At 36.5% G+C, this 144,179-nt stretch overlaps 2 long non-coding RNA genes across 2 annotated transcripts in view; both read left to right on the forward strand.

The window, feature by feature from the left end:
* Nucleotides 1–1,621: 1,621 nt before the first annotated feature.
* On the forward strand, nt 1,622–120,345 carry LOC144285310 (uncharacterized). Its single transcript, XR_013353618.1, has 6 exons — nt 1,622–1,723; nt 87,333–87,454; nt 89,773–89,864; nt 91,677–91,747; nt 98,623–98,678; nt 120,219–120,345. It is a non-coding gene; the product is annotated as an uncharacterized LOC144285310 (long non-coding RNA).
* Nucleotides 120,346–140,634: 20,289 nt separating this feature from the next.
* Nucleotides 140,635–144,179, forward strand: part of LOC144285311 (uncharacterized) — a 13,329-nt gene continuing 9,784 nt past the window's right edge. Inside the window, exon 1 of the long non-coding RNA XR_013353619.1 lies at nt 140,635–141,035. This is a non-coding gene — a long non-coding RNA (uncharacterized LOC144285311). The remainder of the gene's footprint in view (nt 141,036–144,179) is intronic.

The following is a 144,179-nucleotide window of genomic DNA, read 5'->3' on the forward strand; positions in this document are numbered from 1 at the left end:
TCTGATGGTTCCAGGAGCTCCTGGGCTTATTGCTACATTGCTCCAATCTCTGCCTCCATCTTCAAATGGTGACTCCTCAGTCTCCCCTTCTGTCTCTTGTGAGAATGAGTCATCAGATTTCAGGTCCACCAGCATAATCCAGGATGATACCATCTCAAGATCCCAAACTTAATTATACCTTTGGCAAAGACACTTTTGTGAAATGAAGTCACATTTATACCTTCTAATACATAAACATATCTTGGGGTGCCTGGTGGCTCAGTATGCCAAGCATCCAACTCTTGATATCGGCTCAGGTAGTGATCTCAGGGTCATGAGGTCGAGCCCTGGGTCAGACTCCAAATTCAGCGGGGAGTCTGCTTGAAAGAGTTTCTCTCTCCCTCTCCCTCTGCCCCCCCAAATAAATAAAGAAACCTTTAAAAATATACATAAGCATATATTTTTGGGAGCCACTAAGACCCATACAAGCTCCTAATACTTAAAATGATTTACCGAAGTTAGTAGGACTTTTAGACGGGGCTTTCTTCATTCCTAGCATTTGGGTAGCTAAAAGACTAATCATATAGACAGTATCATTTATTATGCTGGTAGGAAAATTAGGCTTTTGTGGTAAGGTTAATTCCTGCTTTTTGGCTGTTTTCTATTTAGCAGGGGAAACATGATTATTGCCTTTTAACCTAATGATTTTTTAAGCTATAGCTCAGGTAAATAAATATGGAAGATTTCCTTGCACTACATTACCATCCAATAAACACCAGTAAGTACAATACTTGCCCTCTCACAGCTCTGTAAATTAAAGTAAATTGAAGGGAAGAACATGAAAGCAACTTCTAAATGTGTTTTGTCAACAGACACCAGGACTTCTAAAGTTATATGAAAGGATTACCCTCTCCTTGTTTGTTAGAGTGATTCTTAACATTTGGTGTTTGCTGTCTCCAGTGGGATTTCCAAAACTTAAAATCAGAGAAAGCAGCAGTTTTTTAGACTGTCAAGCTGGCTCTGGTATGAAAAAGAATTGTTTCCTCATCTGGTATAACGTGTCTGATTTGGGGAAGTGGGAAATTCTTATTAGTCTCTCCCTAGTGTGGATCTCGGCAGTGTCACTTCTGGTTTATCTATCCCAAAATGTTTGAGTCAACTCTCTGGATCATGGTCTAGTAATCCAGGCAAAAACAAATATGCTTGCTTACCCCAAGGAATTGTCAAATAGCTTAGACTGCACTCCTAGGACTTCATATTCTCCTCATTATGTTTCAAAGTCTGCCAGGCTAGAGTCTGTTGATCTTCAGTGCCCTGGTTTTGTTTTTTTTGATGTACTCTGGCTCAATAGCACATTCTAACAGGCAGTGCAGATGGAAACTCCTTAGTTAAAATATTCAGGAGAGAAGAGAGAATTAAGCCTACCATAGCATTTTCCAAGCAGACTAGGAAGGCTAAAAATAAAATTTTGTTGTGTTTTTGCTCCTGGTAATTTTATTTGCAGTTTATGGGGAAAAACGCTGACACTTAGTGAATGTGCAGGCCATTGTTTTTGTCAGCACTTCACCTTAATTCATTAATTTCACAAAGGATTATTGAGAATCTTTTATAGCAAACCGTCTTCTAGGTTCTGGGGTTACTATGGTAATCTAAAGAGACATAGCCTTTGCTCTCATGGAAATTACTTTCTAGAAGTAATAAAAAGAAAATAAAGTAATTACGCAAGAGAGAAGAAAATAAACAGGTAATGTCATAAAACAATACAGATTAGCAGGTTATTTTTGCCTAGATGGTAGGAGTCAGGAATATACTAGCTAATTTTGTAAAAAAAAAAAAAAAAAAAGACATTTGAGGTTCTTTGGGGCAGCTTGAGCAAATAGGTCAGGTTTCTGGTGCATACTCTCTGATGCTACTTCTGTTTCACCTCTTATGACCAGATAGCCAAAATTCTGATCTTCCCTCAACCACTGAAGGAAGGATCCAATTTCTCTGGTATCTAATAGTCTGTTGAAACTAAAGACTCCATGAGTGTACATTATATTCCATGAATGGTGAGAATGAAATCTCTTTATTCTTTTATTGTTTTCTCCTTCACTAGATCTTAGGGATCTCAGGCATGGAGTTAAATCTTGGCTTGTTTCACTCATAGGTTGGGAGTCTATTTTGTCCTCTGAGCAAATTAGTCCTTAAAGTGCTTGCTACATGGTTACTTAACTCTTTTTCTAGGCAGATTTTTTTTTCTTATTGCAAATTAAATATGGAAAGTTATTCCATAATAGGCCTAATAATGCCCATGCATCTTAAGAAAGACCAACTAAAACAATTATAGCAATTGAACTAATGCAATCAGCCTTGTGTTGGGAATGTGCATCTCCATGTTGATGAATGTTCTCTATTTAATTAAAATATATTGATCATGGCACATTTGTCTTTATCAGAATGACCGCGGATGGTCTTTTGAGGAATTATTGTTTATCGGTTTGGGAAACTAATAGGCAGCTTTAAAAGAATATGTAGGTCTTCAAATTTATTTTCTGCTTTCTAAGTAGTTACATATTGCTCTTAGTTAAAATATGCTGTCTTGCCTGCTTAAAGCTTCCTTTAGAAGATATGTAGGTGGTAATAAACACTAATTAGTTCATGTGACCATTCAGCAAACTACTTTGGAAGAATCCAATGATTTGCTGCACAAATATCAGCTCTTTAATGGAATGTCTGATGTGAAGTGATTACAGATTTATAAAGGATGTAGACTTAAACCAAAGTTATTAAGTCTCTTGTGATCAATTCACCTGATGTCGGGGGAAACAATTTAAAGAGAAGCTGTCCTAAATTAATATGTTAGCAAGGGTCACACCTACCGGAATTTGCAATTGCGCTTGGGGGTATAGTTCATTCTTTAAGTGGAAACTGGCTAATAAGAAGGAAATTATAATTTGCTTTTGGATATAATTCTGAAAAATACATGCATGCCTAATGTATTTTCTGAACAAATTAACATTTGGCTTGAATGTTCAAATACCAAATGAAATGCCCTCCAAGTACAATATCTAAGCTACACAGAGTCAATATTTTAGGGTATATTAAACATGCGTGGTGAGCTGTAAACAACTTAAACCCTTAAATCATGACCAATTCTTAGTGTCTACCCCAAAGTACTATCTGAGAAATTTCCTAAAGTTTTAAAATGTCCTTTCTTAAATAATTATACTGTGATAGAGACCTTCACACACCAAAAAAGCAATCTGGAATTCTGTTAGAACAGATAAGAAGGGGATCTGACTAGCTGGAGGGGTCAAGGAAAATGTCTCTAAAGAAGTAACATGATTTGTGAGATAAAGCATCTCAACTGGCTAAGTAAATCTCCACCTTGGGTTTATATAGCAGTTATGGTTTGCCAGCTATCTAAAAGCCATTTAAAAGCCCTTCTCCCTTGCTGCCTCTCTTACACCGAAGGGTGGGCATATAGCTCAGCTGTGAATGTGAGACAAGAATAATAAGAATAATAAGACAAGAAATCTGGGAAGATTTGTTTTCCCAGTCAAAAAGAAAGATGCAACCAGCAAAACTCCCTCCTTTTGGTTTTCTGCTTTTAACATGGCAGAGATGGCCGCTGTCTTGGTGTCCTGAAGCAAGGGGATATGGTCAAAGAAATCATAGAGATGGTAGCTAGACAACTGTCATGTCATAGAAACCACAGTGGTATCCACCTACGTCTAAATTTTATGTTATTGGCATTTGTTTTCCTACTTAAGCCCCGGTGTCTGGTTTTGTTACTTGCTGCAGAAAGCATCTGAAATGTTACAACTACAAATCTAGTATAAGTAATGGTGTGATTAACTAACAATCTAATGCAATCTTGGGCTGCATTAGTAGAAATAAATATGACCTGATGAAAGATATCGATATGCTAATAATACCAGTTTTCCATACAACACCGCAGGAAGAAGAAAAAAAGCCAACAGAATGTGGGAGGTGGGGTAGGAAGGGCAGGAATAGGAGGGTGAAGGTGATTGCACTATGAATTGAAATGCTTCAGTTGAAGACTTTTAACTCTAGAGAACAAACTGATGGTTACCCGAGGGGAGGTAGTTGGGCGATGGGTGAAATAGGTAATGGGGATTAAGGAGAGCACTTGTCACTATGAGCACTGAACAGTGTATAGAGTTGTTGAATCACTACAGTGTATGCTTGAAACTAATAGAACACTGTAAATAATTGTACTGGCATTAAAATTTAAAAACTTAATAAAAATATAAATAAATGTTTCAGTTGAGAATTAGGGTGTTTCTTGTGAAAATATTTTTATTTTTTTAAATGTTTTTTAAAGATTGTATTTATTTATTTGAGAGAGAGAAAGAAGGCACACAAGCAGGGATGGGAGCAGAGAGAGAAGCAGGCTCTCTGCTGAGCAGGGAGCCCATGTGGAGTTCAATCCCAAGACCCTGGGATCATGACTTGAGCCAAAGGCAGATGCTTTACTGACTTAGCCGCCCAGGAGCCCCTGTGAAAATATTTTTAGTATGATATTTTCATATGAATTATGTTTTATAATTACAGGTATAACATCATTTTTGTTGTTTTGTTGTTTTTTTTTAACAAGAAAAGGAGGTGATTTATATTTTATGTCTCTACATTTCTTGCATGTTGGGGTATTATAGAATCTCTGAAGTCAGGCCAGTAAGAATTTAATTTTTGATTTAATCATTAGTTTTGGAATTGAGGCAAGTTACTTAACATTTTTGAGGCTTGTTCTCATTTGTAAAACTGGAAGATTAAGAGTATTGATGCTTAATCCCTAGAAAATACTATAGGAAGTCAGAAGGAAGAACTGATACTCCAAGGGTGGCCTTGGAGAACTTCACTGAGAAGGCACATGAACAGTTGAATCAAAGTGATTATGATTTCAATAAACATATACATTTGGAAACAAACAAACAAACAAACCAAAAATACTATAGACAGAATAAAGAAGAGAAGGAAAGGAGTAGAGAAAAGAGAAAAAAGAGCCAAAACCATAGTGAGAATTCATGTTCCCCCACTGGGACTTCCTGAAAACACTTAGTGGAGGGGAAAGTGAGTAGACTTGTGTTTTGGCTTCGGAACATCTGAGATATTCCTTTGAACAGATGACTCAGAAAGTTTGCCACATGCTTATTTACCTCTTTTTTCTAGGCAGATTTTTTTCCCCATTGCAATTTTCCATTGTAAAGCAAGAGAAAGTTGATGAAGCCATTTAATTTGTCAAAAATCTATCTAAAAAGTAGAAATTGAGAACACATCTGCTGAAAATGCAAACTGAAAGAGTTTAATTAGGTAAATTATTGTGTGATGAATCTTTTTTGTTTTGGTGAGGGAGGGTCTAATACTGAGCTTGGTTGGCTGTATGGCACTGTGATTTACTCATAGATTTAACTTCTGAAGTTTTATTTACAAAGGAAAGTCAAATCAATTATTTTATACTTTTATTTTCACGGTGTCTGTTTTTCTTCAGGGGACATATATCTATTTGTTTCTTGATATGTAACACACAAAGCATTATTGATACGTGAATAATTAAATATTCCACCCTCCAGAAGCTTACCAGAAGTAGAAGAGAGAAGATATAACAACACCTTGTCATATTTTCAACAAAAAAAGTTTCAAAGGTTGCAAACATTAACATGCATAATTTTTGCAGTAGAATCTTCTTTGGAGGTGGAAGGGGTGATATGTTGGGGGACCTTGAATACTATCTTGAAGGAGATCCTAAATGAGCCAAGTTTTGAAGGTGAATATGATGTAGTTTTGAACGAAGGTGAGGTCTGGAGCCTAGGGCCAAGAAAGAAGTCTTTGGTGCAAAATGTTGGTTTGTAAAAGCACAGGGACAGGACCCCTGGGCAGAAAGAGCTGCAGTCCTGGGGTTGTGAGGGGTGATTGATTATATACTTGTGATTTGGGGGAAAGGAAAAAGGGAAGTTTTCAAAAGAACTTTCATATGCTAAAGAGGATTTACGAGATACTGGAGGTCTTGCTATTGTCAAGTTAAGGTTGTTTTTCCCTCCAGCAAAGCATTAAGACAGTTGGGAGTTTCCTTCTGAAAGTTAGGTTATTGATCATGCTTTTTTTTGCTTGTAAATCACTGAGACATTTGTAAACTGAAAGAGACTCCTGTCTTGCTGGACTGTGATCTCTATTAGTTAACCATTTGTTTTTCCTTCCCTTAGCTTTAGGGCAGCCAAGAGTGCCTGAGGAATGCCACATATACCCCACCTGGGAGTGGGAGAAGATTGCAAGGTGTCAGCTGCTACTTGGCCCTCAGCTAGCCTGCTCCCTCATCCTTAATGCCCATCACCCATTTACCCCATGCCCTTTCCTTCTAGAGGATGCATTTTTTTTTTCAAGAGTTTATTTATTCATGAGAGACACACAGAGAGAGAGGCAGAGACAGGCAGAGGGAGAAACAGGCTCCTCACAGGGAGCCTGATGTGGGATATGGGACTCGATCCTGGGACTGGTTATCATGCTCTGAGCCAAAGGCAGACACTTAACCACTGAGCCACCCAGGCATCCTGAGGATCCATTTTTAAATCACTGGGATAAAATTTTGAGATTGTTACAATATTAATTAACACATTTTAATTGGTTTATATTATATATCAACTTATATGCCTACTAGCAGTATATCTAAAAGAATTTATAGTTTTCCTTTACAAAATGAATCATTGCTTTACATATTAGTTTATAAATAGGCAGGAGTAATTTATTTTCCTAGTTTATCTCATAAACAATAGCTTTTCCCACAAAAATCTACTAATAAAAAAAAGTGTTATTAAGAAAATCTTTTAAACTGGAACCTACCAAAAACAAATTTATAGTAATAATAATAATAATAATAATAATAATAATGAATATTCCATGGCAACTGTCTTGGGACATGCAACTAAAAATACTAGAGAGGGATCCCTGGGTGGCGCAGCGGTTTGGCGCCTGCCTTTGGCCCAGGGCGCGATCCTGGAGACCCGGTATCAAATCCCACATCGGGCTCCAGGTGCATGGAGCCTGCTTCTCCCTCTGCCTATGTCTCTGCCTCTCTCTCTCTGTGACTATCATAAATAAATGAAAAAAAAAATTAAAAATACTAGAGAAAGTAAATATATTTGAATTTACATTTAACCGAAATAGATTTTAGTCACAATTGTTAGATGAACAAAATGTTTATGTTTTGCTGTATAAAATTATTGTAGCCCAAATTTGACTTTTTGTAATTAATTCATAAGTAGTACAACAAAGTCATATATAATTGTTTAGATCAATTTTTTCAAAGGCATCTGTTTATCTTTTGTTATTCACTTTCATTCCTTTTTTTTCAAGTGCTTGTCTTGTAGAAAGTATCATTTGTTGTGCCCAAGATTGCCAATTGATTGAGAAACCACCAAGGAGCCGACACCGATGCAAACACAGGAGGGGTCTATTTACAAGCTCCAGAGCAGGGACTTGGACCCCGAAGTGGGTTTCAGCTTAGTTTTAAGGGCTAGTCTAGGGGACCTCCAGGAGCGGGGGAGGGATTTCTCAAGTTCTGTTTACATTCTGATATGGGGCTTTCAGGGCTTTGAGCTCTGTTCTTATTCTAATATGGGGTTTCCTGCCCTTGGCTTGGGCTCTGTTTTTATTCTAATATGGGGCTTTCTAGGACGTTAAGCTGTAAACTGCTTTTTTCCTGTAACTGAAGTAATGTAAATTTCAGCTCTTATTCACAGGGGCCTGGGATGGCTGGACTTGTGCTAACGCTGAACTTAAAGTGGAATGGCCTTAATTTTCTCCGCCTCCACATCATGGACTTTCTCTTCCTTGAGTATTATCTAGTCTAACTTTCTAGATTCTTACTGAGGATCTAGATAGTAAGGATTAAGGATTAAGGATCTAGATAGTAAGATTAAGGATCTTGTTTATTATTATTTTACAGATGCCTCCAGCAGTTCTCCATCACTCCCATTGCTTTTATAAAATCTTGTGTCTTTGGCTGCATTATTTCTCTTGGTTATTGTTTGATATTGTAGGATATTGTGTTTGTAATATCTGGTAATCAGCAAGAGACTTTTCCAGAGAAACATGGAATGAACTGATGGAAATAGACACTAGAATGAGAGCAGAATATTTGAGTGGAACCCAAGGGACCAATTAAATAATCAATGTATTTGGAAATATTTTCATGTTATGAAAACCTCTGTTTCCTGCAAAATGAGGGAATCATTTGGCCATATGGCATCTTTGTGTCATTTAGAAAAAGGTACCCACTCTCGATAAGACACAGCTCTCCCAATTTGCATGTCTTGGATTCATGCAGAGAATATTGTGCCAATGATACATGGTGGCCAACCTATTGGACACAATTACAAAATTCTGTGGCAATATGAGAATAACAAGTAATTGGACAATTTAGTTACTAAAAAAATGATATTAATAGCAAAATGTATTGATTCAATATAGAAAAACTGCAAAAGTTATTGCAAATAGACAAAATGCTTAGCTGATTGTCACTTTAATTCAATCACTAATGCAGGTGGTCCAATGTAAAGTATTGCCTTTATTAACAGAAAGAAGTCTAATGCCTGCCTTTATGCAGATGAATAAATAAGGTTCTATAGATGTTTTTCTATGTTCTATTTGTTTCTATCCATCCTCAAATTTCTGTCTTTCTTAAGTCAAATATCATCTCTAATATGAGCCTTTGCTTGTCCCCTGATGTGATTTTTCTCTTCACTGAGCTTCTGTAGCTTCTAGATTAGACATTCATTACACCACTTATCACAATTCTGCTTTGTATTAAAATTATAAATATAAGTCACCCCTTCCTACATAGGGCAATTATGACATTTTGCTTAAAAAAAAAGGTTTCTTAATTCCTTTTCTACTTCTTACTTTAAGCCAAGTTAAATTAGTATTGAATAAACAAATGGATTTCAAAAGATGGAAGTCAAGTGAACTGATGAGAAACATTTCAAGTTTAATTTGAATTATTTTATCTTAGATAGGTTATATTGCTCATGGCACAGAATGTAAAAGGAAAAAGAAATGTATAAATTGATGCATGTCTCTGACCTTTGTCCACTCACTCATGTAATTCCCCTCTTAAGGGGCAGTAGTCTTGCAGTAACTTACTCATCATTTCAGAAATAATCTTTATAAATATAAAGAAGTATGTATATATAGTCCATCCTTTTAAGCTCACATTGTAGCATCATATTAAACGTTGTTCTGTACTTTGCTTTATGCTATGAAAATATATTGTGGGGACCTTTCCAAGGACAGTAATTTCTAAAAAGCTTCCTCATTATTATTTTTTTTAACTAATATTGTTTTGAAAGGCATTCATGATATTTTGAATCTTTTGGTATTACAGAAAAAAAATGTTGCAATTAATAACCCTGTATACACTTAGATATGTATTTTTCTATATATATTCTAGTATATTGGTTAGATCCAGAAACGGAATTTCTGCATCAAAAGATGTGTGCCAAATTGCCCTTCATAGGAGTTGTAACAATTAATAACCCCTAACCCGACAGTGGAAGAAAGTGCTTATTTCCTACCTCTCCTCCAGTGTATTACCTTTCTTCCTTTTTTTTTTTTAAGTTCACAACTTTTAAAAGTGAAAAATGGTATCTCAACACTCTTTTGACTTGCATTAAGAATGAAACTGACTATCTTTCCATATATTTCAGAACAATTTTTATTTTCTTTTCTCTTAACTTTTTGTTTAGATCTTTTGCCCATTTATGTATTGGACAATTGGTCTTTTCTTACTAACTTACAAGAGCAATCTTTACATACTAAGAAAGAAAATCCTTTGTGATTTAAGTTCTAAATATTCTTCTTTCAGCTAGAATTTGCCTTTGTACTATTTGTAATGTTTCTTCCATTTAAAAAAATGTATGTTTTATATAGCTAAGTCAACAACATAAAAAACAATTTTAAATTCTTGCCCTTTTACCATGGACCACATATAGAAAACTCTGCATGAATTAAAAATGCAAAAGATTTGTATTAAGCATAAAGAAGTTTTAAGAAAAGGGTTATCATTTGAACTCATTTTGCAGTTCTGTGAGTATCCTTCTCCAGAGATAGATTATGGTAAAAGAATGGTCATAGTCTGAATATGTCCAGCTTGAAATCAGATCTGGCCCTGTGGATAAAGAATGGTATTCAAATGAGTACTGAATAAACCAACTCCTTCCCGCAGTTCCACAGAGATCATTTGGTTTCTTTTCCCCAAGGTCTCAATTAGGAAATGGGGGACTCACTTGTCATGCTTCTCACGGTGAATAACCAGTGGCCTTCAGACCAGTTGTCCAAGACATGGCTGTACCACTAGTGCTGTCAGCAGTATCTTGGCCCATACGGAGTGCCTTCTTTCAAGCTGAACTCAGCAGTAAATAAAATAGCCATGAACTGAACAAAATCACATCTGCTGAAGCCCAACTGATTGTTGGAAATTCTCTCTTTTAGAAGTTTCATGTGATTTGTCCTTTTACTGCATTCAAATCAACACAAGAAAAGCATGCGTACAATGAACTAGAAAAGTGTGCTTTTCAGAAATTTTTTTTTTAAAGATTCATTTATTTTAGGGAGAGCACAAGGGGGAGGGGCAAAAGGAGGAGGAGAGAGAATCTTAAGGAGACTCTGTGCTGAGTATGGACCCAAATACAGGGCTCAATCTCATAACCCTGAGATCATGACCTGAGCTTGAACCAAGAGTTGGATGCTCACCTGACTGTGCCACACAGGTGCCCCAAAAAGTGTGCTTTTCAAATGAAGTTTTCTAAACAATGCATTGGTGTTTTCATAATATTGTTCTGTCCCTTTTGGCTAATTAACTGATTTAGGTAAGAAAATACTTCTAATAGGGGTGCTGGGTGGCTCACTTGATTGAGTGTCTAACTCTTGATTTCAGCTTGGGTCATGATCTCAGGGTCTTGGGATTGAGTTCCATCCTGGGCATGGAGCCTGTGTGGGATTCTCTCTCTCCTCTTTTCCCTTTGCCCTTCTCACCCACTTGCACAAACTCTCTCTCTCTCTCAAAAAAAAAAAAAAAAAAAAAGAAAAAGAAAGAAAGCTTCAGGCAGGGCTTCATTCATCTCTTAAATATGAATCAAATCAATATTCTAAAAACTTTCTAGGTTCAAAGTCCTGAAATGAATACACATAACATGTACATGCACTTAAATAAACTTGTCCATGTCTTTAAAAATATCAATTAAAAACTATAGACTTGATATTAATTAGAATAATATCACTAATACTACTTTAGGATAATAGCTACCTTTAGGGAGTGAACATCCAGACTCTAACATTTATTCTACAGTCAGAGATATCTTAGACATAACCAGTGACGGACAGCCTCACTATGAAGTACATGAGGAATGAGTCGTATGCATTCCAGGAATCTTGCAACTAACATTAAAGGAAACCTTTATTTCTCATATAAAATTTGTTTGCCATTGAGAATAAATCAAGAATACAGATGAAACTTTAGCTCCTGGTCAAGGCTATCAGATTCCTGAAAAATATTGTTCAAAATATAGAAATAGATAAATGTAATAATTCAGTGTACAGAAGGAAGAATGGAAGACACTATAATAGAGTGAAGCCATAACCTATGGTTAGTAAGAGATGTTCTGGTAAAGAAATTGGAACAAATATAATTGGAAGTTGACTGGTAGGGAATTGGTAGTATGTAGAAGTTATAAAAAGGGCAGGGAGTGGTGTTATATGTAAAGTGCAAATTGAAAAAAGTTTAGTACTGTGGTTGTACACACTGGTAGAAGCTAGAGTAATAAAGGACAGGTCAAGGGTTGTTATACATGTACAGATGAGAGTTTGAATGAGAGTAAGGGACTCTCAGGTCTTTGTAGTCTGCTTTTCTTTCCTCATGGACAAACACCAGCAATTTAGTTTCTCAAATACCAGTTCTGTTTTTTGCTGTCTATAATACATTTTTTTTTAATTCTACTGTTGGATATTTATTTCCTTAGAAATTTTTTTTTTTTATCTAATGTAGTCTCTTGGCTTATCTGATTATATACTTTGTGTAGATTTCTCTATTTGGTAAATACTAAATCTTGATGAAGCTACTTTTTTAAAGGAAAAAACTCTTAACGTTAAAATTATATTAAAGGAGGGGCATTTGGCTGGCTCAGACAGTTAGGTGTCAGACTCTTGATTTTAGTTTAGGTCATGATCTCAGAGTCCTTGGATCCAGCTTTGTGCCAGCCTTACGCTCAGTGGAGAGTCTGCTTGAGGATTTCTCTCCCTCTCCCTCTTCCTCTGCCTCTCCCCCAACTTATGTGCATGTGTGCTTCCTTTCTCTCTCTCTCAAATAAATAAATAAATAAATAAATCTTTAAAAAAATTATATTAAGGGTTATTATCTTCCTGTCATTTTTAAGAGTAATGAGGGGTTTTCCTTGTTCTACAGTTATTTTTGTACAAGCCTAATGCTGAATGTTTGCTTATTCATCATCAGATAAGAAGTAGTCTTTTTGGACTTAATGGTCAACACTTGCAAGAGTATATGGATTACTGTTTAGCTTCCTAAGTAATTAATGAGATGTAAATTAAAACGACAGCAAAGTATCATTACATACCCATCAAAATGACAGAAATTTAAAAGCCTGACATTGCTAAGTGTTGGTGGGATATGGAATAATGGGAATTCTTTAATACTGCTGATGCAGTACAAATTGGTATAATTGCTTCTAAAAATATGTATTTTCTGATAATATTCAATATGTGATAAGGAACCCAGTAATTGCAATCTTAGATACAGAGAAATTTACATACCTTGTTACGCATCATATTACAAGCAAAAGATTGTTTATGGCTGTATTCATAAATAGTCCCAGATTTGAAACAAGTCAAATGTTCTTAAATGAGGGAATAGATAAATACATCCAAGTGTATCCCAGTGATTGGATCTTTTACATCAATGTTGTAAACAAACTATACTCATGAATTATAAAATTAATGAATCATACAAATAAAGTTAAGTAAAAGAAACAAAAAAAGAATGCATGCAGTATGATTCCATTAATATAAAGTTTGAAACAGGGAAACAAACTAAATTTCTCAGTTATGCATACGTTGGTTACAAATCTCTGATAAAGTAAAGAAATGACTTATCATAATGTCAGGATAATGGTTACTTTTGTGCGAATGGGAGTAGGAAGCCTGGAAACTTCTGAAATATTAACAATATTCTATTCCTTTTTCTGTTATTTAACTGTAAATATATAATATGATTTTATATTATTATATATTGTGTATGTTATATATAACATGGAAACATAACATGTTTGCATATAAATATACATTATATAAATATAAAAATCAGTACTTTTGTAATAAGTAATTATAAGCATCAGCATTGGGACCCCTGGGTGGCACAGTGGTTTGGCGCCTGCCTTTGGCCCAGGGCATGATCCTGGAGACCCGGGATCGAATCCCACGTCGGGCTCCCGGTGCATGGGTCTGCTTCTCCCTCTGCCTGTGTCTCTGCCTCTCTCTCTCTCTGTGTGTGACTATCATAAATAAATAAAAGTTAAAAAAAATTAAAAAAAAATAAGCATCAGCATTTATAGTCAGTAAACTGACAAGTTTTATGACTTTTCAATAAAGTATTTTTTTTTATATAAAGTATGTTAAAAAATAAAAAAAGAGATACAACTAAGTACCAGAATGTCCACAGTCTAGAACAATGATAATACCAAAAGCTGTGGAGCAACAGGAACTCTTTTACATTACTGGTGGGAATGCAAAATGTCACAACCTATTTGGAAGACACTTTGGTGGTTTCTCATAAAATTAAACAACTCTTACCATGTGATTTAGCAGTCATATTCCTTGGTATTTATTCAAAGGACTTTAAATTTTGTCTAAATGAAAACCTGCGCATAGATGTTTATAGCAGCTTTATTCATAAACACCAGATCTGGAAAGCTGCTGAAATGTCCTTCAGCTGATGAACGGATAAACTGTGGTACATCCACACAAGGGAATATGATTCAGTGCTAAAAAAAAAAAAAAAAAAAAAAAAAAAAATGATTCAGTGCTAAAAGGATATGAGCTATTAAGCCATGAAAACATATGGAGAAACCTTAAATGCATATTACGAAGGGAAAGAAGTCCACCTGAAAAAGCTATGTACTCTATGATTCTAACTATATGATATTCTGGGAAAGGCAAAACTATAAAGACAATAAAAAAGATTAGTGGTTTCACAGGGTGGAGGAGGGGGAGAGATGAAATGACAGCACAGAGGATTTTTAGGGCACTGAAAATATTCTATATGATATTGTATTTATGGATACATGTCATTTTATATTTGTTTAAACCTATGGACTGCACAACACCAAGAGTGAACCCTTAAGGTAACTAATGATCTTTGAGTGATTATGATATGTCAGTAGGTTCACACTTGGTTAACTAACTAACAAACTAACCACTCTGGTGAGTGATGATAATGGGGGAGTCTATACATGTATGGGGGTCTGGAGTCTATAAAAATACTCTGTACCTTCCTCTTAATTCTGTTGTAAATGTAAAATGGTGCTAAAAGAATAAGCCTTTAAAATAATGAAATAAAATAAAAATAAGAATGTATATATTTCTTTGGTCCCATTCATTGTCAAATTAGAGGACTTGAAGAGAGAGGCATTAAAAGGGAAAAGGCAATGAGCAATGCAATAAATTATCATTGTTTGTTAATACATTCAACTTTGCCAGTGAACCTCACCAAGTCACTTTGATTCATGTGTTCATTCTGGTGTGTAGCCCTGGTCCTTGTAATGACCAGTGGTCAAAAGTATTTCTTAAAAGTATAAATGAATAAATGAGTTATTGCAGAATTCTCTATCGTCAGCTACTATGAACCATAGAAAGTGTGTGTGTGTGTGTGTGTGTGTGTGTGTGTGAGACAGAGAGAAAGAGGGGGAGAAAGAGAGACCAAGAGAGGGAGACGAGGGAGAGGCTTGTTATCTTTGTGATGGTAACAAGATCTAATTTAGGGTATAATCATAGCCAATAAAGTAAGAAAACTACAAAATTGTCAGCAAGTCTTATATAACATGTAAACTGTTTACATGTGTCAATAGACAAGTTTTATTATTTATTTGTAGAAGTGGGATGGATAGATACATTAGATAAATAAACATATCTGGTTACTTGTGAAAAAAGAGAGGTTGGGGGGTCATCTGCAGAACCAAGAAGTTGGGATGGGTAAAGCAATAGGGAGCTGATGTTCCGTGGGACAAGTTCGGAACCATTTTCTGCTGAGAAGTGAACATACCCTGAATGGATAGCTTTGGACACATGCAGATGAGTGTTGACTTTGTGCAAAGAGGAAGAGAATAGTGGCAATTATTCCAATTTCCCTGGCATCTGGACAGCATGTCTCCTAATATTGGGTCCTATTGGTAAAGAACATGTAGATAAATCTGTATTAATTTACTCAAAGTTCTGGAATAATACTTAAGATGTTGATCATATGTCTCCTTCCTTCCTGAACAGTTGAACTCTGAAGTTAGTGGGTGGACCAAAATAGACATTGGTTTTGGGTAAGAAGTTCAATGGCTTAGAACAGGGGAGAAGAGGGAAATCTGCACAGCGAGGCTGACTGACGTAGTTTTCAGAACCCAGTAAGCTGAGAAGCTCATCCTCATGGTGGTGGGCGGGGGTAGGAGGAAGGCAATTTGGTGTTGGGAGTGTTTGAGTACAAACAGGGTAGGGAAGACAGTTCTGCAAATGAAAAATTGGACATGGCATCAGAGTCCAAGCAGGGTGAGGAGAGTGTCCATGGAGAGGGTGGCCAATCATATTATTTCAGAAACATGCAACTTGAGGAGGGTAACTGAATCAAGTCATGAGAAAGCAGACAAACCCAAATTGAGGGACATACCACAAAATAACTGGCCTGTCTATTCAAGAATGTCAAGGATACAAAAACAAAAACAAACAAACAAACAAACAAAAGATGGAGGAATTGCATCCAAACAGAAGGATACTAAAGTGGCATGATAACAAAAGGACAAAAAACTTGAACAATTTGCTTTTGTCTTAAAGGACATTATTGGGACCCTTGGTGACACTGGAATGAAATCTGAGGATGAGATGATACTATACCAACGTTAATTTTCTGCTTTGGTGACTATACTGTGATCATGTTGGAGAATGCCTTTATTTGTAAGAAATATAACTTATGGTATTGGGGCTATTAGGGCATCAGGCAATCTATGTACTGGTGATGAAATTCAAACTCAGGTAAGTTAAATAATTATACAACTGGTGGTTGAACTGGTTTTGAACCTATAGCTGTCTGATTCTTTTCCTTAGATCTCATGCTTGCTTCTCGGAGTATTCAGTGAGTACTCTGAGGGTTCCTTGCTTCTCTGGGTACATTGTAGCCACTCTGCATCTCAGTTTCTAGAATTGGGAGCATCCAATATAGAGAAAAGCTGAATATGTAATGTGAGATTACTGTGGGAACATTTACGAAATGGCATTCCTGATTAATGTAGCCAGGCTCAGGCCAAAGGCAACTACCTAGGAGAGCTCTCTCATGTCTGTTTCCCTCTGTCGGATGTAAGCTCTGAGAGCGGACACCGCGTCACTCTGTTCAGTTCTATCTTCCATAGCCAGCGTGGGGTCTGGCACAGAGGAGGTCCTTAAACTTGTTGAAGACAAAAGGAGAGTCCAGTTTACTTCAGGAATGACTCCACAGTTCTCCAGGAATCTTATTTTGAAATCATCCACTATTAAATGATCATTCGCCAGCAGTCTTTCTAGAACGAATTGAGCTTTTGTGCACCTTCCCAGTTACAAACCCCCAATAAGCCTGCCATTGACCCTGTCATTTCAGAGCTTCGAATTGAAGAAATTGCCTTGCCCTGGCTCTTCCTCAAACTGGTGCAAGAATAAAGCTAAATATGTTATCACATACATTTCTAGTAATAGCAGCTACTCTCTTTGGTCCTCTCTGACCTACATTATGCTCCAACACGGAGATGGGGAGGGTAGAGGTGGAAGTCAGGCAGATAGAGGAGCCCGCTATTAACATTCCTTTTCTGCAAGGTTAACAGTGTTCTCGTTTGCAGACTGGAGAAAAGAGACGGAATTTTGTCTCTCATTTAGCTGGATTCACAGAGAACAAGTTGAATCACTGAATTTCACGAGTGCATAATCATCCCCATGGCAACAGAACCCTATCTATGATGATTATTTTGCTCTTGCATCAAAGATTCACACATATGGTTTTTATTGATTTTTTTGAAGGTGACAGATCCTTATTCTAATATTCCATATTGGCATCAGAAAAGGGAAAAAAAACTCAAAAGTTAGTGATGAGGTAACAGACGTCTTCAACTCAATGTTCTCTTGTGTTAGTCAGCCCCAGTGAGAAAGTTGCTCTCTTTTCAGGTTTAATTTTGAAGCTTTCCTTTTCTCACATTCTGATGCAGTAAATGACTGCATTCTATTTCTATCAGACTGACATGATCAGTCAGCCTTCAGATCCCAAACATGTTTGCAAACCATCTGTTACATTTACTAACAGAGTGAAACAAAAGATCTGGCACTTGACAGTGTTTCAGATATTAACTTTGAAGCCTCATGAATTTGCTTAAATCTGCTGGTATGTTACATTCAACTGTCTACATTCCAGAAACTTGCACAGAACCTCTACCCAAAACCCTGTGATTTCTTTCCTAAATGCTATCATTAGAATGCAGAAGGCAAGCTGCAAGCAGCCTATTGCCTTTAACATAGAACAGTGTATTACTCTTGGAAAGGGACCTGGATTTGTAAATATTTTATTATATTCGTCTTGAACATAAACATGGAATTATTCAAATCCACACCCTATGCTTATACACATGAACTGTGCTATCTGCCAGAGAGCCATAAAGTGATGTCAGATGATAGAATTAGGGGATTAGAGGGTAAACAGCATTTAGCAGTAATTTGAGGGTAGATGATACTTTGTGCTTAGCTAAAGGGTTCTCTAGAGTATGGTAGAAAATATTGTTCTGGTTGGAAAGAGACGAGGCATTGGGCAAGGCTTTTCATCATTTCATGACTGTTTCTTTGCCAGGGAGTCCCAATTGAGTAAAGCATAGCACAAAAATACAATTAGCATGGAGTGGTTATGAGTTACAATGGTTGCAGACCCATACATTTGTACAGTGTGCCACTGGGTACAAAGCATTCCATTTAAATGATCACACTTACTCCTTTCAATGACCCTGTGAGGAGATAGAACAAGTATTGTCTACTTTTGTAGATGAGGAGCTAGATTTAAACAAGCAACAAGTTTCATTTAAAATCCTAAAGTTAGGGCAGCCCGAGTGGCTCAGCGGTTTAGCTCCGCCTTCAGCGCAGGGCCTGATCCTGGAGACCTAGGATAGAGTCCCTTGTCGGGCTCCCTGCATGGAGCCTGCTTCTCCCTCTGCCTGTGTCTCTGCCTCTTTCTCTGTGTGTCTCTCATGAATAAATAAATAAAATCATAAATAAATAAATAAATAAATAAATAAATAAATAAATAAATAAATAAATAAAATCCTAAAGTTACAAGGCACCTGAGTGGCTCAGTCAGTTAAGTGTCTGCCTTCAGCTCAGGGCATGATCCCAGGGTTCTGTGATGGAGCCCTGGAGTTGGACTCCCTGCTCAGTGGGGAGCCTGCTTCTCCCTCTCCCCCACTCCTCATGCTCTCTCTCACTATCTCTATCTCTTAAATAAATAAAATCCTAAAATAAAATAAAATAAAATAAAATAAAATAAAATAAAATCCTAAGGTTAATAAGAGGGAGAGCTAGAGGTAGGGTGACTAACCATTCTGGTTTTCCTGAGATTGCCAGTGCTCTGGGGACATGGGACTTCCATTTTAACATTGAGGGATTTTCTAGGTTGTGAGACCTTCTTTGTTAAAGCTAGGAAAGTCCTGGACAAATCAGGACAGGACAAGTTGGTCACCTTGGCTAGAGGAATTCTGACCTCAATCCTCTTTTCTTTCTGGAATACTTGAGAGTTCATTGGTCTGCTTCAGTAATTTGGTTTCTCAATGTACTTTTGATGTCTCAGGCTGGTAATTAAGGCTTATGAATAGGTTGAAGTATCTTGCCATGGATATCGTAGGTTTAATTGCCTTCTACTGTGCACAACAAATAGGATTTATCCATAGTCCTTTGATTTGCATTCTTCCTTTACATGAAACCTCAGGATATGAGTCAGAGGAACACTACACCCTAAAACCTACAGTAAAATTCTACAATTAATCAGACAAAAGAAGTAATTTTTGATGTACAGCCTTCATTTGGAAACAAACTATATTATCTACACATTGTTTGGTCTCAATGAAATATTTGTGCTGCCACAAGGCCATTGCATATCAATAGTTTACACTGTGAGCTGCAAATTAATTCCAGGAGAAGCCCTAATGTTCCGATTTTCATTTTTCATTGTCATCTATACTTTTTTGTGTTAAAAGCTCTGTATCTAATTCCCTACTTTCCATCAGAATGCTGTCCTACCATAAGGTGACATCATTAAGCACTTTGAAAAATACTGAGATCTGGCATAGCATATAAGTGGGACTCAGAAAACTAATTTTTTAGATCCAGTAGTGCTGCTAGAAATCACCCTGTGATGAGAACAATGGAAAGGGATGGACATTGCCAAGCCCAATTAATTTGCAACTTTAGTTTCTCTATTAAGTCAGTGATTTGAGAAATTTTTGACATGTTCTCTTCAGAAGATACTGTTTCTAAATGGTAAAGAGATGATTTTTGAAAATTTTAACAAAGTGCAACTAATAAAGACTGACTATATAGAAGCATACAGACAAGAATGATTAAAGTCAGGTCTCTTTAATAGAAACTAATAAAGATTTTTTTTATATATTCTGCTTTTTAAGAAAGAAATCTAGGTATATATCTAACAGAACATACATAAAAGTTGCCGAAAACTAGAAAACACTGGTTAGAGAAATAAAAAGTATAAATAAATAGACAAACTGTGCTCATGGAATGGGAGATTTAACATTTAAAATATCAATTTCCTTCAAACTGACATAGAGGTCCAGTGCAACTACTATCAACATCCCAACAAGAAATTTTATAGATATAGATATGATTATTCTAAAATGTATATGGAAATTCAAAGGGACCTAGCTAAAATAATTCTGAAAAAGAAGAATAACGTGTAAGGGAAAAAGCTGCCAGATTTTATGACTTATTATGCAGCTATAGTAATCAAATTGATACTAGTGGAGGGATAAATACATAGCTCAATAGAATAGAAAACCTGGAAGTAGATCTAATACAAAAATGTCCTGCTGATTTTTGACAAAGGTACAAAAGTAATTTAATGGAGGAAAAACAGCTTTTTCAGCAAATGCTACCAGAGCTACTGGACATCAACAGGCAAAACAAAACAAGCCAAAAACCTTGACTGAAACTTTATTATTTAATTTAATTTAATTTAATTTTATTTAATTTTATTTAATTTTATTATTTTATTTTATTTTATTTCATTTTATTTCATTTTTTTTTTATGATAGTCACACACACACAGAGAGAGAGAGAGAGAGAGAGAGAGAGGTAGAAACACAGGCAGAGGGAGAAGCAGGCTCCATGCACCAGGAGCCCAATGTGGGATTCGATCCCAGGTCTCCAGGATTGTGCCCTGGGCCAAAGGCAGGCACCAAACCGCTGCACCACCCAGGGATCCCCAGCATTTTATTTTAAAAAGAACCCAAAATGGATCACAGACTTAAATATAAAAGTAAAGCTATAAAACTTTTAGAAAAAAAAAAAACATAAGAGAATATTTCAGATCCATGGTTAGGTAAAAAGTTCTTAGACTTAATACCAAAAATATAATTCATTTAAAAAAAAACTAATTGGCCTTGATATAAATAAAAACAAAAATCTTTTGCTCTGAGAATGATCTTGTTAAGAGGCTGAAAGACAAGATACAGACTGAGAAAAAAGATCTGCAAACCATGTATTCAACAAAGGCACTTAGGAAATGCAAGTAAAAAACACAATGAGATATCACTACACTCCATCAGAATGGTTAAAATAAAGAATAATGACAATACCAAATGTGATCAAAGATGCTGAGAAATTGGATGTCTCATACTTTGCTACAGAGAATGTCAAATAGTAGCCACTCTGGAAAAAAGTTTGACTATTCTTAGCAAGCAAATATGCAACTATCATATGGCAAAAAATTGTACTCTTTGACATTTATCCTAGAGAAGCAAACAAACAAAAATGTCCCATGAAAACTTTACACAAATGTTTATATCAGTTTTATTTGTAATAACCAAAACTCAAAATAACCCAGACATCCTTCAACAGGTGAATGGTTAAACAAGACATACCTTGGAGTACTACTCAGCAATAAAAAGGAACAGAGTATCCATCTATGCAACTTCTATGAATCTTCAAAAAAAAAAAAAAAAAAAAAAACACTACATGACAAAATCTGTCCCAAAAGTTTCTATGATATAACTCCATTTATATAACATTCCTGAAATGACAAAAAATATAGAAATAGAGAACAGAACAGTCTTTGCCAGCAGTCAAGTAGGGAATAGGGTTGGAGGGAAATAGAAACGGCTATAAAAGGGAAACATGAATGAACCTTGTGACAATGGAAGTGTACTGTATCCTGACTATCACTGATAATGTCTTCATTGATACTATAGTTTTGCAAGTTGTTCTCATTGGGGGATATTGGATAAAAGAATTTCTCTGTAAAAAAAAAAAAAAAAAGAATTTCTCTGTATTATTTCTGACAATATACAAATCTATTATCTCAAGATAAAAAAAAAAGAATTACAAAAAAAGTCTAGTCGTAAACTCATAACATGTTTCATAACATAACTAAGTGATACCTCAGGTGATTTTAGCCACCCAGAACTTGCTGTGAAGTATTTTTTAGACATGATTAACATTTAAATCAGTAGACCTTGAGTAAAGCAGTTTATCCTCCATAATGTGGCTGGGCCTCATCCGACCAGTTGATGGCCTTAAGGGAAACGATTGAGGTACCCCATAGAAGGAATTTTACTTCCAGATCACTTTCAGACTTAAGACTGCAACATCAACTCTTCCCTGCATCTCCAGCCTGCTGGCTTGCCCTGTAGATTTTTGGACTTACCAGTCCCCACAACTGCATGAGCAATTTCTTCTCTCTTTCTGTCCCTGTCCCTCTCTCTCTCCATATCCCATTGATTCCATTTCTCTGGAGAACCCTAACCAATACACAAGTAACTTAAAGGGAACTTTTGTGAAAATAAATACTTGAACCCTCTCAAATACCTCTGTGATCACAGTGTCTACTATTTTGCTGAGGATACTCCCTCTCCTAGTACATGTTCTCCCTTGCAAGTTACTTTGTTTGGGCCAGGGAATGACTTTATTTGGATCAGAGAACAGTCATTTGAGGGATTTGATCATCCACAACCAACACTTCTCTTCTATAATGGCCATATGGGCAGGCCAGTAATTCTCTGAAAGTATTGATCTTTTTGTCAGAATTTTCTAAACAGCTTTCTTAGTTCAGTGGCATTTCTTTAGGGAAAGAGTAAGTCCTCTAAGTAATCAAAGTTGCAGAAGGGATTACTTTGACATAATGCAAGACAGAAGGGTAGGATGGGGAAGATCTACTGCATACCAGCAGAGACCGAGAAATCCCACTAGGTATGTGTTTCTTTTAAGACATACACCACATGTACACACATACACACTTGTGGGAACCCAGGAGGAGATGCTATACAATAGCTATAGCCCTGAGGAAGAACTATTTTTAAAGTGAAGGATACTTCTTCCTGAAAGAAAGAAAAACACATAGGAATATATACAAAAACCAAGAGACCCAATAAGTATATTTCATTTAAATGCTGAGGCTCTCTTCTCTAGTAGGTGGCAGTAAAGGTCATGTTTTTATATATATAAACAAAATGTTGCTAAGAAACATCTTATTTCCAGAACATCTTGCCAGTTGGTTCTGAAAGAAAAAAGTCAGGCAGTTCTGGAAGAGTGGGTAAGAGAACAAAAACAATAGGAATTTTATCCATGAAACGATGTGAATTGTATAAACACACATTCTAGAACACATGTATCCATATGAACGTTGTCCTTCAAGCTGATGCTCTGTGCATGGGTATCGGAGATAGAGGAATACATGGTTATACTGGCTATGTTTTGGTTCATTTGGGGGAATTGCAGCTTAAGGCAGTTTACAAACCTTGCTAGATTGGTGGTCACATTATTTATTGTATGCTATTCTACAAAGAGTGCAGGCTTTGGAAATTATTAACCTCCATGGGTTTTTGCTTCCTCACCTGCAAAATGTATCTAATATATAACCTAAAGATGTTATTCTGATAGCCAAAGATAATGATAGTAACTACCATTTCTGAATGCTATTGAGTGCTTATATCAGGCACAAGTTTCAGTGCTTATACACGTTTTGTTGAATCTCACAACAATGCCACATATATGTTTTTAATAATCTCCATTTAACAATTTCAGAAATTCAGGCTTTACAAGGTTAAGTTATCCAAGAGCACAATTTAGTAATTGGCAGAGTCAAGACTTAATTCCAGTTATCCCTGAGTCCTATCCTAAGTCCATATTCTTAACCATTGTATCATAATACATCTCACTAATTAAATTGACCAAAGAGGTAAGTGCCTGTTATGCTGTAGGCATATAGTAGATATAGTAGATATTCAAAATTAATACATAGCATCTCTATTCTCTTTTAGAAGCCCACAGATGGTTGACTTGATTTATTAGTGATTCTTTCAAATGTAAAAATGACTAGAAGCAATGATCAGTCTTAGGTAAATTTCTATGTGATTGACTCTAAAAACAAGATAGTCAGGGAATTAAGGCAACTCAAAGGGCACATGAGTAAACACGGGGTAGGCAAGTTTACTTAGCATTCCGTGTGCATGCCTTTGCAAAGAAGGACCCAAGGAAGGTCCTACTTCCTTTTAGCTCTTCTCAGAGGAGTTTGGCAATATAGTATGTCTCTAGTCTCAGGGGGTCATCCTACTCATTGGATCATGTAATTAGATGTTTTGGGCTTTATGTTTATGGGCTGGTCCCTGGCATTATGCATTTGTAATGTTGGTTAGCTGGAGATGACTCCAGTCATCTGTAGTCATCCATTGCTACAGTGTGAATCTTTGCGTAGGAATATCCTGAAGTTATATCTTTCAGAAACTGGAGATACTTCATCTGTGATAGGGAATGGTGGTGGCTTGTGGGAGGTATTTTGTATCTTAGAATCTGGATTGATTTCACTATTGTTCAAAGGCATTGCAAGAGTAAATTCAAGGATATTTGATGTGATTTGCATAATAAGTAGAGTACTTCCCAGGAGAATGGATGCCTCATGACCTGGAAGAGACATCAGGCTAGAGGAAAACTCTATTCACCTTGCATGAAAGGCTGACGATCAACAGGTAACCCTAATATGGCTGCACCAGTTGTTTATGGCCAGCAATCCCTGATTAGTAAGTATCTGTGCCTTACCAGTTGTTAAACTTTTTGAATATGAGTGAATATACTGACGGTGCTTCTGCAGTTAAAGATAGAATTGAGCCCAGATGAGAGTAGATTACTGATTATTAAGAGGTTGTTGAGCTCAAAAACATGAGAACATCCAGGAAAATGACAATTGCATCTGACCTATTATTTTACCTCTGTTCTGCTAAAGGAAATACATCCCTTCTTAGATCAGAAAAACAACTCCAAAATCCCCTGTTCTAACAGCACAGAGCAAAAGCCATTGCTACTTATGGTCAAATCACAAAAGACACTGGTTCAAGAGAGTTAGTGGCACTAGCACAGCAGACCACCAGCAAAATGGGAACCATATTGAGGGAGGAAGGGAACCAACACATATTGTATGAGTCACTGGGAAAACAGAAGTGTCATATGATTGTGATGCATGCTATCCACGAATCCTATAATTTTTCTCCAACCAAAATCAGAAAGTGAACATGAGGGGTTTTAATTCCAGGGAATTTTAGGACTTTGAAATGTATATGTTGCAGAATAGCTAATATTTATAGCTTTTTTTATTGCAATACAACTTATTTTTAAAGCAGTATGGCTTAAATTGGAGATGCTGTAATCTGCATACTGTGCTGTCCACTAGCATTATTTTTTAATCTATCTGACTGGATGCTCAAACAAAATAAAATATGTTAACCCATAAAGTAACTTGGGCCATGTCATGCATGCTGCCCAGATCCTGCATTGCTAATCCAGCTCATGTCACTTAAAAACCATGAGTTACATGACCAGGGTAAACTGATACTGACATATTAGCATCTGTTTCAGTATTGTCCAGGAATTACATAATGTCTCTCATGAATCTGTTCTTCTAGTTCTTTCTTTCAATACCAATGATATCCTTTGTTTCTATGTTGTACCCTCCTGTTACCATAATAGAAACCTAAGATGTCACTTAAAATAACATGGAATCATTTACTAGATATAGAATACCTACTACAGACCTTAAATTGTGCTAAATGTGGTGGAATTACAAAACAAAACAAAAGAAAACAAAACAAGAGATACGTAACAGTGGTGGCTAGCCTAGGTAATCCAGAGTAATGGAGAAGTTTGGGCGCTGGGGTCAAGTAGACCTGGCTCTGTCAGGTAGACCTCATGTTGTCACATTTTTAGGGTGATAAAAAAATTATAAGATTTTTTTTTTTTAAAGATCTGCAAATTTTTGTTTGGTTCTTTTTTTTTTTTTTTAAAGATTTTATTTATTTATTCATGAGAGACACACAGAGAGAGAGAGGCAAAGACACAGGCAGAGGGAGAAGCAGGCTCCATTCAGGGAGCCCGATGTGGGACTTGATCCGGGGTCTCCAGGATCACGCCCTGGGCTGAAGGCGGCACTAAACCGCTGAGCCACCTGGGCTGCCTGAAAATTATAAGATTGTTATAAAGGTAGAACAAGACCATGTGTACATGTGAGGCTCAGGCAACAGGGTCTGGCATATAGTAAGTGATCATCAAATGAGACCTATTTAAAGATGATAAATCGTGCTTTTTGTAATATCATGAAACATTTATTCCAGTTTGGTTCTTCAAAGATTATTACTGCACCTTTTACATGTCACTTTATATCCCTGAATATTAATTTCATCATCTATAAAAATGTGGTTCAAGTGGCCTGTTCCAAGAGTTTATGATTCTAATGACTATAACTATGAACTATTTCCCTCTGGGAAATACAGTATCAGTATTAGAGGGGACTTGGAACATGAGGGAATTCTGAGATGATTGACAGAATCTAGAAATAGGACCAATAAGAGCTAGTTGCTGAGAAATTTTGAAGCCAAATAATATAAGGCATTAGCAACAAATGTGCTCATGATTTAACAGCTAAATCAAGAAGACAATGAAGGATAATAGGGTTGCATGCAGAGCAATCTTTTTATACTTTCCTGACTCTGCTCTCTATCTGTAACCTTTAATTCAGATGTCATAATTTTTAGCGATGGTCCTAAACATACTCCTTAAGAAGGTGCAATCACAGCAAAACCAAACAAAAACAAAACAAACAAAATATATAGAGAAAAAACAATAAGTTCTTCGAGAGGCTCCTATTGCTTATGGGGACCCTATGGGACAAAAAAAAAAGAGCACTACATTCTTTCCTTCACTCCTCATTCATTCATTCATTCATTCATTCAACAAATATGTACTGATTAATTGCTGTGAATCTGGCATTGTGCCACATGCAGAGGTCATTGGAATGAACTAGATAACCATTGTTTTTACTACATAAAACTTGATCCAGCTAGGGTTACAGAAGAGCCCACAAACAGCTACATGCAATGCAGTAAGTACTGTGGAAAGTCAAGCATGGGATGAGAACATACAGGAAAAGCACATAATCTAGGTAAACAGTTCTCCAAAAGGGGTGATTTTGCTAAGGAGACATGCTTGCTTGTCACAATTTTGGGACTGGGAATGGTTACTGGATCTACTGGGTAGAGGCCAGGGATGCTCTAAACCTCCTAAAATATGTAGAACATCTCCTGATGTCAGAGAATTATCCATCCCAAAATGTCAATAATGCTGAGCTGGGAAAACCCTGACGTAGATGTAAGGGGTTACGGAAGGCTTCCTAGAGGAAGTGATGTTTAATCTGAGAGTTGAAGGAGGAGTAGGTGTTAGCAATCCATTGAATTTAGCAAGAAGGAGTTGTTGGTAACCTTGGCAGGGAACAGCTGGCAATAGTTTGAGGAGTGAGTGGGAAGTGAGAATGTGAAGAGCCAGAAACATTTCTTTTAAAAAGCTTGGCTGGGAAGGAAACAGATCGTGCAGAAGCTAAAGTGGGGTGGGATGCTGATGGGTAATTATATTTTGTTTGGTTTGGTTTTAAAGATGGACACGATTTGAACATGTGAAATGCTGGTGGGAGAGAACAAGTGGAGGAGGAGATATTAAAAGTACAAGGGTAGAAGGAGAATTGAGTGATACCTCCATATATTATATGATTCCATTTACATGAAAAGTCCAAAACAGGCATATGTATAAGAGACAGAAGATAGATTAGTGACTGCCCAGGGCTGGGGGTTGACAGTGGGTGGGTTGGGATAATAGGGAGTGACTGCTAATGGGTATGATTCTTTTGGAGAGGGGTGAACATTTTCTAGAATTGATTGTGGTAATGGTTGCACAATTGTATAAATATATTAAAAAGCATCACATGGTACACTTTAAGTAGGTTGATTGCATGGTACATGAATTATGTTTCAATAAAGCTGTTATTGGAAAAATAAGAGGGAGAAGGTGGGGGTGGGGAGAAAGTGATTCATCAGAGAAGGGAAATGATGATTTTTAGGTAAGAGAAAGGACTGCTTTCAAGTGACAATAAAGAGAGTATCTGATGCGTCCAGAGGAAGAGTGTACCTTAAGGTGGCTAGTATTTGAAATAGTCTACTGATTTCTGTGCATGCGTGTGAAATAAATATATAGAATAGATGACCAGTTTAAGGTGCATGGGGAAGTGGTGAGAAGTCTGGAAAGAATACACAAGATTAGTTGCTGCTACACAACAAAGAGAGTGGTAAGTAAGGAGTCAAAGGACTTCCAGGCGGCACCATGAGAAGAACTGACTTTAGAGACTGTGACTTTATAGTGGCTCCAATCCACCAGGTCATGTTCCTTCTACCAGCAGGCTTGCAGACGCGGTAGTCAGAGAACAGACAATAGTTCTGAATGACTCAGACTCCATGTCCCCTCAGGACAGAGCCGCGGAAGGATCGTGGAGAGGTATGATGAGAATAATGGGGTAGGGTTAACGCTGTAGGCCACAAATCTTAACTGGGGGTAAAGTATGATGTGAGAGTGCTGAATTTCACTTGTACAGTAAGCCAGTTTCTTATGGCATATTGTGTAGCTACTATAGCACCAAGAATCATAATAGTTCAGGTTTATATGGTACATTACAATTTACAGAGCATGTTTGCCTACTTTATTTTCTTTCCCTAATAATGATGTCTGTGTTTATATGTCATTATTTATGCATGCAACCATTAGAAAATATGGAAAAGGACACTGTGCTTTTGCCCTGTGCATCCAACCTCCTAACACATACACATCCAACCTCCTAACACATAACACATACATTTACACACTTACACATACAGGCGCGTGCACACACACACACACAGAATGGTACCCACAGCAAGTGGATCATAAATGAAATTTAACAGTTTTGCTGAGAGGAAATGACTTACATGAGCTCAGAATGTGGTCGCAAATCGTTTAGGTTGAAGTACCAGTTACATCTCTTCAAGTTGTATACTGTAGGACAAGTTATTTAAACACTCCTGACCTTGATTGATTAATATTTATAACAAGTTTATGTCACCTGTCCTAACTTGTGCTTATTCATAGGTGTTTCCCAGAAGGTTTGCTACTCAGGAGCAGAGTTTACTCTTCTAATACACTCCTAGCTGCTGCCTTACTACGTGTTCTAGTCCCTCTGCTTTCACCATAATATTTTATCTTTCTCTGCGTTTATTTTGAAAAGCATAAGTAGTTACCCCAGTCACCTGTCTCTTAAAAGGAAATGCATTTTTTTTAACTAAAAGGAATTGTACTACAGCATTAAGATACATATCAAATGAGCAAGCCTCCCCTGAGTGCTTCTTAGATTGTCAGTCTTGCTCCAAAGCTCCTGCTCTCTCTGCAAATAAATGATGCACAGCTGTTATTGGAGGCCCAAGATTAGGCCTCCAGCATGGAGCCAAGAAAGGAAGTCAGAAGCTGGTTCTCTACTGGTGAGGTGAAATATTAAGCTACACACCCTGATCCTGACTTCTCTAACCCATTTCTTTATAACAGTCTTATAGAGTCTGTAGAACTGGAACGTGTTCATGTAACAGGAACCAGGGTCTTTGTTGGTGAGTTCAGGCTTATGACATCATTGCCCTTTCAATCAAGAGAAAGAAAGATAAGGGTGATAGATTCAGGTATGGGCATGGGTTCAGAAAGCAAGGCCAGGAAGAAGTTAGCTGCAGCCATAGGGATACTAGTCAGTAATCTAAGCAGGCAGGCTGGTCTCTAACAGGGAGGCAAGAGGACATGTCACAATCCTAGAGTACGTAATGGAGAAAAAATGATGTGTCCTCATTTATTGTGTTTTACTGAAGCCGCTTTCTAAATTCTTTGCACTAAAATCTATGGTTAGTCCCTGGATATAGAAACTCACTTTGGGGGCTAGAGGGTAGATATGTCTTCCCAGGCATTTAAAATAACTGGCAGGCTTTTGTGTCTGCATGTGTTTATATGTGTGCACTAGAAAGTTGAAAGAGCTCTCATGGAATAAAGGATGTGAAAATATTTTGTAAAAGCGAAGCATTGTAAACTTGTAGGAGATGATTATTTCTTTAATTGAATTGAATCTTCCATGCATCTACTTCACTTTCTCTGTGCTATCCTCCATATCCCCATGCTTCGCTAATTGTCATAATCTTCTCTAATGTGTTAACTAAACATAGCTAGAGGTATTATCTCTCCCTGGGGGGTCTGGATATATATTGTCATATTTATCTAATTGTAATTATTATTCTTTTAAAATAATGAAAGCAATATACACCTATTAAAAAATTGGAAAATACATAAAATAATGAAGAAAATAAAGTTATCTGTCATCCCTCCACATCAAGATAATAATTTTTATGTCATTTTTTTTTTACTCCTTTTACTATAGATAGTAGGAAAAAAATCTGTATTTTACACATTATGATCATCCTGCATATTAATTTTTAGTATTGTATTTTCATTTAAAATTATATGGAGAGAATTTTATCTTATGATTAAATGTTCTTCAAGAATTAAGGGCTTTGTAAGAATTCATTATGTGAACATAAATCATTTTAAAACAAATTCTCATATCAAAGTATATTTTTATTGTTTCTAGTTTTCATTATTTTTTGAAGCTAATTAACATTTTATCATAATGTTTTGATTTGCTTTCTTAAATTTCTACTTATCTTTTTAGGATCATATCTCCAAATGGTATTACAAGTAAATGAGATGTCAAATATCTGCATATTTAGTAGAACACTGTTTAAGGTACAAACAACTTAATCCACAGTGTAAAATTTCAGACATTTTGTCCAGTAGGAATTAAGAGAAGATGTGATAATGAAGGTCTCCTTCACTGATGTAGTCACATCCTACCCACCAAAGAAAGCACAATGTGCATCCTTAGCATTTCCAAGCTTGCATGACTTAACTGAAAGTTCCATATGTGTTCTTCAGTAACATGGCTTCAAACCTTCTCAAGCTACTAGTTCAATTTGGATAAATTTTTATGAATACTTGTTCTATATATCAGCACACAAGTTGCATCATCTTCTTTTAAAGACGTTCAGGCCCTCCATTTATCCTCCAGAGAGCATATGGACTTGCATTATTTGCTATTTGTAGCTTGTACTATATACTCTCAGACTTACCACTCCTAAAGGTGATAAAATATGTTACTTGTTTATTATAATTGTCTCTGTCTAGGTTTAGAGGCTACATATCAACAGGGTAAATATTATCTTCAAAGTATGTCCTTGATTGTTATTGTATCTGTATTTTTATATTGTACTGGTGATTTTCAATTGTCCAAGGCTAAAGAGCTTAATCTTTTTTTTTCCCCCACACAGGCCTGAGCCACTCATCTCTCCCATCCCCACCACACTATTTAACATAGTGTAAACTTAAATAAATAAAAGGTGGGAAAATGGGAATACTGGCATTATTAACCTGTTATTTATTTTATAAAGACTCTACCTAGGTAAGGGTTAGGGTTTGGCTACTAAAGCTTATTTGCTCTTTTTTTTTTTTTTTTTTTTTTTTTTTTAATATAAGAGAGGGAGTGAGCTGGGGGCAGGGTGCCAAGGAAGCGGAAGAGAAAGAACCTTAAGCAGACTCCATGCCCAGCACAGAGTCCAACAGGGGGCTCAATCTCACGACCCTGAGATCACGACATGAGCCAAAATCAAGAATCAGATGCTTATCTGACTGAGCCACCCAGGCGCCCCTAAAGCCTATTGGCTCTTAACTAAACAACTGAAATATAACTCTTTTGGCTGACATTTTTCCCTTTCCAAGGCTAGTTTTACCACTGAAATGAGCAGGTTAATCATCCTTTACCTATTCATGTACAGGTAAAATATGATGAAAATGACTAGTGAAGTGAATACACATACCTCAAATATGATAATAGTGATGTTCTCTCCATGATACATGTTAAAATTAAACAAAATGTTGATATAATTTCTATTTCTATATTTTCTCAAATAGAACCACAAGTTATGTTTCACAACTTGGTTAACATATTACATATACCTCTGAGAATTCTATTTTACTTGGTCAGTTACAATATCATTTCCTTAATGGGCCACTGGATTATTGTGTGAGGATGTAAATTGTGTGAAAGTGGGACAGCCAAGGGTCCCACTGGACCAGCATCTTATTCTACTTTTATGAGTAGAGAGCAGCTGCTTTTATGTTTTCTTGGGCATTTGAATCATGCTATTTGCAGTCTCTCTAAATTCAGTTCTATGGTCCAAGGTATATATTCTGGTTTTGTTTTTGATAATTCAGTATCTGCTGGTCCTTGTCCTATTTCAGTCCTCAGAATATGGCAGGATCACAAAGACCAGTCATGCTGGTGCTAAGGAATCATGTCCAATATTTGGGTTTTAGCCTAGGTTAGTAACAGAAAGACTTTAGAAAATCACTTAGTCTTGTCCGTGGAATGAATCAAAGTTTGAGCTAGGTCACAGTCAGGTAAGGAATTAAAGTGCAAGCCATGACAAATCTGAGCAAGGCTGTGCCTAAAGATGAGTGTCTTTGGGCAAGACTGAAGGCTAAACCTGCAGAGGTTGACAGAAAGGTAAATATGCTGAACTGGGGAGAGCCACATTTGAACCATGATTCTTGGATTGTACTTTGATTTGGTAAAACAATAAATGAATTTTGAAGTCCCATGCTCTGTGGAAATCCTTAGCTGGCCTTGAAGGCACATTATTTTGAAACCAATGCCTCTCAGTCCTAAGCCTAGTATTTCCACTTTGAGTTAATAGTAGGGTCAAACCAGCAGATGGAAGACTGGTGGCTTTTATGTCCAAAACTGGTCTGGTTAAAGCTTGAACTCCACTGTTTTATCTCTAAATTGGAGAAAAAAAATCTTGATGAAGTTATGGAAATAAATGAAGACAAGTTAAATGAGAAGAAATAGAGGCTATTTTGAGTTTGCTACAGTAAGCTAGTCAACTACCCTCACTTAATGTTTGGAAGAGACTCAAAGACAGGCAAAAGAGTGAAAAAAACTTATTGAAAACAAGAGAGAAGGTGTTAGGTATGCTTTCATTAGAGGTTGCTGGTATGGGCAAGCTGAAGTCAGGCTAAGTAGAGGCAGGACATCCTACTTGATCGATCTGTGAAGCACATATAGCTTTCTTGGTTGGTTCTGAGTTGGACATATGACCAAAAATTGGGGAAACTGTCAGTCATTTGCCAAGTCTTGACTATTTGGGGCAAATTGCTGCAGAGACTGTGTTTTGGCTAATTGCTACAGAGTTTGTGGATCAGAGTTTTATTATCGTATATGGTCTGGCCATTGTTCATTTATGTGTTTAGTCTCTCAGTGTATACATATTCTAAAATCTTGCCAGGCAATTTTGGTGTATTCATATCTTAACGTGAATTAACTTCAGTTAAATTAGTTCAATGCTACGGACAAAGTCTACCTTCAAAAAATTGTACAATCCAGTAGAGGAATAAATAAGCACTGAATGATAAGTTTTGTAAGAAAAATGCTCTAGAAATCCAAATATGAGCTACCATGCCTATTTTTGTTGGGTAGATACACTTTAAAAGGGCTCCACGGGGCAGATAGAATTCAAGCTAAGCCTTTAAGAATGTGAGAACAGGTCTTTAAAGTGAAGAAAGTATGCTTATGGAAGGACTAAACCCTAGGAATAAAAGACACAACATGGGGAATATAGTCAATGATACTGTGATAGCATTATATGGTGACAAATGGTAGCTATATTTGTGGTGCACATAGCATAATGTATAGAGAAGTTGAATCACTATATTGTATATCTGAAACTAATATGATATTGTGTGTGACCTATACTCAAAAAAGAAAAAGAATAAGAGAGAGAGTAAGAGAGTCTGGGCCTCAGGGTTGAGTACTGTTGAGCAAAATAGGAGCCCAAGACAAATTAGCTGACTATTAGTTTGTATTGACCGAGGCAATTCTTTGTTTTGAATCCTCTTATTGATTCTTGAATCCTATACTGTGATTCCTTGTTCTGGATTCCATCCTGTCTTCATGTTGTTCATCTCTGATCCCAGTCATCACTTGTCACTTCTATGAAATTATGCTAAATTGTAAGGTTTCAATATACATTATTGCTTAGGTATATTCTTATTAAACTGTTCCTAGAAAGAACCTAAAGTGGAGGTCTTCAAAGCATTCCACTAGAGCAAGGTCCAGATAATACATATTTTTGGCTTTGCAACTCATACAGTTCCCATAGCAACTACTGAACTTCGCCACTATAGCACACAAGCTACAACAAATAGGTGTGAACAGATTTGGCATCAGTATGCTAACTTTGGCCTGAGGCATGACTATAGTTGGCTGATCCCTGTATTAGCAGATGGAAATTTTCCAAGAGAGATTGGCTTTGTTAAAACAGAAGTGGGAATTGAGAGACTGCCGTAGCATTGGAGGCATTCCAGAAAGACTCCAAATATAGGTACCAGTTGCCCTCATGGAATGTTATCTCTATACTGCTTTATACTAAGAAAACACACAGTTCATTATTAATAAAAGCAAAACTAGAATATTCTTCTTTTATAAAAACTATACTTAATGAAGTTACATTCAACAAATGTTTCCTGGGCTCCTACTGCCCTTGCAGATACCAAGAAAAGAAAGACATAGTCCTGCCTGTAAGGATCTTACAGATTAATAATGGAATAAGACAAAACACCAGGATGGAAGTACAAACACAGTTTATGGACATATTTATGGTAAGGAGAAGTTAGGGAAATGTCCAGCACCCTTCTTTTCCTTCCTGTTCAGGTAGAATTAATGAGTAAAAACATGGGAATGTTAAGGACCTAGACAAGAAAGCCAGAACATGCTGCGAGAAATCGTGTACCATCTGCTTTAAATTCTTCCCATGTCTCTTAAATTTATCATGCCCCAAATCTTCCTCTTACTCTTCCCCTATACCTGATTTCTCATCTTTTACCAATATACTTAATATTGCTGGGATATATTCTTACCAAACTGTTTCCAGAAAGAACCTGAAGAAAAGATCTTTCACCATCTCAAAAGTTGTTCAAACTAGAAGCCTAACATGTCTCTTTTCTTCAGCCTGTCAATATGTTTTCTCTAAAATCCAAAATATATTTCTAATTTCTCTGCTTGTCTCCATCTGTCCTTCTAGCCCATTGGTCCCAAACATAGTTGCATCTTGCCTGCATTCCTGAGAAAGTCCCTGATGATGCCTACTCCTACTCTCCCTCAGTTCTTATTTCTTCTTCGTGTCACAGTTAGAATGATATCTTTTTTTAAAGATTTTATTTATTTATTCATGAGAGAGAGAGAGATACAGAGAGAGAGAGGCAGAGACACAGGCAGAGGGAGAAGCAGGCTCCATGCAGGGAGCTTGATGCCGGACTCGATCCCCGGGCTCCAGGATCACGCCCTGGGCTGAAGGCAGGCGCTCAACCGCTGAGCCACCCAAGGATCCCAGAATAATATCTTTTAAAACATAAAGTGGAGTGTTTCAATGCTCTATTTGAAATCCTTAAGAGCTTCCAATTATGTCCAGGCATCCAGGCATACTTTCAGTTCTTAAAATTTGCAGCAGCCTTTCCTGCCTGAGGGCCTTCGAATGTGTTCTCCCCATTCTTTGGACCAATTTTATTCCTACTCTTTGCAGGGTTGATTCTTTTGCATCTTTCAAGCCTCAGCTTAATTTTTTTTAACTCCTCAGAGATTCCTTCCATGGTTACCTCTGTTTGTTCCTGGATTTCATAACGTGTATTGATTAACTTTTTTTTTTTTTTTTTTTTTTGAGTAGAGTTGACACACAGTGCTCCATTAATTTCAGGTGTAAAACATAGTGAGTGGACATGCTTTATGCATTATGTTCACCACAAGTGTAGTTACCATCTGTCCTGATATGTCACTATTACAAGGTCACTGGCAATAGTCATTATGCTGTGCCTTGATTTTCCTGACCTGTTCATTCCATAACTGGAAGCCTATATTTCTGCTCTCTTTCACCCATTTTTGCCCAATCTTCTCTGGCAGCCATCAGTTCAGTCTTTGTTTTATAGGTTTGGTTCTGCTGTTTGCTTACTTATTATTTTTTTCTTCTTTCTCTTTTTTAGATTCAACTTATGAGTGGAGTCATATGGTGTCTGCTGTTTCAATCTGACTTACTTCACTTAACATAATACCCTTTAGGTCCATCTATGTCATCTTGAATATGACATCTATGTCATCTATCTCATTCTCATTCTTTTTTATGGCTGTGCAGTATTTATGCTTTTGTCTATTGATGGACACTTAGATTGCTTCCATATCTTGGTTATGGTAAATAATGCTGCAATAAACATAGGAGTGCATATATCTTTCCAAATTAGTGTTTTCATATTCTTTGGCTAAATACTCAGCAGTGGAATTTTTGGGCCATGTGATGTTTCTATTTTTAACTTTTTTGAGGAACCTCCACAGTGGCTGCATTAATTTACATTCCCACCAGTGTATAAGGGTTCTTTTTTTCCCCCTGTATTTTGTTTGTTTGTTTGTTTGTTTGTTTGTTTTGAAAGGGAGAGAGAGAAAGAAGGCGCAGAGGAGAGAAGAGAGAGAACCTTACACAGAGCTCAGTCTCACAACCCTGAGATCATAAACTGAGCTAAAATCAAGAGCCAGATGCTTAACTGACTGAGCCCCCCAGGTGCCCCTATGAGGGTTCCTTTTTATCCACAGCCTCACTAACACATGTTATTTCTTGTCATTTTGATTTTAGCCATTCTGACAGGTGTAGGGTAATAATATCTCATATATCTTGTGGTTTAGATTTGCATTTCTCTGATAATTAGTGATGTTGAGCATCTTTGTATTGCTTAACTCCTTATTAGTGTGGGAGTCTCTGTAGGCAGAAATAGGCTGCTTGGTTAAGCATAGATACTCAGAACTGAAAGTGCCTGGCACTTAATAGGTATTTATTCAAACGGTCATTTCACAACTATTTCTTGAGAATATCCAAGGCGGTTACAAATACAATTTAAGTTTGTAAGATATTGAATGATACGTGTAAATTTGGTAGTCACTTTTATAGAGGTGATTGACAGGGCTATGAAAGTGAATAAAATCATCAAAGGAGAAAAACTGGATAGCACTGAGGGTGCTTCAAGTGACTTTGAGTGAGTTAGTTAACCACTTTGTTTCTCTGTTTCTTTGTCTCCTGCAATCTTGAACTGAAGCTGTGGTCATATAAGGCCTGACATACAGTAGGGCCTCCATGAGTATCATTCCCTTTCCCTTCTCATTGTAAACTACTAGATTCCATGAAATATAAACAAAACTAAATATAAGATTGCATTTATGTCATTTGGGGAAATAGAATCTCTTTCAACAAAAATTCATTCAACTAGTACTAATTTATCATCTTCTATGAGTACCAGGTTTTATGCCAACTTCTGAAAACATTTAAAAAGAAAAGAGGAGTTTATGGTTTGGAGAAGCTTATAGACTTTGGGGAGAAATAAAACAGATACTTCAAGTATAAATAATATGATGAACATGTGGGTGCAATGTAAACATACAGAAAAGTGTTTTGCTATTTTTAAAACTTTAAATATTCCAGTGGGATCCAGGGTGGTCTTGTCAGGAACTTGAACATTTTTATATGTATTTACTAGGATATGGTGGGGGACAATTTATGTAACTCCTCTGAACTTATTCACCTGTAGAGTGAAGACAAGAATTACATCTTTCAAGGTTGTTGCGTGTCAAATAGATTAAAGCAAATGACTTGATACATTTATTCTGAAGGGCTTTTGGCGAGGATTTACCAATGTAAGTCAAAGAAAGTTGGCAAGGATTTACCTATGTAAGTAATGTAAGTTAAAGGAAGTTCTTTAGAATGAAACAACTGCCTTTTGGTACAGGACTTATCAAATACTGTTAGTATAACAGAAGAGTTACAGAAGTATCACTACACACCCATATTGCTAAAGTCCCTATCACCAGGAAAATGCTTTTGTAGAAATAAAATCATAGCTTTGATGAACAGGAATCCTCAATTATATGGAACTTTTAGACATGCTATCCTTTAAAGAATATATAAAGTGATAATAAACTGATAATAGGGAATCAGTAAGGAAAATAACTCCATGTTATTTCTTGGAAATAGTTCACATTCAGATCATTCTTTCATATGTTGTTTTTATTTAGTTTCTATGCTATACACAGAGAGCATATGACCCTTAGGCAACATAAAAGCATTATCAAAGAATATTTCTTTCATGTTCACTATACTTAAAGTATAGCTAAGGCAGAAAAATGGGTAGCTATATTTAGCATAGACTTTTGAACAACACAGTCTTGAAAAAGTTCTATAATAATCATCCTTTAGGTACAAATTTTGATTTATCAGCACTCAGAATTTTGATAATAAGCTTTAAGAGACTAATTTTAGGTAGCTCAGAAAAAGAAAAAAATAAAATCTACATCACTTGATCCTAAATTAAATCTCCTGTTTTTCCTTTAATGCCAGCAGTTTTTTAAAAAAATTAATATTAATGAAATTATTATTATTTAAATAAGTTGCCATTTAAAGATGGCATCTGGGGCAGCCCAGGTGGCTCAGTGGTTTAGCACCGCCTTCGACCCAGGGCGTGGTCCTGGAGACCTGGGATGGAGTCCCACGTCGGGTCCCTGTGTGGGGCCCGATTCTCCCTCTGCCTGTGTCTCTGCCTCTCTCTCTCTCTCTCTCTGTCTGTCATGAATAAATAAATAAAATCTTAAAAAAAAAATAAAGATGGAATCTGGGTAAAATAAGTATTAGACAAAGCATCCTTGAAAATTAAAGAAAAACAATCTTGAAGCAATAGATAACCTAATTTTAAAAATCCTGCTGCTGTTGTTGGAACTTTTCTGTTAATTCTTGTATTTTCACATTTCAATCACATGTTAATGTTTCATGAATATTTATTTTTTTTCTTATTTCAGATTTCTTCCTTCTCTTATAATAATGCCATCTTTGTCATTACTACGTCTAGTTTGAAAGTTCTTGTGAGAGATGTGTATATTTAGGGCAAAGAATCCTGAATTTGACATATTCTTAATTGAATTAATAGTAAGTGAATTATATTTTGTGGAAACATGGCAGCAAAATCCAGCCAGTAATTCCAGCAGGTGGCTCCCTAGTACTGCCTGATTTATGACTGTGTTTAAAGGATTGTGAATTTAAGTAATAAAAATTCAAATGGGGCATTTAAAATGTGCTAGAGTTTCCCTGCCTCTCAGATTCAAACGAACTGCAGCCCCCAATGCCAGTTTGCCACTTGGTTTCACTGTTGATGCAGTCTCTTCATTTAAGAAGCAAATGGCACAAAGCAGTCTGCTAACAATTCAACAAAATTACAACTAAATATCTACCTTTGGGATTGTTTGGGGGGACTTAATTGACATTCCATGTTGCATAAATAAGGATAATAAATGGCCTGGGGATTGTTTTCCTCCTGCTTTTTTATTCAAGGTTCAAAATATTCTTTCATTGTTATGATTCATGAGAAACAAGAAATGAGAGAAAAAGGACTGGAGATTGTATGTTTTTCTTTGTATGTTACCACTGATGAGCAAGTTTCTGTCCTTGCCTCAAATCCATTAATGAAGAAGTTTGCAGATAATCGAATGTACTGTGCTCGGTAATTTCCTCACTGTTTCACGGGAGACAACATGGTACTGTGGAAAGATTCCAAGAGACAAGGTCAGGGATTTTATTTGAGGTCCAGCAACTATTAGCTGTATTATTACCTGAGAAAACTACTGAATTTGGTTTCTCATCTGCAAAGTGGAGTTTGCAAATATCAATCCAGAGGATTGCTGGAAAGATCAGAGATTCCTGTGAAATGTTCGGGGTATGTCAGATGTTCGACAAATTGTAGTTCGTATTCTCATAAGCAATTTTATTTGATCCTTATCGTAATTCCATTTTCCTTCAATTTATTATTTCAACTGGCTTTGAAACATGCAGAGCCAGACACTATTAATTCCATTTACTGACGAGGAAGAAAAAGAACGAGAATCAGAGAGTTTAAGAGACTCACTTCTAATCACACAACCAGCTTGTTTGTGGTCTATTATGATGTTAACTGTCAAACAGAAATCAGCAAATCTGGAGATAAATACTGGGTAATACTAGGTCAACCCCTTCATTTCCAATCTAAGAGCTCATTTCATTTTTCATCTCAACAGTTGCTAGTAATCACAGGGATATTTAAGAAAATAAACTTTAGCTTTTGAGAACAAAGAAATTTAATTTTTTTTCACAGATTGACAGATTTCTAGAACTCCTATTTTTTATTTGCTACTATCTCTTTGAGGGCAACAGGCACTGTTGAAACAATTTAGGCATGAACTACATAGGAAACTTGAACCACAGCATTATAGCAGCCTCTGTAGAGGATTTTGTGCTATAAACTTTATCTGAAGCAACAAATCCTCCAAAATGAAATATAAGAGCATATAAGTCAGCCACTTTTTTTAAATGACATTTATGTATCTAAGAGAGTTTCCTGAATCCTTTTTTTAGTAATTGAAGTATTTTTATTTTTATTCCTTAAAATTTTTTTTCTTTTGTTTTTCTTCAACTTTTTTACTTCTTAAAATATTTTTTAAATAATAGATTTGCAGTTGGACAATGAAAATAAATAGACTTTAGGGACTCAGAGAACTTTTAAAAACTTTTTACTATGCAAAACTTCAAACAACACAAAAAAGTCGAGAGAATAGTAAAATGAAGCCTCACATACTTCTCAGAGTTTTAACACTTATCAGTATTATATCAGTTTTCTGTCTGTTTTGATGATGGCTTAATTGGGTTTTATGTATATTTCTTATATGACAAAGTATTTGAATATGCAAGTCAGCATGTGATCAGTGACCATAACAAAAATAGAAAATTAAGTCTTGTGTTCTCAGACTATTCATACTAACTCCTTTAGATCCATTGTGAACTTTCTCCATAGTATTTTGTCTCTAGCTTTAGATGCCTCACCTGTAAGAGAATCAGACACTATGTTTTCCACGACAATGATCAAGCTGTGCCTGATCCAATTAATCCCAATGTCTGCTTTTTCTTTAAATGTCACAGGCTTCTTTAGAAACGAGTCCTCTTTTAAATAGAAGGATTGTACTGTTAGTTCAGAGTAATTCTGTGTGTTTTCAGAAGGCAGCATATTTTCTTAGGAAACATCCCAGAGCCATTAGTTTATACTGAATAAAAGCTGCTTCTTATGCATGGAAGCTAATGCTAAATGCATGTGAATAATTTATATTTTTGCTGCTCATAACAGCAACAAGTTTCCTTTATAACTGAATACTCTGGATGGAAACATTTATTTTTTCTGCTACCTGGTATATTAGGGGAAAGAAAAGGAGTTGTTACCCATTTGTATTACTAGCTTATAACAATAATCTCTCTTACTTATATTGAGACAGAGGAGTGTAATGAGTTAAAGACAGATTTACAGTTAGAAGACTTAGATTTGTATCTATGCTCTGATACTTATTTACTACTTGGGTTAAGGTCTTCAGTCTTTTGTGTCTTATTTTGAATCTGTCACTGAGGATACACCCATTACCCTAAGTAACTTACAGCATGTCTACAAAGGAAAAATAAAATCTAATGTATGTAAAGCTATTAGATTTAAACTGATGGTCAGAATGGAACTTGAGGGTGATGTAGGAAAGCTGTTTGGGTTTTGGGTCCAAAGCTGACAGCCAAGAAAGAATTCTTGAGATGTCTTTGGTGCAAAAAGGTTGTTTTATTAAAGCACGGAGACAGGACCCCTGGGCAGAAAGAGCTGTACTGGGGTCATGAGGAGTGGCCCATTATGTACTTTCAAGTTGGAAGGCGGTTAGGGATAGCTTAAGTCTCTAAGGAATTTTGGAAACAAGGTATCCAGGACCTCAGGGGGCTAGCTATTATTGATTAAGGGGTCATTTATTACCGTCTAATAAAACTTTCAGATTGAGACCCTTCAGATATATATTGGTGGGCCATATACTTGTGGGATGATTGCCAACATATATCTTTGAGGGGTAGTGATAAGGAAGTTTCTAAGGGAATTATATGTTAAAGTAGACTTACAGGGTCTTGAGGGTTGGGCTAAGATTGCCTTTTGCCCTTGGCAAAGTATCAGCACAGAGGCAGCTGAGTCCCTAACGGAATGTCACTCTGCCTGTTTCAAGGACTTATCAATGAACTGTAAATAGTGAGGAAATTAAATAATTTTTCTTTCACCTTTGTTTCCCATATCGAGGGGATTTAGGGAAATGGGGAATAAAGAAAGTAGTAACAAAAGGGCTGTACCTGGTTGCTTATGAATAAACATTTACCTAACGCTGGGTCTAAAAGCAAGAATCAAGACAACCTGCAGAGAACAAAGCAAAGAGTCATCAAACTCATATTCAGAAAGGGAATTGGAATTGGGTTTTAGAAAGTTAACCCAAAATATAGGTATGAGTAGCTAGGGTATTGGGGTGGTTGCAATTTTGATTATGTAATTCCTCTCCAATATCCTTCTTCATACTGGAGGTGATTTGGAGATCTAACCCCACATATTTTTTTTCTGCAGAGACTTAGAGGTAATGTTCCATCTGTGACACAGTGTGAAGTGCTGTAAGATTGCTAATGATTATTATTCTTAGTATTTGTAATTATGTATTCTGATGAATAAAATTATGTTACTAATAATTATTAAAAGAACTTTTTTTCACATAGAAGTCATACCTTTTTTTCTAAAAAAAATATTTTATTTATTTATTCATGAGAGATACAGAGAGAGAGGCAGAGACATAGACAGAGGGAGAAGCAGGCTCCTCTCAGGGAGCCTAATGCTTGGACTAGGATCACACCCTGAGCTGAAGGCAGATGCTCAACTGCTGAGCCACCCAGGAGTCCCCAGAAATCATATCTTTATACTGTAGGGGAGGAAAAATAATTCTCCTTCTACTCTTCTAGATTCTTGGCTGAGCCCCCCCCCCCGCCCCCAATATAAACAACAACTACAACAACAAAAATCCAATCAGATTAATAGAAGAAAACAAACAGAAGTTTAATAACAAGTATACCTTCCTGTATACATGGGAGGTAGTCAGGAAAACTAACTTTCCCAAATGGTCCAGCCATCACTTAAATACCATCTTCAGGTAATGACAAAAGAAGGATTTCAGCGCTAGAGAGAGTAATTTAATGGGAGGTTGTCTGGTAAAGCACAGTAAACAAGGATGTGGTTGTTACTTAGATTTAAGTCCATGCTTTTTCTATTGATAAATGTCTAAAGATTAAATTATCCTCCTCTTCCTGGTACACAGAGGAGGACACTCTTACAAATGGAGATTTCCCTTATAAACATGAAAGTCTCTTACAAAAAATTAACTTCAGTTTTCAGAGCTTCTCGGCTGTGTACTGTTTTTTAAAAATAATCTACCTAAAATAATTCTTATGCCAAAAAGGCATATTTGGGAGGACAAATTATGTTCCCCTTCAACATACTTTTGAATTTCAATTATTTTTTAAAATCTCATATCATTTTTTTTTACTTTCATTCTGTGCTTTCAATACAAATATGTAAGCATCTACCATTTATTAGGGCCTAAGTAAACTCTACCAGGTTTTTTATATATGTGCTCTCATCTTTACTACAAACTTACAGAAGAGAAAAAAGATCCGTTTAAATTATCCCTTGACCATGATCCATGTCTGTGGTATCTAATAAAAATGAGAACCTCATTTCTGGTCCAAAGCTGTTTGGCTCCAAATTCTATGTGCCTCCTTCTGCTATGCTTATAGGATAAAGAAAATAAGATCATGAAAATCAGTAAACTAGAGAATCAGACAATCAGATTGAAAACTGGATACCTAAGACTCTAAGAATTTATTTGAATGTGTCCTGTGGAAATTTCCAAGTAACGTTTGCTTTACTAAAATATAACACATGTGAAACAAAATAATCATATTTGAGTAAAAGCAAGGATCTCTTTCCTAAATCAATCAGAGTATTTAGGTGTTTTTCCATTGATGTCTCAAAGGAAGTAATGATTATCACCACCTTACTTTTTAAGATTAATATTAAGTTACCACAAGGTGAAGTCCTTGGCACTATTTTTCTTCTTCTTCTTCTTCTTCTTCTTCTTCTTCTTCTTCTTCTTCTTCTTCTTCTTCTTCTTCTTCTTCTTCTTCTCCTCCTCCTCCTCCTCCTCCTCCTCCTCCTCCTCCTCCTTCTTCTTCTTCTTCTTTCTTCTTTCTTCTTTCTTCTTTCTTCTTTCTTCTTTCTTTTCTTCTTCTGGGAGACACCTGAAATTAAATAACCCCTGGGCAAGCTTTTCACAAGAACTGTGAACAAATCAAACTACTCGATCCTAAGTATCTCAGATGCTCAGTACATTCCAGTTCACTGATGTAGTTTGCATCACATCAGACACAAGGAGGCTTGTGCTCAGAGGTCACTTTGTATGAAGAAAAAGAATAAAGCATAAAAGAAGTGCTTCATGTTAGCTAGTCACTCCTGTGTGAAAGAAAGTATATATATAGAGAGAAAGGGAGAGTTATTATTATGGAACTAGGGAAATATTCACTTTTCTGGAAGTTCTTCGATGTCCATTCTACAAGTTAAACTAATTAATGGGACAACTATTATATATTTTTTTTCATTTTGATATATCATATAAAGCAATCAATTCATTAACTTTATTTACTTATTTTTTATTCATGTAAGAAATATTTATTTAGTACCTACTCTTGGTCAAACAATGTATGGAGGGTTGGAAAATCACACTGTAGTGTAATAATGGTAAGGACGTGGGCTTCAGTGTTATACAAATTAATGCTAAAACACATGTAATTTGATGCCAGTAACTTAATATCTCTAAATCTGAGTTTCCTCATGCATAATATTGACATAGTAGTATCCATTTCAATCGATGTTGTAGGGATTAATTGAGATAACAGGTATGAAATGAAGTATAGTTCATTGTTTTAATTTGCATTTCCCTCATGATTAGTGATGTTGAGAACTTTTTCATGTATCTTTTGGCTATTGGGAAAAAGTTTATTCAGGTCCTTTGCCTACTTTTAATTAGGTTGTCCTTTTTTTTTTTTTTTCCTCTTGTGTTATAGGAGTTCCTTATATATTTTAGATATTAACCCCTTATCAGATATGTGGTTTGCATATATTTTCTCCCATTTCATTTGTTGCCCATTGATTGATTGATCGATTGCTTCTTTTGCTTTGTAGAAGCATTTTTGTTTGATATAGTCCCATTTGTTTATCTTTCCTTTGGTACCTTTGCTTTTGATGTCAAATCCAAAAAAATCATTGCTAAAATTAATGTCAAAGAGCTTACCCCTAAAAAAAAAAAGAGCTTACCCCTGATGTCTTATTTTAGGAGTTGTATAGTTTTTAGTCTTTAATCCATTTTAATCTATTTGATTTTTGTGTATGAGTCCAGTTTCATTTTTTTATATGTGGTTGTCCAGTTTTCTGACTTCTCTTTATTGATGAAATTCCCACTTTTACATTGCATACTCTTGCTTTTATTATAAAAAATTATTTGAACCCATATATATGCATGGATTTATTTCAAGGCTCTATTCTGTTCCACTGATCTATGTGTCTGTTTTTATGTCAATACCATCCTGTTTTGAATACTACAGCTTCATAATAGAGTTTTATATTAGGTAGCATGAAGCCTCAGGCTTTGTTCTTTCTCAAGATTGTTTTGGCTAATTAGGGTCTTTTGTGGCTCCATACAAATTTTAGGATCATGTTTTCTATTTCTATGAAAAATGCCAATGGAATTTTGACAGGGATATAATTGAATCTGTAGATCACTTTATGTAGTATGAACATTTTAACAATATTAATTCTTTTAATCCAAGAACCATGAAACATCTTTCCATTTATTTGTATCATTTTCTATTTCTTCATCATTGTTTTATGGTTTTCATTGTATTGATCTTTCACCTCCCTGGTTAAAAATATTCCTAAGCATTTTATTTTATTTTTTGATACTATTATAAATGGGATTGTTTTCTTAATTTCTCTTTCTATAAATTCATTGTTAGCATGTGGAAACCCAGCTAATTTTTATGTACTGATTTTTTTTTAATCTGTAACTTTGCTGAATTTATTATTTATTTTTTTCTTTTAAATATTTATTTATTTGAGAGAAAGAGAGGAAGAGAGAGAGAGAGAGAGAGAGTGCAATAGTGAGAGAGAGAGCATGAGCAAGGGGGAGAGGGAGAAGCAGGCTCCTTGATGAGCAGGGAGCCCAATGTGAGGCTCAATCTCAGAACCCTGGGATCATACCTAAGCTGAAGGCACACATTTAGCTGACTGAGCAGTCCAGGTGCCCCTGAATTTGTTATTTCTAACAGTTTTTGCTACAGTCTTTAGGATTTTCTACACATAGGCTCATGTCATCGGCACAGAGATAATTTTACTTCTTTCTTTCTCATTTTATTTATTTATTATTTTTTTCTTAAAATTTTATCTATTTATTTGAGAATGAGAGTGAGACAGAGAGAGAGAGAGAGAGAGAGAGAGATTGGAGAGCATGAGCAGGGAGAGGGATTAGCAGACTCCATGCTGAGTGTGGAGCCCTATATGGGGCTCCATTTCATGACCCCAAGATCACCACCTGAGCCAAAATCAAGAGTCTGATGCTCAACTGAGTGAGCCACTTACGCTCCCCTTATGTATTTTTAAAGGATTTAAAAAATATATTTACTTTAGAGAGAGATAAAGAGAGGGAGTGCTTGCTTGAGTAAGAGGAGGGGCAGAGAGGAGAGGGGCAGAAGGGAAGGAGCAGAGGGGGAGGGGAGGAGAAAGGATAAGCCGACGCCCTGCTGAGCAAAGAGCCTGACTGTAGGGCTTGATCCCACAACCCCAAGATCATAACTTAAGCGGAAACCAAGAATTTGATGCTCAACTAACTGAGCCACCTAGGTGCCTCAATATTTTATTTTTTTGAGGTAATCTCTATACTCAACATGGGGCTTAAACTCACAACCCTGAGGTCAAGAGTTGCATGTTCTACCAACTGAGCAAGCCAGTCCCTAATATGTTTTTCATCTTTCTACTTGAAATTATTTTGTTTATTTATTTATTTGTTAATTTTCTGCTGCAACCTACCAGAACATAAGCTCTAGAACAAAACAGTTCTTATTTGTCTGATTTACTACTGTATTTCTAGTACCCAGAATAGGACCTTGTGCATAGCACATTTTAATACATATTTATTAGTTGAGGGAATTAATGAATAAATAAAAATTATAAATAAATCAATCCTCTAGGTCTTCCCCCCCATAGGACCTACTATGAAACCAGATTTTTCATAACCTATTGTATAAAATTTCTCAGATTATATTTAGATATCTTTAATGGCTACCCTTTTGATTTTGGTTTGATCCTTTAGCTAGTCTAGAATATCACTCTAATAAATCTTTCTAGCTTTCGATATCTAATATGATTTTTAAAATTAATATCTGATTTGAAAATAATTTTTCTCATTCAATCTGTCAGCCAAAAAAGAATTCACTGAAGGAACACCAGAGTGGCTCAGCAGTTGAGCTCTTGCCTTCAGCTGAGAACAGGATCCTAGTCCTGGGATCGAGTCCGATATCGGGCTCCCCACAGGAAGCCTGCTTCTCCCTCTGCCTATGTCTCTGCCTCTCTCTCTGTCTCTCATGAATAAATAAATAAAATCTTTAAAACAAGAGAGAGAATTCACTGAAAAGTTAAACAAATAGGCATTAATTCGGGCAATCTGAGTCGCAATTCAAGGAGATACAGATTCAGGTAAAAAGCTGACTCATGTTTTGAGGAAAACAAAGAGGGGGCATGGTTATAAAGATGAAAGTGTAATTCTCTATGCAAAACAGAGATTGAAATTAGGTTAACTGGGATTGGTTGAGATAATACACGAATGAAGGGTTGAAACTTGTCAAAAGGCATTGGCTCCTTTATTTTATTTCATTTCTTTTAAAGACCTATTTATTTATTTTAGAGAGATTGAGAAAGCACACAGGCAAGTGGGGAGAAGAACATCGGGACAGAATCTTCAAGCAGACTCCACACTGAGCACCGAACACCATGGCAGGGCCTGATCCCAGAACCCATGAGATCATGACCTGAGCCAAAAACAAGAGTCAGATGCTAAACTGACTGAATCACCCAGGTGCCCCAAGTTGATTCTTTTCAAAGCAAAGAATGCAAATGATGCTAGTGTCATGGTGAAGAAGGAGCTAAATCCAAGCTGGAGGTTTGCAGTGGTCAGAAAGTACATGATTCCTCCAATGAGGAGAAATAAATTCCCCCTCCCTGATAGACTCCCTACCCTATTTTAAAAAGAGGTTCTCTTAGCTAGGCTTACTTACTCTATTTTGAAATCTTTTACAAATCAATGATTAAGTAGTACTAAATAGAGGCAGAAAGCTACAGTGCTTTAGTAGAAACTTTGTTCAGGATGATAGCCATTAATCAATATTTAAGTAATCCCTTTAAGAGTACTATTATCCAGGTAATATTTATTACTTATTTTTCTCAGGATATTGTATGATACTTTTCTTTGTTGAAATTAACACAACAATACACTGTTGTCAGTGTTTTGCTGATCAGTAACATTAAAAACTTATCATAGAAAGGACATTATAATACTCTAGATTCATTTCCTCCCAGGGAACTCATGTTGACTCTCAATAATCCTCACTTTTTATTCTTCATGGTCATCAACCATTGCTGTAATAATCAGTGCTCGAATTTATTAAAGATATAATGTAAGTTTCCAGAATCTGCATTTCAGAAGTAGATATTTGTATCTGTCTTGGTCATAACATAATTCACTTTTCCATCATTTCTCTAAGAATAATGATAGTGGCCATGAAATTATTCCTTTAAATTCCTTCATCATTCTGAGAAGCTATTTGTCAAGACAGGAATGCATGGACTCATTAAAAGCAGACCTTATGAGTTCTCAACTTACTTGAAGTTAGAGTCCCCTCTATCTGATGTTTACTCTTCATTCCTATTTAAAAAGCTAGGCTGTAGTATGTCATAGTTCTTCAAAGTGAAAATACTGGCATGGATGGTACACAGGTCTTATTTTGAACTTTGTTTTAAATTAGATTTCAGGTTTCATTGAAGACAGAGGATTTGAGAAAATGCGACACATTAAAGACAAGCATATTTCATATGTGAATTATCTGCAACTTTAAACATCACAAGACAATTATGAAGGATGTTGAGAGCAGTGAAATAGGATAGGCTGTTTGTTTTTATAAGTACTTGTCAAAACAGGGAAGAGGCACTAAGAACACAGAAATAAAGAATAATGTTAAGGGATTAACACTGGTTCATTGATCAGAGAATATGTTGACAGTTGGTAAGAATAATCAAGAATGAATAATCCAGGAGCACCTAGGCAGCTCAGTAGGTTAAGCATCTGACTTGATTTTGACTCAAGTCATGATCTCAGGGTCGTGGGATTGAGCCCTGCATTGGGCTCTGAGCTCACCATCGAGACTGCTTGTCTCTCTTCTTTTGTTTCTCCCCACTACGTGTGTGATTTCTCACTTTCAAATCAATCAATCAATCAACCTTCTTTAAAAAAAGAATGGATTATCTAAATATTTTCCAAATTCAAAATTTCCTGTATACTTTAGAAAATGTTCTCATAAACAAGAGTTTCAAAGTATTTATGAGAGATTTGTGTTGACAAAGAAAAGAAAATGCTTATGAACAAAACTGTTAACAGTGAATATAACCCTCATCTCCCAACAAGTAAATAAATAAAAGTCCAGTTACTGTAGATAAATGTGATCAGCTAATGCACAATGAAAAATTAAAAGTATTCTTTTCACTAGACATATCCAGCATGTTAAACCATTTGCTTTGGTTATTTTGGCATTCACCATCATGATAACTGCTTCTTTCTTGATGGTTGTAAGTAAGATTCATTCATTAAAAATAGAATATACACTAAAATTAAGCTACATATAAAAATGATTCCTGGAAAGGTAGACTCAAATATGGTAAATACAAAGGATTTTCTAGTAAAAATTCTTAAGGAATATTTGTTTGTTAGAATTTACTTTGGATTATATCTTAAGAAGTATTTTCCCTACATCTGTTTTTCAGTTTATACACAAGAAATTAATGCAAAGTGTAATTATTACATTATTTGTTTATAAACTTTTCATGCTTATCTCTAAGTTAATTTGGGGGAAGCTAAAGATAAACATAAAATAAAATTGCCAATTAATCATAGACATAAAAAATGTGGAGAAAGGGTGGTAAATATGCTGAAAACCATTAGCTAAAGATTCAAAGAAATTACTGATCTGTTATGGAACATCTGTCTAACTCAGAGTCAGTTCTCACACAATGTTAAATATCAAGATTTTAAAACATTTGGATGTTTAATGTTAAGACTAGGGTTTATATCAACTAAGACAAACCAGTGTTACTATTTCCTTAAAAAATCCCTATTGTAAAGATGAAGAGAATAGTTTGTTTAGAATAATTTGCATTGATTATACACACACGCACACACACACACACACACATATACTGATTAACTTCATGAGATAATTGCCCTTTTGCTTTTGTCAAGGTTGAAAGAGTCTTCCTTTCCCTCTGCTTATTATTAAGCCTTGCTGAGGAGGCTCATTCTCTAGCTTCTGACCCTTGAGTTGCCACTTAATGGAAAGGTTGACAAGGCTAAATCTCCTAAACAGAAACAGAAGGAAAACTTAACTCCATGAATTCAATATTGAGAATTCAATCTGGAGCTTGAGAGAATAATTTGACAAGGTCCTTGGAAAGAATACCCCATTAACATTTGAAAAAAAAATAAAAACAAATGTGGTCCTGAATTTTCCAATTCTGTTCATAACAGAGATCCGGAGAATGACATGCAAGCTAGAATGAAAGCTTGCACTATGACCATCAGCATTCTAATGCTTTCCTAAGCTGCCCTATAGAGCTTGTCACATTGTGACAGATTTTCATTATAGAGTGAACAATAAATGCTATCAATAGAGAAAGATAAGAAAAATCAGAAGACACAAGAAAGTTGGCTGGTTCTGCATGTTAATATCCTTCACTTGTATAGCACTTTATTTACAAAATGCTTCTACATAAAGATTTTCAGTGGTTTTCAGCTTGCAAGTTTTATAGTACATTTTCTGTACTTAAACCACAACAGTGAGCATCCTTTAAAGAGCCACAACTTGCTAAAAGGAATGTTACTTTCTTTAGGTAAGAGTTTTTTTCAGGTTCTACTTTCTATTCTTTATTTTGAATCATTTTGCCATAACTAGACCATGTGTCAGTGGGAAAAAAAATATAAGATTTTAGGTAAGGGAGCACAGAATCTAATTTAGAATGTCAACAACGTGCCAGGTATCAGTCAAGGTGCAGAGATAGGAAGGATTCTAAAAATGAGCTACAAGATTCTTTCAATAGTGTTTGGCACATGGTGGGTGGAATAAATAGATGCATTGATGAACAAATCAATATTCTAGCTTTAACGGCTGTTTTGATTTTCATCACATGGCTTTATATCTAGAATACCCCTCTCTTCCTAGGCCATTGGGATGATCCTTTTTTGTTTGTTTTAAAGATTTTATTTATTCATTTGAGACAGAGAAATACAGAGATTGAGAGAGAAGAGTGAGAAAAGAGAGAGAGAGAGAGCATGAGCAGGGGCAGAGGCAGAGGGAAAAGCAGTCTGCCTGGCAGGGAGCCCCACACAGGGCTCAATTCCAGCACTCGGCAATCATGACCTGAGCTGAAGGCAGATACTTAACCATCTGAGCCATTCGGGGGGCCCCTGGGATCATCCTATTGGATCAAGATATTACCTCAATTTCTGCCCAAAATTTCTTTTTTGTTGCGTTCTCCTTATGAGCATAAAATCCTCTGCTTCTAAGCCCAGCTCAGCATTTGCTGTATTGTCACCCAATAACACAGACTCTAGCTTCCACTTTTCTGGGTAGAGTACCTGGTAAGTCTCAACACAATCTGTAGAGACAAGAAAATATGAAGAATCAGGTTGGGGGTAGGGGGAATGACAAAAATGGAAGTTTAACATCTCTGAAGAAGCTATATAGGAAATTGCAGCTCAGATGGAAAGAATGGAAGAGTAAATCATGAGAAATTAGCAATCTGAGTAGATCTGCTGAGATATAAGGCCATAGACAGAGTTGTGTGTGGGGGTGGGTGGGTGGCTGGGTGGGTCAGTCGGTTAAGCATCTGACTTTTGATTTTGGCTCAGGTCATGATCTCAGGGTCATGAGATGGAGCCCCATAATGGGTTATGTGCTCAATGTGGAGTCTGCTTGACAGTTTCTCTTTCCCTCTGCCCTTACCTCTACTCATGCTTACCTCTCTCTTTTTTTTCCTCTCTCTCTGTTTCTTTCTCACAAATAAATAAATACAATCTTAAAAAAGAAGACTAGAATTGTTAGCAAGAGATGGATCCTAAGTGGGAGAAAGTGTGGTTGACACTGAAGTTAGCCAGAACGTAAGAATGTACAGGATGTAGGAAAGTAAGTAAGCGAAGGTATACCCAATGCACACAAGGACCAAGTAGTTTATTTGAGCATGCTCTGCCTGAAGATGCCTGTTCCCCAAATCCTAATTGAAACCTAATCTATGTCGAAACACTTTATAAAATTTAACATTTCCAGGTGAAATTTAAAGTCTTGCATAGGGTAAATTCACTTCAATTCAACTTTGTACATATCTTATTTTTCTTTTTCCTTTTTAAAAATATGTTATTTATTTATTTATTTATTTATTTATTTATTTATTTATTTGAGAGAGCGAGAGAGAATGAGAATGCAAGTGGGAGAAGGAACAGAGGGTCAGGGAGGTGGAGAGGAAAAAAATCTCAAGAAGACTCCCTGTTGAGCAGGGAGCCTGATGCAGGGCTTAATCTCATAACCTGATATCATAACCTGATATCATAGCCTGATATTACAACCTGAGCCAAAGCCAAGAGTCACACGCTTAACTGACTGAACCAATCAAGTGCTCCCAGATCTTATTTTTCTCAAAGGCAATAAGAATAGTACAACCACACCTCTTCCTGAAAGAGTATATTGTATACATACATATGTCAGATGACCCTGAGACTTTTTATCTTAAAGAATTCAACTGCCACTTAGGAAAGTTTTAAGTTAAATAAGGTAAAGCTACATATGGGGGGTTTATTAATACCTATTAATGCCAAAATTCTGTAAGACAATTTTCTGTTTCTTCAAGATCCATTAAGTAGCATATGCAGAAACATTGCAATACCTGAAATGGCTCCATACCTTTCTGTTTTAGCACAGCTTCTCTAATCCTCTCAACTGTGACATGAAATAAGTTACTTAGAATATCTTTCCTCATTTTTACTTTCCCCTTTCTTTTTGGCTTAAAATTCCCTTTCTGCTGAAAGCGTCATCTGCTTGATTCCATCAAACTTTGATGTTTAATTGTTTTGCCTTTCTTTAGTTTTATATCATTGCTTGGTACTATATTAATCAATATGTGTTTACAGAGTGTACAGTAAGTGTAAAATATGCATTTGGTATTGGAAATGAAGTTATTTCATAAGGTTATTTTATGCTATCTATGGAATTGCGAGCTAGAGTGGAAAAAGAACTGGTTTTGTGTTCAGAATTGTCCAGAATTGACTCTCTGATCCTCTGCCTCCTCAATTTGCTTAAAGGCCAGGTAGTGTGTGGGTTTTTAAGAGTCAAGATAGATTATCCAATTCCCAACTCCAACCCTTACTGATTGTGTCACTTTGACCAAGTAATTTAATATTTCTGAACCTCAATTTTTCAACTGTCAAATTGGGGTTATAATAATTCCATCCTTTTAGGAATTGTAGTGAAGCTTAAATGAGATACTGCATACTCAAAGCATAGCACATTTATAGAACTTATTAATATTGCTATTATCTATAAAATGGCGAACTGTATTAACTGTCTTAATAGGTTGTTAAAAGGAGTAAGTATGGTAGGAAATCTAAATAAGGTTTGGATAGTATTAGCATTTAAATGCTCCTTTTTAAACTGATCCTTTCCTCCTCATCTCCAATATACACAAACACATATTTGTTGCTTTTAAGCTACAACATAACAAAATTGACCCAGTGGTGTATTTTACTTCCTTAGTGGAATTCTATTATAGAATAGCATATGGGCATAGCAGTAGCCTTCTTTGTTTTGTTCTTATACTAAAAACATAAATTTGTTATTGTTAGTGCATACTTGATGAAATCTGGGCCAGGAAGTTCTATTTTTATATTCATTGCCCATTTCTTTCTCTTCTTAGCTCACGTAAAATAGTATTAATGATGGCATAGAATTATATCCAGCAGTTGCACTCACACCCCTTTATGATTACTAAGATCTTCTAAACTGGTGCAGGTGATTTGTTCAAAAGGAATGCTGGAAGCAGGTGCTGTCAGCAGTCCACCACCAGGAATTTGTACTCTCAGTGGCAGGAAAGTCCTCACATGATCCCACCTCTGGAGGCTGTAGAAGGACCTATGGCCAGACCCCTCATTGTCTTAGGAGCTAAAAATTTCACTTTTGGAGATGTGACCATGACCAACCCTTTCTGGTCAATTTGGGGGAATTGTGCCATCTTTCTTGAAGCTAATGAAAGGGGAAGAATCATAGCCTCTGTTTTGGGTGCCCATTTATGCATCACATAGAAGGGAAACAAATAACATTTACTCAACTTAAATGCTTATTCTTATAATTCAGTAGAGTAAACATTTATCATTTCTGTCAGTACACACTTCAAAATCAAATTAAAAATGAATATTACCATGTCACACCCAAAAGTTTAAAGCCAAATAAAACTGCTACATTACAATATTTGAGCAATGCCTACCAATACTAAATGGAGATCTACCTTTAACAAAAGATATAAAGATAAGGCTTCTAAGCCTGCTAATTGGCTTTAAAACCACTGCCTGGGATTGCATTAAAAAGTGTTCTCTTAGGAGCATATCACATCACCAGGGGGTGTTTCTAATATTGCCCTAAGAGTCTATAATCAAACAACTCATGTGATCCCAAGCTAAACTTTATTGACTTTCCCCAGGTATGCCCTGCCTGTTACACACACATGCATATATAATTAAATAGCATGTGTGAAGTAATAGGCCATAAGGCCTCAATTATTTATGTACCACTTACTTTCTCTAACTGCTACCAGGGTTCCAGCTAATAGGCTTGGCTCAGTTGATAATTATAACAGAAGGGGAATGTTATTAATTAAACAGGCACTATAGCATAATCATTAATAATTGGTTAACTGTGAGTTGTTAGTGTGAGACAAATCAGTTACATTAGTAACTGTGTTCCCTTCTGTAAATTACTCAACATCTCTGAGCTTTAGATGAGCTTTAAATTTTTCACCTATAATAATGTCTTTTTATGGATTTGTTGCAATGTTTAAATAATATTACACAGCACATGCTCAGTGAACATTCATTGTTATTTTTATTAATTATAGTAGAATTTGGAGCCATGCAAATTCTGTTCCAGTAAAGTTACATTAGGAAACTAAAGCATTTTTGTAAAAGCTTATTTACAAAAGTGAAATAGGTCTGGATTCTTTGACTCTCAGGAATATTGGAAATTTGAATTTCTTTGCAAAAAGGGGAAATGAATATTTAATAAAATAAGATAATTTATGAATCTGATTTAGAAGTATCATCATGGATATGTATTCATGGATTTTATTCTTGGGGAAAATCAATTAACTCTACCCTGAAAAAGTTTAGGATCTAGGCACCTATTAACAATGGCTGCTGAGATCATAAAAAGAGAAACAACCAGATATATATACCTTCTAATGAAGGGATACAGCTCTATCTATGAAGTAGCTTTACCAAAATAAATAAATAAATAAATAAATAAATAAATAAATAAATAAATAATCAGTGAATAAATAAAACTTGAGTCTGATCAAGGTCTAGATCCACTTAACAGGGAATATGGAGATTTTTGCTGAACACCACCACAGGGCCATAAGGATGCATTAAGCAAGACCCAGACTGTGAGAAATTGAACAAGACAACCTGGTTTATCCAACAAGTAAATGACAAATTTAGAGAGAGGGTAAGAAAGAAATAGAGGACATCTGAAGACTAAGAAGACTTAAGAGTTATATTAACCAATTAAAATAAACAGAACTTATTTGGATTCTGATTAAAAAAAAAAAAAAAAAGAGACCTTTATGGGACAGTTGGCTATTTGAACACTGAGTAGCCACTAAGTGATATTAAGATATGTGTTAATATTTTTCTATGTGATAATGTTATTGTGGTTGATTTATTAAAACATAGTAATTGTCTTTTGAAATACATATTGACATACTGAAGGATAAAGGGATACAAAATATAGTCTTCTTATAGACTTGTGTTTTGCACTTGCATGCATTTCAGTTGCTTTATTCACTTAAATTCATTTTTAAAATAATAATACTGAAAAAAAACATTACTAAGCTTTTTTAAAGAAAAAAATGTGGAACTAAACTTCTTATTTGGCTGTAATTGAAACAACAATTTGACATTTCTGCCTTAAGCCTGTCTTCTTCTTTTTCTTTTTTTCTTTAAATATTTTATTTATTTATTCATGAGAGACAGAGAGAGAGAGAGAGGCAGAGACACAGGCAGAGGGAGAAGCAGGCTCCATGCAGGGAGCCCGACGTGGGACTCAATCCCTGGACTCGATCCCAGGTCTCCAGGATCATGCCCTGGCCTGAAGGAGGTGCTAAACCGCTGAGCCACCCAGGCTGCCCAAGCCTGTCTTCAATTAGACGATAACTCCACAAGGATAGGGACTGTACCTAGTGAGCTCTATATTCTAAGTGCCTAAGATAATGGTGATTCATAGTAGGTGTTGAGAAAATATTTATTTGAACTGGTATTGAACTCAGCTCTACATTAATCATGTTATCACAGAAATTAAAACTTCTCCCATATGAGTGAGGCATACACTGATCTTTCCCATTCGTCACAGGACAGGAGGACTTATAAAAGTATTGAGGGTCATCATCCATGTCACTTTACTCCTTCTATAAATAGGATTTCTGTGGAACACTCCTCTTTTGTAATAGTCACACCATAGCAAGCTTGGACTTACTACTCACTTATCCAGAGACCGATCGCTTTTTTTTAGATTGAATATCTTAATTGGAAATGTGATGTTAAGATAATAAACAATACATTTCATTTTTCATTAAAATCTTCTTTCTGATTTTGGCCAATAAAGAGGAAAGAAGGTATCTTAAACTATCAACCTCACTAAGATTCTCTGAACTCCTAGGATATGTAGCCCTGTTTCACATTTAAAAGCATATTCCTATATTGCTTGACGTGGCTCAAAGTTTGAACATCATACGAGGCAGAAACACCTTTGTTTTTCACACACTTGGGAAATAAATTGTGACATTTTTCATTCTGGATGGTAAACATTCTAAAGACAATTGGTTGGTGTCTTTTTCAAAAGTCAGTCATTTGTTTGTTTGCTTTTAATTTGGGGAGTTCTCAAGTAGAAAATAAAGCCAAGCATATAAGGTTTACTACAAGAAAATATATTTCAACTGTATGGCTGGATTATACTTAATTTCATACTGTGTATTTTTCAGGACAAGACAAGAAAAGGGAAAGAAGATTTACTGAATTCTTTCTATATGCCTTTTGTCTGTTACTATCATTTATTCCTCAGAATAGGCAGGACTGGTGGATGGCATTTTATCCACTTTATAGTGGAGGGAATGGTGGGGTTGGGAGGCAGTATCATTGACGTTAACACACTAAAAGTGGTGCAGGAGCATTCACCCTGATTTGTCTTATTTTAGTACCTATATATGCTTCTTCCAATTATAATAAAACCTTTTGGAATGGGAAGGTAGATGACTATTCTTGTTGTGGCAGACCAAAAGGACAGTTAACAGAGTCTGTCATGCCATATTAGATATCTACGCATGACACAGAATGCAGGAAAACTTGGGTTGTGTTTCAGAGAAACCTCTCCATGGAGAAGTGGAAGGTGATTCTATATTCAGGTGATTTGTAGCTATGGTAGACCATAATAGCATCTTTTCTGAAGTATTTTTAAAAATCACAAATACAAATAAGATTAGGAAAGTGTGTATAAGGCCCTTTATGAATATAAGAGAGTGGCCATACTGATCTCTTTTTTTTTTTTTTTAATTTTTTTATTTATTTATGATAGTCACAGAGAGAGAAATAGAGAGAGGCAGAGACATAGGCAGAGGGAGAAGCAGGCTCCATGCACAGGGGGCCCGATGTGGGATTCGATCCCGGGTCTCCAGGATTGCGCCCTGGGCCAAAGGCAGGCGCCAAACCGCTGCACCACCCAGGGATCCCTATACTGATCTCTTAAGGTCAACTGTGTCATGAATGAGTTGAATGCATAATCTTATGGAAAGGCCTATATTTATTTAAGTTTTTTTATTATTTTATTTTATTTTATTTTTTATTTGAGAGAGAAAGTGTGTAAGCACAAATAAGGGGAAGGGTAGAGGGAGAAGCAGACCCCCTGCTGAGCAGGGAGCCCAACGTGGGTCTCCATTCCAGGACCCCAAGATCATGACTTGAGCCGAGGGCAGACACTTAACTGACTGAGCCACCCAGGTGCCCTAAAAGACCTATATTTAAAAGCTATGTTTTCTAACAAATATCTGGCTTATTCACAACATAGCCAACCTGATCATTTGAACACAATTCTCTAGCTAACCATCTCATCATTTATTAATTTAACTAACTTTTACTTTTACTTGCTTGCAAAGAAATTGGGAATGCACTTATTAAATTCTGCAGTACTCCCTCTATGGCAGATAAAACAGGTTTTTTGTTGTTATCTTCCTGAGGCAATGTTGATTGTTACAAAGATGTCTCTATATTAAATTCCTTTTATACAAGATAGCTCTATGGTATATCTAAAGATTTTATCTACACTTATTTTTGTTCTTTGTCCATTTCTCTATGGTACCATTAGGAAATGCAATATGATTACACGATATTCCCCATTTTGGTGTTTCTACACAAAGAAATACCCTAGTTTCCTTTTAATGTATGTTTAATAGTAACAATGTTAGTTGCTGAATGTCTCAGCTTGAACAAAAAAAAATATAGTTCGTAGTGCAATAAAAGCAATATTCTTAATTTAAATCTGAGGCCCCTGGGGCTATGTGTTATTGTTATCATTTCTGGATACAACTTTAGAAGCTATGTGGGTTTTTTTTTTCTTTCTTTCTTAAACGTTATTCTTTTGGTGCATGTCCAAAGATTTGATCTTCCCAAACAGAACAATTTCACATCATGGTTCAAATAAGATAATGCATGAGGTGAAAAGTTTCATAATAAATGCTTTGTAATCTCAAGTGTCTGTTACATCTTAGAAAAGCTTCTATGTCTTAATTTGTGGGCTGAGCTGTGGCTCAGATAGAATTGGAAGAAATGCCATATCTAGCTGTCAAAAGAAACAACATCTAAAAAAATGGAGAAAAATAGGCCAGTCCTAAAGGTTACTTACTTAATTTTAAGTAAGAGTTAATTTAAAAGGATTAATTTAAATTTATATTAAAAATTTAAAAATATTATTATCTGTGTAAATTGGTATTTTCTTTTAAAGGCAGCTTTCTTTACAAAGCTGATAAATCCTAGTAACACACCATAAACACTTCTCAAGGTCAATGACACTGGGGCTACATTTGAGGAACACCATCTTCTATGGAGATTTTCTTTTTTTTTTTTTTTCTTTTTTTTTTTTGTAGTCATTCTGGCAACTTGACTCATTGGTAAGATGAAGCTCCTACACCTATACCCATGCTTTGGTGTTTAGAGAAATGTGGAATTAAAAGCATTCCCAGAACTCCTTGTACTGCTGGTTTTGACTTGTGTAGCAAAGCAGGTCTTTTCAATAGCTTGCACCAAAATTCCTCCTAGGGAGAGAACTGCCTTTGATTAGGAACATCCCTTGGCTAGCCTTGGTAATTATGGACATAGTAGCACTGGAAGGCATGATCTAAAGAAACACAGCACCTAAAGATAGTAAAGGGGCACCTGGGTGGCCAACTCTTGATTTTGGCTCAGGTTATGATTTCAGGATGCTGGGATCAAGCCCTGCATTGCTCAGCAGGGAATATGCCTGAAGATTTCTCTTCCTCTTCCTCTGCCCCTCCCCCTGTTTGTGCTCTATCTATCTATCTATCTATCTATCTATCTATCTATCATCTATCTCTATCTCTCTCAAATAAATAAATAAATCATTAGAAAAAAAAGAGGTAGTAAAACACTACATAAGAAGGTAAAAGGGGTGCCTCAGTGGCTCAGTTGGTTAAACGCCTGCCTTCACCTCAGATCATGATCCCAGGGTCCTGGGATTGAGCCCTGCATTGAGCCTGGCACTGGGCTCCCTGCTTAGCAGGGAGTCTGCTTCACCCTCTCTCTCTCTCTCTCCATCTGCCCATCCCCTGGCTTGTGTTCTCAGTCTCTCTCTTTCTCTCAAATAAATAAATAAAATCTTTTTTAAAAAGTTAATAGAAATATGGGAGGGGCACCAGGGTGGCCAGTGGTTGAGAGTCTGCCTTTGGCTCAGGGCATGTTCCCGGGGTCCTGGAATCAAGTCCTGCATCATGCTCTGCACAGGAAGCCTGTCTCTCCCTCTGCATATGACTCTGCCTCTCTCTCTGTGTCTTTCATGAACAAATAAATAAAATCTTTCAAGATTTTACTTTCAAGACACAGATGTCTTTTTTTCCCCCCTGGGTGGCAATTTAACCCTTTTCTACTCACCACAACTTTTAGTAAAACTGGCTCCATACACCCATTTCTGAATCAGAGGTATGTTAAGAAGATAACTAGCAGGGCTTTTGCTGGGAGACTGATACAAGAATGAGAAGGGTGATTCACATAAAAAACAAGATATTTACATTTGTTCCTGAAGCAAATATTTATTGTTATTTGTCAAGCATTTTCCTAAGTGCTAGACACATAATAGTGCATAAAACAGATGAAAGTCTCTGCTCTTAGGAGCTTATATTCTAGTGGGGAAGAATTCCACTAGAATACACATGCTGATTAATTAGCAAGTTACCTGATAATGCTCTGGATAAAAATAAAACAGTATGGATAATTGGAGATGGGAAGGCACTGAAGAGGAGAAGGTGCACTTTAAAATAGTGTAGTCAGATTAGGCATCTCAGAGAAAGTGAAGTTTGAGAAAAGGTTTAAAAAGGAGTATGAGAGTGACCCACACTAATTGTTGAGGGGAGAGCATCTGAGGCAAGGAGAACAGGAAATGTGGGCCTTTAAACAGAAAATGCTCCAGCAGCAGCCAGGAATCAGAGTGGTTGGATTGAGTGGAGGGAGTGAGATGAATTCAGATCAGTAATGGGGCCAGATTATATAGTTTCCTAGTCTGTTGTAAAAATTTGGGCTTTTACTCTGCATGAAATAAAACATCGTCAAAGGATTTTGGATAGAAAACTACCTTTTGTCATTGTCCCAGTCTTTGGATTTCTTCTCCTTCTCCTTCCTTCTCCCTCTTCTGTCTTTCTTCTCTTTGCTTTCTGATTTTTGAGGATTCAGTTGCTACATCCACTAGCTCAGAGATTCTTTTCTCAGTCATGCTCAGTTTACTAATGAGCCCATCAAAGACAGTTTGCACTTCTATTAGGATATTTCTTATCTTTAGCATTTTCTTTTGGTTCTTTCTTAAGATTTCCATGTCTCTGCTTATATTGCCCATCCATTCCTGCATCTGTCTACTTTTTCCATTACAGCTCTTAGTATATTAATCAGAGTTGTTTTAAATTACCAGTTTGATAATTCCAGTCTCCCTGCCATGTCTGGTTCTAATGCTTGTTCTGTCTCTTGAAATGTTTGTTTGTTTGTTTGCTTTTTGCCTTTTTGTACATCTTGTGATGTTTTTGTTCATAGTGAGGGGAAGCAAAATATGGCACCACAAAATATACCACTTTGGCATATTGATTTTTTTGAATTAAAGTTACTTAGGAAAGTTGGCACAAGAAGGAAGCTCTAACCCTTTTCTGTCTCCCTGAAAATGGGAAATCAATCTCCCATGTGAAGGTATCCTCCCATACCAGGAGGATAGAGGGCATCTTTAGAACCACAGATGAGAATTCAAGACCTAGAAGGCTGTATAAACAAATTTTACTTCTTTATTAACTTGCTACCCTAAGCCCAAAACCCCTTTGTGTTGTCAGATCTTCACAAATGATAAAAGGTATAGAGTGCCTACTTTGGTTACTTCTTTTAGATTCATGTTTTTAGAATCTTGAACATATGAAATCAAGTTTGTTTTTCTCCTGTTAATCTGTCTTATGTCAGTTTAATTGCTAAAGCAGCCAAAGAACCTAGAAAGGAAGAAGAGAACTGTCTTCTTGTCCTACAATAGTCAGATGTGATGCATTGGTTGAAAGGAACTGGTATACTAGGTCTTTAGTAACATAGCGAGAAATATGGATGGGAAGTGTGCTGTAGTCCTCTGGTTAGGTCTTAATCTTTAGTGAATCTATGGTCTCTGATCTGTGAACTTCACAAGTAGTGTTTCTTGTCCCCCCGCCCCTCCATAAGTGAGACAGAATAGCTAGGGTGGGCTAGAGTTGGGTATTTTCCTTCTCCAGAGTTAACTGAAGTTGAGTACTTCCCTTCCTTCATGGCAGTTAGGTGCTTCTTAAACTACACAGGTTAACACCATTATAAGTATGATTAATCAGTTTCCCTGAGGTCAGTCCTTGTTTAGAAGAACAGAGTGTTCTGGTATATTTTAAAATGGCTACTTTTCCCCCTTTCCCTTTGAGAAGCCCAAGGGGATTCTTCTCTGGTATCTAACGTGGTGGCACCTTGTCAATTTCCTGGAGGTAAGCTTATAATATTGTGGGGACCCTCATGACTGGGTGGCCCTGGAGTTTTTAACTTCCAGACTTGTCCACACTGAGCTTCCAGTTATTTGCCAATTATAGTTCAGATTTTTCTACCCTGACACTGATTCCTATAGTGGTTTCTACTGGTGAGTCTGTTTTCCTATAAGACGGGACCTCCTGTATTTGTCTCCATATAAATTTTAGAATTGTTTTTTTTTTTTTCTATTTCTATAAAAAAAATGCCATTGGGATTTTGAAAGGGATTGCATTGAATCTGTAGGTGGTTTGGGGTGGAATGGACATTTTAACAATATAAGTTTTTTGTTTTTTTTTTTTTAAGATTTGTTTATTTGAGAGGGAGAGTGAGAAAGAAAGAGTGAGGAGGGGTGGGGCAGAGGCAGAGGGAGAGAAACTCTTAAGCAGACTCCAGGCTGAGCACGGGGCCCAACTCAAGGCTTGATCTCACAACCTGAGCCAAAACCAAGAGTAGGATGCTTAACCAACTGTGTCACTCAGGTGCCCCACAATATATTTTTCCGGTCTTTAAACACAGGATATTTTTCCATTTATTTGTATCTTCAGTGCCTTTCACCAATTTTTTATTGTTTTGAGTGTATAGATCTTTCACCTCCATGAGTTATATCTACTTCTGAGTATTTTATTCTCTTTGCTGCTATCATAATGGGATTGTCCATGGCATTTATGGCTGTGGTGTTTTTTCTGGATATATTTTGAGGTGAGATCATGCAGGTGTTCTTGATACATTGGATGGAATGTGTGAGAAAGGAGATTCAAGATCACCCTAAGATTAGTATTTTGAAAAAGTCATTGGTTTGGATTATCATTAAAGTAAAATATGGAAGAATGAAGTGAGATCAGGTTTGAGGGTGCAGTTTATGAATAGAATCTTGACTATGTTAATTTGGAGATGATCATTAGTATTCAAGTGGAGATGTCAAGGCGACATTGCATAAATGAACCTAGAGTTTGGGGAGAGAAATGCAATAGAACTATAAATTCAGGGGCATCAGTATGCAGATGATATTTAGAGCTTCAAAACTGTATAAACTCCCAAGGGAGTGTGTGTGTGTGTGTGTGTGTGTGTGTGTGTGTGTAGAGAGAGAGAGAGAGAGAGAGAGAGAAATCTAATGACTGTACTTTGAGGTAACCCAAGGTTAAGAGATCAAGAATTTTGCAAAATTAGAAAGTCAGAATGAGAAATAGTCACAATAATTTTAGTCTCTGGAGAAATAAAGTTTGACAAGAACATTAGAATTCAAGAAAACAAGTTTGAGAGGTTTGAGTCAAGTCTCAAAGACATAGTAACCTTATTTGATCTCTTGGTCCTGTGAGAATAATGTGTGAATTTGTTGCTAGAGTTTCTTTCTATTCTAACCATTTGAATTCAATACCAGTGGAATAAATACAAGTTGTTTGCATTGGTAATCCTGTCTAAAAAGCAGGGTTATATAAATTTGTCAAAGGCAGCAGTGGTAAAATCCCCAGATGCCAGAAAAATGCCAATTTCTGAGAATTACATGTTTCTTTTTTCATCTGAATTAGCCAGAAATGTAATGTACTTAATCTTAGGGAATATAATTTGCTGTAGATTGGATTAGGGATATTTTCATTGATTTGTTGCTATATCAATTACAGAGTCAAATGGCAGGGAGAGGGGATTGGGACATGTTTCATATAATATAGGAGCCCTTCTGAGTCTTGCAATGCTCCAGAATGAAGAGGTGCTGCTGATTATATTAGAGTTTGTTGTCATTGTTTTAGTATCAACTCAAAAATTCTAATTTATGATTCATGGGAAAAGAAATGACTGTGCTTTATATAACTTAGGTGGATCAATCAATAATGTAACTATTTTTCAACTCCATCAATTCTACAATTTTAAACTCAATTTTTGTTTTATTTTTAAAAAATTCATCTACAAGACATTGTTACCCTTCAGTGTTATTCTGCAGTGTAAGGAAGATGGAATAATCTATTTTGGAATAAGGCAAATTTCTGGACTACACATACAATATGAAAAAAAAGCTTTAGTGTTTGGGGATCAATATTCTTCTGTTAGGTAAAGGAATAAGTTAAAACTGTCTTGGGGAGGTCATAACTGAATTGAGTAATATGATTTCTTTTCATTCACCACACATCCTCATTCTTAAATTGCTTAAATTTCCCCCTAATTGCCCAAAGGAAATCTAGGGACATGACCAATATTAGTTTTCAATATTATGAAACTGAAAATAAATATTTTTTACTGTTAAAATTTCCTTAGTGTGTTACACCTATTTGACTCTACACTTTAAAATACACTACAAGCTTGTGTAGATTTTAGCTTGAAATTGTTTTCTACTGACATAGTTTTCCAAACATACATAAATATTTTCTCTGATTACTTAAATCTGTTATGTAGCATGTCAGGCAGATTTGTGGGGAGATGGACATGTCATCAGAATATTCACCGAACCTTATTTTATTCAGATCTTCCCTTTGCTGATTACAGGAATGATTCCAGCAGATATGGGGGGGGGGGTGTGAAATTGGGCTCTGAATAGTTCTTTAAGGCAGAACATTCTCCTAAAAATATATTTAAATTAGAACACATCAATGGAGTGACTATGCATCAGTGTTTGGGGAGAGAAATTAAAGTCACATACAGTTTGAGGACTGTAAGAGACTGTCAATCTTTTAAAACTTTATTCCAGGTATCTGACCACCTACTGTGTGGTCAGTAAGTATTTGTTGATGAATGAATGAATAAAACAAAACCACTAAATCCAAGGAATAGTAGATAAATCCTCTATGGAATTTGTAGACAAGAGTCAAAAGCTAAGCTTCGAATCAAACGAGAGTGGGCAATAGAGACTCCATGAAAACCACAGGGATATCCATGGCTTGGTTTATTGGTCTGTGTCCTGTACCAGATGTGCTTAAAGGAAAGCGGCCAGTATAATTAAGTTATGTTACCTGTTTTCTATACTTTCTTTCCCCTTTGGGTTGCTAAGTTATTTCAATTCAAAGAGAATTTGAAAGAAGTTTTTAGTATAATTATGACACTGCCAGATATATTCGCTTTCTAGTTAGTCTAGCACTGAAAACAAAATACTCACTGAAGTATAAATGTTACTGTGAATTAAAAAATAGATTCCTGTAAAGAATTAGAACTTTTGTATGAATTTAAGTTTTTATTATGAAATAATTTCAGGCCTATAGAGAAGTTGAAAAATTAATACAAATCCCCTGATACCCTTCACCCAGATGAATATTTTACCATAATTTCTTTGTTTCTCTCAGAACTAATGCCTCCACCTCTAAGTACTCCAATATATTTATCCTAACCATAGTGCAATGGTCAAAATCAGGATATTGACATGGGAAGAATGCTTTTATCAGAGGCTTATTTAAGTTTCAGCAATTGTCTCATGAGTGTCCTTAATAATTTTTTTTCTGGTCCAGAATCTAATTCAGATCACACTTGGCATTTAGTTGTCTTATGTTTTAAGTCTCCTTTAACTGGATAACGCAATACTCTTTCTTCAGCTTTCATGATCATGATGTTTTTAAACATATAGACCAATTTGAGTTGTCTAATATTTTCTTATGATTAGGTTTGGGTTTTACTTTTTTTTTTTTTTTTTGCAGAAACACCAGAGATGTTGTATTCTTCTTGCTGCATTGTATTAGGAGACATGGGATGTCACCTTGTCCATTATTGTATGCAAAAATGACTTGAACCCTTATTTTGCTTCCTTCAGTGTGGTTATGTTATGCATATCAAATACAGTTATATTCATTTGTGTCTACTGTATTCCATATTGGGTACCCCCCCATTCTTCTTTTTTTAGTATATAATACATTTGAAAACTGTACAAAACTCTGAACTACACAAGAACCTACAAGTCAAGGAACCAATGTGAAGATTCTGCCAATGATCCATGGGTCAGGATTGTCAGGATTCTATTCATTATCTGACTTTATATCCATACATCCCTATTCTAACTATAGTAGCCTCAACTTGAACCATGTGTCCAACAACTTTCAAAAGATCGGATAGTCCCTTCTCTAGTGTATGGATAAATAAAAAGTCATAGGTCCTTTGGGGAAAATCACTATGATATACTTTTATCATGGTTTTGTAGTCTTTCATCCTTGGGAGACAGCCTATTTTCAATTGATTGGGTATAAAGACTGCTCAGGGCTAGAAATTGTGCAGAAGATTATGGCTTTCTAGTGAACAGCTGACTTCTGTTCTCTGCTCAGCTATCCTTGATGACTTTTGATTCTGTATGCTAAACAATGCCCTTCTTGTCTGTTTATCATGCTTCTGAAGACACCATGTTCTATTAACCATCTTCATTCAGCTCTGGAGGTTAGGCTTTCCAACTGCCACTCTGGGCTTGTCCATTATAATTATGCCCACCTTTCTTCTGATGGTGAAGTGCTGCCACCTGGCCTCTGTTTTCCCAGCATCTTGTGATACCCATTGCTATTAGAGAGCCCGGTTTTTAATGGTATCTCCTGCTGTCAGTACTGCTTTATATGATCCAGCTGCCCCAGGCCTCTAAGTGATGCTGGCATCCCTCTCCTCAGTACATTCCTTATCACCTTTTTAAATAGAACAGAATGTATGCTGGACCCTCCTGAGAAATGTAGTTAGCAGATGCTTTTTGTTTTTGTCTTACATAGTGGCTTTCTTTTAAAAGACCCACCTTCTGAGCCTTCTGATTTTTCTTCCCCGTGGTAAGCTATGGTAGTTTTGGCATCTATATTTCTGCTTTTTCCAGGCTTCCAAAACACATTCCAGCAGAATATTAGAATCTTGTCCTGGGGCTCTTGCCAGGGTGTTAAATCCTGTGTCACAATAGTAGTCCCATATTAACAAACTCTTCCTTATCCGGTTATATATTTTCACCTCCCGGTACTTTCAGAATTCACTCCTAGACAGAATTGTTTGGTTCTTCATAGTGTATTATCCAGGTCCTGAAGCTCACATGGTCAGGTAATTCTGAGACTTGACTCCAGGTATGAGTCCAGGAACCAGGAGGGAGAGATGAAGGAATCCGGAGGAGGACAAGCATTGTGTAACAAGGCACCTATCTCATTTGAGGCTTCTGTAAAATCTTTTAACAAGGAGCAAGGGCTTTATCTTCCAACGAAAGGGTGGAAGACACATAATTCCACTGTCTGCAGATACAGAATTATTGGAGGATTCAAACTTAAGTGTATCTACCCATATATCCCTATCCCAATTTCAGTACCTTAGCCTTTCCCTATTAAGGCCTTGGCTTTGGCATAAGAGACTTACCGAGGCTAAAAATATAGCCATCTCTGAAGCTCTACTACTCTTAAAATGAGACCCTGTGCCTAATATTCAGTTCTGTCTTCCAACTACATGAGATGGGGGAATCTCTATAATTAAGCCAAAGAGGCCTTTCTGACTCTCACACTGTACTTTACATAGCTGATGACTAGCTCCAAGCTTACCATTTGTACTTTAAGTGTATCAATAGTACTTAGTAACACACATCCACAACTATTTTTTTTTTTTAAGATTTTATTTATTCATGAAAGACACACACAGAGGGAGAGGCAGAGACACAGGTGGAGGGAGAAGCAGGCTCCATGCAGAAAGCCCAATGCAGGACTCGATCCTGGGTCTCCAGGATCATACCCTGGTCTGAAGGCAGCGCTAAACCGATGAGCCACCCAGGCTGCCCTACGACCAGTTTTTATACTCTTTCCTCTATACTTCTCAAATGCAAGAGATATTCCCCAGATGGTGCATTTCGTTTCACATTTTTTTTAGTCTCCCTTAGCCAGAGGTGATATCTTAAAAATTGCATTGTCAGAGCATGCCATGGTTGATCAATACTTCACCTACTACCACTGATGGAGTTTTCAATACAAGAGATCCAAGCCATCTTTAGAATCTACTCTTTAAGAACAGTCCTGGTACCAATTGTATTAGGTCTAGTTTCTTAGAAGCAGAACCTGAGGGGTGGCTCAGTGGTTGAGCGTCTGCCTTCGATTTAGGTTGTAATCTCGGGGCCCTGGGATTGAGTCCTGCGTTGGGCTCGCCTGGAGGAGCCTGGTTCTCCCTTTGCCTCTCTTTTCTCTCTGTGTCCCTCATGAATAAATAAATAGAATCTTAAAAAAAAACAAAACAAAAAAAAATGAAGCAGAGCCTGAGGCACAGATTTTTGTGCAGTTGCTTTATTGAGAGAGTGCTCTTAGGAGAGAGCAAGGGGAGCAGAACAGAAGAAGAAACAAGCCATGCAATTATATGGCTTCAGCAGGAATCTTCAATTTGATTCTATAAGAGCTCTGGAGTACTAATTTCCCCACAGAATTGATTCCACCTGAGGGAAAGAAGGGACAACTTTTGTATCCTGTGTAAATCAGTGATTACCTTTTGGTTTCCCCTAGGGGAATAGGCATAATTTCCTTGGCAAGGCAACTCCCATTTGGCCAAAGCCAATTCTGTGGGAAGAGGCAGCTTTTAGCAAACAATAAAGAAACTGGGGGATGGAAACACCATTTCAATAAAGGTGATCCAGGAGATAAACCTACAGGGTCCATTACTTAGAAGGATACATCTGGTACATGGTAAACTGGAGAAACCCAACCGAGATTAAATGCTTAATATTACTCCAACTATCTCAACTTCTGTCAGTGCCTTCGATTAGGAAAATGCAGCTGGATGCAGATAAAGAGGGTGCCTATTGTTGCATTGCATAGCATCCCAGGGTACCAGGCAGAGACATAGTGGAGAAAATTGACTTTAAAGGGACAAAATGAAAAATGTCTTCTTACTCAAGACAATATTATAATCAATAATCACTTGAATATGTTTTATCCTGGTGGTCAAATATATGAAAATCAAAAACAAACTTTAAGTACCTCATTTCATCCTTCAAAATGGCATCAGGGTTAGTAAGTACGGAGGAATGAAGCCTTCTTATATATTATTGATGAGAGAATAAATTTAAAAAAATTTTCTGGATAAATACTTGGCATTCCTTTTCACATATTCTGAGATTCATTATTTAACTTAGAAAATACACAGTGATTTTCTCTACAAATATGTTATGGAATTTCAAACATTTTTATAGAAATTCAACCCCAATAAAGGTCATAGAAAGTTGACTCTAATATTGAACTCTGAGGGGAGTCATATTATAGTTTGTAGTAGGAAAAAAACCTTCACAGTAGATATTTAAGAGAACAAAACAGGTTTTAAACAGTCTGCATAACTGCGCGCCCAGGAGAGTGCGCCGAGCTCCCTAAGGGCTGCAGCGCGCACGGCGGGACCCGGCGGGACCCGGAGCAGCTCGGAGGGGCTCGGGCGGCGGCTCCGCGGAGGGGGCTGCGCGGAGGGGGCTGCGCGGCCCCGGGAGCAGCTCGGCCGGGCTCGGGCAGAGGAAGAGGCTCCGTGCAGAGGGGCCTGCGCGGTTCCAGGAGCAGCTCGGAGGGGCTCGGGCGGCGGCTCCGCAGAGGGGGCTGCGTGGCCCGGGAGCGCGAATCCACCAGCGCAGGCTCCGGACACAGGGCGCCGGGACACAGCCCAGGATCCCGCCTCCCCCGGGACAGGCAGAGGCCGGGAGGGCCCAGGACAGCAAGGACGCTCCTGCCCCAGCTGAGCAGAGCAGCGGCCCCGCCCCGGAGCCTCCAGGCCCTGCAGACGGAGTTCCTGCCGGAGCTGAATCCAGGTTTCCAGAGCTGCCCCGCCACTGGGGCTGTTCCTCCTGCGGCCTCACGGGGTAAACAACCCCCACTGAGCCCTGCACCAGGCAGGGGCACAGCAGCTCCCCCAACTGCTAACACCTGAAAATCAGCACAGCAGGCCCCTCCCCCAGAAGACCAGCTAGACTGACGGACAACTTCCAGGGGAAGCCAAGGGACTTAAAGAACACAGAATCAGAAGATACTCCCCCGTGGTTCTTTTTTTTTTTTTTTTTTTTTGCTTTTTGATTTGTTTCCTTCCCCCACCCCCTTTTTTTCCTCCTTTCTTTTTCTTTCTCTTTTTCTTCTTTTTTTTTCTTTTTTTTTCTTCCCTTTTTTTTCTCTTTTTTCTTTCCTTCTTTCTCTCCTCTCTTTTTCTCTTTTTCCCAATACAACTTGCTTTTGGCCACTCTGCACTGAGCAAAATGACTAGAAGGAAAACCTCACCTCAAAAGAAAGAATCAGAAACAGTCCTCTCTCCCACAGAGTTACAAAATCTGGATTACAATTCAATGTCAGAAAGCCAATTCAGAAGCACTATTATACAGCTACTGGTGGCTCTAGAAAAAAGTATAAAGGACTCAAGAGACTTCATGACTGCAGAATTTAGAGCTAATCAGGCAGAAATTAAAAATCAATTGAATGAGATGCAATCCAAACTAGAAGTCCTAACGACGAGGGTTAACGAGGTGGAAGAACGAGTGAGTGACCTAGAAGACAAGTTGATAGCAAAGAGGGAAACTGAGGAAAAAAGAGACAAACAATTAAAAGACCATGAAGATAGATTAAGGGAAATAAACGACAGCCTGAGAAAGAAAAACCTACGTTTAATTGGGGTTCCTGAGGGCGCCGAAAGGGACAGAGGGCCAGAATATGTATTTGAACAAATTCTAGCTGAAAACTTTCCTAATCTGGGAAGGGAAACAGGCATTCCGATCCAGGAAATAGAGAGATCCCCCCCTAAAATCAATAAAAACCGTTCAACACCTCGACATTTAATAGTGAAGCTTGCAAATTCCAAAGATAAAGAGAAGATCCTTAAAGCAGCAAGAGACAAGAAATCCCTGACTTTTATGGGGAGGAGTATTAGGGTAACAGCAGACCTCTCCACAGAGACCTGGCAGGCCAGAAAGGGCTGGCAGGATATATTCAGGGTCCTAAAGGAGAAGAACATGCAACCAAGAATACTTTATCCAGCAAGGCTCTCATTCAAAATGGAAGGAGAGATAAAGAGCTTCCAAGACAGGCAGCAACTAAAAGAATATGTGACCTCAAAACCAGCTCTGCAAGAAATTTTAAGGGGGACTCTTAAAATTCCCCTTTAAGAAGAAGTTCAGTGGAACAGTCCACAAAAACAAGGACTGAATAGATATCATGATGACACTAAACTCATATCTCTCAATAGTAACTCTGAATGTGAACGGGCTTAATGACCCCATCAAAAGGCGCAGGGTTTCAGACTGGATAAAAAAGCAGGACCCATCTATTTGCTGTCTACAAGAGACTCATTTTAGACAGAAGGACACCTACAGCCTGAAAATAAAAGGTTGGAGAACCATTTATCATTCGAATGGTCCTCAAAAGAAAGCAGGGGTAGCCATCCTTATATCAGATAAACTAAAATTTACCCCAAAGACTGTAGTGAGAGATGAAGAGGGACACTATATCATACTTCAAGGATCTATTCAACAAGAGGACTTAACAATCCTCAATATATATGCCCCGAATGTGGGAGCTGCCAAATATATCAATCAATTATTAACCAAAGTGAAGAAATACTTAGATAATAATACACTTATACTTGGTGACTTCAATCTAGCTCTTTCTATACTCGATAGGTCTTCTAAGCACAACATCTCCAAAGAAACGAGAGCTTTAAATGATACACTGGACCAGATGGATTTCACAGATATCTACAGAACTTTACATCCAAACTCAACTGAATACACATTCTTCTCAAGCGCACATGGAACTTTCTCCAGAATAGACCACATATTGGGTCACAAATCGGGTCTGAACCTATACCAAAAGATTGGGATTGTCCCCTGCATATTCTCGGACCATAATGCCTTGAAATTAGAACTAAATCACAACAAGAAGTTTGGAAGGACCTCAAACACGTGGAGGTTAAGGACCATCCTGCTAAAAGATAAAAGGGTCAACCAGGAAATTAAGGAAGAATTAAAAAGATTCATGGAAACTAATGAGAATGAAGATACAACCATTCAAAATCTTTGGGATGCAGCAAAAGCAGTCCTAAGGGGGAAATACATCGCAATACAAGCATCCATTCAAAAACTGGAAAGAACTCAAATACAAAAGCTAACCTTACACATAAAGGAGCTAGAGAAAAAACAGCAAATAGACCCTACACCCAAGAGAAGAAGGGAGTTAATAAAGATTCGAGCAGAACTCAACGAAATCGAGACCAGAAGAACTGTGGAACAGATCAACAGAACCAGGAGTTGGTTCTTTGAAAGAATTAATAAGATAGATAAACCATTAGCCAGCCTTATTAAAAAGAAGAGAGAGAAGACTCAAATTAATAAAATCATGAATGAGAAAGGAGAGATCACTAACAACACCAAGGAAATACAAACGATTTTAAAAACATATTATAAACAGCTATACGCCAATAAATTAGGCAATCTAGAAGAAATGGATGCATTCCTGGAAAGCCACAAACTACCAAAACTGGAACAGGAAGAAATAGAAAACCTGAACAGGCCAATAACCAGGGAGGAAATTGAAGCAGTCATCATAAACCTCCCAAGACACAAGAGTCCAGGGCCAGATGGCTTCCCAGGGGAATTCTATCAAACGTTTAAAGAAGAAACCATACCTATTCTCCTAAAGCTGTTTGGAAAGATAGAAAGAGATGGAGTACTTCCAAATTCCTTCTATGAGGCCAGCATCACCTTAATTCCAAAGCCAGACAAAGACCCCACCAAAAAGGAGAATTACAGACCAATATCCCTGATGAACATGGATGCAAAAATTCTCAACAAGATACTGGCCAATAGGATCCAACAGTACATTAAGAAAATTATTCACCATGACCAAGTAGGATTTATCCCTGGGACACAAGGCTGGTTCAACACCCATAAAACAATCAATGTGATTCATCATATCAGCAAGAGAAAAACCAAGAACCATATGATCCTCTCATTGGATGCAGAGAAAGCATTTGACAAAATACAGCATCCATTCCTGATCAAAACTCTTCAGAGTGTAGGGATAGAGGGAACATTCCTCAACATCATAAAAGCCATCTATGAAAAGCCCACAGCAAATATCATTCTCAATGGGGAAGCACTGGGAGCCTTTCTCCTAAGATCAGGAACAAGACAGGGATGTCCACTCTCACCACTGACGTTCAACATAGTACTGGAAGTCCTAGCCTCAGCAATCAGACAACAAAAAGACATTAAAGGCATTCAAATTGGCAAAGAAGAAGTCAAACTCTCCCTCTTTGCCGATGACATGATACTCTACATAGAAAACCCAAAAGTCTCCACCCCAAGATTGCTAGAACTCATACAGCAATTCGGTAGCGTGGCAGGATACAAAATCAATGCCCAGAAATCAGTGGCATTTCTATACACTAACAATGAGAGTGAAGAAAGAGAAATTAAGGAGTCAATCCCATTTACAATTGCACCCAAAAGCATAAGATACCTAGGAATAAACCTAACCAAAGAGGTAAAGGATCTATACCCTCAAAACTATAGAACACTTCTGAAAGAAATTGAGGAAGACACAAAGAGATGGAAAAATATTCCATGCTCATGGATTGGCAGAATTAATATTGTGAAAATGTCAATGTTACCCAGGGCAATATACACGTTTAATGCAATCCCTATCAAAATACCATGGACTTTCTTCAGAGAGTTAGAACAAATTATTTTAAGATTTGTGTGGAATCAGAAAAGACCCCGAATAGCCAGGGGAATTTTAAAAAAGAAAACCATATCTGGGGGCATCACAATGCCAGATTTCAGGTTGTACTACAAAGCTGTGGTCATCAAGACAGTGTGGTACTGGCACAAAAACAGACACATAGATCAATGGAACAGAATAGAGAATCCAGAATTGGACCCTGAACTTTATGGGCAACTAATATTCGTTAAAGGAGGAAAGACTATCCATTGGAAGAAAGACAGTCTCTTCAATAATTGGTGCTGGGAAAATTGGACATCCACATGCAGAAGAATGAAACTAGACCACTCTCTTTCACCATACACAAAGATAAACTCAAAATGGATGAAAGATCTAAATGTGAGACAAGATTCCATCAAAATCCTAGAGAAGAACACAGGCAACACCCTTTTTGAACTCGGCCACAGTAACTTCTTGCAAGATACATCCACGAAGGCAAAAGAAACAAAAGCAAAAATGAACTATTGGGACTTCATCAAGATAAGAAGCTTTTGCACAGCAAAGGATACAGTCAACAAAACTCAAAGACAACCTACAGAATGGGAGAAGATATTTGCAAATGACATATCATAAAGGGCTAGTTTCCAAGATCCATAAAGAACTTACTAAACTCAACACCAAAGAAACAAACAATCCAATGATGAAATGGGCAAAAGACATGAACAGAAATCTCACAGAGGAAGACATAGACATGGCCAACATGCATATGAGAAAATGCTCTGCATCACTTGCCATCAGGAAAATATAAATCAAAACCACAATGAGATACCACCTCACACCAGTGAGAATGGGGCAAATTAACAAGGCAGGAAACAACAAATGTTGGAGGGGATGTGGAGAAAATGGAACCCTCTTACACTGTTGGTGGGAATGTGAACTGGTGCAGCCACTCTGGAAAACTGTGTGGAGGTTCCTCAAACAGTTAAAAATATACCTGCCCTACGACCCAGCAATTGCACTGTTGGGGATTTACCCCAAAGATACAAATGCAATGAAACGCCGGGACACCTGCACCCCGATGTTTATAGCAGCAATGGCCATGATAGCCAAACTGTGGAAGGAGCCTCGGTGTCCAACGAAAGATGAATGGATAAAGAAGATGTGGTTTATGTATACAATGGAATATTACTCAGCTATTAGAAATGACAAATACCCACCATTTGCTTCAACGTGGATGGAACTGGAGGGTATTATGCTGAGTGAAGTAAGTCAGTCGGAGAAGGACAAACATTATATGTTCTCATTCATTTGGGGAATATAAATAATAGTGAAAGGGAATATAAGGGAAGGGAGAAGAAATGTGTGGGAAATATCAGAAAGGGAGACAGAACGTAAAGACTGCTAACTCTGGGAAACGAACTAGGGGTGGTAGAAGGGGAGGAGGGCGGGGGGTGGGAGTGAATGGGTGACGGGCACTGGGGGTTATTCTGTATGTTAGTAAATTGAACACCAATAAAAAATAAATTAAAAAAAATAAAAAAATAAACAGTCTGCATAGAATTATACAGTTTTATTAATCTTTATGTTTTGTGGTGAATTATTTATTTTTTACTTATTTGTTTTTGTATATTTTTTTATTGGAGTTCAATTTGCCAACATATAGGATATCACCCAGTGCTCATCCCGTCAAGTGCCCCCCTCAGTGCCCGTCACCCAGTCACGCCAACCCCCCCACCCACCTACCCTTCCACTACTCCTTGTTCGTTTCCCAGAGTTAGGAGCCTCTCCTGTTCTGTCACCCTCACTGATATTTCCCACGAATTTTCTCTCCTTTCCCCTTTAATCCCTTTCACTATTTTTTATATTCCCCAAATGAATGGGACCATATAATGTTTGTCCTTCTCCGATTGACTTACTTCACTCAGCATAATACCCTCCAGTTCCATCCACTTCGAAGCAAATGGCGGGTATTTGTCGTTTCTGATGGCTGAGTAATATTCCATTGTATACATAAACCACATCTTTTTTATCCATTCATCTTTCGATGGACACCGAGGCTCCTTCCACAGTTTGTTTATTGTGGACCTTGCTGCTATGAACATTAGGTTGCAGGTGTCCTGGCGTTTCATTGCATCTGTATCTTTGAGGTAAATCCCCAGTAGTGCAATTGTGAGTCATAGGTAGCTCTATTTTTAACTCTTTGAGGAACCTCCGCACAGTTTTCCAGAGTGGGTGTACCAGTTCACATTCCCACCAACAGTGCAAGAAGGTTCCCCTTTCTCCACATCTTCTCCAACATAGTTGTTGCCTGCCTTGTTAATTTTCCCCATTCTCACTGGTATGAGGTGGTATCTCATTGTGGTTTTGATTTGTATTTCCCTGATGGCAAGTGATGCGGAGCATTTTCTCATATGCTTGTTAGCCATGTCTATGTCTTCCTCTGTGAGATTTCTGTTCATGTCTTTTGCCCCTTTCATGATTGGATTGTTTGTTTCTTTGCTGTTGAGTTTAATAAGTTCTTTATAGATCTTGGATACTATCCCTTTATTTGATACGTCATTTGCAAATATCTTCTCCCATTCTGTAGATTGTCTTTTAGTTTTGTTGACTGTTTCTTTTGCTGTGCAGAAGCTTTTTATCTGGATTAAGTGCCAATAATTCATTTTTGCTTTTGTTTCCCTTGCCTTCATAGATGTATCTTGCAAGAGGTTTCTATGGCCAAGTTCAAAAAGGGTGTTGCCTGTGTTCTCCTGTAGGATTTTGATGGATTCTTGTCTCACATTTAAATTTTTCATCCATTTTGAGTTTATCTTTGTGTATGGTGTAAGAGAATGGTTGAGTTTCATTCTTCTGCATGTGGCTTTCCAGTTTTCCCCAGGAACATTTATTGAAGAGATTGTCTTTTTTTCCAGTGGATAGTCTTTCCTGCTTTGTCAAATATTAGTTGACCATAGGGTTGAGGGCCCATTTCTGGGTTCTCTATTCTGTTCCATTTATCTATGTGTCTGTTTTTGTGCTGGTACCACACTGTCTTGATGATCCCAGCTTTGCAATACAGCTTGAAATCTGGCATTGTGATGCCCCCAGCTCTGGTTTTCTTTTTCCGTATTCCCCTGGCTATTCAAGGTCTTTTCTGATTCCACAGAAATCTTAAGATGATTTGTTCCAACTCTCTGAAGAAAGTCCATGGTATTTTGATAGGGATTGCATTAAATGCATAAATTGCCCTGGGTAGCATTGACATTTTCACAATATTAATTCTTCCAATCCATGAGCATGGAATATTTTTCCATCTCTTTGTTTCTTCCTCAGTTTCTTTCAGAAGTGTTCTGTAGTTTTTAGAGTATAGATCCTTTACCTCTTTGGTTAGGTTTATTCCTAAGTATCTTATGCTTTTGGGTGCAATTGTAAATGGGATTGACTCCTTAATTTCTCTTTCTTCAGTCTCATTGTTAGTATAGAGAAATGCCACTGATTTCTAGGCATTGATTTTATATCCTGCCACACTGCCAAATTGCTGTATGAGTTCTAGCAATCTTCTGGTGGAGTCTTTTGGGTTTTCTATGTAGAGTATCATGTCATCGGCAAAGAGGGAGAGTTTGACTTCTTCTTTGCCAATTTGAATGCCTTTAATGTCCTTTTGTTGTCTGATTGCTGAGGCTAGGACTTCCAGTACTATCGTGAATAGCAGTGGTGAGAGTGGACATCCCTGTTATGTTCCTGATCTTAGGGGAAAGGCTCCCAGTGTTTCCCCATTGAGAATGATATTTGCTGTGGGCTTTTCATAGATGGCTTTTAAGATGTTGAGGAATGTTTCCTCTATCCCTACACTCTGAAGAGTTTTGATCAGGAATGGATGCTGTATTTTGTCAAATGCTTTCTCTGCATCTATTGAGAGGATCATATGGTTCTTGTTTTTTCTCTTGTTGATATGATCTATCATATAACCTTCTGATCTCTGTTTTCAATTTCTGGTCTCTGACCTCAGCAAAATCAACTAGGGTGAAATTTACTTATGTCATGGTTGATAGTCTTGACTCAGCCCACTAATACAGCCACTCTGCTCTGAACAAAATGACTAGAAAGAAGAACTTACCACAAAAGAAAGAATCAGAAACAGTACTCTCTATCACAGACTTACAGAATTTGAATTACAATTCAATGTCAGAAAGCCAATTCAGAAGCACAATTATAAAGCTATTGGTAGCTCTGGAAAAAAACATAAAGGAATAAAGAGACTGCATGACTGCAGATTTTAGACCTAATCAGGCCAAAATTAAAAATCAATAAATGAGATGCAATCCAAAATGGAGGTCCTAACGACGAGGTTTAATGAGATAGAAGAGCAAGTTAGTGACATAGAAGACAAGTTGATGGCAAGGAAGGAAGCTGAGGAAAAAAGGGAAAAACAATTAAAAGACCATGAGGAGGAAAGGCTAAGGGAAATAAATGATAGCCTCAGAAAGAAAAATCTATGTTTAATTAGGGTTCCAGAGAGCACCGAGAGGGATGAGGGCCGGGAAGCATATTTGAAATAATCATAGCTGAGAACTTTGTAACTTGGGAAGGGAAACAGGCATTCAGATCCAGGAGATAGAGAGGATCCCCCCCCCGAAAATCAATAAAAAACCCTTCAACACCTCGACATTTAATAGTGAAACTTGCAAATTCCAAAGATAAAGAGAAAATCCTTAAAGCAGCAAGAGACAAAAGATCCCTAACTTATATGGGGAGAAATATTAGATTAACAGCAGACTTTTCCACAGAGACCTGGCAGGCCAGAAAGGGCTGGCAAGATATATTCAGGGTCCTAAATTAGAAGAACATGTAGCCAAGAATACTTTATCCATTGAGGCTCTCATTCAGAATAGAAGGAGAAATAAAGAGCTTCCAAGATAGGCAGAAACTGAAAGAATATGTGACCACCAAACCAGGTCTGCAAGAAATATTGGGGGGGGGGGGCTCTGTAAAAGAAAGAGGAAGCCCAAAGAAATAATCCACAAAAATAGGGACTAAAATGACACAAAATTCATATCTTTCAATAGTTACTCTGAACATGAATGGCCTTAATGATCTCATCAAAAGACACAGGGTTTCAGACTGGATAAAAAAGCAAGACCCATCTATTTGCTATCTACAAGAGACTCATTTTAGACCTAAGGACACCTACAGCCTGAAAATGAAAAGTTGGAGAACCATTTACCATTCAAGTGGTCCTCAAAAGAAAGCAGGGGAAGCAATCCTCATAACAGAAAAATTTTATTCCAAAGACTGTAGTAAGAGATGAAGAGGGACATTATATCATAGTTAAAGGATCTATTCAAGAAAAGGACCTAAGAATCATGAATATTTATGCCCCTAATGTGGGAGCTGTCAAGTATATCAATCAACTAATAACCAAAGGTAAGTTATTATACTGAGATAATAACACACTAATACTGGGAGACTTCAACACAGTGCTTTCTGCAAATGACAGATATTCTAAGCAAAACATCTCCAAAGAAACAAGAACTTTGAATGATACACTGGACCAGATGGATTTCACAGATATTACAGAGCCTTCTCCAGAATAGACACATACTGGGTCACAAATCAGGTCTCAACTGATACCAAAAGTTTGGGATTGTACCCTGCATATTTTCAGACCATAATGCTTTGAAACTTGAACTCAATCACAAGAAGAAATTTGGAAGAAACTCAAACACATGGAAGCTAAAGAGCATCCTGCTGAAGGATGAAAGGGTCAACCAGGAAATTAGAGAAGAACTAAAAAGATTCATGGAAACTAATGGAAATGAAGATACAACCATTCAAAATTCTTGGGATACAGCAAAAACAGTCCGAAGAGGGAAATACATCACAATACAAGCATCCCTCAAAAAATTTGAAAAAAACTCAACAACACTAGCTAACCTTGCACCTAAAGGAACTGGAAAAAGAACAGCAAATAGAACCTACACCAAGCAGAAGAAGAGAGTTAATAAAGATTCAAGCAGAACTCAATGAAATAGAGACCAGAAGAATTGTAGAGCAGATCAACAAAACCAGGAGTTGGTTCTTTGAAAGAATTAATAAGATAGATAAACCATTAGCCAGCCTTATTAAAACAAAAAACAAACAAACAAACAAAAAACAAACTCTAAGTAAGAAAATCATGAATGAAAAAGGAGAGATCACAACCTATACCAAAGAAATACAAATGATTTAATAAACATTATGAGCAGCTATATGCCAATAAATTAGGCAATCTAGAAGAAATGGATGCATTTCTGGATAACCAAGTTACCAAATTACCAGAAATGGAACAGGAAGAAATAGAAAACCTGGACAGGCCAATAACCAGGGAGGAAATTGAAGCAGTCATCAAAAACCTCCCAAGACACAAAAGTCCAGGGCCAGATGACTTCCCAGGGGAATTCTAACAAATGTTTAAAGAAAAAACAATACCTATTCTGCTAAAGCTGTTCTGAAAGATAGAAAGGGATGCAATACTTCCAAACTCGTTTTATGAGGCCAGCATCACATTAATTACAAAACCAGACAAAACCCCACCAAAAAGGAGAATTATAGACCAATATCCTTGATGAACACAGATGCAAAAATTCTCAACAAGATATTAGCCAACAGGATCCAACAGTACATTAAGAAGATTATTCACCATGACCAAGTGGGATTTATCATCCGGATGCAAGGCTGGTTCAACCCTCACAAAAGGACCACTAAAGTCAGAAGCAAAATTTAAAACAAAGTAGAAAAAAAATACAAAGTAGTAAAAAATAAAAGGCCATGAATCCCAAAGAAGAAGAGAGAAAAAAAAGAAAAAGAAAGGAGAAGAAAAAATAGGGGTGGTGGTGACTGGGAGATGGTGGTGGTGATGACGTTGTAGTGCAGGGAGAATATAGTCTACCTGAGTGTTTTTTGAGGGTGATCCTTTTGGTTCTGAGTATATTAAGTTCTGTATGTTAGAAGATGCTCAGTCTCAAATTTATATAAACCAGAAATACTTGTAGAGGGTCCCAACATTGACCACCCAAACATAAATGATATAAAAGAGGAGGGCAGAATGGGAATGAGGAATCTCACAGAATGAACCAGCACAGAATACCACTTGGTTCTGGGTGCATACTGGTCATGTTTTAGAAGGTATTAACTTCTGCCATTGTATAACAAAATGAAGCAGAGAAAACAAACAAACAGCAAAAAGAAAACAAAACAAAAAGACATATCTTGTATATCTCCCAAAATTAAGTTGAGTATGTTGAAGGGAATCTAGAAGTGGGAAATATATCTAGGACCTGTAATTGTAGAAATATGAAAGTCAAAAAGGAAGAATCTTAAAAATGAAGAGGTGGTAAAATATTGTAGTTTAAGTGGGAAAAGAGAAAAAAATTGAAATTTATAGTCTGATATAAAAACAGGTTGTACTGGAAAAAAGAAGAAAAAACTATAGGAGGGGTACCCTCTGGTTCTATATACTGTAGATCCCTTGACTTTCCCTGGAGCTATCCAGCACTGCTTGGTCAAGAACTTGCTCTTCCCCTGTTCTTCCAAAAGGTCTTCTGGGGGAGGGGCCTACTGTGCTGAGTCTCAGGTGTGTGTACCTGGGGTGGTGTTCTGCCTCCTGCCGGGTGCTGGGCTCAGTGGGAGCTGTTTATCCTGTGAGGCCCCTGTTCCCTGGTGGTCCTGCCCCTCCCAGGCACAGGGTGACACCAGGAGGAACAACAACACTGGTGGTGGCCAGGTCTCCAGCCCTAGAGTCAGCTCACCCAGTAACTACCACAGTCTCTCAGTCCACACTGGCCTAGATGTTCCAGGGGCTGGGGCACTGATCTGCACAGCTCGGGTGCCCGGTGGCAGGAGCATCCTTGCTGTCTGGTGCCCACCCCGCCTCCACCTGTCCCCGGGGGGACTGCAGGGTCCTGGGCTGTGTCTGCTCTGCGCCCTGGGATCCTGGGCTGCTGGAATCCCGCTCCCTGGGCCTCGGCTCCCGAAGGCAGTAGGGTGCAGCCTCCTCTGATGGGAGCCCCCGCCTGACCCACCAGCTCCAGCCCTTTCCGAGATTGGCCCACAGTCTGTGGCACGCTCTACCCCCGGCGCACCTCCTCTGTTAGTGACTCTGGGAGACTGGAGGCCCCACTAACCCTCCTTCATTTCTGCCAGGTTTCCCTGCCAACCACCCTTCCACTGGGAAGAATCCGGTGTGGATTTTTAAAGTTCCTGCTTTCCCAGGATTGGACTTTCCCGTCCTGGAGGCTCTCGCTGCCCCGCCTTAGCCTGGCTCCTGGAGCGTCCCCTCCCCCTGGATTCTTTTTTATTTTATTTTTTTCCACCTTCCTACCTTGTTAGAAGTGAAAATCCTTCTCTCTGTAGCGTTCTGCTGTTCTCTCTGTAAATCTCAGGTCGATTTCGTAGTTTTTCAGGATGATTTGAAAGTTATATAGGTAAGTTGGTGGGGCCAGGTGAGGTGAGGACCCTACTCCTCTGCCATCTTCTCAGCTCCATATGGCAAAATTTTTAAAAGCCAATGTTTGAATTACCTATACAAATGGGAAAGGTAAGTTGAGTTGCAGGGTACAAACTACAAAATTCAAATATAAGAAGGAAAAACCTAAATGATCCAGACATAAAATAAATCAAAACACAGTTTTTGAGGCAAACTGTGTTCAAATTTGTACTTTTGGTCAATTGTGTCTCACAACATGTAACTTAAAAAGAAGTGCCAATCTATAAAGATTTCTTATGAGTATCCTCATCTGGATAAGTGCAAATAGTACCCTATAAACTCAGAAGCCTACAAAATGCCTTCAGCTCTTTTAAGTTTTTAGGACCTCACAAAAGCAATGGTATTTATATGTTACCCAGCACTGTTTCCCCAGCTTTGTTCAGAAAGCAGTTATGCTTCTGTTCGGCATCTGCTGACCTCTCTGATCCTGTTATTTTTCTATGAAGCCTGCTTGACAACAATCACACGGCCTTTAATCAGAACTGTTTTTAAGCCGGTGATGTGCCAGCAGTATGGTGTGAAAAGCTTCGGATCCACCTAGTTTCCATTCATCCAATTCCAAATACATTTTAAAAATGTCAGCTATGTTCAAGTCACTGGCAGAATGTTAGGAAAACTTGGAAATGACCAAAGAGCTTCTTCGGTGCTCTTTCAAAGCAGTGATGAGTTTGTCCTTTTGATTGACTTTCTATTGACAAGGCTATTTTATAAGTCTAAGGGGCAGAGATTAACTTGTAGATTTATGTTGGGTTGTAATGCAAATAATTTCTTTCTAGTAGAATAGATAATCACAAAGGTTATGGTTTATTAACCTATTGTACGTGAACCAGTTTTGTGTCTTATCCAGCAATCTTATCCTCTATTTCCTTATTAAGTGTTCCTTAAATTCTATTGAACCAGGTTTAACATTGCTCCATTAGCTAATGAGTTAAATAATCTTAGACATGTGTTCATTTTACATTTTTATGAGAGGCATGTTATTACCTTTTAGGAAGTTATATATTAGGATTATCCTACCTAGGTGCTATGTCTCTGATTCCTTATTAAAATTGAGAACAACTTAGAAGGTATGAGTGAGAATAGAGAAAAACCTGCCATTCTGCTGAAGGTAATTAGGGTAGTTGTGTTGATGTTTGCATGTAGCAAGAGAGAAACCCGAATGATAGTTGATACAAGTTTAAAGAAAATATTCCAGGGTGCCTGAGTGGTACAATCAGCTAAGCATCTGACTCCCGATTTTGGCTCACTTCTGATCTTAGAGTTGTGAGACTGAGCCCCTACATCAGGCTCCATGCTCAGTGTGGAGTCTCGTTGAGTTTCTTTTTCCCTTTCCCTCTGCCCCTCCCTCCCCACTCAAATAAGTAAATAAATCTTTATATATATATTTCCAAGTTAGAAAAAGTAGTGCATGTCTCTAAAAATTTTTAATGGATGTTATTTCTATAGTGTACATATGAACAGTTTTCATAGTAACCATTGAACTGTTACAAAGCCTATACTATATTTATTCTTACAAATTTCCTACTGCTGCTCTCCTCAAAAACTTTTGAGAGCTGTAGGAAGAATAATTACATCTACATATGAATGACCTAATACAATGATACAATGAGTTTCTCCACCTACACAAAGGAGAATCCTATAAAAGAACAATACTCTCTTTAAGTCAACAGAATTCATAGTGACAACCAAAGTCTTCACAATTAAATTTCTCAATGGAAAGTTATTAAATTACTAGATAATTTTTAGAGCAACAACCAGAGTTACAATCATAACCATTGAAATCAATTCTGTGAAATATATGCATAGCCTTCTATTTAATGCAAGATAACAGAAATCTAGGGCACCAAATCTAATGATGCCTGATTCTCCATCAGGGCTAACAGACTGAATTTAATGCAAAGGATTTTACTACATTGTCAGCCTGTCCACTTTGCCAAGTGTTTAATACTAAGAGATTTTTTCCGTAGAGTGATTACAGCTGTGTTTCAAATTTAGATTTCTGTTTCTGGATAGTTAACTATCAAAATTGCTTTTAATTTAATGACCTGCCAATGGATGGATATTACATTTGTGCTTCTCCTAGAGGAATAGGGTATATCTATATAGATTCATTTTTTTTCATTTTAGTCATTCTTTCAGCATAAGAGGATTTCTCCAAACATTGGCCTGAAGATTTGCTCGATTAGACTATTTTAAAATTCTCATTCTACAAAGGATTTTTCTTTCCTTGCAATTAGCCACCCTTCCTATTGGATAACACTTTAAAAAACAGCTTTTACATTTAAAAAGTTCCAAATATGATATGATCAACTGGGATATTTTGATATAAATGTTCAATAATTTTCTTCTGTGTATCCAGTTGTGGCATCAAAGTCTAAAGATTTAGTTTTATGACTAATCTCACAGATCATAATATTATGCATTGAAGAGGATACCACCCTGTTTTGTGAGACCTTTTCCCCTTATCTACCATTTCAGACATTTGGTGAAGGTAGATGTTGACTGACCAACAATTAAAATTATGGGGAAAAAAATTTCATTGATGAAAGTGTGTTGCCTTCTAGAGAACAGAAAGTGAATAAGAGACAACTAAGAAACAACTGCAATCAGATGCTTTTTGGGAAATTTTTCTAGTTACAAAAAGAAAAAAATTGTCGGTAAAAAAAAGATCATTTAGTTCACATTTAAATTTCAGAAGAGGAACAATCCTAAGACATTTTGCTATTTGCAAAATGTCTAGAATTGATTCATCCTGCCCTCTGGGCATATTGAATAATTAACCTTGATAAGGTAGAAAAGACTGATAAGCGTTTAGGATTTCTGTCCTTTAAGGGTTTTGCCCCCTCCCACCCCATTCACACTTCAAATTGTAGTCTTTGCAGAAATTCTAGCATTTAAGCTTCTTCTATGGAAGTTGGAAAATATTCCAATGATTTGGGATCATTCTAGTATAATCTGAAATACTTAAAAATCAAAATGTCAAGGTAAAACGAACGATCCTACCCTATGCCATGTTTGGATCTCAAGGAAAACATCTCAAATAATACTTTATTCAGGTAGTCATTTCTTTGATCCAGAATCTATTTCCTTATAAATTCTATCCATTGTTTTTGATTCTGCCCTCTGATTGTTTTTCCATATTTGTACCAGATCTGTGAATCACAGTGCTTGCTAAATAAAAGGTTCACAGCACCTTTTATTTACTTATTTTTTAAACATTTTATTTATTCATGAGAGACACACAGAGAGAGAGATAGGCAGAGACATAGGCAGAGAGAGAAGCAGGTTCCTTGTGGGAAGCCCCATGTGAGACTCGATCCCAGGACTCCAGGATCACAACCTGAGCCAAAGGCACATGCTCAACCACTGAGCTACCCAGGTGTCCCTCACAGCACCTTTTAAAGAAAGTTATATCACCTATATATTCAGTAATGGCTAAACTATCAACTTTGGTATGGTCTTGGGCCAAAACAGGAGTTAAGTCAGTGGGAATCTCACTCATCGATGCTTCTATTGTGAATTATTAAATAGCTTGAAGTAGTGGGAGTAGAAATGAAACCATCCACAGAGGAAGGATGAAACTTAAGAGTATAAGTCATCTGAAGCCTAAATAAGGAAAAAGAAGGTACTCTGAGTAATCAGAAACTTAAGGATAGAGAAGCACATGTATGAAATAGAGGGCAACAAAGCTGGCTGATGGTGAAATAAGCAGCAAGAAGATGCCTCAGAGGACAATAACAAAAAGTAGAATGATGCTGGTAACAGTAATAAAGCATAGATTAAAGGGCAATGAGTCCATATTCCAAGTTCTGGATTTAGTTTGTTTCAGTGAGGTTCAATGTTATATCTCTTCTTGGATGATTTCTATGTGAATCTTGTCTACCATATTGATTGTCATAATAACCACTATCCCTATATTACTCTAGTTATTTTAAGAAAGGCTCTGTTCTTTTTAATTACAAAAACCTAATTCAAACAACATGAGAGCTACTAAGACACCAAATGCCAGTGTTCATGTCCCCATGGATTTTCTGTATATTATACCAAATATTTCCTCTTACTCTAATCATTGACGACAGTTTGATGTTCTTTGAAGTGGTTCCTCATGGTACTGTTTGAGAATACCAATAAGAATGTTGTAACAAACTCACTAAGACATGGCATTTCATGTAACCACAGAGCTTTTTGCTCCTTGAAGACTAAATTCTTGCCAGCAATGGTGATACAAAGTAAAAGACATTCTGAAAAGCAAAAGAGAAATAAAATTGTTTTGAAGGTATAGAATATGAAATGATAAGGTAAATTGCAAATTAGATCAAGGAAGTCCGATTGTAAAAAAAAAAAAATGATCAAGCATCTTCATTTTTCTTCTGGCTATGGTGGAATCATGAAGACTCAATTTTCTGCCCACCTCAAGCAATCCAAAATGTGGACAAAATATGTGCAACGTGGTTTTCTGACATGGGATATCAGGCGACACAGGACAGTGATAGCTGATAGGAAGAAATGAATGAGGTGAGTAAAACAATTGCCCAGGTACTTCCTGGGAGAGTTTCTAGGCAGCAACATAGGGAAAAAGGATGTGAGAAGAATATGGAGTCTCCTTGAGTTCAAGAGGCTGAACTTGGGAGTTCAGAGAGTCCAGGCAGTTTAAGGTCACAGTGTGTTGAAGAGAAGAAAGCCGCATGGAAAACTTCAGAAATATACAGAAGGTTCCATTAGAGTCTTCAGCCAAATATTGCTCAGTGATGATATGTGATGAAACTATCCAAGACTGGAAAAAGAATTACACACACACATACACACATACACGGGACAACTCTGAGAGTTCATACATCTTCATATTCTCACTAGCCAGTGTAAAGCTTTCCTTAACCCAGTGACATGGCGGAAAGCACTTCAAAGAGCTCTTCCCTTAATCGTGAAGCAGTTACACTAGACTTACATTAAAAGCTTTTCTGTTGTCACTTAAAAAAAACCAACTAAAAAAGTTGATTCCATGTACCTTAACTGTGTGTCAGAGCAAAGCTACAGATATTTATAGCAATATAAAATGTTGAGCACACAAAAGACAAACACAGTACACAGTGTTTGTCATCTAGTCACGAGGGTCCAGGCATGCAACAAAGCAAGAAAATAGGGCACATAATGAGAAAATTCAATCTATAAAAACATATGGAAATAAAAGAGATGATAGAATTAGTAGACAAAAACATTTATAGTTATTATAATATTATTCTGTATGTCCAAAAAGGTAAAAGATTAAGCTTGTTAAATAGACATATGAGATGTAAAAAGACCTTAATGAAATTTCTAAAATTAAAATTATAATGACTGAATGAGAAATGCATTGAAGATATTAATAGTATGTTAAACATGTAGATCAAAGGTTAATGAACTTGAAGAAAACTCAGTAGACACTATCCAAAATGAAACACAAAAAGGATAAAAAAATAAATGTGAATCCTCCATTCAACAAAAGAATAATATGCATATTTTTCAAGTGCAGATGGAACATTTAGCAAAATGGACCGTATTCTGAGCCACAAAATTAGTCTCTGTTGAAAAGGATTTAAATCATACAAAATCGCCTAGTTCAGTGACTAGAAAATCAATAACCAAAATATATTGGGAAAATGCCCAAATATGTGGAAAGTAAATAGCACATTTCTAAATAACCCAGAGGTCAAAGAAGAAATCAAAGGGGAATTGGAGGATATTTTGAAGTGAATAAAAATGAAAGTAAGACATCAAAATTTATGAGATGCAGATAAAGAAATATCTAGAGGTAAATTTATAGAACTAATAACCTGTATTAGAAAAAAAAAAGTTTCAAATGACCTGATCTTCCAGCTAAAGAAACCAGAAAATGTAGGGCAAATTAAACTCAAAGTAAGCAATAGAAAGAAGATTTGAACAGAAATCAACGCAGCCAAAAATAGAGAAACAGTAGAGGAAAAAAAATCAATGAAATTAAAAAGAGTTTCTTTGAGAAGACCAATAACATTTATAAACCTCTAGTCAGACATACTGGGGAAAAAATGAGAGAAAAGGCAGGTTACCAAACACTGGGAATGAGAAGGGTGATATCATTAAAGTTTTTATATATATTAAAAGAATACTAGGATATATTATAAATAACTTCAAGTCAACAAATTTGGCAACTTAGATGAATGGGAAAATTCTTTGAAAGAAACAAACAACCTGGAGAGTATTATTCTAAGTTAAATAAGTCAGAAAGAGACAGATATTATATGATGTCACTTACATGTGGAATCCAAAAAAAAAAAACCAACAACAACCCAAACACCAGAAGATAAAAAAAAAAAAAAAAAAAAAAAAATGAACTCAGAGTAGAATGGTTCTGGGGAATAGGAAAAAATGAGAAGAGGTTGGTCAAAGCCTGTAAACTCTCGGTTATGAGTAAGTTCTGAAGATCTAATTTGCAGCATGGTACCTATAGTTAGTACTACTCTTGTTTACTTGAAATTTGCTGAGACAGTACATCTTTCTGACCAAAAAAAGGTAACTATGTAAGGTGATAGCTATATTAATTAAATTGATTGTTACAATCCTTTCACAATGCATGTGTATATCAAATTATTACATTGTACATTTTAAATACATTACAGTTTTGTCATTACACCTTACTAAATCTGGCAAAAATAAGGTAACTTAAATATATATATTTGAAATTGAATTTGTACTTAAAAATCTTCAGAGCATGAAAACTCCAGACCCAGAGGCATTGCTAGTAAATTTTTGATTGTAATGTTGGAGGGAGGTAGACATATGTCACAACTTCTCATATTCTACTTGTTAAATTTGTGCAGCTTTTGCATGCCAGTTATACCTCAATAAAGCTGTAAAGAAGAATCAACCATTTCTAAAAAAACAGAAAATTAAAAATTATACTCAGGTTCAGGTAATTATTATTATTATTTTTACTTTTGCTACTTAATAGAATATCCTTTCCTTTGTAAGTTCCTCAATATGACTTTTCCCTTAGGTTATAGTTCTTATATTTAGCAATATAGCATTTTGTATTAACATAGCAATAATGCATTTAGCATTCTTACATTTAGCAATATATTTAAATCCTCAACACTACCACATTTTCTGTAGTTGGCACTCAATAAATATTTGTTGAAGGAATGCATAAATGAAATGCATATTAAATTCGACACAAAAATATTACATATATATTTCTAAATATTGTCCTTTTTTTCTTCCAGTATTCTTTCATTAGGATTTTAGATTTTTACTCTGGAACACTCTTATTTGTCAAGTTTGGGCATATCTCCATGGCTTCCTCTTAACTATAGGTTTGTGTCTCAGCTGCTATTGGAAAGCTCACTTGGATTTCTCATGATAAATAATTTATGTCTCATTTTTGTGTAAACCCTAGAGAACCAAAGGAATTTTAAAAACTATTTTTCTTGCTTTCTGACTTATTTATTTTATGACTCTGGCATAGGGAGCACGACTTTTAGAAGTTTCAGTCTGCCTAGAAATGGTATGAATAGTTTTTAAGAAAAATGAAATATATTTAAGTGACAATGGGATAGCAAGAAATAGTGGTAGTTTCCATTTCACAGATAATGCTCTCAGAAAGGGGCTGTAGTATATATCTCCTTTCAACATTTATTGAGCAACTAAATGTGCAGGAACCTATACTATTTGCCATGAAGGTAAAAAGATGAATGAAGCTCTTTCCATTGCCCTTAAAGACTGACAGTTTTGAAGTTCAGTGAGTGAGAAAATATGGTTGCATGGCAGAGTGGGATCAGCCTAAGTTTTGGAGTAGGATGACCTGGGTTTGAGTCCCAGCTCAAGGACTGAAACATATTTTCTTTTGAGAGGAGTGCGTTACAGTGTTTTCTGGGCTTGTTTTTTTTTTTTTTTTTTTTTTTTTTATAAATACAATACTGTAAATGTATTTTCTCTTCCTTATCATTGTTTTAATAACATTTTCTTTTCTCTAACTTACTTTTTTGTAAGAATACAGCTAAGTATATAATATATATAACGTGTTCATCGATTATTTATGCTATCAATAGGCTCCGATCAACAGTAGGCAATTAGTTATGCTTTTTTGGCAGTTAAAAGTTCGATGCAGACTTTTTAAAGATTTCTTTATTTTAGAGAAAGAGAAAGCAAGCGCTAATGGGGGGAGGGGCAGAGGGAGAGAGAATCTCAAACAGACTTCCTGCTCAGTGTGGAACCTGTCACAGGGCTGTATCTCACAAATTTAAGATCATGACCTGAGCTGAAATCAAGAGTCAGATACTTAACTGACTGAGTTACCCAGGAGCCACTATATGCAGATTTTGAATGCTTGGTGCCCTTCAGCCCCTCTTTTTCAAGGGTTACCTATACTTATGCCCAGCCTGTCTGAGCAGAGGTAGTGAAGCAGGTCCAGTGCGGTTGGTCGATTGCGTGGTTTGTAGGTGGTATGGGGATGAAAAGAGCAGAAGAGGAAGACTAAGTCTAGCCACATTATTTTACATGAGGAAACAAGATTAATAAATCATGCTGTTATGGCTGAATTTTTTATTTATTATATATTTTAAGTCAAAACATTCATAACAGAAACAGTGAGATATGCAGAGAAAAATTCCACCATCTAAACCTGAAACTATGTTAAATTTTTTTCATCTCATGCACAAGGTTGAATAACTGCAAACCAAGTGACTTTCTTTAACATGTATATTCTATGTTTGTTTGCCTCCCACAGAAAACATGAAGCTCTATGAGGCCAGTGGACCTGTACATCTTGTTGACATATTGACAGCAGTTCTTGTCAAGGTAACTGACTTAGAGTAGAAACATAATAAATGTGTTGCATTAACAAATAAATCAAAGAAGTTCAAAACGAAGAATAAACGGAGTAATATAATGTGATAAGAGCTTTGTAAATTTCATCATGCCACATCAATATTATGAAAAGTACTAACTGAGGGATGCCTGGGTGGCTCAGTTGTTGAGCATCTGCCTTTGTTTCAGGTTGTGATCCCAGGGTCCTGGGATTGAGTCCCACATCAGGCTCCCCGTGGGGAGCCTGCTTCTCCCTCTGCCTATGTCTCTGCCTCTTTCTCTGTGTCTCTCATGAATAAATAAACAAATGTACTAAATGAGGTGAGTAGATAAAACCAAAATGCTTTATAAATGAGGTATTTTATCAGCTTTTTTAAATATAAAAATAATTGAATAGACCGAAAAGGACAAGAAGGAAGATAAACACCATGGGAACAGAATCAAGGAAAGGGCACAGTGAGAACGTGTTTTTTTTCATGAGTGGAGTAACAAGGGAGTCCTGATGGTCTTCATGTTTCAAATATTTGTTCACTGAGACATCAAATTCCATGATTGATCATTAGTCTGTTAGCATCTCTAACTTGGAATTGTTGCTGATATTGAGAGAGAAGCTTTTATTTACTTTGAAATTAAATCTAATTTTTCAAAGTAAATCCTATATAAAGAAACAGATCATATATGAAATTCATATATAAATCATATATAAAAAGAGAAGTCATTTTAAAAGCACTTATAATGAATCTTAACATTTCACAGCCCCAACCCATAGCCCTAACTCCCCCAAAACCGATTTTCATCCTAATTTTTAGGAGTTCACTTCTGCTATTTCTTCCTGTATTTAGCCTATTTCATTCTAAATAATATACCCATCTTAACTTCTGGTTTTATCAGTTTTAGATATTATCAACTTTAGGTTACTCAGAATGTGTAGTCTGTGAAAATGCAGATAAACATTTAGCTCCTTTCGTAACCTCCATCCTAAAGTTGTTTCTGTTTTTCCAATAGTTATCTTTTAGCTTCTGTGTTGTGTCTGAAAAAGCAGTGTCTGTATTATTGTAACTATTGTTTTTTGTTCAGATACAAAGTCTGCTATCAACACATTTCTTGGTTAAAAATTTTTAAATGATTTTTTTTTCCATTTGATTTCATTGGAGGTATTGGTTCCTGTTTTGTTCCCCTGAGTTTCAACGGCTTTGTTCATTTTCAATATATATATTTTTTCCTTCATTTAACGTGTTAATTGGTAGTTTGCCTGGATATTCCTTGGAGACCTCTGGTCACAGAGTCCAATCTGAATTAGGTGTTTTCTGGGCCCTGTTTTATGGTCATCATTCTGGAACTTTCCTTTACTATTCCCCTGGCTTCTTGAATTAACCTGTTTTGTAACTAGGAATTCCAGGTAAGTACTTTTAGAAAGTCAGGTCTGTATAGAGGATGTGAGAGATGCAAAAGACTCCAGAAATAATCTAGTCCAATACTTTTATCTTACTGATCAGGAAACTGAGGTTTAGTGAAGCAAAGTGATTTGTCCGAGATCTCCAAATAGATAGTGACAGAGTAGGAATTATAACTTATCTTGAGGCCTAGAGCTTCTCAACACTTCTGGAACCCAGATCATTCATTATGCATAGAGGGAAAGAAACATTTAGCTCCTTTCCGAACTTCCATTCTAAAATTGTTTGTTTTTCCAATAGTTATCTTTTAGCTTCTGTGTTGTGTCTGAAAAACAGTGTCTATATTATTGTAACTATTGTTTTTTGTTCAGACACAAAGTCTGCTATCAACACATTTCTTGGTTAAAAGTTAATAGAGAATAAATAGCTATTCTCTATTTAGTTCAGAGTATGGAGGTTTGAGTCTTTTCTATGGAAGTTATTACTTTTTTTCCCCCTGTATTTTATGTTATATTCAGTCCTTTAGGGATGCTCTGATAGATATCATTTGTTGAAAAAGGTAAATAGCACTTTGCTTTGTATTTCCACAGTAAGAGAGTTTCCTGAAACAGTGATAAACACTCATTTTGCATGACTTGGTTATATATTTCAGAAAATGATCTGTTAGCATTTCTGGACTCAGACATACCTCCAGGTTGATGAATTGAGATTCTTATTAGTTTTATTCTCTTTGTGTATGTGTGCTGTTGATTTTTTTTTTAATGAGGTTCAGTAAGGAAATATACAATGTGAATTTCTAAGTCAACACTGTTCATACTCATGAACTGGTCTCTCTAGTACCACTTTCAGATAAGCATTATTGCAGCCATGATGAACATAGCCAGAAATGTTCCAAACAGCTGTGCAGCTATGACAACCACCAATTAAAGTGTGGCTCCAGATGTTCCATACTCAGAACTACAGCTCTACAAGGTGGCTGCTGCATGAAGTAGATGACATTAGAGCTGCCAGTTTTGGCCTATCTTGTGGTGCTTATACCAGGGAACCATTAGTTCTCACCTACCTACAATGCTGGTGTCCAAGCTAATTGCAATCATAGCTCACACAGCCAAGAAAAGAAGAAAAAAGGGCTGTCTTAAATGGATCCACCTCTCACTGAGGCTCATGAGGTTATTCCAATAAGGATGGAAAAGCAGTCGGAAGCAGCCCTCCAATCCTTTGATGTGTTTCCTGCACACTGCCCCATCTTTCCTGGCCAGATATTGTCAGGTTTTCAGAAAAACAGGCAAACTGCTCATCATGAAAAATTTGTCAGCATTCTATTTCCATGTAAAAGAATATTCACCACAGAATTTGAGAGATTATACACTTTATTCTCACATAATACCTTCTCCTAAAGTCAGGTGAGTATAGGGTTGTGGATTAGACATTTATATGACCTATGAAGAGAAAAATTTTGATTTGTAAACTTTTGCTCAATATTTATATAAACCTCAGTGGAGGATACACATTCTGAGGCCAATAAGTCCCAGAGCCCAACCTTGAATTCCAAAGATTAATAAGGGGGTCCGGAAAAGAAGATGAGTGCTTCCTAGTGTTGGAAAGGTACTGAGAATTCTCTGGATAATATTACAAACTATAATTCCTATTGTGAACAGGGGTCTGAACATCTCTGGCATTTATAAACATTTTTACTTTTCTGGATGGACATAGACTGCATAGCCACAGAATTAATATTGTACAAGAGCGATTTTTATGTGTTTTATGTTTAATTAAATATTTACTCATTAGATAAGCAGAAAGAATTGTCAATCTGCACTTCAAAGGTGGCAGGGTTTGGTTTGCTAACATCTACCCTGAGCTATTCTGCTGAAGTCTTGGATCCTCCTCCCTCTCCTACCATCTTCCCTGGCATAAGTACTGGCCAAATAACTTGACTTGCTTTACAGTGAGCCTCATCCATGCTCTGAGATGGGACTGAGTATTGGAAATGTGGTAGGTAGGGAAGTAACTCAAGTAGAGTAGGGATTTATTCTGTGTTGGTTTGAAAAAGAGAAATCTGTGTCCCTTCTAGAACTAAGCAAAATAAGGCTGAGAACTGGAATTTGTTAATAAAAGGATTGCATAAATTAACTTATTTTTATATTTTTCCTTATAACCTTGAGGACAATATATTAAACAGTTTTAAATATATCTTTTGTTACTACTGCTTAGAGAAATTTGATATCCTGACAGAGCTTTGTGTTATAGAAAATAAAATACCCAGGCTATTAAGAAAAAGGATTCCTGCCCCATATACCATATTCTCTTTCCCATCGATGCTAATCTGGAGTTGATACCCTATTGAGGGGGCAGTTTTATAGCAGATTTAGGCAGTGACCAGCAATAACTTGAGAAATGACCCTCAGTGGAGCTGAGTCAATAGGGAGGTATAATTTGCTGCGCTGTTTCCTATATTCAATGAAGCTACAGACAATCCTGCTTTTTGTTCCGCACCATGCACCAACACCACTCTTGAACACAAATGCAGTCTGTGGCAAATGCTATGAGAGGTCTAAAAAGCTGGATGCTTTCAGAAAGTAGACTGACAGTTCCTGGAGAGGAAGAGCTTGAAATTTTCTATATTTTCTATTTCTATTCTTTCAGTAGTTACTTAATTTAAAATGTCTGAGTTTGATCAATGCGTCCTTCTCTGTAAGATGGAATTCTTTATCTCACAGTGCTGGTGGTCCTGCATGATTATGTGGGGAAGAGGTAGGATCCTGGGATGGATTAAGATAATTGTTGATTACATCTTTTTTGCTGTCGTATGATTCTATACAACAAGCGTAATTTGTATGCTCCTAAGGTTCCAATAATCTAGTCCAAGAACAAGAAATCTATACACTTAGTTGAAGGGCTTATCACTGCTCCTGCTTTTTTGATAAACTATAATCATAATCGTTTCATGGACCACTTTCAGGAAGTGTTAGAATGCTTATCATTTCATGTCATTTTCTCCATTCTGAGTTTTCCCAAATCACTCTTTATTAGCTGTCTGTTGTTACTGTAAAAAATGACCATATATTTAATCATTTGGAAAACCAGATTTATGATTTTACAGTCCTATAGATTAGATATCTGATCTAGGTCTCATTGGGCTAAAATCAAGCTGTTAGCAACTGTGTTCCTTTCTGAAGGCTTGAGGAGATAGATCCTTTTCTTTGCCCTCTCCAACTCCTGAAAACTCCTTGGCTTGGGACACCTGCTTCATCATCTTCAAAGCCTGTATTAGCTGGTCGAGTCCTTTATACATCATAGTATTCCAACATTCTCTTCCACCTTCCTTTTTCATTAAAGGCATTTGTGATTATATAAACCCACTCAGATAATCCAGGATAATCTCCCCATTTTAAGGTCAACTGATTATCAGTTACAACTCTAAATGTAATTCTCTTTTGCTATGTGATCTAACATATTTGCTGGTTCTGGGGATTAAGATGTGGACATCTCTAAGGGTCCATTAGTCTGTCTACCACATCCTCCATCTCTTTCCTATGCCCCAGATCCACATATTCAACTGCTTGCAGGATAACAACAAGGATAGCTCACCAGTTCCTTGAACTGGACTCATAGTCTTTCCCAAGAAGAACTTTTCTTCATCAAGATTTTCTTTTATTGATGGTGTCATTATTATTCTCCTATTCCTTTGCCTTCAGGTTTTAGAATCATGGTTCAATTTGTTTGTTTTCTCTATTTTCCACCTAAATCAAGTGTAAAACCAATTTTTTCTACTCCTATAGTGTTTCTGAAATCTATCTCTTTATTTCAAGTCCAATTGCCAGAACTAGAATGTTGGTCCATTACAGCTCAAGCTATTTTAATAAACCTTTAACCGGTTTTTCAGAATTCACTACTGCCTTTCACCACTGCCCTCCTGATACTTGAGTCTATCCTACACTTGCCTTTAGATGGAGCCTAGACAAGTCTTATCCTACCACTCTCTTATTCTACTTCTTGGAGATCTTTAGTGGTATCCCCTCATTATGATATTCACATCTTTCCACAATACGGTCACAACCTATTTTCCATGCACATTTGGTTTCAGTTAATTAATTTGAACATTAAATGTCACTCTCATTTAACCCTCAAAACAACAGTGTTATGTGAACTTTTGATGCCTATTTGAGGTTCAGAGAGATTAAGCATCTTAACCAAGGCCATCCAATATATGAGACTTCTATCTTTTGATCCCAAGTGCATTGCTATTTGCATGGTGACTTTGGTAGCTCTATCTCCTAATACTCCTAATACTTCCGTAACATGAAGACCAAGATGGGCTTTCATTTTGCCCAGCCATCCCCAAGATTTTGCTGTTGCTTTTTATGTCTATTCTTCTAGACTTCCTCAAACTATCCCTGCTGACCACTTAAATCCATCCTTAAGGCCCATTTTATAAGTTGTGATCTTCATGGAGCTATTATTATTGCTTCTTACTTTGATCCTTCTTATTATGTTGTTTTGCCAAAACTTACTGATACTTGTCTTAAATTTATTATTTACCTTGACTTGAACTATCATCTCCTTGTTGGAATGTCATTTAAAGCTTAGTACACAGACTCTGAAGCCACACTTCCTAAGTTTAAATCCTGACTTTGCTTTTATTGATTGCATGACCTTTAGCAAATTAATCAATATTTCTGTGTCTTGTCTATAAAATGGGATGGCTTACTAGCACCTGCTTTATGGACTTTTGTAAAGATCAAGTGAATTAATATTTATAAAGCACTTAGAACTATCCATCTGTCTCAAAGTCAGCACTAAATAATTTTAGCTTATGATTATAGTTATTATCTTCTTAGTTTTTGCTTTACACCCCTTCCTAACACACAGAACATTCATATGTTAATATTCACATTCAAATAGATTTTCTAAATCTATTTCAATCTAATTTGGAATTAGAGGATAATCATACAAATAGTAAAAGTAAAATTTTTAAGAAAGAGATAAAATTGCATAAGTAGGTCATCTTTTTATCTTTCTTTCTCTATACCTGTGCTACTATTTTACTTCAGTATTCTCTACTCAATCTTGTCAGCTTTTCTGGATGGTTCCCTTTTTAGTGTCATTTGACTATGATTCTTTCAGTTTTTGATGTTGATAGAAATTCAAAAGCACCCATTATTCATGCATGTGATACTGAAAGTAGGAAGAATCACGACCATAAATGAAAAATTAATCAAGGTTCAAACTTATTAAGTAACAATTCTGATTGGAATTCAATGTGGTTTTTTAATAAAACAATTCAAAGCCTTGCAGTTTTTACTCAATAATCAAATTTTATATACATAGAATTGGGGGTTGCCTAAGATCAACAGAAGTTTACGTAAAAATGATATATCTAGATAATTAAAATGACTATTGAGGTAGACATTTTTGGTTGACATATCTGAAACCTATTCTTGATACTCTCTCTTTGGTTGTGTTTTTCAGCCACCTTTCCTGCTCTAGGCAGACATGTGTCATGTCAGACTTCTGGCTTTTGAAATGTGAGTATATGGCTGTTAGGCAGGGGTATTCCTCAGAAAACTTTTGTTTTCTTTACTAATAGAACAGCTGTTGATGGTGGCATATATTTATTTCAGTTTTAGGGTCAATGGTTTTGATTCCTGGAATTGTGACACTAAACTTGTAAGCATGAGGGGATAAAAAGCAAAGGAAATAAGAGATGTGGGGCTGATATTTCGGAGATACTGCATCAATGCTAGGAAATGCTTATGTTTAGACTGCTTTTGTTATATAAAAGGGAAAAATATCTCTTTTCAAAGCCACATTTATCTTTATCTTTAGTTATTTACTCCTGAAAACATCCTTAATTGACACAACTATTAAACTCAAGTAGCTGTCAGCTACTAAAAATCAAATACAACCTTAGGTGGTTTGGCTGGAAGTAGAATGTATAGCTCTTTAAAATTAAAACCATAATAGAACATCTTACCATCTACAACATTAAAAAAAGGGAATGTCCACATCCTCTTAAGACAGGTAATAGTAGGAACTGAAGAACTTGTGTTTGAACTATTTTGTTTCCTCTTCTTGCTTTTTTTCAGAATGTTATGTGACCAGATGTTAATACAAATATATACTGTCACACACACAAAAAGATAGTCAATTTATATTTTAAATTATTCTAAGACCTTTCCATAACCAAGGGAACATGGAGAGGTAATATAATGAATAAAACATGTCATGTTTCATGTCATATAGGATGGTTAAGTGTTGGTTCCAAGTGTTGGTTCCAAGAATGGTAGTCTCTTCAACCTCTCATCTTTTATTTTTTAAAGATTTATTTATTTATTTATTTATTTATTTATTTATTTATTTATTTGAGACATACAGAGACAGACAGAGACATAGGCTCTCTGCAGGAAGCCTGTTGTGGGACTCAATCTCAGGATGCTGGGATCATGACCTGAGCCAAAGGCAGATGCTCAACTACTGAGCCACCTAGGTACCCCAACCTCTCATCTTTTAGACAAAACTTTCGTACTTCTTCCTTTCTTCTCCAACCTACCCAGACTCTACTTCATACTTATCTGAAGATCTTGCTTCCTTACCTCACTGACAACACTGAAGCCTCCTGGAGAGAACTTTTATAGACTCCTGTCAGCATATCTACCCTCCTTTCACCATCTGTTTCCACATACTCTCTTCTTGACTGTTAACATAAGTGAACTAGCTATGCTCCTATTTAAAGCTAATCCTCCCACTTTTATACTTGATGTCATTTCTCTTTGCATCATCCAGAACATTGTATCAGCAATGTTCTCTTCTATTTTTTTTTCAAATTATAGCTCCCTATGGATCATTTCCTCCAAAATATACATATGCTCTTTTTATACCATCTTTAAACCAACAAACTTCCCGTGATGTCTCTTCCCATGCTGGCTACTATTGCAATTATTTAGTTCTCAGGACAGCTGCTCCCTATAGTCCTTGTCTTTAAATCCTCTTTTCCCTTCTCCCTTGAATCCACTGCAAACAGGCATTTATCGCCCTCCACCAAAAACATCTGGAGATGATCACCAGTGACTTCCATATTGCCAAATCCAATGATCAATTATCAGTCCTCATTCTGCTTTACATTTGAGCTAAATGCTTGCCACATTCTTTTTGATACATTGCTATCATTTGGTTTCAAGGTCATCATGTTTTCCTAGTTTTCTTTTTACCTTTTCACTGTTCCTTCTTTCCCTTCATTTCCTAAACTCTTGAGGTAAGAATCGCCATGGGCATAGGAATTTATTATCTAATTCCTAATTTTTGCCAATGCAAAAATACACAGTGACCCTTGAAAAAGAGGATTAAGGGCACTGACACCACACAAAATTGATAATCTGTGTATAACTTTTGACTCCCATAGACTTAACTACTAGTAGCTACTATTGACTAGAAGCCTTACTAATAACATAAAGTCAATACTGTACTGTATTCTTACAGTAAAGTAAGCTAGAAAAAAATGTTATTAAGGAAATAATAAGGAAGAGAAAATATACTGATAGTACTGTACAATATTTGTAAAAAAGAAATCCCTATATAAGTGGACCTGGCCAGTTCACACCCATGAACTCAAAGCCAGGACCCTTATTATTTTATTTGAACCCATCCAAAAGCATATACTGTTGCCCCTTGAACAACATGGGTGTGAACTGACCAGGTCCACTTATATAGGGAACAGCATATGCTTTTGGATGGGTTCAAATAAAATAATAAGGGTCCTGGCTTTGAGTTAGACTTGGAGTCACATCCTAGCTGTACCTCTACAGGCTTTCCATACATTATTCAATTTAAATCTGTTATCACATACATAATTATTCTCATTTGCTCTAAGAGTTAAATATGATATATGTGTGAAATACCAAGTACAGTGATAGGCATGCAAAGTTACTTGGAGCCTCAAAAATATTATCTAAATGTTACTAGCAAAGTAGAGAAAAGGGGAAACAAAAATATGGCATTAGTTTTCTTTAGGATAGAGATGTGGGACTTCTCCCTTTCGGTAATGGGGATCATGAAATGTTTGGAGCTGGGGAAAGGAGTAATGATTTTTCCTGGCAAAAAACGGAAGCTGTGAAGAAAAAAAAAAGAGAACTAAACTCCTTTTGGGGGGGTACATAAATCTGGAAACAACACATAATGTTTCAGCTCTGCAACATTTGACACAAAAGCCTTCCATTCAGATTAAAAATGTCCGATTATTTCACCCAGAATTCACTAATACAACTGTGTCGTTCCAATTAGTTATCTGTGGAGAGGAAATCTTGCCAAACAATATGATTAGACCCAATCAGTATAGGTGCCAGGCACTCGGAACATATTAAAAACGACATTTCCACTTATTTTATAGCATAAATGTTTGTCTTCTGGCATTTCTCAAATGTGAGCATTCAAAGGAAGTCTTTGAAACAACATTTCAGGATGGAAGGTTAATGATAAAGAGCAACCTAGACATAGGTTACATGATGTAAGAAAACCATGTTTTAACAATTAACTTTTGATGTCTTAAACAGAGACTCACACCTTACTGCAAATTCATTTCCAAATACTAATCTTTCTATCTGAATGAGGTAGAATGTAGCAAATAAAAGTCTGTAACACCTAGTACAATTTTACAAAGATGTAATCATCGCTACCAAATCTGAAAGACCCCATTCAATAAAAGAGTATTTAGTCAAGGTACAAGAAATACCTACTATGGGTCAGGTTTTCAGAAAATCATGTTGAACTAGGCATGGTTTATTGTAATTTATTGTTTAATTACTTTTTTCTAATATAATGTGATAAACAATGAGATAAAGAATTCAAAAGGGGCCAGGATGAGGGATATTAAAGAGGTATTGGTTGTAATATTTGGCTTTCCATATATCTTCCTAATGTATGCTGATGACCTTCCACTTCTAGCACCTGATGCTCAACCATAGTGATTTCTCAGGCCTGCTTAATCTGTCCTTGGTTAGGTTGGAGAACTATCCCCTCAGGAAATACTCAGCCAAGGAGGGACAAGAGATGGAAGATGGGTAGCCCAGCTACCTTGCTTCTTATGTGGAACTATTCTGAGTTATATTCTACATTATGTCCCAAATAGTCCCAGTAGAATTGAGTTCTCATTGCCCATATGGCAACATAATCATGATATACCCTGTTTCACCTGCTTTTCCTTCTGTCTCACCCACTTTTCTACCATTTCTTCTGAGATCGTCTCCTAAATAAACTGCTTTGACACAAATCTTTGTCTAAGAATTTCAGAAGGACTAAGCTAAGTCTTACTCTTAAAAATAATAAATAGGTAATTCTGAAGAGAGGGAAAAGCATGAATCAAATTGTAGAAGAAAGGGGGAGTGTAGCACAACTAAGAAATTTTCAGTATGACTGAATTGTAGAATAAGACTAAGAAAAAGTATCTAGTATTGAAACCAGAGTGGAAAGTGGGAACAGCATGTGTATATTTCAAATATAGCATGAAGAAGCTTGAGCTTCATATTAAAAGAATCAGGGACATGATGGTGTCTGTACTAGGGAAGTTCATTTGCAAATTGAGAGGAGAATGGAGTAAAGAGAAATCCAGGACTACAATTGGCAGTGATGATAGGATGTCATGGAGAGAAGAGTCAAGAAAAAAATGGATGGGGATCCCTGGGTGGCTCAGCGGTTTAGTGCCTGCCTTTGGCCCAGGGCATGATTCTAGAGTCCTGGGATTGAGTCCCGCATCAGGCTCCCTGCATGGAGCCTGCTTCTCCCTCTGCCTGTGTCTCTGCCTGTCTCTCTGTGTGTCTCTCATGAGTAAATAAATAAAATCTTTTAAAAAAGAAAAAAATGGAATTTTGATTCAGATAGTTAGATATATGACCATATTCCATGAACCAAGGGAGGTTACATAAGTGGTATTTTATGTAACCTATCCTCTCTTGATTACTGGAAAATGAATGATTGTCCCTGGAATTCTTCATTGCAGGGCCCCATTGGCTGTGCTATGTTGAGCTAAGAAAGAGAGGATGACTGGTTTAGGAAAACAGAAGACGCGTTAAATTTTGTATGTGTCACATCCGAGACTCCTGTGGATATTTTAGTAGCTGAACTGATGCTCAAGAGACAGGTTTCAGCTGAAAACAGATTCATAAATAATCAGCAAGTGTATTGAAGGCACAGGGGTAGTGAGAATAGGAAGAATACATAGAGACAAGACTTAGAGGAGAATTCTGGAGAACCTGGCATTTAAGATTTATTTATTTTTGTATATATTTTTTTATTGGAGTTCGATTTGCCAACATATAGCATAACACCCAGTGCTCATCCCATCAAGTGCCCCCCTCAGTGCCCGTCACCCAGTCACCCCAACCTCCATCCACCTCCCTTTCCACCACCCCTTGCTCATTTCCCAGAGTTAGGAGTCTCTCATGCTCTGTCTCCCTCTCTGATATTTCCCACTTATTTTCTCTCCTTTCCCCTTTGTTCCTTTTCAGTATTTTTTATATTCCCCAAATGAATGAGACCATATAATGTTTGTCCTTCTCTGATTGACTTGCTTCACTCAGCATAATACCCTCCAGTTCCATCCACATTGAATAAAATGGTGGGTATTTGTCATTTCTAATGGCTGAGTAATATTCCATTGTATATATAGACCACATCTTCTTTATCCATTCATCTTTCGATGGACACCGAGGCTCCTTCCACAGTTTGGCTACTGTGGACATTGCTGCTATAAATATCGGCGTGCAGGTGTCCTGCCATTTCACTGCATCTGTATCTTTGGGGTAAATTCCCAGCAGTGCAATTGCTGGGTCATAGGGCAGGTCTATTTTTAACTCTAAGGGAATGTGAACTGGTGAACTGTACCAGTTCACATTCCCACCAACAGTGCAAGTCTCCATATCCTCTCCAACATTTGTGGCATTTAGGATTTAAAAAAAAAAAATCACTTAAAATGAAAAAAAAAAAAACCCGACATGTAAGGTATAGTAAGAAAGAATACCCAAAGGTAGAAGGAAACCCAGAAAATGTGATTTCATAGAAATTTAAAAAATAGATTGCTGTATAGGAAGTAAGAAATGATCAGCAATGTCAGGTACTGCCTTAAGTCGGGTATGGTAAAGATAGAAACACCTGTTGGATTGAGCAAATGTCTTAGGCAAGAACATTTCACTGAACATTTGACACAGCTGTCAGATTGCTGAGTGCTGAGCAGTAAGAGGGAGGATATTGGGTAGGGTAGGGTACAAGTCAAATAAATTAGGTTGCTGAGGGTATTGACAAGAATGTTGTTAAAATGGAACCTCTGTACAGCAAAAGAAATTCAGTCAGAAGGAGGTGCTAGGGAGAAAGCATACACACACACACACACATACACATACACACTAGAGGTTCTGAGGAAGTGAAATGACTAAAGATCTGGGAGCAGTTTAGTAAAAGAATAGGAGACTGTGTTTGAAAACCCAGATTTCTGAATTTATTATTTAAGAGGTAGATACATTTCAAGTGACGACAAAATCCAGCTATAAAAGTAGGTCACAGACCTGAAGAAGAATAGAAATCTACTAAAGAAAAACAAATCAAAGAACTGAGTATCAGGATGCTTTATGTCACTAAATGGATATTGAAGTTTCTTTTTTTATTTTTTTAAAACTTTTTTAAAATTTTTATTTATTTATGATAGTCACACAAAGAGAGAGAGAGAGACAGAGACACAGGCAGAGGGAGAAGCAGGCTCCATGTACCGGGAGCCCGACGTGGGATTCGATCCCGGGTCTCCAGGATCGCACCCTGGGCCAAAGGCAGGCACCAAAACGCTGCACCACCCAGGGATCCCAATATTGAAGTTTCTTAAGATATTGATAACACAGATGGTAAAGATTCTATAAACTAAGGGCTAAATTTTTTCAGTCTGTGAGAGTCAGAGATCAGGATATTGTTTATTGACTGTAATGAGGAGTTGTCTATATATAAAAAATTGGCTTGAACCTAAAAGGAACAGAGTATTTTATACTTTATAGAGGTCCTGAGGTAAGCAGGGTGATAAGAAAGAGCACCCTTAGGACTTCTTTCAACTATGACTCAGTGTCTGATTCCATATTAATTTTTCTACCATAAACAACAAAAAATCTATGCAACATATATAAAGCAACTGGTTTTAGACATTGCACAACAGGGAGCATAGAGCTATGATTCGAGAGACAAGGAAAACCACCAGATGAGTCCTATGATTGTTTTGATTTTTCGCCTGAAGTACCTAAAGTATAGAGATGTGGAGCCTGTATTGAGTAGAGAGCATCTTGCTAAGCTGAGAAGACCGAGAAGAGAATTTGGAGTTTCTTGGGAGACTAGATATCCAGCTGTTGGGCAAGCTGCCAGAAAGGAGGAAGCTGCACAAAGAAGATCCAGAAATATGCATAGGAATTATCTTGATGTTTTGAGGAAACATTACACAGTTCATGTTCAGGGTGATTCTCTGACTGTAGACTACAGATAATTGATCATAGAGAACTATGAGAGTAACTAAGATTCTAAGTAAGACATTGGAATTCTAACTAACAGGCCTGAAAAATAAGGCTCAAAAAAAATGAAGCTGAGGTACTAATAAATTGATTCTCTAACAAATCAAAATTTTACAGTCCTTAAAGGGAAGGCATCAAAATCCATATTCTCAAGCAAATACAATGTGTATCATGTGATCAAATATTATTAGATTTGTGAAGAAGCAGGGAAATATGATTCAAAATCAGAATTAAAAAATCTATAGAAACGACAAGATGACAGAGAACTTGAAATTATGAGACTTTAGAATGATTATAAATAAATTTAAGAATTTCATAGAAAAATATAATAAGGAACTAAATAGAGGGTATCATAGAGAAAGGGAAATTCTTGACCTGAAAAAAAAAAAGTAAAATCTGAAATGAAATTTACTTTATAGGCTTTCCCAGAGATGGGAGACCTAATAAGACCTAAATATTAAATTTGAAGAACCTGAATTTCAACACTATCCTAACTGAAACATAGAAAGGGAAAAGGCTGAGTGATGCTCAGTGGTCTGTGGGCAATATCAAGTATTATATGTATAATTGGAGTTACAGTAAAAAAAAAAAGAGAGGAATTGGAACAGAAAATTATTTGAATAAATAATGACAGAAAAATTTCCAAATATTATGAAAAACATCAATTCACAAAGCCAAGAAGCCTAGCAACATCAAGAAGGATAAGCACATAGGAAAACACACTTAGGCATAATCATAGTTATTTTGCTGAGAACCAATGATAAAATGAAAACTTTGAAAGCAGCAGAGGAGAAGAAACATGTTCTGATACTATAGGGGAAATGATAAGAATGGCTGCTGGTTTGTCATCAGACTATAAACCATAAATCAATAGATCATTTTTTTTTAATATTGAAAGAAAAAAAAACCCCTCAAACTAGAATTGCATATATGACACTGATAGCCTTCAAAAATAAAAGTGAAATAAAGATATTTTCAGATGGAAGCAATGGGAATTTATCACTAGCATAACTACACCACAAGAAATGTTAATGGAGTCCTTGAAATTGAAGAAAAATTATTTACCAAAGGAATGAAGAGAGCCAGAACTGGTGAATATGAGGCTGGATATAAATGATATTAATATTTTTTGGCTCCTAATTTTTTAAAGAGATAATTATTTAAAGTGAAAATGATAATGTATTGTTGAGTTTAAAACACATATACAAGGTAGACATATTTCAAAAATAGTATACAAAATAGTGTGTGGATATTAAATTGGGTTATACTGTCGTAATATTGAGAAATTATATGTGTAGTGGTATAATATTAACTTGTAGTAGACAGTGATAAGTTAAAGCAAGATATTATCATCTCTAGAGCAAACACTAGCAAAAAAGTCAATTGGGAAGATAAAAATCAAATACTAAACAAATGCACACTTTATCAAAAGAAATTAAGAAAGGAAAAAATACAATAAAGAACAGATAATTAAAATAGAAAACAGTTATCAAGATAGTAGTCTTATAGTCCATCACAAAACTAAATTAAATGTAAATATATAAAATACTCTAATTAAAAGGCAGAGATCATCAGCCTAAATAACAAAGCAAGACCTAAGCAAATGTTATTTACAAAAGACAGTCATATATACCATCAGATAAGTTAAAATGGTAGGAATTTATTATCATGAAAACACCAACCATAAAATACTAGAGTGCCCCTATTAATATCAGAAAAAGTAGACTTCAAGTGAGAAGTATGTCCAGAAGTAAACATAAGCATTTCCTGATGCTAAAACAGTCAGTTCATTAGGAAGACAAAATAATCTTAAATGTATATGTACCTAAGAGCAGAACTTCAGTATACATGAAGTAAAAACTGACAGAATTAAAGGGAAAAATGAAAAATAAGCATATAATTAGAAATGTTCACACTGGGGTGTGATACCTGGGTGGTTCAGCCATTGAGAGTCTGCCTTCAGCTCAGGGCGTGATCCAGCATTAGGCTCCCTGCAGAGAGCCTGCTTCTCCCTCTCCCTGTGTCTGCCTTTGTGTGTCTCTCTTGAATAAAGAAATTAATTTTAAAAAAAAAGAAATGTTAACATTTCTCCAAATAAATGACTAAAGTAGACAGCATCAATAGGAATATGGAATAGTTGAATATTTTCAACTGATTTAACCTATCTGATCTTTATAGAACACAGTAGCTAATGACTGCAGAATTCCAGTGTTCCTAGAACATTCAATAAGATACGACCATATCAAGCTTTGGCTTGAACCAAGTTTCAGAAAAGGCAGTGTAAATGAGCTAATATTCTGGGAATAGATTAGTCTTTTTATGCCCCTGTTTTTTGTTTTTTGTTTTTGTAATATAAGGGTTCAGATATCACTAGGTGTATTAATAGGAGGCAGGGTAGTAGAAGGTTGTGTTGGGGAAAGAGAGGCTCATAGGAATGGAGTAATGGGGGTACTAGATGAAAATGAAATACCAGATGAGCTACTGTGTTAAGCAATGACCAAGGATTATTGGGGTTTGTAGCATGGTGAAACGTAAGATGTAGGCTGACTCACCTATACACTGTGGCATTAAAATCATGACTGAAAGGCATCTGGTCCTGGGACCACTGTCCCCTACATGATGCTGGATGATCTTATTTTCCTGGTCCTGAAGCTTTTGTAGCATTCTCTGATTTTTATCAGTATTTGTTGCCACTCTTGATTCACCTCTCAAATCAAACCTTTCGGATACCTGGATCTTAAAACTGTTGCCCATTTGTTTTAAAACTTGGTCTACATCTAAGACCTTTCTGAGTATATTAGATAAAAAGTTGCTTGTCTTCAGCATCATGTCCAACAGGAACCCAGTTCCGCTACATTAGCCCACATTCAAGTGAGAAATGGTTTTCTTTTTTTAAAATCCATATAATTACTGAGAATGGTGACTCCTTGGGTCATAACGTTTCATCATTACTTATTTCATATTGGGAGTGAGGAGTAGTATATGTCATTCAGTAATACAAAAATTACAAATACCTCCAATTCAAGATAGTGTCCTGAGCATACAAGCTTAATCTTTCTATTCTTCTTAGGAAGAAAATGTCAAAATTGAAATGTCAGAAAAAAAGATATGTGGGAAAGAATAATTTTATAACAGTGCCATAGCGGGGAAGGGAAAAGCAGACAGGAAAATTGGAAAGGTAACCGAAAAATAGAGAGAGGCTTTGATCTGATTATAATAATAATGATGATAATACTGTATTTTAACAATGAGAGGAGCCAGCACTTGTAGAGCACACACTATATGCCAAGTACTGTTATATATTGACCAAGATTAAATTAATAACAGCTTTTTGAGGTAGGTAAATTTCCCTCATTTTAAAGTTGAGGAAGCAAAGGCACAGAGAGGTTAAACGACTTTAAAAACAGTAATAATAAAGATCGAGAAGAAGGTTACAGTTCAGCTATGCTTGATTTTTCCTTTCCTTGTCACTCACATTTAATCTTTCAGGAAGCCCAATTTGTTCTACTCTAGAATATCTATGTCTAAACTCACTCTATTTCTTGCCCTCTGCAATGCCACTCTTCCTGACTTTTATTGCTTGAATAAGCTAATGGAAGAGCATCCTACCTCATCTCCCTGCTTTATTCTTATTCCCTGAAAATCCAATCTCCATAAAACAGCCAGAGATATATTTTTAGGACATAATTCAGCGTATAATGTACCCCCCTCCCCTTAAAAATCCGTTGATAGATTCCTCTTGCACTTAGAATGAAATCAGCTCATTACCATGCCCTAATCTATTTGACCTCTGTAGAATTTTCTCATTTTATCTAATGCCATCTTTCCTCCTTTTCCTTACCCTTCTATTTATAAACCTCATATTACTTTCAAGAACATGCCGTGTGTGTGTGTGTGTGTGTGTGTGTGTGCACGTGCGCACACACGTGCACGCATGCAGGAGCGTGACTTTGTAGGGACTTTGCATCTGCTGATCCTCTGTCTGGAAAGGCCCTCTGGTCAACTATTCACAACCTTAATTCCATTTTCAGGTCTTAACCTAAAAGTTATCTCCTTACCTGACAGCCCTATCTAAGTATGTCCTCTCAAGAGCTTTGCCACTATCTCTAATTGCTCACATAATTAATCAAAATCTGTTAATATTTTGTTTACTTGTTTCTCATCTGTCTTCCCTACTACAATTTAATCTCCCAGAGACAAGGACTTTATCTCATTCTCTCTCTCCCCAACCCTTAGCACAGTGTTAATTCTTGGTGAATACACACAATAAATATTTATCAAATGGAAAAATACTTTGGGAAATGGAGGGAACTGTCCTTCCCAGAAGAATCTTGGAGACATTAACACAGTGAAAGGGGGCATCTCCCATACTGTGGTGGGGAGCTTTGTAATTAGAAGTAATTTGGGTAAAGTAGCATTCATTAAAATGCTCTATAAAGCAATTCAGTACTGGGAAGAGAAGAATTAACTCTTATAAGAAGGCCGATGAGATTAGTACAGAAGAAGGATCAGAGTGGCTTTAATTAGAGGAGCAGAAATTTTTGTTGTATACTAGATGTGAATTTTCTGAAGGAAATTTATCTTTTTGGCAAGATGCTTGATTTTAGAAAGTCTCAGAGAAACTGGTCACTGTGCTGTGTGACAGTTCTATCCTATGGTCCTTAGGAATGAGTTCACTCATTCCTGCACACTCGCATGTGTGCTTGTGTGTGTGTGAGAGAGAGAGAGAGAGAGAGAGAGAGAGATCCATGTAAGTGCATAAGCACCTAGCAATGAGACTGCAAGAAAGCACATTCACTATGCTCCAGTACAATGGATGTGCCTCTCTATGTGGAATGTCAGAACCGGGTGAGGGTACACATCAGTGGGATTCATGATATTGAAGGGACTGTTCAGGCCTTGGAGCTTTCAAGAATTAAAAAGAGATTAGGTGAGGAGTAAAAAAGAAAAAAAAGGTAGAAAGCAAAAAGAAGGAGGGACTTAGAAGAATTGAAGTAGAATGGAGAATATTTGGAAATGAGTGTGTCCTCATAAGATGCCCCTGTAATCCAGAGGGGTTTGATTTCCAAGAGGTACTTTCTTTTACCAGATCTTAGGTAATGAGCCTCATGCTGTCCAAGGCAGAGGAGGCAAACTAGTCATAGTTCCTGGTTCCTTCTTGCCCCAATTCCTGCACACCTTCTACTTTGGAATACATATCAAGGTCTCCAATGATGAGCTAATTAAGCTTTTACAGGCATTCAGGGAGCATTCAAACTAGAGAAATGCAGCCCAGCCAGTGGCCAGAATAGTTAGGAATTAGCCCCTGAGCATTGGCAGAACCGTCATCATGGACAACTGTATGCAGATAATGCCCAGTTTTAAAAACAGATTATCTACTTCTCACTCTCATCCACTTTCTTCTTCCTAAAGGAATTAGCGACACATGTGATGCATATAAGAAGGAGACAAAACACTTTTTATAATTCAAGGACCCCGTGCTGAATGACCAAATGAATGATGCTCTTCCCTTCTCTAAGTGCACAGAATGTAGAGTCTGTCCCTGGACTAAGGCAATGAGAATTTCCTAAATAAATACCTCTCTGGTATGTATGTATGTACGTATGTATGTATGTATTTATTTATTTATTTTTTCATGGAGTTTAAAGACCAAACAAAAACAAAATAAAGCAAATACCAAAATATATGCCAGAACTCCACAAAAGACAGAGTTACCTCTGGTGGAAAGTTAAATACATGAAAGCATTTTATCCCCAGAACAGATTGTCCCTAAGCTGACAACACAGGCAAACCCAGTGTTGCCTAAGTACTCTCCACCAATGCAGCTGAAAGGAGAGCTGCTTGCCTGGATATGTGTGGGTCACTTAGAAAGACTTACAATTAGCACTCCTATTTAAGAAGCCTGTTGCAGAAACCAGCTTCACAACTATCAAGACAACACAGACCTATAATAATCAATCTGGAACTTCATGTATAAATATGATCAGAGACATTCAGGACCCCATGTAATTTAGAAAAAAACAACAACATGAAAGAGTAGAGCTAACATGAGCAAACAGAATAAGAACAAATAAATATTTAAAAATCACATCTCTTAAAATTTCCTTTAAAAGCAAATATCTTAATTACAAATCATCATTATTTTTAGTGGCCATGGTGATTAATTCAGGAATAGACAGAGGATTCCGGCCAGGCACAAACCTCCTTGAGACTTTGCCTGGAATTATTGGAGGAAAAAAACAAGAGGGGGAGTCACTTTTGAGTTCATGAGTTCTAAGGACATATAAGCCTTAAAAGTCCGAGGAACATATTTTCTGGGATTTGAAAAAATAAGAAATCTTGCCTAATTGTGAGGACAAAGAGGAAGAAAATCAAGCCTAGCAATGAAGAGAGAATGGGAAAAAATTTTTTAAATTTCTTTTTATTGGAGTTCAATTTGTCAACATATAGCATAACACCCAGCACTCATCCCATCAAGTGCCCCCCTCAGTGCCCGTCACCCAGTCACCCCAACTCCAACCCACCTCCCTTTCCACCACCCCCTGTTTGTTTCCCAGAGTTAGGAGTCTCTCATGTTCTGTCTCCCTTTCTGGTATTTCCCACTCATTTTCTTTCCTTTCCCCTTTGTTCCTTTTCACTATTTTTTATATTCCCCAAATGAATGAGACCATGTAATGTTTGTCCTTCTCCGATTGACTTGCTTCACTCAGCATAATACCCTCCAGTTCCATCCATGTCAAAGCAAATGGTGGGTATTTGTCGTTTCTAATGGCTGAGTAATATTCCATTGTATACATAAACCACATCTTCTTTATCCATTCATCTTTCGATGGACACCGAGTCTCCTTCCACAGTTTGGCTATCGTGGCCATTGCTGCTATAAACATCGGGGTGCAGGTGTCCCGGCGTTTCACTGCATCTGTATCTTTGGGTAAATCCCCAGCAGTGCAATTGCTGGGTCGTAGGGCAGCTCTATTTTTAACTCTTTGAGGAACCTCCACACGGTTTTCCAGAGTGGCTGCACCAGTTCACATTCCCACCAATAGTGCAGGAGGGTTCCTCTTTCTCGAGAGTGGTAAAAATCTTGATGACATGGTTTGGAGTGACACGGTTTGGACTGCTGAATGTAATTGTTCTGTAATTGTTTCGGGGGGTAGTAGTAGAGGCAACAATAGGGATTGAACTTTTTTTTAAAGATTTTATTTAGTTGAGTTAGAGAAAGAGGGCATGAGGAGGGGGAGGGGCAGAGGGAGAAGCAAGCTCCCCACCGATCAGGGAGCCCATCGCAGAGCTTGATCCCAGGGATGACCTTGATAACATGACCTGAGCCAAAGGCAGGTGATTAACAAAATGAGCTATCTAGGTGCTCCAGGATTTAATTAGTTTTAATCAGGTTTCCATTATTTGTTACAAAAATAGACTTTCCTGCTCAAATATCCACTTATTGTAGAGGTTGTTTCCCACCACCCTTGAACAACCTTCCATATTTCCATTACTCTCTCTGTCCCTCAATCTATCTCCTTTGTAGAGCTTGTCTTCAGTATTACTGTTATTGACTGTGCATTGCATTAGAATGTGAGCCCTCTAACAGAGGTGATCACATCTGGTTTGTCTCGCTGTACTGGAGGTGCCTAGAGCAGTACTAAGTTCATGCAGGGAGTCTGATGAATACTTGTCAAATAAACTCTTTGATCTACACAACTGTCTTAATGTATAGGAATTACAGAACAAGTTCTACAAGACAGAAAGCTGAGATTTTAGAAAGGTTTCATAATGTGTCCAAGGTTACACATTAGCACACTGTAATTCAGAATTAGAATCTGAGTTTTTGGATGCCAAGTACAACATACTTCTACTATTCCACACCTGTGCAAAATAGACACAATAGATTTCTGAGTCGGGATAACACTATGAATTGAAAAAATTAAAAATGAGTTTATTGAATGAAAGCATTTCTTATGCTCAAAAAGTCTTCACACAATTTTGCTTTAGATTTAATTACATTTTAGCAGAAGATAAGAATTATTTCTTGGTGAGCGATAACCCTCTTCAGCCCTTTTCAGAACCATCTTGTACCACATGTGTGACCTACCATGGTAATGCCCTTACTTCTGCAGTGCTCACCAGTGCCCCCAAAATCAAAAAGAAAGATTAATTTAAATTGCTTTTATTAATGATAGATGAGTGCAGAATAACTTTATGTAGCTTTTAAATCAGTACTAAAATTTGAAAATGAGATGTGAAAGGAAAATAGGAGAAAACAGAAAATAAACTGATAATGACAAAGGTAAGCTTGATTGCATTATTTTTGAGCCAGGGGCACCATGCCCCATTTTTAGGAGGCCCAGAAACTAATACTGGTCCTTCTGAATTACATCTTTTTTAGACAAATAAATAACAAAAATAGATTTTATATATTGAAAATTCAGGATTCTTTTCTGATTTTTCTTTAAACTCTGTCAGAATTTTAAATTTTAAGTTACTTCTACCTCAAGTATTAACTACCTCCATTTTTTGTTGGCAAAATAAAAGAAAAGATGCATATCTTAATCCAAATTTTGCTAGCTTATTATTTCTATAAAATATAACATTTATGAAGCACACAGTACAGCACATGCCACTTAAAAAAGGTTTGAAAGCCATTAATCTGATCCCATTTCCTCCATTTAAGGATGAGAACAGTGAGTCTACAGAAGCTGTGTGACTTGTCTAAGTCACATACGTGGTTTGTGAAGAGGTAGATCTTCACCTGGGCTCTACAGCATCTTATCTAGTTGTTTTCTTACTCAGTCAGGATATATTCCTAATCTCTTATTTTTGAGGTTGAAAGAAAAAGATTTGAGTTATGCACAGTTGGTAAGGTTCAGAGAATTGAATGCCCACTCATGTTCTTAAGTATATCTCTTATTATTGAATAGTAAAGTCAGCATTTGAACTTTGCTCACAAAATAAAGCATCAAGTAGGTACACACCTGAGGGCCAAGGGCCTTGCTAACCTCCAACACTAGAGTCACTTTGTATTTATATGTTTTTTTTTAATTTTTTTAAGATTTACTTATTTGTTTTAGAGAGAGAGTGCAAGCATGGGGTTGGAGGTGTGGCAGGAGAGAGTCTTAAGCAAACTCCATGTGGAGCCCAACACAGGGCTCAGTCTCACAACCCTGAGATCATGACTTGAGCCAAAACCAAGAGTGGGATGTTTAACTGACTGTACCACCTTGGGGTGTCAAGTCACCTTGTCTTTAAGCTTAAAGTAGAAGTTGTTTGAACTTGAATTATCACCTGCAGTAGAACCTCAGCATTTCAAATCTAGGGACAAACGGAGAGCTTCTCATCTTAATAACTTACATTCTGATTTTTTTGTTTGTTAGTTCTGCTAAATTCTTGTTCTCTTTCAAGTCTCTCCTCTTACAGATCTTCTGTTTTCTGTCTGAGTATTAACCTCATCCCTAATCTATACTCTAAGAGTAAAGTGACATAGGTTCCTGCATATTGCAGGACTTCTCTCTCTCTTTATACTCAACTCTTCCTCAATCCTCCAAATCATTTGTGAAACATAAATCACCATAAATCATTAATTCAATTCCCTGAACATTGTGCTATTGGCCCAACAGAAAATTTATATTATTTTCCTAGCAGACAGAGCGACCATAGTCAGTTTTAAATAAGAGTTGTTTTTCTATTCCCTATGTTAACAAAGTGATTCTTTAAGAGTTCATTGTCTCTGCTTGCTTTTTTTCCCCACTTTCCTGTATTGCCACCTCTGTACTGGAAAGTGCTTTCATCCCATGGACCATTTATTTTGCAATATGGATCAGGGTTTTAATTTGAGAGGGTAAAGCCAGATAAGTAGGGGTAGATTTGAGTGGTGGTAGAGGCTGTTTAATTTAAAGATTTGGGCTCTTCTATGATCCTGAGTTCCTAATAAATAAGTTTATTATATATTTTTATATACATTTTATTTACAATATATTATTTCTAAATGGCAACTTCCCAACCATAGCAATTTATCTATTTTATCAAGAATGACTCCAAGACATGTTCAAGCATGTTCATGGTCAGGTTAATAAAAACATGAAATTGAATTTTTCCTTGGAATTGAATCTTCTCTGGAAACTAAATTTGCTTTTAAAGTTGTAAAGAGACTGGAGAAATTTTAAATTTTTTTAATGCTCTAATGATTTTCAAGATTTATCCCATTACAGGATACCAAATCTTCCTTAACTGTAACCCTTTAGCCATGTTGAATTCTGCTTCACGTTCAACTATATCATTGCTTTGTGACTTTAGGCAGCCCATTTAACCTATTATGATCACAGTTTCCTCATCTGTAAAATAAAAGATCTGGAGAAAATGACCTCTAAGTTCTGCTCTAGCTATAGAAAGTTTATGATTATAATGTATTCATAGATTTTCCCCCTTTTGAGAGAGTTTATGCTGTTACTTTTACTTTTAAGACTTTGTAGTTGAAAACCCATTGAAATATTTCACAATAGTGCTTTACAGCTTACAAAAATCTTCAAACACTATTTAATATTTGCAGCAATTGTAAAACAGAATAACACGTAAAGTTTGAAATAGAAAATTGGTACTGAAGCATTGGTTGATTTACAAGAACCATGTAACAAGCTAGTAAGGACCAAAGCTTCAACTCAATGCCTGGTCTGCTGATGCATCCAGTACCCCTTCTCAAACCTCATTTATTAACTCTCCAACCTATGTAAACTACCATAAACCACACAATGTGCTTCTAAAAGCACAGTGAGGGAAAGAAATAAACAAACGGATGTAGCGCACTGAGGTGAATACTATCATAGGCATTGCTGCAGATATGGGGATGCAGATAGGTTATCCTGGGATTGACAGAGCTGTTGAAGAGAGATGTTTAGTAGGGAATGAAGAGGCTAACATTAATAGGAAAGTTTATGCTAGGCCCAGAGATCAGCAGACACCAGAGAAGTTAGAGCTAATTCTTGGGAAGGCAGATGTTTTACTATGTCTGGAAGGCAAAGGCTACATGTGGCACAGTGGTATGACATAAATTCAGAGAGGTCTTCTGGGATATGATAAAAATCCACTTGTATCTTGCTAAGGAAGGATATAAACATCACTGAGTACACTGAAGTTTTTTTTTAGCAGAATGTTGACAGTGACAGATGTATATTTTAGAAAGGTCACTTCAGCAGTGGAGTAAATGAATGAAGAAATGTATTGGTTCAAACACTGGAGACAGACTTGTTAGAAATTATCACAACTTTTAGCAAGAAAATATGTCACACAAAAATCTGTACACGAATGCTTATATAAACTTTATTCATAATCTCCAAAGCGTAGAAGCAATCAAAATGTCCCTCAATGAGTTAATGGATAGGCAAGCTGAGATACCTTTATGCAATAGAACACTATTCAGAAATAAAAAGAAATGAGCTATTAAGCTACAAAATGACACGGAGGAATGTTGTATGTATATTGCTAAGTGAAAGAAGCCCATGTGGAGAGGGTCCATACTGAGTAATTCCATCTATATGCCCTCCTAGAGAAGATAAACTATAGAGACAGTGAAAGATGAGTAGTTGCCGGGGTTAAGGGAGAGGGAAGGATGAATAGGTGGAGCACAGGGGATTTTTTGGGCTGTAAAACTCTTCATTATGGTACTGTAATTGTGGATACATGGCCATATGCATTTGGCAAAACCCATAGAATGTACAACACAGTGAGACTTAATATAAACTATGGACTTTGTTTAATAATAATGTATCAATATTGGTTAGTTAATTGTAACAAATGTGCTACACTGATGCAAGATATTCATAATAGGAGAAACTGTGGGAAGTAGGAATATATGAGAGTTCTCTTTACTATCTGCTCAAAAAAATATGTGGGCCAAATATAGAGGAACAGCAATAAAACTAGGCAGATAGTACTTAATGTGAGAAGTATTTATAAGGAAGAATGAATTTCAGTGGAGAGAAAAAGAGGATTATTGGGATAGAGGGAGAATTCTCAAAATATTGTTTATACTCTCAGTTATAACTGTGCAAGAAAATAAATACAACAGCATGGACAAATAAGTAGTGAATGGAGGAGAGGCACAATAGAAATTTCTTTATTAGTTATCTTTTCCTGTGGTCATCTATCCTAATGAAATATAACAACTATTACTACTACTACTTAGAGTCTATTATAGGATATTATCTAGGTTGCAACTATCTTACACTGCTGTTTGATGAAGAAATTTTCATATGTATAGAGAAAGTGTTATCTTAGAGCAATGTCCCACATTACACTTTCTTTGGAATACCTGAGTTACATCTTAGAAATTCTGGGTTATAAGTCCTATCACAGACTTTTGAAATTAGTGTTCATTGTTGGGTGTAGGAATACATTTTAAGCCTATATCACAGATATTTCTTTTTTTAAAAATTGATTTATTTTATTTAATTTCTTAGAAAGCAGAGTGAGTGAGAGAGAACACCAGTTGAGGTGGGGGACAGAGGGAGAGAGAAAAGTAGGCTCCCCACAGAGCAAGGAGGCTGACACAGGACTCCATCCCAGGACCTTGGGATTATGACCTGAGCCGATGCTAAATGCTTAACCAAATGAACCACTCAGGTGCCCCTCAAAGATATTTCTTATGCACATTATGTTCATTATTCACTAAGAAAGTTTTAGGTGCTGTGTCTATAACTGTGAATAGTATGACACTATGATCCCACTCCTATGCTAAATATTATAGGAGGAAGATAAGTAATAAATATGCAGACAGACCTATGAGGTAATTTTAGACTATGAAAAGCACTGGTGAGGGCATATAAGGAGGTTATTTTGGATGAGATGGTTAGGAAAAGCCTTTCTTAGGAGGAGCCATTTAGTTGAACTGTCAAAGATAATAAGTAAATATCTACACGTAGGTGGAGGGAATACACAGAGGAAAAGGTGGGGGAGAGAGAACAGAAAGTAAAAAGGCCATTAGATAGGAAAATTCTTTCATAATCAAGAGACTGTAGGATGCCAAGGGTATCTAGAACATGACAAATGGTAAGAGAGGTAGACCAATCTGGTTATATCTATGGTTACACAACAAAGCACTCCAGAGCTAGTGGTGTAAAACAAACATTTTTTTTTTTTTTTTTTTTACCCTTATGGATTTTGTGGGTCAAGGTTTTGGTCAGGGAATAGCAAAGATAGCTTATTTCTGCTTTACTATTTACTATGCTTAAGGCCTCATCTTGGAATCACCTGGACACCTCTTTACACTCATTCTCGGTACCTGGACTGGGAAGACTTGGACTCTATTAGGACTGTTGACCAAAGCATATGCAAGTGTCCTCTCCATGTGGCTTGACTTTCCACAACTGGAGGCCTGTGTCTAAGGAGGATCCCAAAAGGGAATATCCAGAGAGTAAGCATTTCAAAAGATCTAAGCAGAAGTGTTATGACATTTGATGACCCAGCCTTTGAAACAGTGTAGCATCACTTTAGTGTTCTATTGATTGAAGAAGTCATTCAGAATCAAGGGGAAGGGATATAGATCCTGCCTCCCAATGAGAGAAGTATGAAATAACTTAAAACAACAGATATGTACTTAGGAGCTAGGTAATAAAGGGCCTTTTAGGTTACTATAAGGAGCTTGGTTTTAATATAATATCTAATCTAAACATTTGATATAATTAAAGATTAAGTTATTGATGTAATTAATCTGTAAATATAATCCTTAATCTTGCAAATGGCCATCTTTTAAAGAAAGGAAGTTCACATTATTTCCTAATGCTTTTTTTCAAACCACATACCATAATATATTTTTAAAACTTTATATTGTCTTATCACAGAAATGCAAAGCACAGAAAGGTCCTGAATATCATCTAGAATAGCTTCTTCATTTACCTGATGAGAAAAATATGATCAGAGAGGTGAATGAGTTGTCAAAGATTGCATGGCCAATTCAAAGATTCTAGGGTAGAAAAAGTGAGAAATGTGAGTTGGGATTGGTCAAGGGGAAGCACTTGGACATTATGCTGCAATACTATAATAATGCAATTGCCTTACTGTTTTCCCGGGTATAAAATGCTTTCATGTCTACTATTTGATTTTGTTCTCATTCCTCTATAAAGCAAGAATGGACATTAATGTCTCCAATTTATAGATGAGGCAATAAATATTTAGAGTTATCACAAAGCTGATTATATGGAAGAACCTAGGTTAAGCAGGTACATAACTGCTTTCCAGTTCAGGATTCTTTACTCAAATGGAGAGAAAGGAGATACCTTTATCAAAACAAAGAAAGTAGATATGAAGGCTATATCTATTCATGCCTACTGTGCTGATATCAACCAAGCAAGTTTCTAAGGATTCAAAAATTTCCAAACACCAGTATGCTTTGTATTTTAGATATAAAACATGGAGATAATTGGCTAATTTTTTCCTATCAGGCTTTCTGTCATCTTATTAATATTTTTCATGCCAGTATGCACTAAAAATTAGAATAATTGAGATCCCTGTGGGGGAAAGTTTATACTTTTTTTTTTTTTTTTTTTGCAGAGGGTTATTGCATGACCTTTTGTTTTGCTTCAGACACTGTATCTGCTTTGGTGAATAAATATCATCTGCTCTGCCCTGGATTCTCAGCAAATGCCATAAATGAGCAAGGCAAAGAAAAAAAAATGGCACATTCAATAAAAATGTTTATTGAAAATATCTCAGTGGTTACTGATTCCTTATCTGCCAACGTCTGGCTAATTCCCATGTTTTACCAATGTTCATTCTTTAGGCTTTTAAGCTACCTAATCTATTATCTTGATTATCTATGAGTTCCTTAATTGGAAAATCAAAATATTAAAGGATATGGTCAATTGTTTTGAGATAAACAAAAAGCTCATCGGTATCTCATTTTGCATACTTTTATAAATAAAATCATGAAAATCATATACATATTTTAGGGATGGATATTCTGACATGGATACATGGACTTAAGGACAACTTACTGAAGAATAAAGCATAAAGAAATAGCTTTGGTCGTCTAGGGGTTTGCTTTGTAGCTAGAGAGAAAAGTTAAACATTCAAGAAGTAGTTAAATAAAACTCTAGTGATTTTAAGAGCAACAATATATGCTACATTGAATAGGTTGAATAGGTACTATCTGAGTTTAGGAAAATTAAGCATATACAAGTTCCTTGAAAATAATTTGGATATAAGCAATTTGGATAGAGCCAAATAGCTATATTCTTTTTTTTAAAGATTTTATTTATTTATTCATGAGAGACACAGAGAGATAGAGAGAGAAAGAGGCAGAGACACAGGCAGAGGGAGAAGCAGGTTCCATGCAGGGAGCTGGTCATGGGACTCCAGGATCATGCCCCGGGCTGAAGGCAGCGCTAAACTGCTGAATCACCCGGGTTGCCCTATATTCTTTTTGTAAATTCCAGTTAACATACAATATTATGTTTTATGTGGACAATATAGTGATTCAACAATTCCATATAGCATGCAATGCTCATCACAAGTGTCCTCCTTAATGATCACCTATTTCATTCATCCCCCTTTCCTCCTTTTTAGTAACCATCAGTTTGCTCTCTATATTCAAGAGTCTGTTCCTTTGTTTCTTTCTCTCTCTCTCTCTCAAAAATTTATTACTCTGAATAAGAAAAACCTGAACATAAAGTACAATTTAAGACGGTAGCTACACTTGTGGTGAGTATAGCATAACATATAGACTTGTGGAATCAGTATGTTGCATACCTGAAACTACTGTAATATTGTTCACTATATTTCAATAAAAATAAAGTACAGATTATGATAAGCCTTGAAGGATGAGCAAATCTCACTTGTGGAGAGCATTTATGTACTTTTTTTTGAGATTTTATTTATTTGAGAGAGAGAGAGCATGCGATCAGGGGGAGGAGCAAGAGGGAGAAGGACAAGCAGACTCTGCACTGAGCGTGGGGCCAGACAACTCAGGGATCAATCACATGACCCTGAGATCATGACCTAAGCTGAAATCAAAAGTCAGATGCTTAACTGACTGAGCCACCCAGCCCCTGTAGAGAGCATTTAAAAGACAGTTTACATAACTCTTTGGCTCAAGTTTTTTACTAGGGGGTGGTGGACAACAAGGTCAAGTAGGACTTTCTGGGGAAGAACATTTTAAGTGGATGTTAATAGTTTAAACTTCATCCAAAATGTAAGAGTTGAAATTTTTTGTCAAGAGATCAGTGTCCTGACAGCAAAATTACCCCCTTTTTTCACTAAGTGTAATAGAGAACACTTTGCAGCTCTTTGCATCAATTGAAGGCATCTGTTTCTCTATCTTTGAATCTGGGCTTGGCTGTATGTCTTGCTTTGGTCAGTGGAGCATTAGCAAATATGATGTAAGCAGAGGCTTAAATAGTTCTTGCAAATGTAGCCTTGTGCTCCATTGCTTCTGAGAGTTCTTAGGCTACCATATGAACAAGCCTAAAATAGCCTATGAGATGAGAGGTTTGTCATTCTAGATACTCCAGCAAACCTATCTAAAGGTCCAGGCATGGGAGTAAGGCCACACCACAATATCTATTCCCAGGTAAGCAGACATGAGCAGGCTGCTTAAGACCATAAGAGCCACTTAGTTGATCCACAGGATTGTGAGCCAATAAATGATTATGTCAAGTACCTAAATCTTGAGGTGGTATGTTACATAACAAAAGCTAACATTCACAAATAATCAGAAATGGTAAACATATTAAAAGTTACCTAGCTACTGGCAGAGTATAAAGAACTGTCTCCACAGGATTATTGACCAGACCCCTCCATTGCATTTTAAAACCAGGCAAAATATCAATCTTCTGTACTCTTCTTGCACATATTATGCTAAGTTGTTATTTCCTTTCATTGGTATTAACTAAACTATAAACTCTGAGGGGCAGAGATCATTTATGTCTTGATTCCTGTTGTACACTACTATTTTTCACAATGCCTGGTATAGAGCAGATATTTAATGAATGACTGTTGGATGAAATGACTAAATAATGACCACCATCTAAGAAGAGAGCAAAAGATATACATGGCTTCTGAAGATATCTTAAAATTAGCCCAGAACTCTATTTCTAGAGACAGTTTCCCCAAGACCATCAAGGAGGACCTGCAAAATAATCTTTTTTACACCTACCATTGTCTTTTTAGCTGTAATCTTGAGTTCTCAACGGAGATAAACCCATTGTTCTATTTTGATTAATACTTAGACTTTCTTTGGTAACTCTCCTTCAGGTTTGATCCATCAGGGTACTAATCATTTCCAGTGACCTCATGGGTAGAAATTGGATATTACTTTTTGTGTTATACAAAATGAATATCGGTATTTTTACTTAACTATTTCCTGAATTTATGCCTTTGTTCTATAAACAAACAGTTTCTGTTATTTTCAAAACACTGTATGAATGGCAACATGTTGAGCTTAATTTCTTATCAATTATAGTTAACATCTTTTCAACACAAATAAGGAAACGTCTCATTCCACTTGAGAGCAACATAATACCAAAAAGAAGTCTATCTGATTAATTTTTTTTTTGAAATCTAATTTCTACTACTTTGACTCTTTCAATGATGAATTCATTTTTAGTTCTCAATTATGTATCCTCCCTGAGGAAAAGTCAGTAAATAGACATAAAACTATGTTTCTACTTGAAGAACTTGAAGAAAATGTGTGTTAAAATTATGAACAAAGGCCTGAAAAACATTGAAGTAGCTTCTTTGCCTTACGTCTCTCCTCTGCCCTGACACCCCAAACTATTGCTAAAGAAGGGCTTGTACCTTATATGACTTGAATCTAAGGTTATTCCCACATTTTTAAAAGTTTAATCAATTTTTAGTCTGTCAAAGATAAGACACAAAATCAGAAAATACATTCCTTAGTTCAGTAGCCTGAAATGTCATTTGTTCTCTGTGATTTCATTTTTCTTTTTTTTTATTTCATTTTTCTTATTACTTTGAACTAATTTTAACTGTGTCCCAGATGTAATTGCCCTGCTTTGGCTCCACCAGATGAAGCTGAACTTCAGCAGTTTTCCAAAAACAGCTCTACATCATCATCTTTTCTGTTCAGAGACAAACCATTCCCTGAAGACAACATGGTGTCTCATTCTCATTTGTATGCACAGCTTCTCTGAGGAAGCAGCAGTATAGGATCCCATCCAAATGTCTCATTATTATTATTTTTTAATAGCTATCGTACATTTGATTTACAGCTACTTCGGCAAACTGTTGTAGTCATTATCGTTTTAAGTTAAGGCACTTACATCCTTTTGCTTTCCACATGCCTTATATTATTGTAACTTTTAAGAGACTCTGGTGATATATCATTGACAAAATCAGAACTGCATTAAATATTTCAGTCCATAATTATTCCAAATTGGATATAAAAGATGTTATGTCTCAATGCTGCCAAGGTACTCAGAGTATACTGATAAAATTCTTATGAATTGATTTAAATGAAAGTTAGCCAACTGTTATTCTAACAAATTTAATGCCAAATGTACATTGTCTAAAATAATTTTGTCCTAACACTAGGAATAAAAAGTACTGCCTAAAACTTTAAATATTTGAATGCTCGCCTACAAAAACATTGATCTAAGATTTAGAGAAATTTCTGTATTCACAAGAGAAATGGCTTCATTAATTAGATGGCACACATGTTTACATTTCATTAACTGAAAGGGTCAAAGTTAAACAACCAGCAAACCCAGAGATGAATTAATTCACATACAAAATGATCGATGGGTAAATCTTAGAAAAGTCTGATTGACTATTTTTAATTATCTCACCTTAGCCACTCAATTAATAAGCAAAATCACAACCCACTGAATAGATGAATTGGTTCAGATAGCTAAGTCTTCCATCATGTGTTCAGACAAAAGAACATTCTATTCCTGAATAAGTTCTGGGAATCTATTGCACAGGGTAGTGGCTATACTTGACAATGCTGTACTGTGTACTTTAAAGTTATGGTAAGAGTAGAACCTTAATTTTCTCACCATGAGAAATAACAACCAAATGGTAATTATGTGAGATCATGGATATATTAGCTAACCTTATGTGTGGTAAACATTTTGCAACTTATGCATATATTAAATTATCACATTGTGTACCTTAAACTTACACAATGCTGTATGTCAATCATATCTCAATAAAACTGGAAAAAGAAAGCATCCATTCCATTCAATCTGTGTGCATCTGAACTTAAATATTTCTAGAAGTTGCATTGGTAAATACTAAAATTTAGTATTTTAATCTCACTAATTTAAATTTTTTTTTAATTTAAAAATTTTGATCGAGATATAATTGACATATAACATTACTTCAGGTGTAAAACATAATGATTCAATATTTGTATATTGCAAAATGTTCACCACAATGAGTCTAGTTAAAATCCATCACCACATATAGTTACAGTTTGGTTTTGTTGTGATGAGAACTTTTAAGATCTACTCTTCACATTAATTTGAAAACATTTTATCAAGTTCTTTCTGTGTTATTACATTTTTATAGTGAATATTAAATGGGGAACTGGACAGAAAGTGCTCTTGTTTTGGAAGCTGACTATAGAATTCTTTTATGGACTAGAACCATTTAGGCAAACATGTTAGTGGGACTATTTGGTTATAATGATGGAGTACCCTGGAATAGCCATAATGGGTTTGACATTTGGCAAGTTGGTATGGAGATTTTCATAAAAAATATACACTAATTGGAAGGATGAGAGAAGCCAGAGAAAAATGGAGTACAAGGAGAACCTGGTGGCACAGGAGTTCATAGAAGGCCAGCAGAATTTAGAAGAAAAATCTGCAAATGATACTTGGCTGAGGACTTTTTTTCCAAGAACAAAATGTTACATGATCCCACATTTCGTTATCTCTTAGACTGTGCTGCAGTAGAATCACACCTTCTCTACTCTGGTGCTGTTTACCTCACATTTTATTTAAAAGTGGTAAAATAAATGCCTCATGAGCATCATTGAGCATCATTGTTGAGAGTGGGGGTGGGGGTGGGGATAAAGGAAGACAATCTGGAAACCAGCTGTCTTCTCAGAAGAGACAGGAAAAAGGAACATCTATGAATGTATCTTTTAAAAAATTGTTTTCTTAAATTTGAAAAAAAAATCTTAAACTTTTAGAAATGTAAATACAGTATAGGGAGACTTTATTTTATATATATAGGGAACAGTTTGAGCATAAGTTGCTACATTACCTCATAACTCTGGAAGTTTAAGTGCATATATCCTATAATCAAGGGCGTTCCCCATATCACCCCAATACAAACAAAATCAGGAGATTGACATTGATGCGCTGTCACTAAATCATCCTTAGGCCTCATTCAAGCTTTGCCAATTTACCAGTGTCCTTTAGAGCACGAAGATCCAGTTCATCACCACATTTTGCACTTAGTTGCCATGTTCCTTTATTTTCTTCAAACTGGGACAGTTTCTCAGTCTAATCTTGACTTATATCACTTTGCTTCTATCAATTATTGAAGTGTAGAGGATATCTTGTAGAATGTCACATTGTTTGGTTGGTTTGATGTCGCTTCATGGGTATATTCAGTTTATACATCTTTGGCAGGAAGATCACTAAAGTGATGCTGTGTTCTTTCATTTCTTTGATCCTATCATGTGTCACACAATTTAACTTTGTCCTGTTTTTGGTAATATTAACTTTGATTATTGGTCTAAATTCAAGTCTACCCATCTAATCTACTACAAAGCTACTCATTTTTCCTTTGAAGTTAATAAGTATGTTGTAGGAGATACATTGAGACCATGGAAACTTCCTGTTTCTCACCAAAATTTTAATACATAAATTTTTTTTATGTTTGTGTTGGATCATGAATTCCTGTTTCCTCAATGGATTTCAAAATACCCTCGGTTTCATATGTTGGCTAGTTGAATTTAAATTAAAAAATACTTTATTTTTGTCTATTTGGAACCCTTCATTTGGATTCTTTAGGCACATCCTCAAAAGTATTTAAGAACTGGAGTTTCTGACACAATAAGATATTTCAGGGTTATCTTATATATATATATATTTTTTATCCCAGACCTGGAACCAGCCACTTCTATTAGGAGCCCTGTTTCCTTTTAAGTAAATCATGACATTTAGAAAACAATATCTAGTGTTAGATGTGCTTATTGATATTGGAATATCACTATGCCCAGGCTCTATCAGTGTACAAAACCAGTGTCTATATGTATATACATATACAGTCACATACCTATCTATCCATCCATCAGTCTCTCTCCACACATATGAATTCACATTGATACGTCCAGTTTAAATCCAACACCACATTTCTAGTGGTGCTTTCTAATTTTTTCCCTTTCTATATTTGTAATTTTCTTCAACAGTGATCAAGTTGGCTTTCATTATCCTTAATTTATTTACTTATTTTCTCAGTGTTCCAGTATATCATCAATCTATTGCTATTCTGGGTCCCTACTCCCACCCCCAATGTGAACACCTCTTCACCACACTTGAGCTCTGGCCCTCTAGTCTGAGCTACTGTGGCTCCATTTCCCCTTCACATTTGCTCTTACCTAATGGCTTTAAGACTTAATTGTTCAGGTAGAAAAAGGAAGGGAAAGAAGAAGGAAATGATGATGAGAAGTTAACTGAAGTTAACTGAATAGTAAGAAGTTAACAGCATGAGAGAAGGTCAGGTAAACAGAAACTTTTTGGAAATTTCTCACAAGATATGAGGTAGGAGGAAATTTTAAAAATAGTAGTTAAATATAATAGTTAAATATAGTTGTCAATAAATTAAATAAAAATAGTTAAATAGGGATCCCTGGGTGGCGCAGCGGTTTGGCGCCTGCCTTTGGCCCAGGGCGCGATTCTGGAGACCCGGGATCGAATCCCACATTGGGCTCCCGGTGCATGGAGCCTGCTTCTCCCTCTGCCTGTGTCTCTGCCTCTCTCTCTCTCTGTAACTATCATAAATAAATAAAAATTAAAAAAAAATAGTTAAATAGTAGTTAAATATAAACAGCTATAAAGTTGAGGTGACCCTAGTGAATATATGATAACAGATCCAAAAAAGTTTCTAAAAAGAGGCATTCTCTGAAGCAATGGAACAATTATATACTATTCTTGGGATAAGAATGAAGGAAGGGTTAGCTTGAGCAAGTCTCATTTATTTATTAATGTATTCACTTAATCATTCATATATTCATTCAATATTTGAGTGCTTATGATTTGTCAGACATACCATAACATATGAAAAATACAAAGATAACAATTGGTTTTCTGACCTTTCTTTCCCTTCTAATTATTTTTCTTCAGCCTATTCCCATCTCAATAACTTGTTATTGTATCTGGTTGAAAAGAACAATGTTTAATAGACTGCTCATATCTTCATCAATACTGTATCAGTGGTTCACCTAACCCAGATGGATTTGAATTATAATGTGATGGCAGGAGGAGGATGCAGAGAGATTGTAGAATATTAGCCACTGTAACATTATTATCATTGAAAATATTTGACAATCATTACAGCAGAAGATTAATGAAAACAGATGGTAGTTATAAACAATTGGACCAGCTGTAGGTATATACTGACTAAATATTAACTCTGAATTTTGAGTCATTGGGAAAGGACAGAAACAATACAGAATATAGTGTAAGTTGGAGACTAAGGTATAAATCTGAGAATACATAAGCACAGAGCACATTGCTTGGGCTTGGGAACAGCCAAAAGATTGAGAATATGAGTCCTAAGGCACTTCAGGCAGGTGAATGAAGAAGGTCTAATAGTGGAAGGGCTTGTCCACTGAGGAGGTAAGATTTTGGGCCCAGATGGTAAAATTTCTACCTATGTAGAAGTGTAGAAAAGGACAGGGTAGAAAACAAAATATTAAAGTTTGGGTCAGGTCAGCCCGGGTGGCTCAGTTAAGTGCCACCCTCGGCCCAGGTTGTGATCCTGGAGACCCGGGATTGAGTCCCATGTCGGGCTCCCTGCATGAAGCCTGCTTCTCCCGCTGCCTGTGTCTCTGCCTTTCTCTCTCTCTCACTCTCGCTCAGTGTCTCTCATGAATAAATAACTAAAATCTTTAAAAAATAAAAAAAATAAAGTTTGGGTCAGGGAGAAAATTTTTCTTTTTTTTCAGCTTTATCTTGGAATATTTAATATGCAAAAATGCACATATTTAATGTATACAATATGATGTGTGGAATATACATATGCCTATGATATCCCCAAAATCAAGATAATAAATGTATCCATATTCATCACTTCCAAAATATTTCCTCTATCCCTTTATCATTGTGTGTATGGTAAGAATAGCTAATGTAAGATCTGCTCTCTTAATAAGTTTTTAAGCACATAATATTGTTGTTTCTATTGTGCAGAAAGTATCTAGAAGTTATTCATCTTGTGTAATTGTGACTTTATGCACATTGAACAATATAGACAGACCTAGGGATATTATGCTAAGAGAAATAAATTGGTTATAGAAGGATGAGGAGGTATATAAAATAGTCATAGAACAATTTCTATGAGTGTTGGTTGCCAAAGGAGGAGGAAGGAGGGTCGTGGAGAGTAGGGAATCGTTCCACAGGAGAAAGTTTTCTATATGTGATTTCCAAAAATGTGTTTAATAGATCATTTACTATTAATTAAATCTCTTCCTTAAACTCCCATTGAGTGTTTCTAGCAGGGAAAATAATATCCATTTTCCAGCATTCTATGAATCTCACATGCTGTGGGTAGTGCCAATGCTGAGATGGATGTTAAGTTCTCAAAGACCTACGGGAGTCTTGTAGCCAGAGGCTTATGCTTTCTGAAAAATAACATTCATCTCTTCATTCAACAGATACTTTGAGTGTATACTGTGCATTAGGCTAAGTGGTATATGTACCTATCACTTCTGGGAAGATAGTGGCCTGATCTGAATGTATCTTGGGTTCTCTTTATTCCCATCTCCAATCTTCCTTCCTTTCCAGAAACAAGGCTCCTGACAGCAAGCAGCAGGCAGCTAGCTGAGAGGGAAGTTCCTGTCTTTGATAGAGCCTGGGTGGGGAGAAGTGCAGGTTTGCCCCAAACTATCTTTTAACACTGAAAGCCTGGAAACTGCTAAGTCCCAGGCAAACTGGGACAATTGTCCATCACAGTATGGAAGGTGGGCAGGGAATTTTTTCCCCTATGGGCCAGGTTGGAGCCTGGCAGGTGGTTTTCAAAGAGCCTCCTTGATAAGGTTCTGAGTAGTACATTGGGAAGAGAATGGTCTGTAGAGAGCGATGTATCTCCAAAGTAAGGCTGATATATTTAACTTTATAAAAATTAGAAATATTTGTATGGCCAAAATATCATGCACAAAGTTAATAGGCACATTATTAGACTTGAAAAACTATATGTCCAATCAGGTGCCAAGGGATTACCTGCTCAGCTCTTGGAATACAATATTTAGCAGGTAACTTCCAGACCAGTCAGGGAGAATGAAACAGTCATGTACTATTAAGTACGTGAGTTTATTATTCTGAAAAATCGCATAAGTGAAATATTTGGGGAGCTGTGTGACTACGTGGTTAGGTCTGATGTATTAGGGCTTCTCTGAAGAGGTAATATGAGATCTGATGAAGGAGAAGTCAGAAGGACTATTATGGTGAAATGTCTAGAGTGAGGTGAGGGGTGAAAACAAGAAGTCTGAGGTGATGTAAAAGCATAACCTGAGGCCCAAGGAATCCTGCTCTATTAATAATAAATTACATAAAAGAATATCAATTGTGGTTTCATCAATGTATAAATATTTTAAAATCATCAAACCATGTACTTTATTTTTTTAAGATTTTATATATTTATTTGAAAGAGAGAGAGAGCATGAGTCAGGAGAAGGAACAGAGGGAGAGGGAGAAACAGATTCCCCACAGAGCAGGGAGTCCAACAAGGGGCTCGATATCAGGACCCTGGGATCGTGACCTGAGCCAAAGGCAGATGAGCCACCCAGGCATTTCAAATCACGCACTTTAAATATTGCAGTTTATTGCAGATTAGTTGTTCCTCAATGAAATTGTGAAAAACAAAAAACCATCATTTAGAACTGGATCATAGCATAACGGGGAGAATGGCTTACCTTCCAGTTTTGGGTTTTGCAACAGGACGCTGAGAAGTCACTTGAGGCCTTTAAATAGAAGGGAGACCTAATTAATCTGTGAACATATAGTTCATATACTAATAATGATAGCTCTCATTTCACTCATGCTAATTAACTATCAGAGACTATTCTAAGCACTCAATTAATTCTTTTAATTTTTCCCAACCTTAGGAAGTTCTGTTATCCTCATTTTACAGTTAGAAGAACTGAGGCAGAGAGAGGTAAGGAAGCTTACTGAGGTCCACTCTGATTCCAGAGCCCACATGCTCAGCAATTATGCCTCTCGGTTCTGTATTAGTTGGTGAGGAAAAGGTAAAATTCCCATGTGCAAAGCATAACAGTTTGCAGGATGCTTTTACCACATGATCTCATTTAATGCTTCTGATGACATAATAAGGCAGGGATTTTTTTAATGTGCCTGTTATAGGGAAGCAACATGAGGATCAGAAATATTTAAGTTTTCCTGGTGGTTACATGACTTGAACCTCGTACTAGTGATTTCAAATAGCGTTCTCTTTGCAACCCATGCTTGCTAATGTCGAAGAAAAATTGCCCAGGATGGAGTAAATAGACAAGGAAGACTTTGTTCGAGATTATTGAAGTAGGGGAAAGAGATTATACTCATCTTCACTGAGACAAAAGGTGGGAGAGTTTTTAAGCACTGAGATAAGCAGGTGGAAGACAATTAGAGAGAATTAGGAGACAGGGTGGTCTATATAATTAAGCCATCTGGGTTTTCTAATTGACACTAATTGAAGTTAGGTACCTACTTTCCCACAGAGACTGGGAAATAGGGGCACTATCTTTCTTGATGATTAAATTTTAAAACGAATGACTGCCAGATCCTTCAGAAACACATTGCTTGGGATGTAAAACTGGCAAGTGACTGGGAGAAGATCTGTATTTCAAAGAGGTGAAAATGATTAAGAAAAGGGAGATCAGGGGCCCATGATCAGGAAGGAAACTGTCTAAAGTTTAATCAAGCAGGAGGCCACATTAAGTCCATCTTGGTCACTAACTCTCTGATGTACTCTAAGGGTAAGGATATTCACATTCAGTGGTTCTAAATAATAAGTCAGGGAGGTTTATAAAAATCACCAGTCTAAGCAAGTACTCTAGGAGTCTCTTCCTTTTCTTTTTAGTTCCTGCTTGATTCACTTCCTCCAGGAAGCCTTCCAAGTCTCACATTGTAATATACTCTTGTTACAGCCTCTTTTCCTTCAAAATACCATATCTCCAAATAGTTATCTTATGCCTGCCACCCTGTCAGACTGTCGGCTCTCACAGTGTGGGCCTGGGAAGGTCTTGTACATGGCTGTATCTCTACTAAGAACTTTGCCTGGCACTTTGTAATGGAACCATTCATGTTTCTTGAATGATCAGATGAAAAAAAAAAATGAGTCAGGGAGGGTTAAATGTGAGAAGAGGAGATAGTAAGGATACAGTAGACTTTCAGCTGCACCCTTAAGGATTTTTTTTAAGTATTTTATTTATTTATGAGAGAGGAATTATGTGCACAAGTATGAAGGAGGGGCAGAGGTAGAGAGAGAGGCAGACTCCCTACTGAACAGGGAGCCAGATGTCCTGGGATCCTGGGATCCAGCCCAAGGCAGACGTTTAACCAACTGAGCCACCCAGGCACCACCTTAAGGGTTTCTTTTATTTCCAATTTAATCCCTTTCATAAGCCTTGGTGCTCTTACTGTGTGTGTTATCATCACTGGCAGACAGGGGGTTCTAAAGAGGTAGGAACTACACTTTTCCCGTCAGATTCTAGATTCATCAAAGGAAGCAGCCTATTTGTGCCCCCCCACCCCCACTCCTTTATCAGACTCTGGGAAGGCAATCTATAAGTATGGATAAGGCTTATTAAGTTACATTGCTGAATGGATATTTTAAATGAGAAGTGAATGTGATAGCTGTTTCCATCATATATAGGTATAACTTTCCACTCCTTGGGGAATCTTAGTTGTTCATGAAAATGGTTTCCAATGAGAAGGTAATATACATTAGAATACTAGTATTTGGATTGTTCTGTAAAGAACACTTCTAGAAAGCAATACCTGTACAGAGCTAAAATTAAAATATCACATCTCTATTGTGTGTCTTTTTAAAAATTTTTTATTTATTTATTTATGATAGTCACAGAGAGAGAGAGAGAGAGAGAGAGGCAGAGACACAGGCAGAGGGAGAAGCAGGCTCCATGCACTGGGAGCCCGACGTGGGATTCGATCCCGGGTCTCCAGGATCGCGCCCTGGGCCAAAGGCAGGCGCCAAACCGCTGTACCACCCAGGGATCCCTCTATTGAGTGTCTTATTGGGCATAATGCAGTGACATGATCATTAGTGACAGCCCAAGACATATACAAACTCAGGCTTTTGAACCACCACAACAAATACTTTTTGCCCTACAGAATGTTCAAAGTTGTATGCTATTGAAGGAAGACATGGAGTAATAAGATTTGATCTCATTAAAAAGCCTGATTTTCCAAATGCTACACTGAATCCAGAGGACATTTAAGAACTTCTTTAAACGTTTTTCCTGTGTGACTGGCCCAGGGAGTTGTGACTTGGCACAAGAGTTCAGACCTGTGCGTGCTGATTTCACGTTTCCCATTCCTCTGCTGTTCTCCACCCACAACACTCAGCAGTTCATAGAGTCAGATGAACAGCTCAACACTTCTTCATAGCCACAAAACACTCTCAGTATTTGGGCATTATATGAAATTTAATAAGCTAAAAAACAACTGAGTAAAACTACAGTAAAAACCATCTCACACACACATACACACACACACACACACACACACACACACAACAGTTGACATCTGGCATTTTAATGGTGCAGGAATTTTTATAGTCCAGTTTTTAAAATGGCAGTGGTAGAGGTACTTCTTATTAGTTAAGAAAACAAACTTTTTGTAAAACTACCTCATTTCTTTTCTCATTATATTCACATTAAATGAACCTAGTATTGCAATTTATCAAGAATGATCAAATAACCATAGTTAAGAAACATAAGGAAAACTTACGCCTTTTAGTTGCAACCCAGGATATTTAAATCAAATTGAATAGGCCCACATTTAATCACTGGAAGCACTCTAGTTTAGTATTGTATTTTAAATATTGTAAGTGTTAATGAGAGTGTTCAGTATATAGTAGGGAATTTGGGGCTTCTAATAATGGAATACCCAACTGACTTTGGCTTTAAAAGATTTATTATAATGTGTAACAATCTGCCTGGCAGTATATGGTCCCATGTTTCATGAATTTTTTTATTTTTATTTTTTAAGATTTTATTTATTTATTCATGAGAGACACACACACAGAGAGAGGCAGAGACATAGGGAGAGGGAGAAGCAGGCTCCACACAGGGAGCCCGATGTGGGACTCGATCCCGGGTTTCCAGGATCATGCCTTGGGCCAAAGGCAGGTGCTAAACCACTGAACCATCCAGGGATCCCCTTTTAATGTAGTGGTATTGAGGCTACTGGTCAAATTCTGTACAAATGCCTTGATTTTCCCTTCATGATCTGAAGACGGCAGTCATGGCATCATTGTTGGTTCTATATGATACAGCCAAAGGCAAGAATTGTCATATTATCTGAAATCCAACTATTTACCAGGAAATAATGCATGCTTATTCTATAGAAATATCTGAGATATCTGCCCTCCATGGAGCACACACCAATGGATAACAACTTTACTGGAGAAGAGAAAGACCATATTGGCTTAGTTCACTTGCCAAGACTGTGAAGGGTCCACCTTCTTGAACTGTATTGAAATAAATTATGATTCTATTATGGAGATAGATGGAATGAGGGATAATAGCACTTAGACAGGCAAGCATAACAGGGTGGGAATATCAGATGATACAGGTGGAGATATGTATTAAAATGTAAGTCCACTTATAAATCCCTAGTCATATTATTAATAACCTGACCTACCTAACAGCCAAAATCAGGAGTGTTTTACTAGGATTATTCATGCAAATAGCTGATGTATATAAAACTATACTGTCCAGATCCTACAGGGTATGAAAAATCCCCCAAGTGATTTTGATAATAATCCTTTCTTAAGAACTATTGATTTAGCCTATAGTGATAGAGAAATAGAGAAGACAGAGAAGGCATGGATTCTAGGTATATACAATAGATAAAGCACAGATATTTTCTCTGATCCCCTAGGAAGCCCCAAATAAGACAAAATTGTAACAAAAAGAGAAGTATTCAGTATATGAGCAATGTCTACAACATTTAGTACAATGGAAAGCAGATGAAAAAAAAAGCAGGAAGTGTTGTGAACCAATTGTCTGCAGCTCATCGATAGCTGCAAAGTTACAAGGAAATTAACAGTAAAGAAGCATGAAAAGCCTGAAGAATTAGAAATGCCATGTAGTGTTGCAGTCAGGGGTGAGGTATGGGCCAAGAAGTGAAAAATTAGATGCAGGTTCTTACAGAGAACAATTAGCTGCTCAAATCTTTTCCCACTGAGGCCAGGCAACTGGATCTCCCCTTAACTTAATGGATGAATGGATGATTGTCCTGTAGTTAACCACAGAGGCTCTGGGAATACCAGGCAAAGATGAGTAACAAATGGAGCAATACAGGATTAGAAACAAGCAAATACTTGCAGCTCTAAATAATGAAGAATGACATGCTCAGTTTCCTTTATCTTGCCAGTTACCAAAATGTCACTAGCCATGTTAATGCATTCCACTACTACCCTCCCTCAGACAGAAGTTGGAAGATTGTTCTGGGAAATCAGGCCAGCCAAAGAGAAAATATCCAGAGATATTGACAGTATGGGTTCAGAGCTCACTCACCCTTTGCTGCATTCTTCCCATTGACCAAGTTCATTCCAGAACATGCACAGCCCCCACAGCAGCTTTTAAGTGCTTCATGCTTAGACCTCATTGTTGGTGATAAGCAGTAGACAATGATCATCAGCCATTTTTTAAAAATTAAAAAAAAAATTATTGGAGTTCAGTTTGCCAGCATATAGCATAACACCCAATGCTCTTTCCGCCAAGTGCCCCCCTCAGTGCCCATCACCCAGTCACCCTAACCCCCCACCCACTTCCCCTTCCACTGCCCCTTGTTCATTTCCCAGAGTTAGGCGTCTCTCATGTTTTGTCATGCTCACTGATATGTTCACTCATTTTCTCTCCTTTCCCTTTATTCCCTTTCACTAATTTTTATATTCCCCAAATGAATGAGACCATATAATCTTTGTCCTTTTCTGATTGACTTATTTCACTCAGCATAATTTAAATAAAGATCTTTACAAGAAAAAGATCAAAGCAAACAGATACACAACCAAACAAAAAGTAGAATCAGAGCAAAAAGAACCAATGCAGGAAGCAGACCAAAGTTGAAAAGAAAGAAAAAGAAAGAAAGAAAGAAAGAAAGAAAGAAAGAAAGAAAGAAAGAAAGAAAGAAAGAAAGAAAGAAAGAATAAGCGGGCTATGGAGAAAAAAGAACAGATACTATAGCCTTGAAAAAGGGTAACACGTTAAATTTTTAAAAATGTAAAAAAAAGAAAAAAGGATAACACATTCTTCCAAGTTAGATAATAGAAAAAAGAAAAGGTTCTTAGGAATATATATATATATATATATATATATATATATATCCATCACAGAAAGTAAAAAGACAATAGGAAAAATAATCAGAGGTGGTTCAACACTGGGGTTCAATATACAACAAATAGAAATTCCAGAAAGTTAGAAGGAAAAATCATACCCACAAAATAATAATATCATTCAGGAGAATTCTCTTGTTGTAAAAACCAAGCATTCCCAGATTGAGAGTTTCTGCTAAGTGCTTAGCACGTTCAACAAAAAGTGAATGTGAATGCACGTGATAGTAAATTCAAAGTTCTAGGAATAAAGAGAATTTTCTAAAAGCTTGAGAGATCACAACCACTACTGTCACAAAAAGACAAGCAACATGTAAAGGATCTCAAAACAGAGAGATACCAAATTTCTCAGTGACACTCTGGGAACCAGAATGGAGCACTCTATTGACAAATGTGATGGATGGTAATACCTAACCTGTGTTTCCAAATTATTAACCAAGTGTGATGAAAGAAATGAAGTTATAGGCAGCTAGATCTCAAATAAAGGTACCCCCGATGTGTCCTTTACAGAAACCTTTGGAGGATTTCCTCTATTTAATGAGGAAATGAATTAAGAGAGGCTCCAGAAAACAGGGAATTAAAAAAGTGGAATGATTCTCAATGATTGTGAAAATCATATTTACGATTGCATTTATGTAGTAGTCCTAGAGAGAAACTAGATCAGATTGGAGCCATATTATATGGACAGCCAAGAGAGTTTTCCCAGGGAAAAATGTATTTTATAAATTACCTGATATATTTGATTGTACTTAGAGATATCTTAAAGTTCTTTTTTTTAAAAGATTTATTTATTTATTTATGATAAACATAGAGAGAGAGGCAGAGACACAGGAGGAGGGAGAAGCAGGCTCCATGCCAGGAGCCCGACGTGGGACTCAATCCTGGGACTCCAGGATCACGCCCTGGGCCAAAGGCAGGCGCTAAGCTGCTGAGCCACCCAGGGATCCCCCTATCTTAAAGTTCTATTTGGAGTGTTTAGGGAAAGAATTAGTGATAGATACCACGTAAAGTAATAAGAAAAAATAAGGTAATGTATTTAAAAACCAATACTGATACTTTTGTAGGGAATAGGGGAGAAATGACTAAATATGGGAAAAGGAGAAATAAAAACAGTGATTTCATTTTATGTTTATTTTCCATAATAGCTGATGAACTGTAAATGCAATTTGTGAACTATTGTTTTCTCCTACTCTACTCACACTTTTTGACTTTGCTCAATTTTCTAAAACACTTTTCATTAACTTTGGCCTCCATATAAACTTAGATGTTTATATTTTAGAAGAGTAATGACAGGATTTGAAATAAAACAATTTGATAACTATTTTTTATCTCCCTCCCTCTCTCTGTCTCTCTCTCTGTGTATATGTAAAATAGTACCTAATATATATAACTAATATAGTATACACATCATATGTAACTAATATAATATATAACTAATATGATAATCATGTCTCTTATTCAGAGGAAATGAAAATAGTGAAATTTAACGTATTTCATAAGTTCAATTTATTCATGCCTTTTTTAATACTTTCAGTTGGTGGCTTCTTAGCTCACAGGTCATAAATTTAATTTTCTTGTCAATACCAAATGGGATATTTAAAGCTTGGCACTGGAGCTGATTTGCTTCTTAAAAAGAGCATCACATTTTGGGTTTTGTATTTTTCTTTTTGGAAGAAGAAACTATGTTGTTTCCACACACAGGAATAATTCAGTAACAGTGTCTATAACTTGAAGTAATGAATGAGCAGTATTAGTATGCAATTTAGAAAAAATAGGTAAATACATACGTGAGATAAGTCGAAGTGTTATCTCTGGACTTCTGTTTCTTCTCCATAAAAGTTGTGAATACTATCAAGGTTTGTAAAGTGTTATATACATGTTATCTAATAAATACAAAAATTATATTTAAAATAGAAAAAAGTATAAGTAATTTTAAGGTGAGAAGAGGAAAATTATAATCCTACGATACAGAGCTAACATCTTCAAGTACTTTATCTTTTTATGCTTGTATTTATGTTTTTACAAAAAAGAGAATATATACGTTTGATTTTACTCTTTCGGTTGTTACATTTTGAATATTTTCCTTGGCATTATTCATAAAATATGTGATAATCACAAAAAATAACTCCTCACTGCTTTATATAACAAAGTTTATTTCAGGGGCACTTAGGTGGCTCAGTGGTTGAGCATCTGCCTTGGCTCGGGGCATGATCCAGGAGTCCTGGGATCGAGTCTTACATTGGGCTCTGCTCGGGAAGCCTGCTTCTCCCTCTGCCTCTCTCTCTCTGTGTCTCTCATGAATAAATAAAATCTTAAAAAAAAAAAAAAGAAAGTGTATTCTCTGTATTCATTTGTTCAACAAATACTGATTATTTAAAGATATATTTATTTTAGGAAGAGAAAGAGAGAGAGAGAGCAGGAGCAGGGAGGGGTAGAAGGAGAGAAAGAATCTTCAGCAGGCTCCATGAGCCTGATGTGGGGCTCAATCTCCCAACCCTGAGATCATGACCTGAGCTGAAATTAAGAGTCTGTCACTTAACCAACTGAGCCACCCAGGTGCCCCTCAAAAAATGTTGTTTTAGTTCTTATCAAATGCACAGTGCTGTGTTTGCACTGAGGATAGAGCCATAAACAAGAAAGCTGTAGTCCGAGCTCTCAGAATACTTATAGTCCACTGAAGGAAACAAATTATATGAATCAGTACCCAAGTGTAATTAAGATTTGTATTTATTCAAAGTATGTATATGATATTGGTAGTATTTTATAAAAGAATCTAACCTCATTTGAGAGATCAGAGATTTTTGCATAAATGCCATGTAATATGAGGCTTAAAAGATGATTCTGGACAAAGGAAACCACATAATCTATTGTTTGTGATCCATATATTTTAAACAAAGCAATTATTTGGAGAAACTCTGAAAATCACAATATATATATATATATATGTGGATTTAATGGAATACTCTTCTTCTATAGCCTCATCTCAAGATGTTTACTGGGTAATTAATAAACTGATTATAGAACCAAGTAAACTCTTGAATACTTATGTAATTCTAGATCCAATTAAACTCATAAAGACTGTACTTATATTTTGCCTTACATTGCAAGACATGGGTTAGATATTATGAGCAATTAAGTTAAATATTATCTGTTTCCTGACTTCAAGGAGCTTGATATTATGCTTTCTAACCAAAAGAGATGTAATCTGAGAGTAATCTCTGAGTTTAAATCAGACATAACAATTTGTGAGTTTTTATTTTACTCTTATTATTCCATTAATTATCATGAAAAGGCAACATATCTTCCTGTAATGAGAACATCTGTTCACAATCCTATTTATCTCACTTTATTTCTCACATGTTCAGATGAATTTATGCTCAGTATTAAAGAATAATTAATAACTGAGATTTATAAATTATATTCTCATACATGTTTATCATGACCAAGTGAATTTGTCCACTTCAGCAGAAGACAAAATAATGAAACTAATTTTGCTTAGTGAAGTTTCAGTGCTAAACATCAAAGAAAGAAATACAAGGTATTAATTCAATTGATTTGCTATTTAGATCTTTCAAAATGTTTTCCCATAAATAGCCAACTTTAATTAGCATTCTGCCTTTATCCATAAATTTAAATTTAAAAAATGTGTACCTTCACTTAGTTCAGGCTGATAGATGGCCCAATTACTTTACAAACATTTATTGTATAGACTGTAAATAACAAATCATTAGTTGCCAAATTGAAGAGGAATGTTTGCAAGTTTCTCAAATACAGGGCCACAGTCTTCTGCCTCCTTTTATTATTAGACAATGGGATAATGGGATAGTTAAAATATAACAGCCCAGTTGATAAGGTCCTGGTGGGATATTTAACAACAGGCACATAATATAAGCATTAGGTAACTCCTGCTTCTTCTCTTCCTCTCTGTCTGTTTCTGTCTCTCTCTCTCCTTCTTGTAATACCTAGTTTTGGAAGATATTTTGAGATAGTCCTCAGCCTTTCCTCCTAATATATAATAACGTGTCCCTTTCCTCCTAAAAGGAGTGCCTGCCTCTATTTTCAGGAACTGGAGGCAAAGGTAAGAAGAACACAGAGCAGAAAAGCCATTGTTGAGCATTATGAGGTAATTGTAGCCAGCAGTTTTGTATTGTACACTTGTAAAGAAGATGGGCCATAACTGCTTCTAGAAATATCTCCATCTAGATATCTGAACTAGATAGAATATATTAAATATAGCAGGTATAGATCTCAGTTTATACAAACTCAGGTATTCAGTAAAGACCTTTCTGTATTTTCTATATTTTTCTAAAATATACTTTAACCATAGTGATGTTTTTTCACACAAGTTCCAGAAAAACTGGCTAAAAATGACTGAGATGATGATGGACCTACTGTCCCCATATCAAGAAGTCCACAGGCAGGTGGTTCCAGAGTTAATTAGTTCAGAAACCAAATGATGTTATCATGTGCTTTCTTTTTGCTCCATCATGTTTGGAGTTAGCTTTGTCCTCAGGACTTCTCACGACCATAGTTCTAAATAGAAAATTCTCCAACAGCTGAAGTAGAAAAAGAACATTTTCTTCTCACATTTTCCTTCTCATCAGGAAGGTAAATCATTCCCAGACTTTATAGACATTTGTATTCATTCTTTATACTTTGTGTATGAGTATAATCTTCAAGAAGAAGGAAGCTCAGGGGGGTTCTTACATTGTATCCTTACACTTTCTTTTCCTCTTATTTAATTTTTGACTTTTTGAGAAAGAGGAGCAACATACCCCCTACAGTTGGGGTGCCTGGGTGGCTCAGTTGGTTAAGCATCTGCCTCTTGATTTCACCTGAGGTCATGTTCTCAGGGTCATGGGATCAAGCCCCATGTTGGGCTCTGCATTTGGCAAGGAGTCTGCTTGAGATTCTCTTCCTCTTTCTCTGCCCCTCTCCCTGCTTGCACACACACTCTCTAAAATGGATAAACAAATAAATAATTAAATCTTAAAGAAAACATAAGTTAATTAACTAACAATCCATTATGATTTATTTGATACTTGGAGATAAAAGGTCAATAACTCTCCTTATGAATTTATATTGAAAACTTGAAAGAACTTGATAGAACCACCCACCTAAAATAATTTTAAAATGACCTTTTTTTCCCCTTTATTGCTAGTTTTATTTTCTAACTATTAACAGATCAAAATGCTATCTACAGTTTTGATGAACTTATAAACTGTAAAGTTCTGGGCAAATATGTTATTATTATTATATTAAACAATATATAAGATAATTCCCTTTCCCTCCTTTTGATATGCATTGATGAGTTTTACTTCCATTCATCTCAGTCAGATTTAGAAAATTTCTTATATTTCATATTGCCTCTTTAGTATTTTTTAAAGCCCCTTATTGAGAGTTTCTTTCCACTACATAACTGAAGAGTATTTGAAGCATGAGGAAGATTATCTAACAGTTTTCAGCTTCTTGACTGGTGCTTTTAATTCTACTAGCCTCCAGATACAAGTTGCATTTCTGATGAGAGCTCAGAAGACTGCTGCTTATCAAATCTAAGGAGCAATGGTGGCAGTTCAGTAATTGCTTGTTTTAAGAATGAGAATCAAAAGTCTATAAGCAAATATAATATATTGTATAAGCATGGGGGCTATATATGAAGAATGGCAGGATACTGGGAAAAAAACAGGCATGAGTGATCAAAGATGTGGCCATACACCAATGCTCGTTATTCACTTTATTATTTGTATGACTTTGAGGAGATTAATAACCAATATGAGCTTCCTTTGTTTCTTTAGCTTGAAATAACAACGATTTTATTTCACAGAGCTTTATGAGTCAGGAATTTAGACAGGTTATGAACAGTAAGGAAGACTTGTCTCTGCTCTGGGATGTCTAGAGATACAGCTGGGTACTGGATGGTATCTCTCTCCCTCCTCTCTCTGTATGATCTCTCTAGCTGGAAACCTCAGAGGAATTATGCCTCTTACATGATAGCTTAAGACTACAAGAGCAGATGTTCCAAGTGGCCCAGGCAAAATGGATTCATGTGACTAAAGTTCAGTGCTCCAGGAACATCCTTTTTATCACATTCCATTTATCAAGCAAGTTTTATTATTCTTTTTAAATTTATTTTTTATTGGTGTTCAATTTGCCAACATATAGAATAACATCCAGTGCTCATCCCATCAAGTGCCCCCCTCAGTGCCCGTCACCCAGTCACCCCCACCCCCCGCCCACCTCCCCTTCCACCACCCCTAGTTTGTTTCCCAGAGTTAGGAGTCTCTCATGTTCTGTCTCCCTTTCTGATATTTCCCACTCATTTTTTTCTCCTTTCCCCTTTACTCCCTTTCACTATTTTTTATATTCCCCAAATGAATGACCATATAATGTTTGTCCTTCTCCGATTGACTTATTTCACTCAGTATAATACCCTCCAGTTCCATCCACGTTGAAGCAAATGGTGGGTATTTGTCATTTCTAATGGCTGAGTAATATTCCATTGTGTACATAGACCACATCTTCTTTATCCATTCATCTTTCGGTGGACACTGAGGCTCCTTCCACAGTTTGGCTATTGCGGACATTGCTGCTATAAACATCGGGGTGCAGGTGTCCTGGCGTTTCATTACATCTGTATCTTTGAGGTAAATCCTCAGCAGTGCAATATCAAGCAAGTTTTAAAAGCCACCCAAAATCCACTGGCTGGAGAATTAAATTTAATCTTTCAGTGAGTGGAGTATCAAAGAATTTGTGCTATCATTATTCAGCAGAAAAGCTTCATAGAATGTTGTTATATACTAACAAATGAGACTTAAAATTCTAAGTCTCATTTGATGAGTATGAAAACTTCTAAAGAAGTTAGTAAATTTAATTAAATTCTTAGTTTCTGATTTGTTTTTGTATTAAGAATGTCTTGGTATTTTTCAATTTATAGTCTACATTGAAAAACTAGAGGGAACATGTAGACCTGGTCAGATGAGTTAAACCCCATCTACAATTTGATCTTTGTTAATAAAGTAAAATGAGGAAAATATGACCTTTGTCCTAAAAATGTGTTTTCAGGGAAGAATTTTTACAGAACTGTTCAGCCATTTGATGATTTCACCAACTTTCCCCACATTTCAGAAATTTCAAAGATATAACTGTCATGGGTTATGTATGTAAGAATAAAAATTAAATTTCAGTAATATCTGGATAAATGAGATTGTGAAAATGTCCAGATCACCTAAATTATATGACACTAAAAGAGTAATACACCAATGTTCTTTGTGTTCTTGTGCATATTATTGCACACTTGGAATTCTTAAACTCTATCTTCTTAATCCACACCAAGAAAAATTCTCTGTTTTTTGTTCCTGATACTTTCATCTAACTAGTCTTTGTAAAATGCCAGGTCTGGCATGGTGTGTGTGTGTGTGTGTGTGTGTGTGTGTGTGTGTGTGCGATATACTGTTTAGATTCACAGCAGGAGAGGAAGGAACAGAGATTCTCCACATGCCCTCTGGCCCAACACATGCATAGACTTCCCCATTATCAACATCACTCACTGAAGTAGTATGTATGTATAAATGATGAACCTACATTAACATATCATCTCCATCTTGCTCAAAGTCTATAGTTTATATTAGGGTTGCCTCTGGGTGTTGTACATTCTATGGGTTTAGACAAATGTACAATGACAAGTATCCATTATTGTAGTATCATACAGAGTATGTTTTCTGCCCCCCAAATTTTCTGTGCTCTATTTATTCA

The sequence above is a fragment of the Canis aureus genome, chromosome 16 (genome assembly GCF_053574225.1).
Source record: "Canis aureus isolate CA01 chromosome 16, VMU_Caureus_v.1.0, whole genome shotgun sequence".
NCBI classification, from domain to species: domain Eukaryota; kingdom Metazoa; phylum Chordata; class Mammalia; order Carnivora; family Canidae; genus Canis; species Canis aureus.